General features: G+C 39.0%; 7 protein-coding genes and 1 pseudogene across 8 annotated transcripts; 1 reads left to right on the forward strand and 7 right to left on the reverse strand.

Annotated features, from left to right (window-relative positions):
- Positions 1-782: 782 nt before the first annotated feature.
- Positions 783-21,944, reverse strand: LOC139473595 (alpha-L-fucosidase-like). Its single transcript, XM_071256266.1, has 8 exons — positions 21,556-21,944; positions 21,338-21,444; positions 13,961-14,091; positions 12,609-12,739; positions 4,737-4,837; positions 4,088-4,220; positions 3,002-3,172; positions 783-1,490 (listed from the first exon to the last, which is right to left on the reverse strand). Exons 1-8 carry the CDS (start codon positions 21,927-21,929, stop codon positions 1,241-1,243), a joined length of 1,398 nt encoding a protein of 465 aa, XP_071112367.1. The 5' UTR covers positions 21,930-21,944; the 3' UTR covers positions 783-1,240.
- A 1,421-nt stretch (positions 21,945-23,365) lies between these two features.
- On the reverse strand, positions 23,366-33,000 carry LOC139475596 (alpha-L-fucosidase-like). Its single transcript, XM_071258787.1, has 9 exons — positions 32,996-33,000; positions 31,126-31,614; positions 30,930-31,036; positions 30,430-30,560; positions 29,310-29,440; positions 26,820-26,920; positions 26,285-26,417; positions 24,462-24,632; positions 23,366-23,657 (listed from the first exon to the last, which is right to left on the reverse strand). Exons 1-9 carry the CDS (start codon positions 32,998-33,000, stop codon positions 23,408-23,410), a joined length of 1,518 nt encoding a protein of 505 aa, XP_071114888.1. The 3' UTR covers positions 23,366-23,407.
- Positions 33,001-36,174: 3,174 nt separating this feature from the next.
- Positions 36,175-43,905, reverse strand: LOC139473587 (alpha-L-fucosidase-like). Of its 2 annotated transcripts, XM_071256247.1 has the most exons (8): positions 43,538-43,905; positions 43,078-43,184; positions 42,643-42,773; positions 41,981-42,114; positions 40,954-41,051; positions 40,118-40,250; positions 39,341-39,511; positions 36,175-36,609 (listed from the first exon to the last, which is right to left on the reverse strand). In XM_071256247.1, the coding sequence occupies exons 1-8, from the start codon at positions 43,903-43,905 to the stop codon at positions 36,369-36,371; spliced, it is 1,383 nt and encodes a 460-aa protein (XP_071112348.1). In that variant the 3' UTR covers positions 36,175-36,368. The 2 variants fall into 2 exon arrangements, with proteins under 2 accessions (XP_071112348.1, XP_071112347.1); XM_071256246.1 differs by lacking the exon at positions 40,118-40,250 and having other exon boundaries at positions 40,965-41,051.
- Positions 43,906-57,610: 13,705 nt separating this feature from the next.
- On the reverse strand, positions 57,611-63,994 carry LOC139473582 (alpha-L-fucosidase-like). Its single transcript, XM_071256238.1, has 7 exons — positions 63,623-63,994; positions 63,155-63,261; positions 62,711-62,841; positions 62,048-62,181; positions 59,196-59,293; positions 58,547-58,679; positions 57,611-57,785 (listed from the first exon to the last, which is right to left on the reverse strand). Exons 1-7 carry the CDS (start codon positions 63,988-63,990, stop codon positions 57,611-57,613), a joined length of 1,146 nt encoding a protein of 381 aa, XP_071112339.1. The 5' UTR covers positions 63,991-63,994.
- Positions 63,995-67,996: 4,002 nt separating this feature from the next.
- LOC139476090 (alpha-L-fucosidase-like) lies at positions 67,997-73,423 on the reverse strand (annotated as a pseudogene).
- A 3,428-nt stretch (positions 73,424-76,851) lies between these two features.
- On the reverse strand, positions 76,852-83,942 carry LOC139475806 (alpha-L-fucosidase-like). Its single transcript, XM_071259007.1, has 8 exons — positions 83,590-83,942; positions 83,054-83,160; positions 81,848-81,978; positions 79,881-80,014; positions 79,424-79,521; positions 79,087-79,219; positions 78,148-78,318; positions 76,852-77,116 (listed from the first exon to the last, which is right to left on the reverse strand). Exons 1-8 carry the CDS (start codon positions 83,940-83,942, stop codon positions 76,852-76,854), a joined length of 1,392 nt encoding a protein of 463 aa, XP_071115108.1.
- Positions 83,943-89,652: 5,710 nt separating this feature from the next.
- On the reverse strand, positions 89,653-96,521 carry LOC139475804 (alpha-L-fucosidase-like). The gene is made up of 8 exons (XM_071259006.1): positions 96,148-96,521; positions 95,096-95,202; positions 93,872-94,002; positions 93,522-93,655; positions 92,712-92,809; positions 92,129-92,261; positions 91,301-91,471; positions 89,653-90,007 (listed from the first exon to the last, which is right to left on the reverse strand). The coding sequence occupies exons 1-8, from the start codon at positions 96,498-96,500 to the stop codon at positions 89,752-89,754; spliced, it is 1,383 nt and encodes a 460-aa protein (XP_071115107.1). The 5' UTR covers positions 96,501-96,521; the 3' UTR covers positions 89,653-89,751.
- A 3,496-nt stretch (positions 96,522-100,017) lies between these two features.
- Positions 100,018-105,044, forward strand: LOC139475807 (popeye domain-containing protein 1-like). The gene is made up of 4 exons (XM_071259008.1): positions 100,018-100,624; positions 101,124-101,238; positions 102,590-102,869; positions 104,873-105,044. Exons 1-4 carry the CDS (start codon positions 100,038-100,040, stop codon positions 104,956-104,958), a joined length of 1,068 nt encoding a protein of 355 aa, XP_071115109.1. The 5' UTR covers positions 100,018-100,037; the 3' UTR covers positions 104,959-105,044.
- The last annotated feature ends 6,405 nt before the right edge of the window (positions 105,045-111,449 follow it).

Below are 111,449 nucleotides of genomic sequence, written 5' to 3' on the forward strand. Positions count from 1 at the left end.
ATCACAATCATCAGCCACCTGATTGACAGTGTCTCATGAGATTGCCATGTGTGGCTTGGCAAATTCGTTTTGATATCTGAATTGTTTGGCAGGTGCTTTGAAATGAATACAGGTGAATGCAACAGCCAAACTTAACAAATGTGATATTGTCAACAGTATTTTTGTATTTCATTCAGATAAATAAGCGACACAACCCTTTCCATATCCAATAGAAATCTCTGCAAAAAGCAGAATCAATTGTAGGATTCCAACTACATCATGAGCATGTGTTTATGAATCACTATCAAATAGCCATGATACCAGATGTCTGCGAAAAGGTGAGCGTATCCTGCCCCACCGGTGGCACCCATCACTAGGATAGGTTGTAGCGAGGATTTTCGTGAAAGATCATGGAGTTGAACTCGCTGACGTTTCTCAATGTATGTTCATGATTAAAAGGTCTAAATGATCAGAAATAACACTTCTTTGTGTATTTATGTTAGGGCATTCGAAGGGGTCACCTAAGAATGTCTAAGTAGTCCATCAGTGTTTACATCATTTCAAGAATATGGTCTCATGAAAAACGTATGAATGTCAAATTGTGTAGTTCATACACTGCATTTTTGCAGTCATGCGAACTACCTCTTGTCCAATGAAAAAGCTATATACCGTGTAAACTTCACATTAAGATATTATTAACATTAAACACAATATTAGTATGTAAAAGGGAACAAAGTTGTAGTATTAGATGAAAAGTTGAGGAAAGTTTGGGTATGAAATACTTTATTCAATGGATGGCCCAGTCATATAAGATGTGACAAAGTGCTGAGTTGCATCCCAGAATCCTGTGACCCTGCTCTGAATCCTGGTTCACTGCACTGCACTGCGCTAAAGCACTGTCATAGTTCTGATATACTTAATGGGAAGTTTGACATATTCCAGCTGGCAGAGATAACATATATGGACATAAAATATATGATATACAATCTTGTAACATAACATTTCTTAATTTGTATTCTGACAATGGCAGATGATGTCAGTGCTCTGACAATCAGAAGGATTGAGTTCAAATTCAAGAAGGGAAAAGTTATACATTCTCTTTCTTTTTATTCTATTCGTGTCAGGAATAAAAACAAATCAATTTCATATTCTTTTCTTCAACCGACTTTTACATGCATTATCTTCTGTAGTTTATATGACTGCAAAGTGAATTCCTACAATCAACAGAATGAAGTATCAACAATAGGTATCTCCCTATATTTTAGTTTTCGATGCCAGTGAGTTTGAAGACCCAGCCCCATTTGCATGGCATCTGGTTGACAGGAATGGCAGGAACATTAATGGTCATCCCGCCTGATGACCGCTTGTCCCAAGTGAACTGGCCCATGTAGCCAAGAAGGGTGACCGTTGTGCTAGTGGTGGGCACTGGGGCACTGAGGACAAGGTTATTCATGGTTCCAGTAGGCCAAGAGAATATGACAGCATAGACGAAGCCTTCATTCTGTGTGTACCTGAAAAATAAGTCGTTTTTGAAATCATTTAGGATTATCAGATGTGCTCATACAATAAAGATGTTGAAACGCTTGCATATTTTAGACTTACACTACCTTATGTATAGAGAAGTCCTAAATGTGTCAAAAGACTTGTTTTAGAGGATTGCTGTATGATAAAGATGTTTTCATGATGTGTGCTGCTCTGTAATCCATGAAACTGAGTGAAATTAGGAAATGGATGTAACAACTATTGTATTTCCAAAACCCTCGCATGAAAAATGCTCCCTCACAACTCCAGCATGACACAGTAACACAACTCCAGCATGATACAGTAACACAACTCCAGCATGACACAGTAACACAACTCCAGCATGACACAGTAACACAACTCCAGCATGACACAGTAACACAACTCCAGCATGACACAGTAACACAACTCCAGCATGATACAGTAACACAACTCCAGCATGATACAGTAACACAACTCCAGCATGACACAGTAACACAACTCCAGCATGACACAGTAACACAACTCCAGCATGACACAGTAACACAACTCCAGCATGACACAGTAACACAACTCCAGCATGACACAGTAATCATTGAACACTGCATTATTAAGGGCTCCGTTAAGTTTTCCAGTGATGGACTATTTAGTCGTATGTACCATTCATCAGGTATTAATAGTTTCTCTTTGGATTTGTCCCATATAACCTCACGACAGTGATATGCATGCCTAAGTTACGGTTTTGTTCTGTATTCACTGCAGTAGAGGTCATGTATACATGATGACCGCATTCAAATCAGTAATTATAAGTATAGATGTATAAAAAAGTTTTGTTTGTTTGATATTTAATGCCACACTCAGCAATAAGACAGAGGTTTCTAAATACAATATTCAACATAATAAGCGCCCAGGGCGATCTCAAAATTAGAAATAGGGGGCTCTTATTAGAATATTATTTTGGTTCAAAGAGCGTAAATTTCGTGGTTTATGCTGAAATGTTTATATACGACAGATTTTCCAGAATTTAATTGTCCATAATTAAGGGTGCATATAACAAGCATATTATGCACGAATAAACAGTCTTGTGTACATTTATCAATAGGTGCTCATTGGGGTTGTTCATTGGCAAGTATATTAGCAAATATCGGCGTGGGCGCTTATAAGAGTGGGACGCTTATTACGTCGTATACGGTAACCGAATCTAGACCTGACAATCCAGTGACTGACATCATGAGCATCAATCAATTCGGATATGAAGACATGCATCAGCCAAGTCAGCGAGCCTGACCATCGGGTCCCTTTGGTCACCTCTTACAACAAGCATGGGTTGCTGAAGACCTATTCTAACCCGGATCTTCACAGGTCGCATGCCAAAATAGTACAGGTATGCAAACTGAAAAGGCTACTTAGGTATAGTGTTGGGTTTTGAATTTTTGTGCAGCAAAATAAATCAGGTTATGATGATATATTTTGTGTATTATACACAAGTATGCAGGTCATCTGGAGTTCTTATTACGCTTACCACACTCGAGGAGTGACGGTGTCGTTCTGATGTGACCAAGGTTTGCTGCCGTAGATAGCTTCTCCATTGACCTTCAGCCACTGTCCCATACCTCGCAGCCTCTCCTCATAGATCGGTGCAATCATGCCGTACTTGGTAGGACCAACATTCATAAGCATGTTGCCACCGCAGCTGTTTTAGGGGAATAAAAACAGTTCACTAATGTTATTGAAACATCTCCTTTTCAATCTAATTGTCTGATGTAAGGATTTTTGTGTTTATTTTTTGGTTTTATTCAAAAGAATGTTCTCAAACACATAAGTAACAGTGAACACGTTCTTAGTTATATATTGTCATGTTAAGAAGCACAAATAATATTCTTCTCTGTTTCTTTGATGCCTAAAGTGTATTTTTGTTCACCCAGGGACTGAAAATGGACTCCATCACAGGCTTTCCAGAAAGTTTTAGGTTCTTTTGTTTCCAAAAATCAAGGAAACAAAACAAAAACTTAATGATAAAATAAGTGAAATCAATATGGGTCACAGACAAAGAGAGAGAAATATTCCCAGTGCAAGAAAATGTCACATGCAGGTTTGTTAAGAGTGCACCAGAATTTCAATTCTGAGAAAATGTGATATTTGAAAACCAGTAATGTTGAGGTCACTGGTTTGAGGAGGGTTCATTGATGTTTGAATTTAGTTAAGAAACAAACATTTTCAGTTTTGAAAGAATAGCATAATTAATTAGCATCAGCATCAATTATTAGCATCAGCTGTAATTGATCTCTTTGTTTTTATTTGTTGTTTAACACAGCACTCAGCAATATTCCAGGTATATGACGACTGTGTAAATAATGAGTCTAGATAGGACAGTCCACTGATTGGTATCATGAGCATTGATCCATGCAATTTGGATATGATGTCATGCATCAACCAAGTCAGCGAGCCTGACCATCCAATCCTGTTAGTCACCTCTTTCGACACATGATCTTCACAGGTCAACTGTTTTATGCGACTTACCTTACAAGCACAGCCTATTAATTGATATTTATAGGAACAAGTTCAACCCTTGTACAAATAGAGATAATGGTTATGTCATCTCATATACCTTACAGTTTCAGCAAATGTTTCAATGATTTCCTCCATGGTGAGAAAGTCCTCGAGGCTGGCTTCTCGGCGGAACCCCCAGGACGTCTTGTCAATTGTCATGGCATTCACCCACTTCCTGGGCTGAAGTACACCTGAAATTGTTCGAAATCATTAAGTCAACTGTATGTTCTTCATAAAAGTCTCTTAAAATATATCTAACTTTTTTCCAGATTTGAATTATTAATGTTGAGGAGGAAAGTGTTTATGAAAATAACTGTGTGTATGATACAAAGGAATAGGAAGAGTGAGTGTGTGAGATGGGTTTAATGCCCCTTTAACAGTATTACAGTATCAGACGTTTACAACTTTGGTGAAATCCACAGGCACGGGTATGGTGCTGACAAACCTAGAAACATAATTGGGGCGAACCGGGATTCGAACCCACTATCATAGGTTTCTGGCATGCCCAAGGGATGCAACTCTGCACAGCGAATCGCGGCGCCTTAGACGACTGGGCCACCCGTGCCCCCGAATAGGAAGACATGGTGGAGGAGTAAGCGGAGGAAAATGTGTAGGTTAAAAGACAAGTGGTGGGAGCAAAGACTTGGGGTAAAGGAGGCCCCAAAGATTAGAGATCCAGTGAGGGTGGAGAAAGGGGATAGATTTACCTGGGTTGTACCTGTCCCAACAGGTGAGGACTCCCCCATGATGACACTTTATTTTGTTGTTTCCCCAGCGGTCATTTGTCACCACAGTGTCCTTGACTGGACTGAAGATAAAAATACCTCTCTGCATTTCAGGTTTGTCTATGTGTGGTAAATGCACTGAAGAAAGTTGATTCTGACACAGTGAATTATTTCCACATTTTTCCATGATGAAACCTACACAATTTACAACCACCACTGTTTAACTGATTAATTTGTTTAGATTTTAAATATTCCTCCAGCTTCTTCACAATGTTGAGTTCATTTCATATGGACCACAAGTCATTCTAACGTTTACATGAAAATATATAATTTTTACGAATCCTCTACCTCTATTGCCATAAATAAATGTTTTGGCTGCAATCACACTATAACTAAAATTTCAGATTCTCAACAGAAGACCTCTTCACTGTCACTTATATATGATTACTTGACACTGACAGCATTCAGCTCTTCTGTGTGCAGAGGAGGGAAAAACCTCACTTCTTTCCTGTGTGTGCTGGAGGACACATCTCCTATAAGGATCTTTCTCTAGCACTGATTGTGTCATAGAGCTCTATAATATTACTGTATAATAATACCTATAAGAAGTCGTTTGCTATAAATTATATTTTCTGGTCAATGCTTGTGAATATTACTGGTTGAGTGTGTGTGTCCCTGTCTCCCTGTGTCGCATGTGTTGACTGCCTCCCCTCCACATGTAAGAAGTGTGGACATTTTATGGTGACTGACAACCTCACTCCTCTTGTTGGAAATGTAGATGAGACATCTGCTCTGATGACTCCCGATGTGAGCGACTGCCTCCATGGTCTTGTGGTAGGGCGTCCGCCCGGAGATCGGAAGGGCCAGGGTTCGATCCCCGACCGCGTAATACCAAAAGACGCTAAAAGATGGTACCTGTTGTTACCCTGTCTGGCGCTTGGCATTAAGGTGCTAAAACAAGGACTTGTCAGCTCGGAGTCAGTATACTGTGTCTGAGTGGGGTATTCATGTTAAACTGCGGCATAGTATCTCAGTGAGCTAGCACTATAAATCGGCATCAGTCCGGACTTGTATAAGCAGCCACACAAACACACACACGTACATGCACATCGTTATATAAGTGCAATAATCTTGGACGCAACGTTAAACCTCATTTCACCTCACCTCACCACCCGATGTGAGCAGTGTTCCGACCTCTCTAAGCCTGTGTTCTCCAAGCTTCTAGATTCCATCAAGAAACCTAAGAGGAATGAAGCCGCCAAGAAATCTATTTATATCAGAGCTTACATTAATTGGTTATGAGGTATGAGTAACGTTATCCCTCCATTGAAGTCATCTTGTGAAGGAAATTCCGGTGATTCCATTAAGCCTATTCAGACCGAACAAATAGAACTCATTCACAGCCTCTTGGACTCGTCCAGAAAATTTACTGTCGCCCCTAGTTTGGATGTCGTCGCAATTACACCTTTCTCAGATCAGGTCTCGAGCTGTTTGGGACGAAGAAGATGATCATGACCCAGCCTATTACTGCTCCCAGACTTTTCAATCACAAGATGGGGAAAGTTATTAATGAAGTCTGTCAAGATACCACTGAAAGGTGTCAAGTTTCGACAACTAATCTTGCGACCAAAGCACATGGCTCTACTTACCCACCAAAGCGCCCAAATGATCCTCCTCATGACACAGGTTTCAGGGCACCTTCAAGGAAGAAGTTTGTCCCCTCGGGAAAGCATTCCTTTCAACCTACTTGTTGACCTGATAGATCTCAACGCCGAGCCAACACTTTTTGTCAGCCAGAGTTTAAACGCCAAGGATCTGGCAGAAGATGTTTCACATTGTCCAGCTGGCCTGACCACAGATTATGACTCCCCTTCTTCTCTCATCATGCTGCCTACTTCTTCTCTCATCATGCTGCCTACAACCCTATTGATTTGGATCATCGTCTACCTCTGTCCACCACTACACTGACTCTGGGTCCAATGAGAGGGCTATTCGTTATTTTATGTCGACAATTGGATTCTCGATGTGACTCACAGGGACATGCTGCACTTCCAAATTAACCCTGCTCTTGTATCCCACCTTGTCGGCAACTGATTCCATCTGGAAGGTCTAAAATTAGGTGCGGCTGACCTCACCATCTATGCCCTAGTAGAGAAGCATGCCATTTCGAGAGTTAAAGAAACCGACAAAAGCAGGGTTTTTTTTATTCCCCGGTCTTCTTGGTCTTGAGGAAAATCTCACTGGACATCATGATAATCATCTACCTCAACATCCTCAACAAAACATTTTTGATGGAATCGGTGAGAAAGTTATGCTTAACACTGCTTATTGGCCTCGATTTCTGAGATGCTTATTTGCATGTGCCTATCCACCCAGCATCAAGGAAATTAATCTGTTTTGTTATCAACAGACACATTCCGAGTGCCCCCTTTCTGAATCTCAATAGATCTTTGGCTATTCACCAGAATAATGATGTGTGTCATCAGTTTCGCCCATCTACAATTAGTCCAGCTTCGCAGGTTCCTTGTCGATTTGCTTGTGCCAGAACAAGACAAGGACCAACTCCATCAAGATATGATCTTTCTCACACAACTGATGATGCTCATCAGATAGCTCTGTCCCCCCCTCCCCAGAAGATCATTTTGCGAGGGCTCTATCGATGATCGACATGGTCACGTCTCAACCCACATGAACTCTTAGCTGGTGGATGTCTCTTAGGGAAGCTTAAGGTCTCTGCAGGACATGAGTTGCAGGGGAAAGTTACAGCTGTGCCTATTGAAAGTGATTTTAACAGCTCTTTTATCCTAAATGAAAGGAATAGGCAAACCAGGAAGAGACCTTGAACTTTACTGGTGTATGCCATAATAGTGCACCTGCTGTAAAGTCAACACAGCTTGTACAAAATTCTGAATCTCAATAGATCTTTGGCTATTCACCAAATTGAACTGTGAGTGGAGACGCATACTGTATAAACCTAAAAAGCCCTTGATCACAATCGAATTACACATTACATTCACTGCTAACATCCTGTTTATATTGAATGTTTATAAATCAATTTGATCTTGGTATTGACAGTGTACTTTTTTTTACCAATCTGTTTGTGCAATGATTTACACATGGTAACGTTGTCACAAGAGAACAAAATACAAAACATATACAGAAATGGAGAGAAACTAAAGTTTCAGAGGTATGCAGAGGGAAATGGCAACCAGTCAGCTGGTTTTGGATGCATTTCTGAGAGCAATATTCGACTTGGCGCAAAAACAAGACAAAACTTCAATCCCTTCCAAAGTCAAAGAAGGCAGAAAGGTGGAAATATGAGCAATTCCTGAAGTTGGAAGACGAGCTGATAGAATGGGTAAAAGAATGCAGAATGCCCGGGATTGGAGTCAGCACAAGTGACATACGTCTCAAGGCACTTGAAACGGCAATGAAATTAGGAGTAATGCCTGACAACTTCAAGGCAATTAAGTGTTTATGGAGAGACATGAACCTTCAGTTCATTGCCAGACTCACATTACACAGAAATTGCTGTCAGATTTTGACGACTAGTCACAGGAGTTAATTTGCATGGAGTTTGACCTGTCAATGGTTGAAAATGCAGATCAGACCACATTGACATTTGACATCCCTTACACAAAGACAGTTGATTTCAAGGGCCAGAAGATAATCAACATCAAGACCACTGGCAATAAGAAAACACTTTTTACAGTGATGTTGGCTGTGACTGGGGATGGGGAAAAAAACTGCCCTGATACTTTGTTTTCAAGAGAAAACACTTCCCAAAGAGACATTTCCAAAAGGAATAGAGGTCTATGTCCAGGAGAAGGGGTGGTTTGATGCCGAGATAACAATGGACTGGATCAAAATGATGAGGGGGAGACGTCCAGGCCGCCTGCTGAAACAGCCACCCTTATAGGTGCTTGATGCATTTAGTTGCCATCACCAGTCCAATGTGAAACGGCAGCTTAACTCTTTGAAGACTGAACTCACCACCATTCCTAGTTGGATGACCAGCCTGCTGCAACCATTGGATTTCAACATTAACAAGCCGCTTAACTGTAAAGTTTGTGCCCAATGGAACCAATGGCTAGCAGAGGGGCACAAGTCCATCAGTCTGACAGGCTGCATGTGCCGACGAGACCTCTCCCTTGTTTGTACATGGATACTGGAAGCCTTGCAGAAAGTCTTTCAAGAATTGCTGTATTACAAAGACATGATGGCAGCAGAGATGACATCCTATATGAAGTTCAAGCTAATTCTACAGACGACGATGACGACCAAGATGACCAAGACATCAAATACGCTGACGATGTTGATGATGATGTTCTGGTGTCTATCTTTGCCACCGACAGCAGTGAAGCAGACTTTCTTGATTTTGATAATGAAACACCATTATTTGAAAAATGAACTGTTCAATATCTAGACAAGAGCTGTTGATTCTGAATGCAAAATATAGATGCCAACTACTGTATGAAACCTGGACTGTTAATGTCTAATGAGTTTGTATATATCTGTTTAGTTATGTTTATTGAATTTTACAAATGAAAAATGTGTGAGTGAAACTTTCTAAGCCACTCCAGTGTTTTGTTACCGGTACTTGTTGTTTTCTACAAATATAATTTCACAGGACAAAAATTGTGTTGACACTGTCTGGTCTACTCTCCTACTCAGAGTTCCATGCATTTATGTCTCCAAAATGACTATAAACAGCAGTTGTAACAAGTACATTACCGTATTTTCTTGAGTATAGTGCCCACTTTTTTTCCAAAAAACACAGCTGTGTAGAAGGGGGTGCGCATTATACACGAATTAATTAGTTTTGATGTTTTTTCCCCCATGGAAAGACATTACCGTGAGCGCGTAACACCGGAAATACCATGTCAACAAATCCATACTGAAGTTATTCATGTAATTACACTGTCTGGCTATAAAAAGTGTTCTTTGTATATCTGGACTCACGTTTGTAACTTATTTCATTAATTTTGTTCAAAATTACTTTTAATATTGTTTTAATTCATTTCGGCGATCGGAAGATCGCACAACTCACCGTTATTAACAGCAACCACGGTCAGATTACCGCTATTGACGCCTTGAAACGAACTTTAGTTGACAGAGAATGGTTACATATGTCATAAATGCCATACTTTGAATCGTTAAAAGTCATATTTGTTTTTGTTGGACGATTCTATGTCAACACGTAATTCTCGTGATCACGTGCCCGGGAGCCTTGATGGTGACTGGTCAGACTGGTTCCATGTAAAAAATAATACCCGGCAATAGCGATCAGCTGCTCCGCTTAGGGTTATTATTATTTTAAATATGTTTAGTAAAAGCTGCATCTAAATTAACAAGAAATGGAATATATTATTCCTGATAAAAAAAAAGTTTCAGATACAACTTTTGCAATGTCATTCAAAGAAAAGGAATAACACAATAGGCATCCAGTGAGTTAATTATCACTGCTGTGTTCAAGAGTTCTACCCACTCGTGTCAAACTAGGCATCATTGACCACTCCAGCAGTACAGACAGACGCCACGCACGCAACACTTCGTCAAAGGCCGACACGACCCAACGTGCACCAAAAGGCTTCATCACACTTCTCAGATCTACGAGCCTTTGTCTTGTCTTGCCTTCAAGTTAGTTGCAACCTTCTCTGCATACCAATCAGTGAACTGTTGTTGGTTCAATTATTTTATTGCCTTTTAACTTTCTTAATGCCAGTAGACAGAATTAACATATGAACTGTGTGTTGTTTTTAGGAAAACATTGTTTATTGTTTTCACGGAAGTGCTCTACTCAGCACTAAGAAGTAGTGTTATTTGTGTTTGATTGGATTAATTTAAGGTTGGATTAAGGTAAAGATAAGTATCATTCCACTGGGGATGGGGTGGGGTGGGGTGGGGTGGGGTGGGGTTGGTATTGAGTCACATTTTGGGCTGGGGTTCAGCAATCATATTAATTTTGAGATGCATTAATTTCAAGATTTACAGTACATATTTACTAGCTGCTTTAGCTAGTTTTTGTATTGCTTCTTTACCTGTCCAATATCCTTGTGGAGTATAGTATATTTTATCTATCATTAATCAATATTGATGTTCCTTTAAAAGGTTAGGGTTTTGCCGCATCATGATGTAAATTACTGTGGTTTGGCATTGTCCCCCACCGTCTATTCTACTTATAGTGTGATTGCAGCCAAAATACAGGATTTATGGCAATGATGTAATAGAGGTAGTATTCATAAAAATTATTAACAATGATAACAATTGTTTTGATTACATAATTTACTTCTGGCATTAATAGTCTATTAATTTCAGTACAGGGCACAATTTAAGGAACTTGATGTAACATGAAAAGCTAGTTGCAATGGATATAGCCTGATTACACCCTGGTCCCATAAATTTATTCAAGTGAGTGAGTGAGTGAGGTTTTACGCCGCTTTTAGGAATATTCCAGCAATATCACGACGGGGAACACCAGAAATGAGCTTCACACATTGTGCCCTTGTCATGAATCGAACCCGGGTCTTCGGTGTGAGCAAACCACTAGGCGACCCGACCGCCCCCATAAATTTATTCAAGATGAACCAGAGATGCATAAATTAGTCAAAATAAGTACAATCCCACGTCTCTGATGACTGTGTCATGAATTACACATAACGCAGCAATTAGTATGGTAAATAATGCATAGAGGTATTGAGTGTATTCAAAGATAGTTGTTGTGTTGACAAGAAAGGGTTAGTGAGACACAAACTTGAAATATTGTTTTACATGCAATTGGAGCATGTAGACATAAGTATTAGGTTGCATTTTTCATAAAAGGTTGCACTGGTACTTGTTTTATACAGCTGAATCAAGCCCTGAAATAAGTGTGACCCGTGGTTAAGATGGTTAGGTGCTGATTCATTAAAGACGTATACTATCATGGTGTCCTGTCCTCGAAGATGAAAGGAAAGATGATCGGCCATCTGAGTGTTTTCACTACAGATGATAAAGAACACAAAAATAAAAACCCTCCCCTGATATTTTAAAATAATGACATCCTTGCTCCAACCTGAACTGATTCTGATAGGCAAGGACATTGCATGCACTGTCAAGAAAAGACTCTTTGAAGATAATGGATCCCTTTTGATGACTAAGAGTTACCCACAGCTATGCCTATAAAAATGACTTCATCAATGAGGAGATGTCCTTTAAGTAAGAATAATCTCAAATGCTGACGGTGCTTTATTGATTTTTCCCGTGTTCACAAAGTTCTTCAGAAAACAGTTGAGGAAATACTTTGTCCTTTCAGTTTGGTATGTTTTTTTCAGTTTGGTTGTCGTAATTTGATTTTGAATATCAAGTTCTTAAAAAAAACTGCTGAGGAAGCAAATGAAGTCCTGTTACATTTTAACCTTTCAGCTGTATCATGCAAGTGACTTTAGCTCTGTTAAACTGTAGCTCACCTGATATTTTCTAAAACTGGGCACAACAGGGTAACACAAACATGCTAAACAAATAGGAGATGTCCCCACAATGTGTATAAATAAACTCTTTCAATTCCAGTCAACCAGAAGCTTTTACTGCACGGAGTTGCCAGAGACTCTGAGGTGATAGATTAAGCCTACATTTATCAAGGAAATTATCTGCTTCTAAAACATCTTTGCTACTACATGTTATAAACCATTTGGAAGGTCCAATTCTACTGTTTTTGAACAGGAAAGTTATGCTTATCACAATATTTAGATAATGCATATTTAAATATAACTTTATTAAGTTTTTGATTGAAATGTAGGCTAACACACTCATAATGTCCAGATTAAGCACCAAGGAAGTGAAAATTGTGGCATTTTTCGGCAATTGTAAACTGACCTGTCGTTGTAGAGCCATGCAAGGAACTGTGTGGATCCCCAGTAGGTGTCTGGTCCAATGAGGCCATCAGACCACACAATGTCAGGCTTGTAAGTGTTGACAAGCTCAAACAACTCGGGCATTGTCTTGGTCTGAAGGAGATAAAATTGACTTTCTTGGCATTTCTAAAAATGAGTAATTGGACATATTTCTTATACTTTACAACCATGATTCTATCAACATTGATAGAATATTCGTCAATCTCATGAGTGCTGTCCATAGGTTCTTCTGTGTGTAGCATAACAGTTTGGCCATCGGCTTAACTTTATGTACCTATTGGACATCTGATAAACTTTGCATACCTATTAGGCATCTGATAAACTTTGCATATCTATTGGACATTTTATAAACTTTGCATACCTTTTGGGCATCTGCTAAACTTTGCATACCTATTAGGCATCTGCTAAACGTTGCATACCTATTGGACATCTGCTAAACTTTGCATACCTTTTGGGCATCTGCTAAACTTTGCATACCTATTGAGTATCTGCTAAACTGTGCATACCTATTAGGCATCTGATAAACGTTGCATACTTATTGGACATCTGCTAAACTTTGAAACCTTTTGGGCATCTGCTAAACTTTACAAACTTTTATGGGCATCTGATAAACTTTGCATACCTTTTGGGCATCTGATAAACTTTGCATATCTATTAGGCATCTGATAAACGTTGCATACCTTTTGGGCATCTGATAAACTTTGCATACCTTTTGGGCATCTGATAAACGTTGCATACCTTTTGGGCATCTGATAAACTTTGCATACCTTTTGGCATCTGATAAACTTTGCATACCTTTTAGGCATCTGCTAAACTTTGCATACCTTTTGGTCATCTGCTATTATGATTTTCTGATCATGGATTAAGAAGTTTATGGTCCATGCTTCATTAGAGTTCCACATTTAGGATGGATGGCTGCACCCAACTCCAAAGGAGTACAATATTCCCTGCTTACAGGCTAAATTTGAACAATATATTTCTGCAGGCATTAAAAGTGACTAGGTCCAGACTCGATTATTTACAGACCACCGTCAAATAGCTGGAATATTGCTGAGTGAAGCATTAAAACAACAAACAAACAAATGAATTGGGGAGATTACCGGTATGCTTAAAAATAGTCTTCAATGCACGCCATCATAGTTTGGCTTAGAACTTTAAGCCACCCCTCACACATATCCATGCAAGTAAATCAAGATCATATCTAGGAGCAGTGTTTGCTTTTTCATTGGTAATAACCTTCTGCATTTGTGTGTCTGTACAGAACACACATAATGAAAACATTTATGGATAATCATTACACAGGAATTGTCTTACAAGCACAAAGTCCCGAGTTGTGAAGTTGTTGGCAACATCCTTCAGATAGAGAGGATGGAACCACTCATACAGAGAGTGATACAGGCCGAAGTGGAGGTCTGTCTTGCTGCGGATAGCCTGCTCCAGCTCACCTGACAACAAATGTGTTCATCAGCAATATGACGACATATGTAAGTTATAAAATCTGGATCAGACAATCCTGTGAGTGCTATTGTGAGCATTTATCCATGTTGTTGGGTCCATCTAGTCAGACTGAATATGACCATTCGATTGGTTACATTGAGGATAGTTACATAGAACAAGCACTTACACTACTGCCTAGAAGTTCATTCCCCTTACACGCATGGGCAACGCGTTACGCAACCAGTGTGCATCGGGTTGGTCACGCGTGTGATACCCGTGTGCAACGCGTTGCACACGGGTGTGCACCCCGTCCGCCACTCGTGTGCAACGCGTGACACACTCATTAGAGGGGGAACAAACTTTTGACCAAAGGAGGACCCGTCTTAAGCTGAACCTGGAGGTGGTAACAAGGAGAGAAAATTTTGTTATCCTGACGAAAAATGATAATGCACATGTATTTCCTAATGTCTCCTTTCTTTATGTGATTTTGTGGGAATAACATGAATACTGTTGTGATCAAATAGATGTGTTTTGTTTTATACGACCATTGCTTCTAAATCCGATGGTGTTATGAGAATACATGGTCCTGGAACATGTTATTGCAATTGAAATGCTTTTATTGTGATTTGACATTAACCGTCTGTAGTACGACTTTCAGTGATAATATGTATGAGGTTTGGCGGCGCATTGTTTTTATTGGACCCTAATTACTTTATGATGACTTGGACTCTTTATCACAGCTCCATAGCCGTGAGGCTGGAAAAGAGCAGCATGTAATTAATGAGGGTGGGTTATATCATTGAGGATACACTTGAGGGAGAGAATACTAATTACCGTACTACAGGAAGAGACCTGTAGACGTAAGCGCGGGGTTGTGTTTTAGCTGGCCGTTCGATAATGGCCGCCAGGAGAAGTGAGCTTTGACTGCGTCATCTAAAATAAATAATAAGATACAGCAGTGTTATTTTCACGGTCTGTTGAATAAACTCCCAGTGCAACGGTCAATGTATCTTCTACTTGATCCTTGATACATCATTTTGGCATTCACAATATATAGTATTTCAACGTACAAAAGAGCACTGATCTAATGCAATTCCGCGGGAGTAGTTGTTACCTGTGCATTACTGTATTTTCTCAGTGAGTACCCGGATGATATAGCAGAAATCTAGACTTGTTCGCGACCTGTGCTCGCCATTCGTAAGCGCATTTTTATTGAAAGTAGAAGGACATATGGTCACACTGATCAACAAAAATGAAATACAGTTTTTGAAATGTAGGTATATTTGTGGGGAGCATCGGTAATGGTGATGCAGTTTTGATAAGTCACTTGCTTGGTAATTGTGCGATCTTCGTGTACACTATTTTGACTTGCAACACAAAGTAAATATTTCATCTGCACATTGCTTATTTTACCGTGTGTATATGTTTACATTCAAAATGTAAACAGATTTCACTAAGGAAATGTATTAAACGACTAAATATTCAGTTTATTTTACAAATTAACTGAAAAATATGTCCATCTTTATTAATATGATAACGAATTCCAAATATTTGTTTATGTTTAATATCATCACCAAGTACAGTTCTGTATTGTTTGGCTTCTTTTCTTAGCATAATTAATATATTGTGATGTGTTTAAGCTCTTTTGGTCGTCTTTATCATTTTTAGTCAGTCGGTTAAATAAATGAATGGATTATTCAGTCAATTTGTAAAATGACTGAAATATTTAGATATTTAATAAATTGCCTGAGTGAATCATATTTTACACATTGACTGTAACATTTACACGCTTACAAAGAAAATACTTGTGAAAACAACGTCTATCGCGCATCGAAAAACTTCCCAACCAAACGGAAAGGAACAAGAATGATTCTGTTCAAAGCTGCAGCGAATGAATGAAAACAAAATGCAAATATCATTATTACAACCTACCAAAGTTATAATGTATCCGGGAATATCAACATAAAGGAACAATATCCATTGCGTCTGCAGCAGTACAAAAATACTTATTCGATGTCAAATGTCTATGTGAGAATCAAATACTTTAATAATAATTATTTGGAAACAATATTTGGAATATATATGAAATATATTTAAATATATCGTTTTTAAACGTTATTTAAATGTATAGAATATTATAACCCGTGTCTGTTTCTTAACTGATCACTTAGTTTGTTTCAATTGTTTCACATAGGTGCCAAGTTAGCTTAGAAAGCCCACGTGACAACTATTTTTATAATGTCCACGGTTCTTAAAAACATACATTGAGTTAGATAACAATGAACAACCAGTCAGTGTATTATCGGTTACCCTTTGAACAAAGTATGTTGTTTTTACATCTGTACTTCACGCCATGATATGAGTGTATTCCCTAGGTTTAGTAACCCTACCTTCACATGTAAACACTTACTTTTGACATATCCACTGTGCAAGATAACAGTAATTAATCAATCAACGTATTTCCTGTTGATCCTTTGATGTCTGGGAATGATCAGTTGATTTACAAAAAAGTAAATCAACTGATCATACATCTCTTGCTGGGCTGCCACGTGCATAATTCACATTCCACCTCACTTCAAACCTGGATTTAGATTAAATAATTACCCCAGGAAGACCAAATTTGAACCTTTATCCGGTAATCTGAGTGGTGCTACAACTGAGTATACATAATATAAATTCATTAACTGAGCAGCATGTGAATTACGACAAATACAGAAGTGTAGGGTTATACCAGAAAATGTGGATGACAACAAGGGAGTAGTAATTGTATCATCCACGCAATCCGAAATCCGCAAATGCTTTCACTCAGGGATACTTTTTTTATTATCAAACTGTAACAATCAGGGGTATTTCCAAATAACGACATCCGATGAGCTTTCGCCGTTATTTGTCTGTTTGTTTAGGCTGAAGAAATTAATTACCATGCGCCCTTTGTTGAAATCTTCATAGATCACGGGTAACCAATCAGTTTTCAAAAATGCGTAAGTTTATTTAGCTGTCCTTGCAGACTGGTAGCCCAGTCTCTTGTCACGCTCGGTTGCGTTAACGAGCAAATTGACTCACGGCAGCTAGTAAGCCCAAGCGGAAATCCAAAGGTCGTATTACCTGAAGAATCAACCTTCATTTGCGAAATATCTACTGCTCTTAAAATCAATATTTCTCCCAATACTAAAATTCAGAACTTTCTAACCAAGGATTACCAGTTGAAACTGGTCGATGGCTGAACATTCCCAGGGAAGACAGCCAGTGTCCACTCTGTGGTTCTATCGCTGTGGGAGATGAATTGCATTATTCATTCCGATGTGAAGCTTTACACCAACGGCGATATGAACTCTTAAATAAGCAATATATTAAGTTTCCAAACATTTAAGAAAATTATGACCACTAACAGTGTAAGAAATCTAAAAGGCCTATCTAAATTCCTTAACAATGTGTACAATACAATTGGTAAATTGTATTAGTATCCACGTATCCTATTTTTATTATTTTTGTTAAATTGTACATAATAAAAATTGTAGATAATTGTATGTCATGTTATTCTAAGAATAAATGAGTTTGAGTTCGACACCCGAGAAGAAGCCAGAGATTAGTGCTCCCTTTTGAATAGTTTACAATCATGTGTTTTAGAGTTAGCTGTGTTGGCTTAAACGTATTTTTATTTCAAAAGAAATCTGGATCGGTAAACAAGCAAAACTTGCTTATGTAATACCTCTCCAGGTAACAACTTAACAACAGCTGGATATATATATATAAGAGAGTGATGAACATAAACATACAAAATGCACAAATGAAATACACGAAGCCAGTACACTGAAGCAAGTGGTGTCTGTGAAATAAGGTAATGCAGTTTTCCTTTACTACATGCATAAAATTAAGCTACTCAAACCTTTTGCTTTTGACAATGATGTCATGAACTGATTTAAGAAGAGTCATGTTTGTAGAACTGCTTAACTACTGCCATGTAATATCATGTTTAGACCATACCCATGTGTGTAGAAATACACAGTGTTTCTGATATTATCGTATTTTTTAACAGTTATAGAAAAAGTGAATTGCATCTTCAAGGTGATATCCACAAGTGCAGTCTGGTATGTCTGATACATGTCGTCTAAACTTATCAGCGTTTAAGTCACTGCAGCCGAGCCTAAGGCGACAGTGGACAATTTGGTATGATCTATGAAAATATTTGAAGTCAAAATTATTAATAATTGCATCAGAACGATTAATTAAGGATTTGATTTCTTTTAATGAGCGAGCATTAGTTACTTCATCGGATAGAGGGTTCCGCAGGTTGATCATATCCAGAAGAAATGATAATAAGCATAGGTCTGTGTTCTACATTTGATTGTTTGTATGTTGAATCTTTTTCTAAGGTTATATTTGCTGTTATCAGAGAATTGAATATACACTTTTCAAATATTTTGGCTAAGCAACTTGTGAGTGCTACAGGTCTATGATTTGGGCATTCATGTTCATCGCTGACACTGACACCGCATCAGCCCGGCAGTGGACTTGACACAGTTATTTGCGCACTGATTATATAACTCCTACAGACAGGTGGGGTGGTTGTTCAAAGCGAAACGGACGACCCCGTCTGTTATCTAATAAATGCTGTGCGGCGCCTTTGATCTTGCCTCCAACCATACACCTTATAGTAGTAAACGACGATCAGGATGGCCTGGAAATAAACACAATTCTGTCTGCCCAGTGTATCCACAATTAACTAGAATGCTTCATATCTACAAATATATATATAGAAAATTGCATCAGTGTGGTTTATCATGTACAATGCATTCTTACGCTTAGTGAGGCAGACTGAAATTGAACATTAGGATAACGTCAGCAGGGATAAAAGAGGTCATACCAAAGAACTTTATTTACTAGTGGAAAAATCAGACATTCCGATCAACCACTACAAGCCCCGGCCGGATCTCAAGGTTGACCAGGTTTTTGCACTTCTTTATTTAATCATTACGCTTTTTTACCCTAATAGTATAAGTGCTTCCCCGTGTGCGAGATAGGCTAAAGTCGGAAAGCGCACGTTAAATCTCCGAGGTACCTATCTACCAGAACTTTATTTGCTGTTCTGGTCATACATAAATATATGTAAGTTACGTACATGGGGAGGCTAGATTATTTACAGCTTACAGCAATATAGTGCAAATATTATGTTCAATAAAAGAAAACGTTGATAGATCTATAACACACGTTTTGTACTTTTAAACAAACTGTGGACTTTTAAGACATTTTCGCTTATTGTAATAACATCTAGCTAACCAATCATGTCTATCTATGAAATCTACAAGCATAGTTGCTGTCAAACCTAAAAAACATATACAGGGAGGTAAGTTTTGACTTGCAAGCACCTTAAGGTGAGTTTACTTTTAAACTGTCAAAAGCTATTGTCCCTTCAATACTAGTATAAGTCTGGAAGCTGTCTCTCGGACTGTTATGAGTTATGATGTATTTTATGATATAACTGGGGAATGTTCAAATTAGTTACTGTCATTTAATCCAACGTTCTAACTGTCAACTGTCTCAACAGGATCATAGGTTTGGTTATATATCTCCTCCCTGTCTCTATGTCTTAAGTTGGTAATCGGTAACTGCGGTCCAAATGTATCAACTTATTCATCTATTGTTGCAAACTTGACTGATTTAAACATATCTTATTGATCATGAACTACTCAGTCAGTCAAGCACCTGTATCAGAAATGTAAAACCAGCCATGTTTCATGTAGTCCCAATATCACTGAAAAATGCCGATGTAACGTGACATATAAATTTACTCACAGACAATATATTTTTCGTGAGAGTGAAGCACAATTTTATTAAAGTTTTATTAACAATTTCATAAACTATAATAATATTAATATTAAAATTCATCATCACTTGCCAAGTTTATGAAAATGTCCCCATTTGGGAGATGTCACATATAAACAAGGATTCGAACTAAATTTGATCGTCTTTGACACTGAGGTTTATCCCCACTTTGCCAGCAAACTGCAGAAGATTAACAGTGAGTGAGTGAGCATCGTTTCTATGTTTATACAAGAAAAGATGTCATGCCAAAAACGCTCACAGTAGTTAGTGAGTAAACTCACGACCTGTCATGACCTGGTTGAGTGACTTCCTCCAATCAACACGAAAGGATTACCCACAGAGAAAGAAAGGATTAAAGTCACCCATAAATCTTCTCCTAACGTAGTACTCCAACTTCTAAATGCCTCTCAAAGAAGGATTAAAATCCTAAAGATATCCTATCTACGTGGTATAGGTAGTCACAACCTCTAATAATAAACTGTTACGTTTGGTATCCCCAGCAATACTCACCATGGTCATTGGGCAAATGTAAAAATCACAAACCCTAACGAGATTCTGTCAACATGGTCACACCCGGTGATTGTGAAGATCTCAAATTCTATCAACTGTCAGACAGCATGGATGTTCATATTCATTTACAACATCCTCTTATAATTAGTATAAAAGTGTCCCACACAAAACCTTCTTTTATTTATTCTTTCAAAATACAACACAGAAAGTGGGGTGTGGGGAAATGGGACATATTCCTACGTGAAATAATGAGACATTAGTAGTGGTGACGGCTATATCATAATTGTACTGTCTAAAGCATAAATTTGGCGAACGAAAAACGTTATATTTGCAATCAAATGGAATGACTCCTGTGGGCAAATGAATATGTTCGCAATCCACAAACAATCATTTTATTAATGGCGAACATTTACCAACCCGCGACAATCGTGTCAACACGGGGGTTCCCCTAGCAATAAACTCGCATCTAAATTCACTACTGTTCTACTGTCGGCTAGCCACAATGGCTAGACTGGACCCTAGTGGAATGGTTCATGCCATAAAAGTCTAGCAACCGAACACTAATTAAGATGGGCCGACCTTGTATTTACGGTCTGGTGAGCACAGCTCAATGGCCGCTCATTAACTCAAATTTCACATCTCCCTGTTTTGTTTTATCTCACTATTCATTTGATAAATTTGTCAACTTCAACTGGAACCCGGTCCCGTGTTACACGCGTGGCACACGCGTGTGCAACGGGTTGCACACGCGACGCACACCCGTTGCACACCCGTGTCCAACGGGTGCTCACCCCGTGTGCAACCCGTTGAGCACCCGTTTCACATGCGTGTTACACGCGTTCTCAACGCGTGTTAGGGGAATGAACTTTTAGGCAGTAGTGTAGCTGTATCCACTGAAATACATATCATGTAGTGTCTTACCCACTATGTCTCGTTTTGGTCCAAGCATCTGTGAATTCCAGTTGAAGGAGACATTCGTTGGCCAGTTACAGAAACCTTCATGGTGCTTAGTTACAAACACTATGTACCTATAACAAACAATCAATTTAGCAATAACAAACAATCATGGTGTTAAATGAGAGCATGGTCAGGCCGGTCATCTACTGCACTGTATAGGAATAGTAGCAATTATCTCATACTTAGCTCCAGAGTCTGCAAATAGCTCCGCCCATGTGTTTGCATCATAGAATTCAGCTGTAAAATCTTTAGCAAAATCTGCATATGTCCAATCAGGTTTGTAGTTTTTCTTCATAAAGTCTATGTAGTTAGCTTCCTTCTTCCCCTCCCAGTTTTCCCAGAACCATTCTGAACCATAACTTGGTACCGAGAACACTCCCCAGTGGATGAAGATTCCCAGTTTAGCTTCATCGTACCACGACGGAATGGGGCGGGAATCTATGGAAGCCCAGTTGGGTTCATAGCGAATTTCTGGACTTTCTTCATTGTGTAAAGCACTTGCTCGGATAGTTACAAGGATGGTCAGGAAAAGAGCACCAGCTGGAAGGGAAGCCATTACAAAAGTGGTGACATGTATTGCTGTTAAAATATTACTGTCAGATGTGTGTTATCATTTCTAGATATGTTGGTGCAGACTGGGTCAGGGTTATAATGTTGAGTATTTTATTTATGTATGATAAAGTGTAGTGGTTGGCCTTGTCCTGCATATATGTATCAGATAAAACACGCCTCCAATGTTTGGGTTGAAAATGTAAAACCCGCGTGGGAAAAGTGGGTTTTTATGGTATTTTCATGTGGAAAGATTTGTGACTTTTAACCAATCAAAAGTGAAAATTGTCTTCATATCAAGCATCTACTTTATAAAATGCCAATTGTAAAACCTGAGTATTACAATTGAAATGTAAAACCTCAAAGCAGGTTTGGAACAGATGTGTTTCAAAACCTAGGTTTGGAAGATGAGCTGGTTACTAGGTTTACCCGAGGTTGTGAGGAACCTGATGCAACATAGGGTAACATGGTGATAGGTTTATAGAGAGAATGGAACCATTCTAACAGGTAGTGATATAGGCCATGGTGCAGATCCATCTTTGATTTCAGTGCTTGAGACATCTCACCTACTGATAACATTACTTGAAGTAACTGTATTACTGTTTTACATTGTCACTGTCGCAAGGTCCGATGTTCATACAGTTTGGCCCTTGGTCGATCAAGGTTCATACTCCGATCAACTCATACAAAGTAAAAGTGAATTGTTGAGTAATTCTGGTTGGAAGCATATAGAATCATGAGACACTAATCAAAATAAGTGAATCTCAGCAGTGGTATTATGAGGTAAGATGGTTGTAAATTAAGTAACCTTCCACTAATCATAGGACAGTTAAGGTGTGTTACATTGCTTTTGTTTTTCTGATAAATCGTTAAGCAATAAAATCAATGTCATCAAATTATGCAACAAGTGAAATGTATACATCCAACTATCACAAGTGGCAATTGTACACTTCAGTTTGTTGTTGCATCATTGGAGAGTTGCATCGTGCAGTGATAAATATCTTATCTTATATTCTAAATTTGTATTCTGCCTATCAACTCCAGTGACAGAGAGGTAATGTTGATGCTCTGACTCACAGAAGGATCGAGTTCAAATCCCAGGATGGAAGGGTTATGCATTCTCTTGATTTCATTTAAGGAATTAGAAGCTTTGATAATCTTTTCTCCAAAAAGTGTGTCACATACATGGTTTTTATATGACTGCAAAGTTAACCATCAGTCTCAGTAAATGATTGTATTTATTGTATGTTTATTTTTTTTTAATTATTTAATTTTCTTCTTATACTTGCAGTGTCCATTTCATTGAATATATAAACAAACTAATAACATTATATTTTTTTATTTGCTATTAGCATCAATTATTCATTTAAGAACGTATATTCATGTGAGATAAGATTATTGTGTATTTAAATTCCCATGTCCAGCAGAGAATTCCTATAATCATCAAACAAAATGAAGCATCAACAATAAGTATCTCCCAGTAGTTTAGTTTGTGATGCCAGTGAGTTTGAAGACCCAGCCCCATTGGCATGGCATCTGGTTGACAGGAATGGCAGGAACATTAATGGTCATCCCGCCTGATGACCGCTTGTCCCAAGTGAACTGGCCCATGTAGCCAAGAAGGGTGACCGTTGTGCTAGTAGTGGGCACTGGGGCACTGAGGACAAGGTTATTCATGGTTCCAGTAGGCCAAGTGAATATGACAGCATAGACAAAGCCTTCATTCTGTGTGTACCTGAAACATAAAGAACACAAGGCATGATAATTGAGGACTATTTTGGCATACCTGATCTGCATGTTTTATAATCATGGCAAACTGTTTTACTTCATTTATGGTGATGGGAGGTGCTCAGACAAGAAAGTGTCAGACATTGTTGTAAAAACTTACAACTTTTTATTTATATCTAATAAACGTAGAGGAAAGAAGAAAATGTATTAAAAGTATGATTTTATTGTTTTTAATGCTTTCATGATCTGTGCAGCTGTTTAATCCATAAAACTTATTTCACAAAATAATGTTTGTAAGCTTTCACGAGGAAATATGAATTCTCTGCACACATTCAGCATGACATTGTCACAGAGTAATCATGTAACACTGCATCATGCAGGACTCAAGTTTCAAGTCATGGGGTATTTACTCACATGTTATTGTAGCAGGGAGTGGAGTCATCCCTCAGATGACATCCTTACCTTGTCAGCTTGCTGATGAGGTTAACCTCTTTGGTCATGTGGACAAGGCGTTTGACCTCGGATCAGCAGGTCCGTGGTTCGAATCCCATCACGGGACTCGGAAATTTTATGGCCGGTATATTATCATTCACATTAGGTATTGGTAGTTTCTTTTTGGATATGTCACATAACCTCACGACAGTGATTCACATGTCTAGCTATGTTCTGTTCACTGCTGTCTAGTACATGTATACATGATGCGTGCAAAAGGCTTAGTACTTAAATATGCACACCGTTGAGTTTTCATGATGATTTGTTTTGTGTATTTTACTCAAGTATGAAGGTCATCAGGAACTGGTATTATGCTTACCACACTCGAGGAGTGACGGTGTCGTTCTGATGTGACCAAGGTTTGCTGCCGTAGATAGCTTCTCCATTGACCTTCAGCCACTGTCCCATACCTCGCAGTCTCTCCTCATAGATCGGTGCAATCATGCCGTACTTGGTAGGACCAACATTCATAAGCATGTTGCCACCGCAGCTGTTTTAGGGGAATAAAAAGAGTACAGTAATGTTTTTAATCCATGCAATTGGGATATGATGACATGCATCAACCATGTCAGCATGGAATCTGACCACTCGATCTTATTAGTCACCTAATTTAAAAGAATGCAATGTCATGCAATTTTAGTCACTTTTATTCAGGGGTCCGGAAAATTTAAAATCCCAATCGGACATTTGCATTTAGGCCACGCCCCCTTCAAATAGCGTATTTCAGTACGACTTTTCACACACATTACAAGTTTACGTATTCATAATATGATGAATTATGAATTGTTTCAATTTAACCAATTGTTTAATTCACCGGACAATTAATAACAAATAATATCATTTTAGATTTACATGGAAAACATACGTTTGTTTCTGTTATAATAACGATCTGTTAACGTAGTGAACGGTCTAATTAATATTCATGAGTTATATTCATGAGTCTGCTCAAGTGTACGCGTTGTAACATTTGGATCGAGACTATTATCCCATATTTGGTTATCACGTGACCTCACGGGAAAAGTTTTTTTTAAACTAAAGATTTTTTTAAAAACAAGACAGATAATTTAATCACAAATACTAAAATATCGTTGATAGCAATAGTTATTTGAATACTTTTTTCATCTGTACTTAATTATTGACCATAAAAAAATTGGATATCGATCGTCCGAGAAAGCAAAATGGCGGTCAATCAAGATTCAATATACGACTAGCTACTGAAAACAATAAAATCTGCAAATCCTCATTGTATGTCAACCAAGTGAAAGTCGTTAGCCACGACTTACAAAATGATTGTCCAGACTTTGAGGGTTTGGCAGTTCGCTCGACTGATCTGCATCGGTCGACTGGCTGTCGTCACGCTTTCGCTTCTTGTCTGAGGTTTCGTATCGTAGCATTGTGAGGATAATGAGGTACATCGATGATGCAAGGTATTAATGTACAGTTGTAAACACCTTTCACTCAAATTAACAAGATGTTCTCAGTAATTAATCCTCGATTAATCAGTGTCAACTCAATTTATTGCCTATTACAGTGATTGACCGATTGGACTATCATGTAGGTACGATGTATTTAAAGCAATCAAAACAAACAAAGCTTGTCTGTGTAGTTAATCTTCATTGTGTTGCAACTGCAGACAGAAACTGCTCAGTCCTAACTGTTGATCATGTCCGGTCAAAATTTAAGAATGTCCGGACAATACTTTTTAAAATGTCCGGTAAGCAATATTTTAAAACGGACATTTGAGATTCCCAATCGGACATGTCCGGCGCATATGACGGTTTCCGGACCCCTGCTTTTATTCCTCAGAAGTAAACCAGAATTTCAAAAGTATTTTAGAAATATCTTTGAAAGCACAAGATATTTTTGAAGTCACTGGGTTTGAGAAAACAGGTAGGATTGAGATCACTGCTTTGAAGTTTATTGATCATTGAATTTTGTTTAGAAAGAAACAATGTCAGTTTTGAAACAATCGACTATATTTAACTGAAGGGTTTGATTATGGGCATCAGCTGTTTTTTTATGCAACTTACCTTAAAACCACAGCCTATAAATTGATATTTTGATATATTGATAAATTGATATTTATAGGAACACGTTCAACCCTTGTACAAATAGAGATAATGGTTATGGAATCTCATATACCTTACAGTTTCCACAAATGTTTCAATGATTTCCTCCATGGTGAGAAAGTCCTCGAGGCTGGCTTCTCGGCGAAACCCCCAGGACTTCTTGTCAATTGTCATGGCATTCTCCCACTTCTTGGGCTGAAGTACACCTGAAATTGTTCTTTATGATATCATTAGGTCAACTGTATATGGGGCACAGGTGGCCCAGTCATCTGGGTCATCTGAGTTGCGTCCCTTGGTCACGCCAGAAACCTATGGTTGTGGGGTCGAGTCCCAGTTCGCCCGATTATGTTTCTAGGTTTGTCAGCGCCATACCCGTGCTCATGGGTTTCACCAAAGTGGTAAACATCTGAGACCTGCATCACTTTGGGCTTTCCTCCCACATTAAGCTGACACGCCGCGATATAACTGGAATACCGTTAAAAGGGATATCCCAACTCACTCACTCACTCACTTAACTGTATATTCTTCATAATGTCCAGATTTGAAAAATTAGTTATGAGGAGGTGGGAATCAACTTCAAGAAGGGACACAAAAGGAGATGGGTTTACCTGGGTTGTACCTGTCTGCACATGTGTAGACTCCTCCATGATGACACAATATATTGTTGTTTCCCCAACGGTCATTTGTCACCACAGTGTCCTTGACAGGACTGCATGAAGAGAAAGATGATTTGGTTGTTTCAGGTTGTGCCAGGTGTGGTAAATGCAGTAAAGAAAGTTGATACTTTTCTGTTGACACTGAATCATTTCTACATATGCTTCTGTGATGAAACCTAAACAATGCACATCCACCCCTGTTTAACAGGGTAATTGGAATAGATCTTAAATATACCTTATAAGTGTCTCCAAAATGTTGAGTTCTTTTTATAGAGAACTCAGATCATCTTTAAATTATATGAAAATATGATGTAGGGCTGGGACGGGTACCCGGGTCGGGTGGGTACTGAGTAGGACCCGGGTGCCCACAGGACTACCCGGTCCCGTGGTTAGTCACGTGATATATTGTCTAATGACTAAAATTATCTAGAACTCTATGGTTACACTACAAGTCACTAAAGTTCGCATTTCTTTCTGACTATGAACCCATTCCTTCTGATTTTTCATATGGTTGAATAAAGATATAACTTAATTCAACTTCAGTGTATGCATGACCAGATTGTTTAATACATGTATCTAAATACGTTTTGCCAGGGCTATGCTTAAAAAGGCTCACAATCGGACATTTTGAGACATCTCCTGAGACCTGCAGTGGGTACCTAGGTAGGGTAAGGTAATAGGGGGGCTGGTACCCGGGTAGTAAATTTGGACTCATTCCAGCCATAATATGTTGTGTAATATCCTCTTGGCAGTAATAGCCCATTGATGTGCATAAGTGTGACCTGTGGTAACAATGATCATTAGGTGCTGATTCATTAAAGACAAATACTATCATGGTGTCTTGTTATCTCGAAGATGAAAAGAAAGATGATCTGCCACCTGTGTGTTTTCACGACAGACGACAAAGAACACAAAAACAAAAACCCTCCTCTGATATTTTAAAATAATGACATCCTTGCTCCAACCTGAACTGATTCTGACAGGCAAGGACATCACATGCCTTTTCAAGAAAAGACTCTTTGAAGATTATGCATCCCTTTTGATGACTAAGAGTTACCCACAGCTATGCCTATAAAAATTACTTGATCTTTAAGGAGATGTCTTTTCAGCTGAAGAGAATTTTCTCAAATGCTGACGGTGCAATATTGATTTGTCCAGTGTTCACAAAGTTCTGCAGTTTTGTTGTTGCGAAATGATTTTGAATATTAAGTGCTTAACAGAATCTGCTCTACAAGCAAATGATCTGAGTGTTAAGCTGAAGCTCACCTGACATTTTCTAAAATGGCCACAACAGTGTTAATACAAAGATTCCCCACACATGAGATATCCTCACTCTATATGAATTAAAATACACATGCATTAGTGCTTTAGAGTGCCGGTATTTTCATGTTCAGCAATGTATTGCATATACTTGGTTTTGTATGTTTCTGTTGAGCAAAAATAACCTTTTTCATGATTGGCATGTTTTAACTCTTTCAACTCTAACTCAACCAGAAGCTTTTCCTGCTGTGACGCTGAGTTCTCAGAGACTCTAAGGTGATAGATGAAGCCTACATTTATCAAGGAAATTATCTGCTTGCAAAAAATCTTCGCTACTACAAGTTACATACCAGGTTAAAAGGCCTTATCCTTCTGTATATATATGTGAAAGTTATGTTTATCGTTAAATTGTGTTCTTCTGAATGTTTTAAGCAGGTCATTGCGACTTGCGAAATGTAGAACTTTGTTGATGTATGGTGTGAGGCTGCAATCTGTGACACAGATTTCTGATGCATATATTTTGGCATTGAGCATCTTGTCCGAGTCTAAAAATTGAAGCAACGAAAGTCAGGATGTCATCTGACTTACATTACTCTTAATCACATGAAAAGCTGGAAATAATGACTTAGAATTAATTTTGACAACTTTTTGTTGATTTTATTTTTACTTATATTATTTATCTGAAGATGTTCTAGAGACATCTTTATTTTGCTCCATGACATGTTTGTGTGGATAGGTGACCCAGAAATTGTTTTTCAATAACATTGCAGGAATAGTTTATAATTTTTTTTATCTATGGATAAAATATGCTAAATTGAAATAACATACATATTTTCAGACATTGTGATAAGTGATAGATTTAATAAGTGAATGATATCACAGGTAGGTTCATAAAGTTGTATACTATTTTGACGTGAATACGGCTTGGCCTTCGGTGTTTGGGAATTCATAACGTCATGACAGGCCAACGGTGTTGAATGAGCTAAATCAGATTATACATCTGGTATCGCATTGTGAAGACACCATTGCTTAGATAATCCATGTTCCTGTCCATGTCTCAATTTTGTAGTCTTGTACTTTCAAAGATGTGGACATTTAAGAGGTCCTTTTGGATAGACAGTCAGAAAGGCAACAGGCAGTGAATGCACCATTGGTTGATGTGAGCTAAACTACAAAACTGACCTGTCGTTGTATAGCCATGCAAGGAACTGTGTGGCTTGCCAGTAGGTGTCTGGTCCATAGGAGCCATCAGACCACACAACGTCAGGCTTGTAAGTGTTGACAAGCTCAAACAACTCGGGCATTGTCTTGGTCTGAAGGAGATAACATTGACTTATTGACATTTCCAACAATGAGAACTTGTACATATATGTTAATGCTAGTTTACAACCATGATTCTATCAACTTCTGACATTGCTCTATATCATTACTAAATTTGAAAAAAAGATCTTTAGGACATGTTGGATGACCAGCAGTTAATGTTCGAGAAAATGAACTGAAAACAAGTCCTTATTTGTTTTGTTTTTCTCGTTTGAAATTGAAGTGTGGTATGTCAGGTAAGTAAAATTACTTCTGAAACCTAATGGCTGACACATATGACATCTTGTATTCATGTGTCATTGATAGCTAAACCATACGACAATGTTGGGGGTAGTATAGGTGTAGGATAAAGACCCGGATGCTTAGAAATAAGAGGAAATATTGTTCTTCAAATTTCATGGTAAGATAATAAAAACATTACATGTTCAGATGTGTGGCTATGGTGTTTATTATGACAAAATGGAAGAGGGATATAGGCTGTCCGTAGGTCCTTCAGTGTGTAGCATCACTCAACTTCTGTTTGAACATCTGTGAACTCTACATACCTATTTAGCATCCGATAATCATGGCATACCTATTGGGCATCTGCTAAATTTTGCATACCTATTGGGTATCTGCTAAATTTTGCATACCTATTGAATATCTGCTATCTTTTGGACATATATATGTTAAATTTTGCATACCTATTGGGCATCTGCTAAACTTTCTATAGCTCTTTGACATCTGCTAAACAAATTGGGTATTTATGTCAAAAGATAATAAGCAACCAACTCCATCAAGACAGTCAATCACAGTTAGGCTAAGAACTTTAAGCCACCCCTCATACATGATCCATGCAAGTAAATAAAGATGATGTCTTGGAGTGGTGTTTGTTTGTAAATTTATCAACTTATCAATGGTAATAACCTTGTGTATTTGTAGGCGTGTACATCACTCACATTATGAAAGCAAACGGATAATAATTACACAGGAATTGTCTTACTAGCACAAAGTCCTGAGTTGTGAAGTTGTTGGCAGCATCCTTCAGATAGAGAGGGTGGAACCATTCAAACAGAGAGTGATACAGGCCGAAGTGGAGGTTTGTGTTGCTGCGGATAGCCTGTGCCAGCTCACCTGACAACAAATATATTTATCAGTGAATTACTTTGTTGGTTTAGTGCCACACTCAGCAATATTACAACTGAAGATGACACCTCTGTTAATAATCAAATCTGGACCAGACAATCTGGTGATATTGCCAGCAATTACCCATGCCATTTGGTTACATGTAGTCAACCAGTCACTGAGGCCGACAATCCGATCTATCATGTTGCCTTTTAGGCTTAATCCACATAGAGGGTTGACTACATGGCAGATCATTCCACTGACCAAGCACTTAGTTGTAGCCACCCCAGCACATATCATGTTGCTTGTCCCCCGCCATAATATTGCTTTAATATTGCTTAAAGCGCTGTAAAACCATACTCACTCACTCACTCTTACCAACAATATCTCTTTTCGGTCCAACCATCTGAGAGTTCCAGTTGAAGGAGACATTCGTTGGCCAGTTGCAGAAACCTTCATGATGCTTGCTTACAAATACAATGTACCTACAACAAACAATCATGGTGTTAAATGAGAGCATGGTCAGGACAGTCGTCTACTGTACTGTATAGGAATAGTAGCAATCATCTCATACTTAGCTCCAGAGTCTGCAAATAGCTCCGCCCATGTGTTTGCATCATAGAATTCAGCTGTAAAATCTTTAGCAAAATCTGCATATGTCCAGTCTGGTCTGTAGTTTTTCTTCATGAAGTCTATGTACTGAGCTTCCTTCTTCCCCTCCCAGCGTTCCCAGAACCATTCTGAACCATAACTTGGTACCGAGAACACTCCCCAGTGGATGAAGATTCCCAGTTTAGCTTCATCGTACCACAACGGAATGGGGCGGGAATCTAGGGAATCCCAGTTGGGTTCATAGCGAACTTCTGGAGTTCTTTCATTGTGTAAAGCACTTGCTCGGACAGTTACAAGGATGGTTAGGAAAATTGTACCAGCTAGAAGGGCAGCCATTTCAATAGTGGTGACTTTTGTTGCTGTTAAGATAGGACTGTGATAGTTATCATTTCTAGGTTTGTGGGTGTAATCTGGGTCAAGGTCATGATGTTGATTATTTTCAGATGATGTGCTTATGTGTAACAACCGGACAATTTATATGAGATTGCATGTTTACTATATCTGCTCACAACACACAATAAATAACATGTACAAATATATATGCTGTCTACTACATTATTTTTTAGTTTGCAATTTGAAAAATGTTTTAGTAATTTTTTTTTTAATATATTATTTTTAGTATTTTGTTCTGTGACAATTGTTAATAGTAAAAAATTTATACAAAATGTATCATGTCTGGTAAGAGTGTAAAGGAGGTGCCGTGGGAGTGAGTGTGAGTGAGTGAGTGAGTGAGTTGGGTTTAACACCACTTTTAACAGTATTCCAGTTATATCACGGCGTGTCAGCTTAATGTGGGAGGAAAGCCCGAAGTGATACAGGTCTCAGACGTTTACCACTTCGGTGAAACCCACGAGCATGGGTATGGTGCTGACAAACCTATAAACATAATTGGGGCGAACCGGGATTCGACCCCACAATCATATGTTTCTTAACACATAACCAGTGTTCCCATTTATGTGCAATTACCAGTTTTTACAGGTAAAATTAGGCTTAGACCGGTAATTCATGTAACTGTCATATGTATATAGTACCTTATTAATCTTTGTTGTTGAATATTTTGGTGATATTCATGTAAGTATATTTTTCAAACAAAGTCAGCTTGACTTTTACCATCAGGACTTCCCCATGTATAATTTAGTGCAAGGAAATAACATTTCACTTTGCTTCGAGGTAAAATATGTATTTGTAGCGACTTTGTCTTGAACCAAAGTGAAATAATAATGAAAAGAGAGAAAATTGTGACTGAACTTTGTGTGAAGGATGTGTAGACTTAACTAATGACATCATTGCATTTGTCAGCTTTGAACTTACACTGCGTTGAAAATGATGTTGAAAGAATTAAAACCAGGTATTTTTCATAAGTTTTTATATTTGTTAAAAGTTGGAACTGACATAGATTGGGGGGACTGGTAATTTTTCGAGTTGCCTGTCCACCAGGGCTGACAGTTTCAAAAGCCAGTGATAACCAATGGGATTTTATCCAATGTTTAATCTGTATAAATATGCAGCATTTGTTGGAATTTCACTTTCTTTGTACAATCTTTTTCTTCAGAAAATATGATAACACTGAAATGATGAAATCGGGAGAGTCCTGATGAGCCTTGCATAAACGATGGTCAGCTTATAGAATCGGTGCAAGTCAAATCAGGCCAGATTCATGATTTATTTTGTTACCCTGCCCGTCGCTCATCATTTAGGAGGGAATATGAGGGCTGGTGTGCTCGAATTCAGTATACTGTGTCTGAGTGGGGTATCATGTTATACTGTGGAATGGTATTTCATGCATGCATGCACATCTGAATGTAAGTGCAATAATCTTCATGTCACCTCACCTCATGATTTAGTCAGTGTTTCTACATTTTGAGTTTCTGTGTGATATGTATATTCAATGTTAAGGGGTCCCTAGAAGTTTTCTGATCCAGCATTTTAACTATTGGTCAAGCCTTGCTGACAAGGTTGACTGCTTTGATCATGTCTACATGTAGTATAGGTAATGATGGTTCTGCCGCAACCCCACTGGAACCAGATTTATATACCTATACTGCTACTACTGAGGGAATTTGTTATGCAAAAATGATGATGCGATTCAACGATCATCATGATACTAAACTAAATTGTAATGAAACTATTCTCTATTATTTTTACTCATACACACTCATGAATTCCTTACCACGAAGTATGGGCTATAGCTCGACATGCGAACCACAGATGATGACCAACTACACGGCAGTGGGCGGAGAATAGAAAATGCTAGTGAGGTGTTACTATACAGATAACGAAGCTCTTCGAGATGGACGCGCAACTTAATATACAGATTGGAAGATTCGCGCAAGCGATCTATTCATAATCTTTTACCTAAAGAACCGCACTGTGCTATCATCTGTGGGCAAACGGGTTGAAGAAAACAGCTTTTATTCTATATATTTTACAAAGTCATTATCGGGATGTTTTCGACCATATTATTATTCTGTGCCCGATTATAAGCGTTAATAAAACATACCTATCGAGAGATTGGGTAATGAATGATCCTGGGGTGCACAGAGTTGATCCGGGTGATCGTTTACAAGACCGTTTACGAGTATGTCATGAAAAATACAAAGGAGAATCAACCCTTTTCATAATGGACGACTGCAGTGCGAGTAAAGAACTTACCAAAAAGAAACATATGCTTTCATATTTAGCATTCTTCGGTCGTCATATGGAGCATAGCATTTGGGTACTTGCTCAAAAATACAACTCTGTCCTGAAAGATCTCAGAAAGTAGACCAAATGGGTAGCCCTGTTTTATTGCAAAGACCGAGATTCATTTGAGGAATGTCTACGCGTAAATGAACAAGATAAAGTCAGAAAACTGTTAGCGGAAACGAAGCACTGTAAACTATTATTAAAAACCGATCAACCAGCTTCTTATGCAATTGCTTAGCAAAATTTAGCAAAAATATAGCACCTGCTGAGAAAAAATCATAGCAACAAATAGCAAAATTTTAGCAAAATTATAGCGATAAATTGAACATTAGCGGTTATTATGTAATATTGTGGTTTGAAATCCTCATTCTTTTACAACAGTTTATTATTTCGGGCTGTATTGGAAATGCAATATTTCATTATGTTAGACTAAAATATCTCCTTAGGTATTACATTATGGAATGCGATGAACTTATCGAACATCTGCTCAAAGATGAGCCTGTAGTTACAGATCAACATACAGATAAACATAGAGAAAGACTCGCGGCTTTGGTAGCCAGTGGAAAATGTTACCAATTTTGGGGAAAATTATACCACTGAAAAAATTGATAACATGACCGATGAAGAAATTAAAAAACTAGAGTCTAGACTGGGAGCTACCATGACTAAAACAATAGGATTGGCTATCTAACAACTGTACACAGTTGTAGCTAGGACGTTTCTTCCTATCCCGGCAGAAAATCGCATGTATTTATGCGAATCTCTAGAGAAAGTTTGAAGGCCCATCCAATTGTCAATCATTGATCAATATCCTTGTGAAGGCCCATCCAATTGTCAACCATTCATGTCGTTGTGAAGGCCAATCCCATTGTTAACCATATGTGTCTTTGCGAAAGCCCATTCCACTGTCTGTTATTTATGTAATTATGAAGGCTCATCCAATGATCAAGAATTTATATATGTCATTTTGAAAGCCCTTCCCATTATAAACCATTTTTATCCCCCGCGAGGCCAGAATGGCCGAAGGGGGATTATGTCGTGGCGCCGTCAATCTGTCTGTCTGTCTGTCTGTCTGTCTGTCTGTCCGTCCTACAGAGGGTACTAAGCTTGTGAAATCAACTCCTCCTCCAGCTTTTAGAGAATATCCCTGACACTCTACACACAAGATGTCGACATGTTGATGATACGCATATTGCAGTCCCGTTTCATTTCGACTAATTGTGAGAGAGGTACTAAGCTTGTGAAATCAACTCCTCCTCCAGCTTTTAGAGAATATTCCTGACACCCTACACACAAGATGTCGACATGTTGATGATACGCATATCGCAGTCCCGTTTCATTTCAACTAATTTTGACAGAGTTACTGCCCCTGTTTTACGGAGCTTCATTTGCCTAATTGTGAGAGAGGTACTAAGCTTGTGAAATCAACTCCTCCTACAGTTTCCAGAGAATATTCCTGACACTCTACACACAAGATGTCGACATGTTGATGATATGCATATCGCAGTCCCGTTTCATTTCGACTAATTGTGAGAGAGGTACTAAGCTTGTGAAATCAACTCCTCCTCCAGCTTTTAGAGAATATTCCTGACACTCTACACACAAGATGTCGACATGTTGATGATACGCATATCGCAGTCCCGTTTCATTTCAACTAATTTTGACAGAGTTACTGCCCCTGTTTTACGGAGCTTCATTTGCCTAATTTTGAGAGAGGTTACTAAGCTTGTGAAATCAACTCCTCCTCCAGCTTTTAGAGAATATCCCTGACACGCTACACACAAGATGTCATCATGTTGATGATACGCATATTGCAGTCCTGTTTCATTTCAACAAATTTTGCTTCATGAAATCTACTCCTCCTCCAGTTTCCAGAGAATATCACAATATCTAACTATAACCATAACTATAGTTAGATTCCTTGTATAAGGCTTTTGTGGGTGAGCTAAATCCTCATGGCATTAGCATTCAGACTGGATTACTCCCAACAAAATGTTCTGCGCAATTTGTTTCAAATGCAGTGCCATCTACTGTTGTTATTTCATAAAATACAAAGGAAATATTAACTCATTAAAAAAATTCATGCAGGGGATGTTGTGCTCTCAGAGCACTCTTGTTGTCATTGAAATGGATTATCTCATTGTCAACCAATTATTTCATTGTGAAGGTCCATCCAATTATCAACCATTTGAGTCATGTAAAGACTTGTCAACCATTTGTCATTTATCATTTTAGGTTTCTAAAGATTTGATATGTGTATTATATTGAACAAAAAAACAAACAAACCAGATATAGTGGCCATAGTGTTTATATGTATGCAGTCATGATAGCATTAATTTAATGAGAACAACTTTCATTTGTTACACAGAAAATGTAACTTAAATAACATAATGTCTATATGTAAACCTATCCCATTCTGAAGGTTCATCCCATTAATTGTCAACCAATTATATCATTGTAAATGCCCATCCCATTCTCCCAAGTCAACCGTATATGTTCTTCCATAGACTTGTCTGGTTGTCAAACCATTTTTGTCAGTGCGAAGACCCATCCCCACTGACATGGCATCTCGTTGACAGTGATGGGAGGGATTGTGATACTGATTCCTTTGGGTGAAGCATGCTGCCAGGAGAAGCTTCCAGTGTACCCAACGAGGCTGACTTGTGTTCCATTAGTTGGCAAAGCTGACCCCAGGTGGAGTTGACCTGGTTGTGGCCAGTTCAGCACAATGGCGTACACGATCCCAGCTCTCTGCGTGTACCTGAAGAGAGACAAAGCAAGCAATTTAAATCTGAAAATCAAAATCAGGCTAGAAAAATCATCAGTAACATCGCATGAAAAGTTGTCATCTAAATATTCGGGTAATTTTTGTTAAAGTTTCTAAAATTTAACATTAACTTGGCTGGAAAAATGAAATTTGATGATATAAAACAAGAATCATCAGAAAGATGACATATCCCCCCGGCAACTGTATGTAAAGTAACCACAAGTAAATGTGCAATTCTGTATGTAATGAGTTGAATCTTCTTGAAGAAGCATACAATGTTAACCCACAAAAGATACACCATGGTCGCATCCATATGAAATGGAAAGTAGAACAAGTGTGTTTCTGTGGGTTTTTTTTATGCAAACAAATGACAAATTACAAGAAACAATAACTGAACAAGCATATAATCAACAAAGTCATCTATATCCCCCGCCCATTTTAACACGTTATGGTCCCAAACCAGGTAACTGACCCAACATTTCTCTTAGCCCATCTCAAAATAGCTGCAATGGAAATTCTATACTAAACATTTCTAAAACTCCTGAATATCAAATGGCACCAGTTCGGTATGTGCTTTATATATAGACATGTAATGTTTGGCAAGGAAATATTTTACAGTTTATTTGTTATACTCCATAGAGTGAACCCACCCTATATTAAAACTTAAATCCAACTTGTTGCCATGGAAACATAAATTTCTAAATAGCAAAAGGCACAACTTCACCAACTTGAGTGATAAAAATGAAGAAGTTTAATGAAGGCGACTAAGGGGATTGGGTGGTCTGGCTCACTGACTTGGTTGATGCATGTCATCGATCCCAATTGTGTGGATCGATGCTCATTATATCAATCACTGGATTGTCTGGTCCAGACTCGATTATTTACAGACCGCCGTCATATAGCTGGAATATTGCTGAGTGCAGCGTTAAACAACCAACCAACCAATCTATCACACGCCTGGTGTGACTGTGTCTAAATAGCTGCAATGGAAATTCATTACTAAACATTTCTAAAACTCCTGAATATCAAATGGCACCAGTTCGGTATGTGCTTTAAATATAGACATGTAATGTTTGGCAAGGAAATATTTTACAGTTTATTTGTTATACTCCATAGAGTGAACCCACCCTATATTAAAACTTAAATCCAACTTGTTGCCATGGAAACATAAATTTCTAAATAGCAAAAGGCACAACTTCACCAACTTGAGTGATAAAAATGAAGACGTTTAATGAAGAAATTTTTAACGGTTTCAAAGTTCTGCTCCGGAAACAAACATCACTCACAAGCATGTCCGACATGCTTTCAAGGAAATTGGAAAATAAAAAAATTGGAAAAATTCCCAAATAGCAAAAGGCAGGCACAACTTCACCACTTAAGTGATATAAATGCAAAGTTTGATGAAGAAATATTTAACTGTTTTTGAGTTCTGCTCCGGAATCGATTCAGACAGATGGATAGACGGACATTATATGCCGGGGGGATAAAAACAAAGCAGATGACAATAAAACCGATCGCCCAAATGCATCATGGCAACAGCCTTGGAAACTGGATCCACATGAGTTCCGTGCAAATTGAAATGCACATGCGTTCCCCCATTTCTTGCCCTATAAAAATCCACCCAGATCAGATAACATTAATTCATGATTGAATTGCTACCACATGCCAAGATTGACAAGAAATCAGCGACACCATGTCCTTGCGATTGCAAGCTGGACAAACCACCCGGCATGTAGCAAATGCATTTCAAGTCCACGTAAGGACCATATACAGGCTCCAGCAATCTTACCAGACCACCCAAACTACAGATGACCGACCACGTAGTGGAAGACCAAGGGTCACCACCCGACGTCAGGTTCGTCAGATTGTGTGACAACATCTTCAAGATCACTTTGTTACTGCTGCGTAAACTGCTTGACAGACCATGGGGACACACTAGTGCGGACACCGTGCATCGATGATTGACGAGCAGAAACCTCCACTGTCACAGGCCACACCGAGGACCCATTCAGAAACCACATTATCGCCAGGACCGTCTTCAGTGGGCAACACAGCACCAGCATTGGCACCACCAGCAGTGCAGAAGATCCCTCTTCTCAGACAAGAGCCGTTACTGTATCTCAACAGCAGATGGCAGGGAGAAGGTCTGGTGACGGTGTGGGGAATGTTACTCGGATGCTTGTGTTGTTGAGAGAGACTCGTGGACTCGTGTTGTGTTTCACTTTAAGAACATTTGACACTTTAATTTCAACCTTGATGATCAGTTTTGCCAAGTTTCATCTTTTTAAATTGTCTCAAAGTATGTTTACAGTGTTTGGACAAATAAGGTTTCTCATATATCCATAGTGACATTTCTTTTGCGGTTCAGTGTATAAAGTACCTATCACACGAGACCCGTGAAGATTCCAAGGTAGAATAGGTCTTCAGCAACCCATGCTTGCCATTAAAGGTGACTGTGCTTGTCGTAAAAGGCGACTAACGGGATTGGGTGGTCTGGCTCGCTGACTTGGTTGATGCATGTCATCGATCCCAATTGTGTGGATCGATGCTCATTATATCAATCACTGGATTGTCTGGTCCAGACTCGATTATTTACAGACCGCCGTCATATAGCTGGAATATTGCTGAGTGCGGCGTTAAACAACCAACCAACCAATCTATCACACGCCTGGTGTGACTGTGTCATTCAGGGCCAGCCAAGATGTCGAATACATAAAGTACCTACCACACTCCTGGTGTGACTGTGTCATTCTGGGCCAGCCAAGGTTTGGAGGCGTAGATGGCCTCCCCATTCACCTTCAGCCATTGTCCCATCTGACGCAATCTCTCTTCATAGATCGGACTGATCGTGCCATATTTGGTTCCCCCCACATTGATCAGCAGGTTCCCTCCACAGCTGTATTTGAAAATAGGAGTATAAATGTTTTAATTGTTATGATGCATATGTGGGGCACAAGTGGCCCTTTTGATTAAACTGTGCAGAGTTGCATCCCTTAGTGATGGCAGAAACCCAGAAACTGGGTTCAAGTCCCAGTCCTGATAATTTTCTTATGTTTGGCAGCACCAACTCATCCTTGTGGGTTTCACCAAAGTGGTATCATCTACGACCCCGACCACCTTGGGGTGTATTCAGTGTTCTAGTCACTGACAATCTGTTCTTAACTCACTGATACATGTGCTTGTCATAAGAGGCGACTAACGGGATCGGGTGGTCAGGCTCGCTGACTTGGTTGATGCATGTCATCTATCCTAATTGGGTGGATCGATGCTCATGATGTCAATCGTTGGACTGTCTGTTCCAGACTCGATTGTTACCAGACAGCCGTCATATAGCTGGATTATTGCTGAGTGTGGTGTTAAACAACAAACCAACACTGACATATGGAGTTTCAGCACATTTTGTGCAGTTGTACCATTGACAGTGTGGGACAATGCTCATAATATCAACAATTTGCTCCGAATGTCACATTACGTTTATATTACTACAGTTTTAGTGTACAACCTGACAGTCTCAACCAGTATTGCTATAATCTCGTCCATGGTCAGATAGTCATCCAAGACAGCCTCGCGACGGAATGCCCACGATTCCTTGTCAATTGTCATTGAATTCTCCCACTTTCTTGGCTGAAGTACTCCTGTAGCATGTAAGAAGAATCAGCTGTAGTGTCTCATCTCAAGTGTTCATGCATACAGTCATGGTCACAACACCATTTGAAAATCAGTGAACAGACATTAGTCAGAAAAAAAGGTGATTTGATGAAATATTTTGTCTTCAGAATTTACAGAATCTATTCATCAACTGAAATTCAGTAATCAGAATCTACATACAAGGGATGCTTGTCGTAAAAGGCGACTAACGGGATCGGGTCGACAGGCTGATGGATTGATGCTCTTGATATTTATCACTGGATTGTCTGGTCTAGCCTCAATTATTTATAGACTGCCGTCATAAAGCTGGACTAATGCTGAGTGCGGCGTTAAACAACAAACAAACCAAACCAAACTAAAAACATACAAGGGCATTTGGCACTCTATTGTAAGCTTCTTTTTATTTGACTTTTCAATAGACATCATCAATGTCAGTTCCAAGTCAGGTCAGTCTTGGAAGACACCCTACTTGTTTGTATAATTTCTTCATATGAGAGGGATGGAGGGTAGTCCAGTAGTTACAGTGTTCACTCATCACACTGAAGGCCTGTTCTATTCCCCACATGGGTACAGTGTGTAAAGCCCATTCTGGGTGTCCCCCTACCATGATATATGCTGAATCATTGCTAAAAGCAATGTGAAACCATACGCACTCACTCACTCTTCTTGTTAAGTATTTTAGATTTTTACCTGGATTGTACCTGTCTGAGCATGTCCAGTATCCCCCATGATGACAGGCATCCCCTTTTCCCCATCGGTCATTGGTGACAACCGTATCCTTCACTGGGCTGCAAAGAGAAACGATTCAGGAGATTGATGTGCTAGAGCATGTTGCTGTGATGGGTTGTCTTGTCTTGTCCCAGTCATTTGTCCCAAGACTTAAGCTACCATGTGAATATATAAATATCGCTGCCTATGCTAGAAACCTAATAATGCCAAGATTATGAACATATTTTTTTATTAAAATGTACAAAGCTGGGAAATATAGTGAGGTAGAACAAACTGATGGGATTTCTGGAGGCAACTTTGTAGGAAACCTTCATAATTTTCCCATCTTATTTCTTTGCTGTTAGAATTGGTTACCTAGGAGCTTATGTAAGACAGGGCTCCACACATACACTGGCCCACTAGACCAATGCCTGAAACAAATGTAAGTAAGTACAAGGTAAGTTTTCTCAATATGCTGCAACATGGGGAAAGGGTCAGACATTGCACACTTGTGACAGTTGTCCTTGTGTCTGGGGGATGGGGGGTGAAGTTTGTGGCAGTATTGCTCCCAGACCTGGCGGGTAGCCAGGTGCGTGGAAGCTATGACCAAATTTTTAAAAATACTGATTCAACTTCGAAATTTTTATTCTACTGTTTATTTGACTTATTGACTTTTGCCATTGACTTATTACATTTCTTGGTGTGAATGTTGTCCAAACTGCAAAAATTGCTTAAAATGCAATTAAATGTTGAAAAAATTTCAGACCTCCTAGACTTTTCATTGTTTTTTCAGGAAAATGTGACCATTAAGTGCTGGTCTTCTTGTTTAGACAACCTTGAAAAGAATGGAAGAACGTAGACTTGTAGAACAGATGTGGAAGCGTATTATGATGTTTGGGCCAGATTATGAATGAAATGGTTGTCCAGGAACCCTGTTTTTTTTGTGTACATTTACACAATATCACAAGGGAAGAGGGTGACAAGTATTTCCAGGACAACCACTGTGTACCTGTCATTGTAGAGCCAGGCCAGAAACTCCTTCGATCCCCAGTAGGTGTCTGGGGCCTCCCACTCTCCATCAGACCACACAATGTCGGGTTTGTAGTTGTTCACCAGCTCATACAGCTCAGGAATAGCCTTTTCCTAAAATTGATTTTAATGGTACACCCTATAATGACAATAGGTTTAATGCTGTGGTGATGAGCTCTGCATGACAGAAACAATGAATTCAAATAATAAACCAAGTAAAAAATGCAGTGACTAAGACTTGTAGACTTTGGTCTGTTTCTTGGAAGGATCGGAATGCTCAAAATGTCAGTGTGGCGTATCCGTATCAGCTGTTGCAGCAGGATTTCTAGTATGTACTAAAGTCTTTTAGGGAGGTAAGCTTTCCCTTTCCCGAAAGAGTGAGGATGGCTTTGCAACACTGGCAATATCATGGCAGGGACAACAGAAATGGACTTCACAAATTCTACCCCACCCATCCGTGATGAACTAACCTATGAACTCATCTCTGACCAATCTACTCAGCAACCCAAATCACCAGCCAAATCACCAGCCAAGTCACCAACTGAAACCACTCATCTCATCTCCGCTGCCAATTCACTAACCCACTCTAACCTACACTTTCCCCACTGACAATCCTTAAGTGACATGTTTAGTTAAGCTGACCTTAGCAAACCTGGTGGTGGTGTAGTTGTTGGCCTTGTCCTGTAGATAGAGAGGGTTGAACCACTCAAACAAGGAATGGTACAGGCCAAGGTGAAGATCCGTCTTTGATTTCAGTGCTTGAGTTATCTCACCTATTGATAACATTAGGCTTCATATTTAATACTTGGCTTACTGATTATCCATTCACAAAATAAAAATTTAATTGCCAAATACATTTTTTAGGTTGAAATAAAAAAGAAATGAATTGACAAAATCATGCTGCTTGGAGTTCAAGGCTTCCTTTACTTTTTATTCCACAGTTGAGAAATGTTGTTTTGGTGAATTAGATCTAAAAAAATAAATAGGTTGGGAAAATATTAGGAACTAGAATTAATTAACTGTTTACAGTTTGAAATATTGTTTATATGTTAAAATGAGTATTAATGTATATATTACCGACAAGATCTCTCTTGGGGCCAACCTGCATTGAGTTCCAGTTAAAACTGACATTAGTCGGCCAGTTGCAAAACCCTCCATGATGTTTTGTTATATACACAATGTATCTGAAAACAACATAAACTTAGGTGACATGGGATTCTTGTTTGAATAACAAAAAGAGTTGAAGGTTAAACTTTGAAAGACAGTGCTGCAGCAGCCATTACTACCAGGCATGTTTTCATTTAGAATCATTGGACAACTTGAAATGATTAGTTCTAGGAATGCTACATGAAAAATATACTTAAGGTGAAACATTTTTCTTGACTGTCTTGTGTGTATTGGAAGCCTTTGATCACATATAGTCTACATTGTCTAACATTTTATTGAATTATTTAGTAAAATTATTTGTCATGCAAATATATCCTTTTCTGTTCATTGACTCAGTTATCCTGATTGTGAGAATTTCATAATATCATACTTAGCCCCAGAAGCAGCAAACAATTCAGCCCAAGCGTCGGCATCATGAAACTCTGCTGTGAAGTCAGCAGCGAAGTCAGCATAGGTGAAGTCTGGTTTATAGTTGTCCTTCATGTACTGCACATACTTTGGACGTTTTTCCTTTTGCCAGTATTCCCAAAACCACTCGTCTCCAAAACTTGGTACTGAAAACAGTCCCAAGGACACAAAGATTCCCACTTTAGCTTCATCAAACCATGTCGGTAATGGCCTGGAATCTAGGGACTCCCATGTGGGGTCGTAGCGAGTCTCAGTCTTCTTGGTTCTTCCTGATCGTCCACATGCTTGTGTTAATGCTAGGAATATCAGGACAATTATCCTTGTGTCCATTGTGGATGGAGGACAGGTGTGTTGTGATCCTGCTTCAATGTTGATGATAACCTAATGCAACCTCGGTGGAGGGTCGACAGCTGATTACATTTGGTGTCTAAATGTTCAAGGTTAAAGATAGGCTAGATGATGATGAACTTACTTGCCACGTTTCTGTTGTGTCTGTCTTTTAATAACCTTCATTTGATCTTTGTATTTTTCCAATGGCCTAAGATTTTCTCAAAAGACATTTGTGCTCTGAAACTTGTGGACAAATGAAGATGAAATGAGTAATGTTTCTTCCTACAATGAGATTGCAATTTGTTCAAATTAATTTGAATATCTGATATCAAGTTTCTTAGAATTAAAACATATTCTTACAGTGTTGGCTGAAGAGTGCGTTTTTGCGTCTTGGACGCACAAATATGAGTCTGAGTGCACCTGCGTAACATGTGTGGGTCTCGTGGACGCAGTGACTGGACCATTTTTAATTTCATATCAAATGGCCACTGTTATTGTAAATCAAAGCCGTACGTCTTTGCGTAAAGGTATTTATTCCCAAACAAGACAGCGAAGTATGTTGATTAACGCTTCCGTTTGCTAAATCAAACCAGTTTCAATATTCTCTCCCTTCTTACGACATATACCCAAACTGGGATCAATTTCGGGTTTTGCATGTATTAATGTTCGCTATAGTCCAAGTTTTGCTTCAGCCAGTCATGTGCCGCAAACGTCACGACCTCGTGTCAAACTAAAAATAGCCAGGCACATCAAGGGTATATACTTCAGAACGTGGTAACAGTGACCCGCGAGATCAAGTGACCATGTAGGATGGTGCGCTATATTATCGCGATAGTTAATTTATAATGGATCGTAATGGGGTACTCTTTAGAATTATTAAATATGTGATATGCAAAATGTTTGTTGTTCTTTGTTTAACTTTTATGACACATAAATTAGGATTGATCGATGCTGATTTTCTTTACAGAGTTCGGTAAACAAAGTACCTGTCACCGCAGTAACGCTTAGTGGATTATGTGGCTAACATCACTTTCTGTTTTGTATTTTGCATAATCAGTATGCATACAACAGAGGTTGGGTCAAGGGACTTCGTCTGAACAAATGGGTTCTTTTCTAATCAATTTTGAATGGAGGTAGGGGTAATTCCAATTCAAAAACATCCCAGAAACAATCATAAAAAAATTAACGTGTGTATATTTGCATTTAGCCGTGACATACCGCAATGGGTTCTGTATTTGATCATGCGATTAAATATATCGTGCTTAGATTTGTATAAGTAAACAGTCGACAGGGTGTGTGGATTACGAGATTTATCGATACCACGATACTGTATATGATAATGAACAAATGCGAACACTTGAATGTAAGCATTGTTTTTATATGGCAGACTCTGAATATTTAGTTATTCTACAACAGACTTATCCAGCTGTTAATAATTCATTCTTTGGTGAGTTATATTAAGAATTGCAAAACACATTTTGCCAGAACAGTTATCAGTGTAACTGACATGTTTAAACATTTGTAGTACCTGAAACATGTTGACTAGATTGATCAAGGAAATGCTGGATCCTGAATACACTCTTTCTAAAAAAAATGTTTCAAAAATATCACAGAAGTCGATGCAAGGTCTCAAAGGGTGACATGTGTAAGTGACCAACCATTTACAGAAGAACTTTTATCATTAACAGACAAAATGTTAGCTAAATAACACAAACGTCTTTTTGGACTCATCCCATTGACAACCATTTCATGGTTAATTCCATTCCATAAATTGTCAACCATTCATGCTTTGTGGTGGTCATCCCATAAAGTCAGGGAGAGTTAAAAACCATGACAACATTTTCAAATAGGAATTATCTGCTCTTGCATAACCTTCATTGTATTTTTATGATGAGAATTACTTACATTTACATAGGTGATGGACAGTGCTAGGTAGTTAACAGCAGCCAAATATTTGTAAGATAACTGAGGACATCTTGGACATTTTCTATCCTACACTGAATTACACACAGGCAGCCCTTTGGAGAAAGCTAGTAGATTTCAGTATCAAAACGGGATGGTTAAGGAAATAAGAAGCAGTTTTCCTGTGGGCAAAATGACACATTAAGTTGACCATTAAAAATCTCAATCTGTGGGCTATCTCAATCTTAGACCAAAGTAGCAAGTTGACAGACCCGTGAAGATTCCGGGGTAGAATAGCAACCTTCAGCAACCCATGCTTGCCGTAAAAGGTGACTATGCTTGTCGTAAAAGGCGACTAACAGGATCGGGTGGTCAGGCTCGATGATGGTCATCGTATCCCAATGCATTGATCGATGCTCATGATATGAATCACTGGATTGTCTGGTCCAGACTTGGTTATTTACTGACAGCAGTCATATAGCTGGAATAATGCTGAGTGCGGTGTTAAACAACAAACCAACCAACCAACAAGTTGACAAAGCAAGGAATTTAAACCTGTAAAATCAAGCATAATTACTTTCACAATAAAGTTGAAAGAGGATTCTGTTCAGGGAGATTTTAACCATGACAAAATTTGCAAATATGAATTATGTGCACTTACATGTATCACCTACATTGTTATTATATGATAAGAATTACTTACGTTTACATAGGTGATGCTCAGAGTTTACTAGTTTACAGCAGACAAATACTTGTGAGATAACTAAAGGCATCTTGGCCATTTTCTTTGCTGCACACCAGTTGCCCTTTGGATACAGCTAGTACATTACTGTATCAAAACAGGATTGTCAAGGAATCAAGACTCTTCATAGTTGCCATTATAAACACTCCATGCATTTAGTTGTTCGCGGTAGAGAAAAGATGTAGTTGAAACATCCATCGAACTAAACAAATTGATAATAGTTGCCAGGCAGTAATATGCCCTTTATCCACTGTTTACTGTGAAAAGATCAGTAGTATTCACCAAAAAAACAGATTGTAATGCAATACGCTTATGAAGGGGCGGTGGGGTAGCCTAGTGGTAAAAGCGTTCACTCGTCACGCTGAAGACCCGGGTTCGATTCCTGGCATAGGTACAACGTGTGAAGCCCATTTCTGGTGTCCCCCGCCTTGATAATGCTGGACTATTGCTAAGAGCGGCGTAAAAACATTATGACTCACTCACTCACTCACTCACTATTACTGGGTGCAGATATGAAGATTACAGATTGGTCAGGAAGCTGGTCAGGGGGTGCTTGATATGGCAAATGCAGTATCAAAACAGGATTATCAAGGAATCAAGATACAGTTTTTACTGTGGATTCTGTGGGCAATATGGCATGCTGAATTTAGAAACACCTTGGCTTAGTCATCTTTGTGGCTTGACTGTTCTTAGTCTGTGTCACAGTATGGCATTTGTAATGGTCTTACTGATTAACTCACTTTTTTTACGTTTCCATGGCGACAAGATGGACTTAGGTTCCAAACTCTTCTTTTTTTTACAATTTCCATGACAAGTTCTACCTGGGTTAAAAAAGGTTAGGGTTTGTTTAGATTTAATAATGTCATAAATTCTGCAACAGGGGTGGAGGATTTACTATGTTAGTGGCAAACTCTTGTTGTACTCATATCTGGACATGTTCTTGAAATCTTGGTTAAAGGTCATGATGATGATTTATTACATCTGTGCATGATGTGGTGTAGTGGTTGACCTTGTTCTGTAGCTCGAGATATCTGCCCATGACACACAATTTAGTGACATGAACGATTATATATCCTGACAACTGCATCTTTTTGTTACAAATCTATTTTCAATTATTGTTTTAGTTATAATATTATAATTAAAGTTTCATTGTGTTCATAGTAATTCCTGCATTCTGAGTAGCTGCATTGTTCATATATTATTGCATTCATTTCCCAATGAATGTAAACAATTAAATCCCATTATTATAGCTGAGGAAGTCCCTTTCTGCTCACGTCTATCGTCATGCTCAAGACTTTTTATTGAAATTCATGCATATTAATTGTCCAAACTACCCTTTGAAGCCAAAGGCTGAAAAGGAATGAAACAGCCAATTTGCAGGCCCACTCATCTGTTTTTTCCCTCAAATTTCATGTCTTTGGGTTTCATTTCTAAATCTAATTTTCCAACTGTGTCTTCACATTCTCAGGGAACTAATGTTTGAATCTTCAGTTACTGACCATTTCCTTTGAAACAGCAGCGTTCTCCCTGACGTTTTTGTTCCGGTTTGTTTCACTCTGTTGGAGTTGTTCTCGCCTCCTTAATTGTTAAAGGGTTATTCCCTCTCCCCAGGGCATGGTCTGTCTATGAATACCGAGTGAAAGTGTTTTTCCATACTTATAAACCCAAAAAAACAAACTCAAAACAAGATTTATCAACATTTTTATGTTTCGAACATACTTTCCATGAACCTTAGGAAACGCGCGTAAAATATCTGTTGATGGCGTACGGATCTTGAAAAGGACATTCTAAAAACTAGTGAGGCTTATTAACACCTCTATAGCCTCGTGGTACACTCACTGGTCTACAGATATGAAGGTTGCGAGTTCGATCCTCGGGAATATAAAGAAAACATTTGTCATTTGATTTTACATTCATTACATGTTACAATCTGAATGGAAGTTATATTAATAAAATACCCAGGAAATTATATTAAATCCCTGGGATATTATAATATAAAATCCCAGGGATATTACAACATCCCTGTTTATGAGATTTAACCCCACTGTAAAGTAAAATTTACCTCACAATAGGTTTTAATGCCTATAGAAAGAAGTCTCTTACTTAATAGCGATCCCAATGAATAGGTTTATAAGCTAATACCTTGATCTTTGTAGATTATAAAGGAACATTCCTTGGGAAGTCATTCAATGTTATGTTCAATCAGGTTTAATAAAGCATTTTTTCTATACTTCTAATTTATCGCTGATTTGAAACACAGGTTTCAAGTTATTCTGCAAGCTACCTAATCATTAAATAGTTTGCGATGTTCAATGAAGGCAGCATGTTGTTTCAAATATTTGATTTTTACTATATCCCTTTCCTCGACTGAACTTGTGATTTACAGAGCCTATGACTCCTCTATTCTGTTATCATTTATTAACAATTTTCATTAAAAGGCTAACAGCCAGCACCGACATTTCTGTACTTGAATTCTTTCTTGTAGAGGTTCAGGTCAATCTTGTTTGACACAGTATAAGGATCTATTCTGAAACGTCACTCTTACAGTATAAAACAGAAGATGTTATCCATAAATTGTGTGTCATTCTCAATGTAGACAAGCAAAACATAACCAGTGGGATTTTATCCAATGTCTCCAATATGATTAATAGCATCATTTCTTCACACCTTGCTGATGGGGTTAACCTCCTTGGTCATGTCTACCAGGGTGACATGTGTAGCAGGGTGTGGTGTCAGCCCATGACTTTCTGATGGGGTTAACCTCCTTGGTGATGTCTACCAGGGTGACATGTGTAGCAGGGTGTGGTGTCAGCCCACAACCTGCTGATGGGGTTAACCTCCTTGGTGATGTCTACCAGGGTGACATGTGTAGCAGGGTGTGGTGTCAGCCCATGCCTTGCTGATGGGGTTAACCTCCTTGGTCATGTCTACCAGGGTGACATGTGTAGCAGGGTGTGGTGTCAGCCCATGCCTTGCTGATGGGGTTAACCTCCTTGGTGATGTCTACCAGGGTGACATGTGTAGCAGGGTGTGGTGTCTGCTAATTTGTTGCTGATGGGGTTAACCTCCTTGGTGATGTCTACCAGGGTGACATGTGTAGCAGGGTGTGATGTCAGCCCACGCCTTGCTGATGGGGTTAGCCTCCTTGGTGATGTCTACCAGGGTGACATGTGTAGCAGGGTATGGTGTCAGCCCATGCTTTGCTGATGGGGTTAACCTCCTTGGTCATGTCTACCAGGGTGACATGTGTAGCAGGGTGTGGTGTCAGCCCATGCTTTGCTGATGGGGTTAACCTCCTTGGTGATGTCTACCAGGGTGACATGTGTAGCAGGGTGTGGTGTCAGCCCACGACTTGCTGATGGGGTTGACATCCTTGGTCATGTCTACAAGGTATCTGAGGGTGACATGTGTAGCAGGGTGTGATGTCTGCCCATATGTTGCTGATGGGGTTAACCTCCTTGGTGATGTCTTTTACGTATCTGAGGGTGACAGGTGTAGCAGGGTGTGGTGTCAAGCCATGCCTTGCTGATGGGGTTAACCTCCATGATCATGTCTTTCATGTATCTGAGGGTGACAGGTGTAGCAGGGTGTGATGTCAGCCCATGCCTTGCTGATGGGGTTAACCTCCTTGGTCATGTCTACAAGGTATCTAAGGGTGACATGTTTAGCAGGGTGTGATGTCAGCCCATGCCTTGCTGTTGGGGTTAACCTACAAGATGTCATCCCATCACATGACTAGTAAGTTTTATTTCTGCTGCACATGCATGTCAACAATGTGTAGTAATATTTATCACACTCATCATGTGATTTGCATCAGGCATGTTTAGTGTCATATGGCACACCCACCCTTGATCCTTGAGTTAACACCGTGTACACTGAAGGGAGGTAGCCCCTGCACTTAAATCCATTTCATGTGTAGTAAGTATATCATGTTAAACAAACAAACAGATCAGATAAAGTGATCATTATGTGTCTATATATGCAGTCAAGGTAGCATTTATTTTATTGTCAAAACAACTTTCATGTGTAATACAAAAATGTAAGTTTAATAACTTACATGCCTTTTTAGACCCATCCCAGTGTCAACCATTGATTGTTAAGGCAAATCTCATTAATTGTCAACCATTTATATATGGTTTACTCTCACTTTGCCAGCAGGCTTGTACGGTCCAGTGACTTGCCAGCTATAGCCTGTTCTGATTATCTGAGCTTCTTGATGATCTAGCTGTGACCCACTGTGAGCCAAACTTAACTGATGAAGTGAACTGTGTTCAGCTTAACAGATATGGCTAAATTATTTGATGTGAACTTAAATCACTGATTACTATACTTTTCCAAACAGACAAATTGAGTGAGTTTAAAATAACTGGTATATGCACTGTATATATATGGAGGTGCCATTTGAGAATTTATTTATTAATTTAATCCCCCTAAAACTACTCCAGGCACTACTCAAACTATACAATATCATCTACCTAAACGGACAGGTTCCTACTCCCTGGAAACAGGCCCTAGTCATACCAATCCCTAAACCTAATAAACCAGCTAATCAAGCTAACTCATATAGACCAATATCCCTAACTTCAAACTTATGTAAAGTAATGGAATCAATGGCTAAAAATAGATTACAACATTACTTAACCCAAAATAACATCATAAACCCAGATCAAAGCGGTTTCACTCCTGGCCGCTCAACCCTAGATAACCTCGCCCGACTAGAACAAGATATTAAGACAGGACAACTAAATAAACAATATACCACAGGCATCTTCTTAGACTTCTCTAAAGCTTTCGACATGGTATGGCACGATGGGCTAATACAAAAACTTAAAAAAATAGGACTCAAAGGTCAGATAATAAACTACATCCAGGACTTCCTAAACAATCGTAAAATAACCGTGGGTATAGACCAAACTCTATCGGACCAATGTCCCCTAGAAAATGGTACTCCACAGGGCAGTATCCTCAGCCCCACCCTCTTCAATATAATGATAAACGATCTATTCGAGGGCCTATCCCCTAAAGTAAACACATCAAAATTCGCGGATGATGGAGCCATCTGGATCCGCACTAAAAGCATGAACATGGTCCAAAATTTACTCCAAAAATCTCTTAATAAAATACAAAAATGGGCTGACAAATGGGGCTTCTCCCTTAACTCAGAAAAAACAACAGGAATAGTATTCAAACATAAAAACATGAAACCCGCCTCCTCAATCCTCCAGCTAAACAATCAAACAATCAAATTTCAAAAACAAACCAAATTCTTAGGACTTATTTTCGATGAACATCTCACCTGGGATGCTCACATCCAAAACCTAACAACTAAATGCAGTAAAGACCTAAACACCCTAAGATGCCTAACTGGCTCTAACTGGGGAGCATCCAAAGATACCCTCCTCTCTCTCTACATATCACTAATTAGATCAAAACTAGACTACGGCTGCGCCATATACAACACCCTAAACAACTCTCTATCTAAAAAACTTGACTCAATACAATATCAGGCTCTCAAACTCATTACACGCACCCAACATGGCACCTCCTACACCTCACTTCAGGCCTTAACAGGAGAAATGCCACTAAGTCTACGCAGGGAACAGCTAAGCTTAAATTTCTGGGCCGCGTCCCAATCAAACCCTCTCATCCAAAACTTAATAAACCAAAACATCAGCCCCAAAAACCAAGCTCTAGCTCGTAAACATCCCTTACTTACCCCAATATCCCAAAGAATAACAAACTACCTAAATGAACACCAAATTAAAAATCTTAAACAAAACTGCAAACAATCAAATATCTTCACCCCTAAACTTAAAATACCCAAAATAGACACAACACTAGCCAGCCAAATAAATAAACAAACCGACCCAAACATAGCTAAAACTACCACACTAGCATACATACACGAAAATTGGCCAAATTGGTGTCACATTTACACGGACGGATCCTCAAATCCGACCTCCAAACACACAGGTTTCGGAGTCCATACCACACAACCAACTAAAACCACACAATCCTTCCGACTCCCAAACAACCAATCAATATTCACGGCAGAACTAATGGGCATGGCCTCAGCCCTCCATAATCAAGAATCCAAAAAACACAAAAAAATCCTAATACTTACCAACTCCCTAAGTGGACTGCAAGCCCTCCAAAACAAAAATACCAAAAACCGACCTAAATTAATAAATCAAATACTTAAAAGCTCCAACGACCTAACTAAGGCAGGCAAACAAATAACCTTCTTGTGGATACCCGCCCACGTAGGAATATACGGTAATGAAAACGCCGATAAAGCAGCTAAACTATCCCTCAAAATCCCAGAAATAAGCTTAAACTTACCCATCTCAAAATCAGAAAGTGTACACAAGCAAAAAATCACAAAAAAATGGCATAACCTATATCTAAACTCAAATAGCCAAATCAAAAAAGTGCTCAGCAAACCACTAACCAAACCAAAAATTCTCCATCCATCAAAAAAAATCGACAGAGTAATCACTAAACTCCAAACAGGACACACCAACCTAAATAACCACCTAAAAAAATTTAAAAAACACACTACAGGTAACTGCCCACACTGCAAACAACCAGAAACCCCAGAACACGCACTCATCCACTGCACACACTACCTAACACATCGAACCGCATTACAAACCACCCTCAATCTAAACAAGGCTCTAACTCTAGAAGAAATACTAAACCCACAAAATAAACTAGAAAACTTCAAGGCCTTGGGCGTATTCTTAATAAAAACGGAACTAATAAAACGCATCTAAAAACACAATAACCTACCAAATCAAAATCACATAAACAAACAAACATCCACCATACCCAGCTCCCTTAGTTCTCCTCCCCAATCCCATCGGCATCTATTCCAAATCTCAAAATTCCCAAATTCTATATAAGCAACCCCTAAAACCCCCCTCTTGGGTTGCACAGACCACCTTCGCCCCTTTCGGAAACACATTAAATGGCCTGGCCGGGCCCGTGTGCGAAATACGCATCAGTCGGAAAGCGCACGTTAAATCTCCAAAGTAAGTAAGTAAGTAAGTGAGAATTTATTGCAAAATGGCAAATGCACAGGTTAACGTTAAGTTCATCCTTAATTCGTGAGGTGGACAGAGTTTAGTGTATGGTGGACACAAGTTCAGAGTCAAGACAAGAAGACGAGACAGTGCACTGGAGGTGTTATGAGGCTGGATGTCCTGCAACCATCAACACTGCCAACAATCTCATCACTACCTACAGGAACATCCATAACCATTGATCTTCCCGATGAAGCCAAGTTGAAAGTCGACGTCTTCCTTGCCTCCATGATAGATACAGTTCAAGTTGACCCTAGGCTGGTGCCTAGTATCTATCTGGAGTTAGAAACTTTGCTGATTATGTCACTGAGCAGTGGGTAGAGGGCGGTGAAAGACTCATGTGGAACCACCATGATACCATCGGCCCTAGAACAACTAACATACAAGGATGGCATTCCAAGAAGTTGAAGTTCGCTGCCTGCCACCCGAAAGTATACACGTTCATCAACATGATCAAGAATGAACAAAACTGTACAGGATTGACCATCATGCAGTTACATCAAGAAGGCCCATCCAATTGCCAATCATTGATGTCATTGTGAAGGTCCATCCAATTGCCAATCATTGATGTTATTGTGAAGGTCCATCCAACTGTCAACCATTCATGTCATTGTGAAGGCCAATTCCACTGTCTACTATTTATATCATTATGAAGGCTCATACCATTTTAAAACAATTTATGTATGTCATTTTGAAAGCCCTTCCCATTATAAACCATTTCTGTCATTGAGATGGATTATCACATTTTCAACCAATTATTTTATTGTGAAGGTCCATCCAATTATCAACCATTCGAATCATGCAAAGACTCGTCCTATTATCATTTTAGGTTTCTAAAGATTTAATATGTGTCTTATGTTGAACAAAAAAACAAACAAACAAGAAATAGTGCTCATAATGTTTATATGTATGTAGTCAAGGTAGCATTAATTTAATCAGAACAACTTTCATTTGTCACACAGGAAATGTAACTTAAATAACATGTCTATGTAAACCCATTCCATTCTGAAGGTTCATCCCATTAATCGTCAGCCAATTATGTCATTGTGAATGCCCATCCCATTCTCACAAGTCAACCATATAAGTTCTTCCATAGACTTGTTTGGTTGTCAACCATTTATGTCAGTGTGAAGACCCATCCCCACTGACATGGCATCTGGTTGACAGGGATGGGTGGGATTGTGATACTGATTCCTTTGGGTGAAGCATGCTGCCAGGAGAAGCTTCCAGTGTACCCAAGGAGGCTGACTTGTGTTCCATTAGTTGGCAAAGCTGACCCAAGGTGGAGTTGACCTGGTTGTGGCCAGTTCAGCACAATGGCGTACACGATCCCAGCTCTCTGTGTGTACCTGAAGAGAGACAAAGCAAGCGATTTAAACCTGAAAATCAAAATCAGGCTAGAAAGGAGAGTAGGTTGGGTGGGTCACTTGTTAGGTTGATACACAAGTTAAATTTGTTGTCAGAAAACGAGTTGTAGAGAACAGTCCTTGTTCAAACATCAATGGAACTAAAACTAAATTACTAGGCAGTTACATGCTCTTTTTCCACTATTGTGTTTACTGTAAAAAAATACTTTAAACAAGCACAAGAAAATTGGCAGCCTTAGGATCAGACTAAGATGCAGTTTTTTTCTGCGGATTCTGTGGGCATAGTGATTTGAACATTTAGAAATACCTTGGCAAAGTGATCTTAGAGGCTTGACTGTCCTAAGTCTGTGTTGGAGTATAGAATTGTGATAGTCTTAATGATTAACTCACTTTGTGGATCTGGGCCCTCCAAGGTGATTTATGTAGGATTGAATATGAAATTTTCTGTTTTCTCTTCATCAGTCATTTGTGAAGGTGTTGAATATATAAAGTACCTACGACACACCTGGTGCGACTGTGTCACTCTGTGACAGGCAAGGTGTTGAATACATAAAGTACCTACCAACCTCCTGGTGTGACTGTGTCATTCTGTGCCAGCCAAGGTGTTGAATATGTAGTGAGTGAGTGAGGTAATGCTTTACGTCACATCGGCAATATTTCAGCCATATCGTGACGAGTGTTGAATATATAAAGTACCTACGACACACCTGGTGTGACTGTGTCACTCTGTGCCAGGCAAGGTGTTGAATACATAAAGTACCTACGACACCTGGTGTGCCAGGCAAGGTGTTGAATACATAAAGTACCTACCTCACTCCTGGTGTGACTATCATTCTGTGCCAGCCAAGGTGTTGAATATATACTTAACCGCAAAAGAAACATCACCCCAAGTAACATTGCATGAAAAGTTGTCATTTAAATAATTGGGTAATTTTTTTTAAAGTTTCTAAAATTTAACATTAACTTGTCCGAAAAAATGAAATTTGATGATAAAAAAGCAGAGCAGATGACAAACTGCCCGGCAAGTAGCCAATACATTTCAAGTCCATCTTCAGTGGGCAACACAGCACCAGCATTGGCACCAGCATGGTGTGACTGTCATTCTGTGCCAGGCAAGATATCAAATACATCAAGTATCTACCACACTCCTGGTGTGACTGTGTCATTCTGTGCCAGGCAAGATATCAAATACATCAAGTATCTACCACACTCCTGGTGTGACTGTGTCATTCTGGGCCAGCCAAGATGTTGAATACATAAAGTATCTACCAACCTCCTGGTGTGACTGTGTCATTCTGTGCCAGGCAAGATATCAAATACATCAAGTATCTACCACACTCCTGGTGTGACTGTGTCATTCTGTGCCAGCCAAGGTGTTGAATATATAAAGTACCTACTGTATATCGCTGTGTATAAGGCGACCCCACGTATAAGACGACCCCCCTGTACACGCCTTCAAAATCAACCCAAAATCCTATACTCCGTGTATAAGGCGACCCGGAATGAAGCATATCACAAGTGCGCACACAAACCTTATATATGCAATAAAAATAGGTTTATCTTGCGTTGGTTTTTTCTACAATGATAGGTCGCGTGTGTAACTCCAGCACACGTCGCCATTTTGTGTTTACACGGTACGACACCAAATTGGTGCCCATAAAATAAAATTCATTTATGAAGTAGTAACATATAAAAGACAATGGTGAGTAATTTAATCGCCAATTAACTATGTTGTAACTAACTAGGCTTATGTTTGCTTCACATTCAGCATGTTTATTCCACAATCACTTGTACACACTGTCTCCAACACTTGTTAATACAACTGTAAAAACAGTGGGAATTGATTTCAGCTTCACCGGTTATCACATGTTAGGTCACATGTGCAATATGCAAATGCTTACCGGTACTTCCGGCTCTCTACTCAAGGATGTTGATTGTTTTACCGTGTCAGGTGGTTTGAAAATCTGCATCAAGGCGAGGGTCATTTCAACTTTATTTGCAGAAATTATTAAACTTTATTCAAGGAAAAGAGATACAAATCATCTTTATGTATGGAAATAGTTATTGGAACAGTTATTTAGGACGAAATGCGAAGTTTTATTGTCAAATGCTGGGCTGGCTATCGGACGCCGGTTGATATCGCCAGCGGAAAAAAATGTGAGATCTTCGACTCCATGTATAAGACGACCCCCCTTCTTAGCCCCCTCATTGTAGGTACGAAAAACTCGCCTTATACACAGCGATATACGGTACCACACTCCTGGTGTGACTGTGTCATTCTGTGCCAGCCAAGGTGTTGAATATATACTTAACCGCAAAAGAAACATCACCCCAAGTAACATTGCATGAAAGTACCTACCACATGCCTGGTGTGACTGTGTCATTCTGTGCCAGCCAAGGTGTTGAATACATAAAGTACCTACCACACTCCTGGTGTGACTGTCATTCTGGGCCAGCCAAGGTGTTGAATACATAAAGTACCTACCAACCTCCTGGTGTGACTGTGTCATTCTGTGCCAGCCAAGATGTCGAATACATCAAGTACCTACCACACTCCTGGTGTGACTGTGTCATTCTGTGCCAGCCAAGGTGTTGAATACATTAAGTACCTACCAAACTCCTGGTGTGACTGTGTCATTCTGGGCCAGCCAAGGTTTGGAGGCGTAGATGGCGTCCCCATTCACCTTCAGCCATTGTCCCATCTGACGCAGTCTCTCTTCATAGATTGGACTTATCGTGCCATATTTGGTTGGCCCCACATTGATCAGCAGGTTCCCTCCACAGCTGTAAATGAAAATAGGAGTATAAATGTTTTAATTGTTATGATGCATATGTGGGGCACAAGTGGCCCTTTTGATTAAGCTGTGCAGAGTTGCATCCCTTAGTGATGGCAGAAACCCAGAAACTGGGTTCAAGTCCCAGTCCTGATAATTTTCTTATGTTTGGCAGCACCAACTCATCCTTGTTGGTTTCACCAAAGTGGTATCATCTACGACCCCGACCACCTTGGGGGGTATTCAGTGTTCTAGTCACTGACATACTTTTCTTAACTCACTCACTGATACATGTGCTTGTCATAAGAGGCGACTAACGGTATCGGGTGGTCAGGCTCGTTGACTTGGTTGATGCATGTCATCGATCCTAATTGGGTGGATCGATGCTCATGATGTTAATCGCTGGATTGTCTGTTCCAGACTTGATTATTTACAGACCTCCGTCATATACCTGGATTATTGTTGAGTGTGGCGTTAAGCAACAAACCAACAGTGACATATGGAGTTTCCGCACAATTTGTGCAATTGTACCTTTGACAGTGTGGGACATTGGTTATAATATCAACCATGTGTTCTGTTAAGGCTCATTTGATGCACACCTTACATTCTGAGCAGACACACCATTGATGCTCAGTAGGCACACCTAGTGGTCTCATCACATTTTTTGTAATTGTACCGTTGACAGTGTGGGACAATGCTCATAATATCAACCATTTACTCCGTATGTCACATTACATTTATATTTGTATCACTACAGTTTTAGTGTACAACCTGACAGTCTCAACCAGCAGTGCTATAATCTTGTCCATGGTCAGATAATCATCCAAGACAGCCTCGCGACGGAATCCCCACGATCCCCTGTCAATTGTCATTGCATTCTCCCACTTTCTTGGCTGAAGTACTCCTGTAGCATGTAAGAAGAATCAGCTGTAGTGTCTCATCTCAAGTGTTCATGCATGCAGTCATGGTCACAACACCATTTGGAAATCAGTGAACAGACATTATTCCGAAATAAAGGTGAATTGATGAAATATTTTGACTTCAGAATTTACAGAATCTATTCATCAACTGGAATTCAGTAATCACAGTCTACATACAATTGCATTTGGCACTCTATTGTAAGCTTCTTTTTGTTTGACTTTTCAATAGACATCATCAATGTCAGTTCCAAATCAGGTCAGTCTTGGAAGACACCCTACTTGTTTGTATAATTTCTTCATATGAGAGGGATGGAGGGTAGTCCAGTAGTTACAGTGTTCACTCATCACACTGAAGGCCTGTTCTATTCCCAACATGGGTACAGTGTGGAAAGCCCATTCTGGGTGTCCCCCTACCATGATATATGCTGGATCATTGCTAAAAGCAGTGTGAAACCATACTCACTCACTCACTCTTCTTGTTAAGTATTTTAGATTTTTACCTGGATTGTACCTGTCTGAGCATGTCAAGAACCCCCCATGATGACAGGCATCCCCTTTTCCCCATCGGTCATTGGTGACAACCTTATCCTTCACTGGGCTGCAAAGAGAAACGATTCAAGAGATTGATGTGCTAGAGCATGTTGCTGTGATGGGTTGTCTTGTCTTGTCCCAGTCTCTTGTCCCAAGACTTAAGCTACCGTATGAATATATACGAGGGGTGTTCATTAAAGATTTTCCCTGACCCACTTCCGATGGACCTAGTGGAATGAAACTTGGCATAGGTATTAGTCTTTCTCCACATAAGAACCACCAAGAGTTACACACTTCTCCCATCGTTTTATGCAACTATGGAAACCTCGCTTGTAAAAGCCCTCATTTTGCATCTCAAACCAGGACTTGACTTCAGAAATCAGTGTTTCATCAGCTGTGAAACATTTTCCCTTAAAAAATGACTTCATGGTTGGAAAGAGGTGGAATCAGATGGTGCAGGGTCAGGAGAGTAAGGAGGATGTGGAAGGATTTCATAGCCACAGGACCGCGCTTCTGTCTGGGCAACATGAGAGTTGTGTACTGGAGCATTGTCTTGCAGGAGACGGACACCCTTGGTCAACATGCCACGCCTCTTAAGCTTGATACCGTCCTGCAAATCCGCAGCAGTGAAGCATAATAAGCTCCTGTAATTGTGGTACCCTTTGCCAAGAAATCCATCATCACTACTCCGTGCTGGTCCCAAAACACCTTGAGCATGACCTTGCCTGCAGAGGGTTGGACGCGTGCCTTCTTTGGGGGTGGTGACTCCACATGCTTCCATTGCATCAACTGAACTTTAATCTCAGGATCATAGTGATGGACCCATGTTTCATCCTGTCTGATGAGTCTGTCAAAAAAGTTTGCCTGTTTTTTTTGGCACATGTCCAAAAGATCCTTTGAGCAATTGACTCGTTCCTGCTTTTGGAAAGGAGTGAGCAACCTGGGAACCCATCGTGCAGACACCTTATGCATGTTCAAATTGTCATTGATGATTTTTTCCACAGACCCTACACTGATCTTGACATCTTGTGCTAACTGGTGAATAGTTATACGTAGGTCTGCCAAAATGGCGGTCTCCACTTAATGGATAGTGTCCTCATTAATGGCTGAATGGGGGAGACCAGGAATGGCAGCTGTTTCCACAGATGTCCAACCACACTTGAACTGGCGATGCCAGTGTTTAACAACGTCATATGATGGGGCATCTTCCCCATAAGTTGCTCTCATTTCATCGAAAGTTTCTTTTGGTGTGCGACCTTTCAAATATAAAAACCAAATCACTGCTCGGTATTCTACTGGCTCCATTGTCACACCCTACTCGATCATAACACCTGTAAAAGTGGTAAGATTAATAGTTCGGTGCTGCAAATTCAGACATAACCCATAGATACATGTATCATTACACATGTGAAATTTCTACCAAATATGATAACCCTAAGTGGTTTAGGGGAAATCTTTAATGAACACCCCTCGTAAATATCGCTGCCAAAGCTAGAAACCTTATAATGCCAAGATTATGAACATATTTTTTTATTAAAATGTGCAAAGCTGGGAAATATAGTGAGGTAGAACAAACTGATTGGATTATTGGGGGCAATTTTGTAGGAAACCTTCATAATTTCTCTTTCCATCTAATTTCTTTGCTGTTAGAATTGGTTACCTAGGAGCTTATGTAAGACAGGGCTCCACACATACACTGGCCCACAAGACAAATGCCTGAATAAATCAGGGATGTGAAATCTCTGCGGTAAATCGCATTTTCTAAAAAAGTACTCTTCGGGGGGAAAAATCATCTTCCTGGTAAAAATATAATCAGATTTAAAAAAAAACACTCCAAAAAATGTTATCGAAAACTGGACAACCGTCGCGCAGATTGTTCTGTTTTCGATCAGAGCTTTCAGCATCATTGGTTTTCGGACATCTTATGTTTTCTATCACGTATACTTGCACTATAACGTGCGGTGTGGCATCACACAGAAATTGTAAATACACACATGATATCTTGTTTTTAAGATAAAATTGTCTTTTAGCCTATACGTGAATGAGATGTTTTACAGTTGTTCATATGATTAGCCAGAAAACTATGAATTTTTCTTCAGCATCAGAAAACCCATAACAAGGGAATATATGTTGTATTAATGTTTTATGTTTGCAATTGAGTTTGTTTGTTTTTTCAACAAAATGTAAGTAAGTACAAGGTAAGTTTTTCTCAATATGCTGCAACATGGGGAAAGGGTCAGACATTGCACACTTGTGACAGTTGTCCTTGTGTCTGGGGGATGGGGGGTGAAGTTTGTGGCAGTATTGCTCCCAGACCTGGCGGGTAGCCAGGTGTGCGGAAGCTATGCCTGAATTTTTAAAAGTACTGATTTAACCTCGAAATTTTACTGCATCTGCCATCTTTGTTTATTTGACTTATTGACTTTTGCCATTGACTTATTACATTTCTTGGTGTGAATGTTGTCCAAACTGCACAAAATTGCTTAAAATGCAATCAAATGTTGAAAATATTTCAGACCCCCCTAGACTTTACATCTTTTTTTCAGGAAAACCTGCTCACATCCCTGATAAATTATTTGGGAGAACTTATTTGTCTAGGTGGTGGTCAGTGTGACCATTAAGTGCTGGTCTTCTTATTTAGACCTCCTTGAAAAGAATGGAAGAACGTACACTTGTAGAATAGATGTGAAAGCTTATTTTGATGTTTGGGCCAGGTTCTGAATGAAGTGGTTGTCTAGGAACCCTGTGTTTTTTTCGGTACATTTACACAATATCACAAGGGAAGAGGGTGACAAGTATTTCCAGGACAACCACTGGGTACCTGTCATTGTAGAGCCAGGCCAGAAACTCCTTGGACCCCCAGTAGGTGTCTGGGGCCTCCCAGTCTCCATCAGACCACACAATGTCGGGTTTGTAGTTGTTCACAAGCTCGTACAGCTCAGGAATAGCCTTTTCCTAAAATTGATTTTAATGGTACACCCTATAATGACAATAGGTTTAATGCTGTGGTACAGTTCCAGATGAGCTCTGCATGACAGAAACAATGAATTCAAATAATAAACCAAGTAAAAAATGAAGTGACTAAGACTTGTAGACTTTGGTCTGTTTCTTGGAAGGATCAGAATGCTCAAAATGTCAGTGTGGCGTATCCGTATCAGCTGTTGCAGCAGGATTTCTAGTATGTACTAAAGTCTTTTAGGGAGGTAAGCTTTCCCTTTCCCGAAAGAGTGAGGATGGCTTTGCAACACTGGCAATATCATGGCAGGGACAACAGAAATGGACTTCACAAATTCTACCCCACCCATCAGTGATGAACTCAACTAACCTATGAACTCATCTCTGACCAATCTACTCAGCAACCCAAATCACCAGCCAAATCACCAACTGAAACCACTCATCTCATCTCGGCTGCCAATTCACTAACCCACTATAACCTACATTTCCCCACTGACAATCCTTAAATGACATGTTTAGTTAAGCTGACCTCAGCAAACCTGGTGGTGGTGTAGTTGTTGGCCTTGTCCTGTAGATAGAGAGGGTTGAACCACTCAAACAAGGAATGGTACAGGCCAAGGTGAAGATCCGTCTTTGATTTCAGTGCTTGAGTTATCTCACCTATTGATAACATTAGGCCTCATATTTAATACTTGGCTTACTGATTATCCATTCACAAAATTTTTGAAATAAAAATTTAATTTCCAAATACATTTTTTAGGTTGAAATAAAAAAGAAATGAATTGACAAAATCATGCTGCTTGGAGTTCAAGGCTTCCTTTACTTTTTATTCCACAGTTGAGAAATGTTGTTTTGGTGAATTAGATCTAAAAACATAAATAGGTTGGGAAAATGTTAGGAACTAGAATTAATTATTTGTTTACAGTCTGAAATATTGTTTATATGTTAAAATGAGTATTAATGTATGTATTACCAACAAGATCTCTCTTGGGGCCAACCTGCATTGAGTTCCAGTTAAAACTGACATTAGTCGGCCAGTTGCAAAACCCTCCATGATGTTTTGTTATAAACACAATGTATCTGAAAACAACATAAACTGAGGTGACATGGGATTCTTGTTTGAATAACAAAAAGAGTTGAAGGTTAAACTATGAAAGACAGTGCTGCAGCAGCCATTACTACCAGGCATGTTTTCATTTAGAATCATTGGACAACTTGAAATGATTAGTTCTAGGAATGCTACATGAACACTATACTTAAGGTGAAACATTTTTCTTGACTGTCTTGTGTGTATTGGAAGCCTTTGATCACATATAGTGTACATTGTCTAACATTTTATTTAATGATTTAGTCAAATTATTTGTCATGCAAATATATCCTTTTCTGTTCATTGACTCAATTATCCTGATACCAGGATTGTCAGAATATCATAATATCATACTTAGCCCCAGAAGCAGCAAACAATTCAGCCCAAGCTTCGGCATCATAAAACTCTGTCGTGAAGTCACGAGCGAAGTCAGCATAGGTGAAGTCTGGTTTATAGTTGTCCTGCATGTACTGCACATACTTTGGATTTTTTTGCCCTTGCCAGTATTCCCAAAACCACTCGTTTCCAAAACTTGGTACTGAAAACAGTCCCCAGGACACAAAGATTCCCACTTTAGCTTCATCATACCATGTCGGTAATGGCCTGGAATCTAGGGACTCCCATGTGGGGTCGTAGCGAGTCTCAGTCTTCTTGGTTCTTCCTGAACGTCCACATGCTAGTGTTAATGCTAGGAATATCAGGACAATGATCCTTGTGTCCATTGTGGATAGAGGACAGGTGTGTTGTGATCCTGCTTCAATGTTGATGATAACCTACCACAATCTTGTTGAATGACAGCTGATGACATTTGGTGTCTAAATGTTCAAGGTTAAAGATAGGCTAGATGATGATGAATGTACTTTTGCATGTATTAATGTTTGCTATAGTCCATAGGTTTACTTCAGCCAATCATGTGCCGCATATTAAGCCGCTCGGATGCATTCGTAATTCTTTTAGCTTGGTGATTGGTTGAAAACATAACAACCGCGTGTCAGACTAAAAATAGCCAGGCACATCAAGGGTATATACTTCAGAACGTGGTAACAGTGACCCGCGAGATCAAGTGACGGTGGTGCACTATATTATTGCGGTAGTTAATTTATAATGGATCGTAATGGGGCACACTTGCAAACTTATTAAATATGTGATAGGCAAAATGTTTGTTGTTCTTTGTTCAACTTTTATGAGACATAAATTAGGATTGATTGATGCTGATTTTCTTTACAGAGTTAGGTGAACAAAGTACCTGTCATTAGCGAATCTTACCGCAGTAAGGCTTTGTGGATTATGTGGTTTACATCACTTTCTGTTTTGTAATTTGCATAATCAGTATGCATACGACCGAGGCTGGGACAAGGGACCTCGTCTGAACAAATGGGTTCCTTTCTAATCAATTTCAAATGGAGGTAGGAGTAATTCATAAAAAAATTAACATGTGTATACTTGCATGTAGCCGTGACATACCGCAACGGGTCCTGTATTCGATCATGTGATGAAATATATCGTGCTTAGACTTGCATACGTAAACAGTCAACAGGGTGTGTCGATTACGAGATTTATCGATACCGCGATACTGTATATGATAAAAAATAAATGTGAACACTTGAATGTAAGCATTGTTTGTATTTAGCGGACTCTGAAGATTTAGTTTGTCTACAACAGACTTCAGCTGTTAATAATTCATTCTTTGGTGAGTTAAATTAAGAATTGCAAAACACATTTTGCCAGAACAGTTATCAGTGTAACTGACATGTTTAAACATTTATAGCACCTGAAACATGTTGACTAGATTGATCAAGGAAATCCTGGAACCTGAATACACTCTTACTAAAAAGATGTTTGATATGCCAATTATGTCATGACTCATTGATGTAATTGTCACAGTTACGACACGTACTCACTACTCAGTACAGTAGCATCAGAACAGCCATTGAACTTGACTGAATCCATAAACTTCAAATCATTGGTAGATCTAGATATGCTAGGCTATGACAAATGTCTGTCCCAATGACCCCTTTCCAATGGCTGATGACCCGGCCGTGTACTGCCTTTTCATTTACGAAGTTAGACATTAACATGGATAATTTTGTGTTAAAATATTCATTAATATCAAATTTCTTTTTAAGAAATTGTTTGTGCCTTGAGAGTATGATGCGTCCTGATGTGAACCTTTCTCTCACTTTGCCTGTTTGTTGATATTTTGCAGTTGCGAAAATAATTCTGATTTTTCACAACCACTGTGTTGTTATGTTACAGTGCTATAAGTTGGACCCATTCATTTTTGTTTTGGAACCCTAATTTTATGATGAAGTGACCCCAAGAAAATTTAAGACAGAGCAGACACGCTAAGAAAGCATGATGTCTACTGAGTAGAGATTCTTCCAGGTGACATATTACAAATTTGTAGTCAATGGAAATATAAACCATTCATTTAGAGGGTAATTTTAGACTAGGTAAAATTTGAACACAATGCCATTTCAAAAGTGATCAAATGTAACAAATGTTACATATGGGATAAAACTTTCTTAGTAAAGTACAGATTCTCATACTTTCTTGGGTTGAATCCCATATGGGATTCGTAAAATTTGTTCCAGGCCATGTTAATAAAACCAACTGGTAATGATTGGTCAATACTGATTGATTAAATACTATGGTAAATTGTGCAGAAATTATGTGGCACTTATTAAAACATATGCATGTATATGTATCAAGAAATCAAACATTTCAGTACCGAAACATCTAAACAACTTCTGTCGACATACACTATTCATTTGCATTCTAATTTAGCATCAATTTGTGTGATGCCTATGCACTTACCTGATGTATATCTTGCAACACTGTCAAAGATGGATTCAGGACTGATCAAAACAAAGATGCATCAGTGACTCTATGTTTAAAAACTGTTGCTACTAGAAAATGTTGTCAGTTTGTTTTTTAAGTTCCGCATAAAAAAGTTTATCATATAATAGGTAGGTTTCTCATCAGGATAAAGCCAACGGATAAAAATGATATCAATTGGGTTCATATGTGGAATACAGATGCAAATATCAAAGGTCAAGTAGGGACTTCTTTCAGTGTTTACAAACAAACATGGTGTCGCCCTTGTCTTTCCGTGATAGAGTCATCATTAACCCAGGAATCTGGATAAACTGCAGTAGGCCATGGGCTACTTAGGTCCACCGTGCACCCCCCACCTCCCAACAAAACTTACTTTTTCTGAAGCCTTAGCGTGTCCTGAACATGAAATCATATGTTAACATTGAAAATATTGGGATGCACATCCTGTTTTCATCATATTTGTAGAGGTACCCTCAAAATTGCAATTTTGCATTCAACGTCAGCGTCATTTTTGTACTGCAACAAAAAGGTCAAAAAATGTCTTTAAAATTGTCCAATTTCCATGTGTAATATATCAAAATAAAGCTGAAGTTATTCCGGTTACGGTTATGTTATTTTCATGTCGGTAATGGCCTGGAATCTAGGGACTCCCATGTGGGGTCGTAGCGAGTCTCAATCTTCTTGGTTCTTGCTGAACGTCCACATGTTTTTGTTGTTAAAGCTTGCAATATCAGAACAATTACCGTTGCGTCCATTGTTGATGTGGGACGGGTGTGTTGTGATCCTTGTTTGATGATAACTTCACATGATCTTTTTATAGACAAATTAAAGTCAAGGTTAGCTGATTACAAAAGGTGTCTATATGTTCAAGGTTGAAGATAGTCTTAATGATAATGGATGTCCTTGTCATGTTTCTGTTGTCTGTTTTTTATAACCTTCCTTTGATCTTTGACTGTATTTGGCAAGTGACCTGAGATTTTCTCAAAACACATTTTTTGCTCTGAAACACCTGGACTAATGAAGACGAATGTTATTTCATGTGGCATATTATTTCCTACGATGAGATCGTAATTTGTTGAAGTTGATTTTGAATATGTGTTTTTTTAGAAAATCAAGTTACACGAAAATTGAAACATCTTCTCATGGTGTATCGACACTGGGGCTTTGATCTGCCAGTGGGCTCTAAATATGTGCAAGATACTTTCAAGGCCTTGTTGACTGGTGAAGGGTTTCAGGTGGTGCAACAACCAACCTTACAGTCCTGATAAAATAGTGTTCCATGCATTCGTCTTGAAAACAAGGACCATCATGGGGTACATCCTCAGTCCTACTGGACGAGGCCCCAGGGAGCATCCACCATTGGTGTCAATCCAAAAGTGAATTTATGCCATGCATTAGTCTTAATAAAAATGATTTTAATAGAGTACAACCTCAGTCACAATGGCCACATGGAATAGATCTGTGTGAACTTTGATATGCCCTGAAGCAACATTGTGGACTTCCCACCATTAGTGTCAAGATGGCAGGGTTGGAAAGCCAACAGTTTAATGTCTGTTTCAAGGTTTGTCAGAACTATATGCATGCTCATGGGTTGCAAGAAAATGGTAAGTGTCTAAGAATTGTATCACTTCGGGCGTTCCTCCAGCATCAAGCTGAAACATCAGGACATAACTGCCACACTGTTCACATCAGTGTTAAACCTAAGTCACTCACTCATTCACTCATTTTCACATTCCATGCTGAAACCCCGTAATAATAGAAATCAAATTATTTTTTTCAAACATAAAGTACAAACAAAATGATATTTCAAACTCAGTAGGAGACACATGTCAAATCTATTCATTTTAAAGAAACTTACATGTATAGGAATACTGCAGCATTCTGATTTATTTAATTTTTGACATTGGTTATCTTGAAGACCCATCCCCACTGGCAGGGCATCTTGTTGGCAGGTATGACTGGAATAGTGATGCTAATCCCCCCAGTGGGACCAGCACTGGTCCATTCAAATGGTCCAGAACTGTACCCCAAGAGAGTGACTACGGTGTTGGCTGGGTCAGGTGCTGGTCTATGAAGGGTGATGACGCCTTCAGTAGGCCAGCTGAGGATGATGGCGTAGACATCCGTACCTTCACTGGACTTCTTTGATGTGTACCTGAGGGTTATGAACACAGTGATGTGTATGGAGGTATAGACATATATGTGTGCATACTGCGTAAATTCGCGTAGCTGTCTTTATGTTTGTATCTCCATAAGTACAATACTGTATTTATTCATGTATAATTCACACTTTTTTTCATAATTTTTAGACTCCCAAATTAGGGGTGTGTATTATACCCGAGAGTTAAATGTTACCCCTTTTCCCTCACCAAGTGTGTGGCCATACAACAGAATTGTATGACCAGAAATTACCGGTACTTAAATCCACTGATGAAGATTCTGGTTGTTAATAGTTGTCACTGACCATAATTCCGGGGGATTTGTTTCATTCTGGTAGGTCCATGGCCTTGAGCTGTAGATGGCCTCACCATTCACCTTGAGCCACTGCCCCATCTGCCTCAGTCTCTCCTCATAGATGGGGCTGATGACACCGTAGTGAGTGGGACCGATGTTCACCAGCATGTTGCCATTACAGCTGAAGATGTGAAAAACTGGTAAGGAGTAGTTTCAGAGCACACTTATATACTGGGGGTAGGGAGGTCCTGGGATTTCTGTTAGTCACTTCTTCAAAACATACTATCTATTTCTCTGAAAGGAAGAGCAGAAATTATTTTCTTCTTCCCTTCTTCTTCCTTCTTCAGGACATCCAAAAGGTCCAACAAATGTTTTATTATTTTGTAAAACCTTATTTTTTTTCAAGTATTTTCTGCAACATATTAAAAAAACCTACATAACCTATAGAAAGACCAAGAATGAGTTCAGCTCAGTGATGCTTTCAAATGGTAAAGAGTTTTAAGTGCGAACATAATATGGCTACTGTATTTGCCGTAATAACAACCCCATGATGCTCTTGGAGGGGCTCTAATTAAAACCATACACAATAATTCTTTTCATCTCTCACAAATGGCATCTAAACGTTGCAAAAAAAATCCAGTGAGTCATATGTCTACAAGGACAGGTTAGGGAACTGATATGCCGACCATGCTTGCTAAGTTTCTTTGCAGTTTATATCTCCAATTAATTGTCTACACATATGAAAGGCCTCAGCTACGCACCTTTTAGACACTGATTTTTCTGTAACTTTGACCTTTTTTTTTAGAAAATGATATCAATTATCATTGTGATATATGTCCTGGAGGACCTCAACAGTCATTTCTGACTTGATCGCCGATAAACAAGACTGGCGCCATGTTTGTTTTAAACAATGACAGTAATACCTATGTAAACCTTTTTTGTTTGCATATTTATCCGTATATAACCTGTATTGATAGAGTTTTTTATCTGTTGTCTATCTCTTGCTGAGAAACCTACCCATCACATGATAAAGTGATTTACCTGACAGTTTTAGCTAAAGTCTCAATGAGCTCCTCTATAGTCAGGTAGTCTGACAGGGGAGCTTCACGGCGGAACCCCCAGGACTTCTTGTCTATTGTCATGGCATTCACCCACTTGTGCTTCTGCAGAACACCTGAAACATCAGCCAATTAGAGCTTCTGTTAGAGGAACAACAACAAAGTTGCATTGGGAGCCAACAAAATTAATACATTGCTTTAAATGAGAATCTGATAGCTTCTTATCAGGGATTAATTGCTTGAAATACAGTTGATTATGGAGTAAAACAACATCCACTCACTTCCTGTTGGCAGTATTTATCGTGAAGCCTTTATCTCTTACCAGGGTTGTACCTGTCACCACATGTGTAGACGCCGCCATGGTTACATTTGCAGACAGTGCCCCACCGGTCATTGGTCACAACAACATCCTTGACTGGGCTAAACAAAGAACAATTGATATTAAGATTCATCGCCGTGGGTTAGATTTTTACTCCACAATTAATAATCAGTGATGATTGACACGTGATGAGCAGACCAGGTTTCTCCACACATTTGATCTCAGAAATCTGGTTATGTACAGGGATTTGATCGTCTTGCCAATTTAATTTACTATTTTCAGAAAATAGACAAAAAGATTCAACAAAGTCAATGTAGGAATATCCCTTCAAGTTGATAAAACCTACTTGTTTTGTTACACCTCTTGATTATTTCACCTGACTACCAATGTTTTTAATACCTGTGAAGAGCCAGGAATTGGTCTTCAGCAACCAATGCCTGCCGTAAAAGGCAACTATGCTTGTCGTAAAAGGCAACAAACGGGATCGGTTGGTAAGACCAGCTGACTTCATTAGCATTGATGCATGTCATCGTATCCCAATTGCGTAGTTCAATGCTCATGATATCAATCACTGGATTGTCTGGTCTGGACTCGGTTATTTACAGACTGCCATCATACAGCTGGAATATTGCTAAGTGTGGTGTTAAACAACAAACAAATAAACAATCATTTTAAGCTTTAAATAATAATACAATTTGTAAAAAAAACCTAAAAAACTATATAGTAATATTCATTGTGACCACCAGCCACATGGTTTGAGGGGACCAAAGAAGAAAGTATCCTCAAATGGAACTTTTAATGATTGTGGCACACTCAGCAATATTCCAGCTGTATGATGGCCTTGTGTAAATAATCAAACCTTGACCAGACAATCCAGTGATTGATATAATTATAAATAAAACTGACGAAACAAATAAAGGCGACAAAACCCTATCTACATTCACAAGAAATCTCTGCCAAAAGCAGATTCAATTGTAGGATTTTCATTTCATCATAACCATATGTTAATGAATCACTATCAAATAGTTATGACACCAGGTGTTCATGAAAAGGCATAACCTGCCCCACCAGTAGCACCTGTCACAAACACATGCAAAGACAAGTCAATTGTTCACCTGAAAAAAACACAGAAACAGATGGTACATGTGAATATTATATTTTGAAAGCTTTACTTAGGCTTTGTGTTATGAACAAGAGTCGTATGATGCCCTTGAAATCTTGAAATACAAGCACCAAAGGCTGGAGCTGCAATGATCCACCTGTTCAGGGTCCACACAGTCAACCAAGCCACCAAATCTGATCTATCATTTCAGTCACCTTTTACAACAAGTATATGTTGCTTGGGACCAATTTGACCCTAGAATTACCATGGCTTAGCTCACCTGTCATTGTAGAGCCATGCCAGGAACTCCCTCGAGCCCCAGTAGGAGGCTGAGGCAACTGCATCTCCATCAGACCACACAATGTCAGGCTTGTAGGTGTTCACAAGCTCATACAGTTCTGGCATTGTCTTGGTCTGAATGAGATAATATTGACTTATTAACATTTCTAACAATCTATAATTGTACACATACTTTAATCCTAATTTGCAACCATTTTGATGCAACCAATTTGATGTTATATGTTATCATGTACAATGCAATGTTGATAATGTTATGCAGTAATAATATTTCAAGTATTTGTACTATTTTAAGTATTTTCATGAAAACATATGGGAATTGGTTCCAAATGAGGGAAGGGTTTGTTTCCAGAGAACCAGAAAGATTTTTATGCAATAATGTTTCATGTTTGCGATACATACCACAATATATTGCATGTAATCTTCTGTCTGTAATTTGTTGTGACCATGAAGTAAACCAAAACTTACACGAACCATTGTTTACTACCTCGTAGTCATCAGCCATTTTGTTGGATGTTGCTATGGTCGGACACGCATAATATTCGCATTGTATACACGACTAGTTTCGTTTTTTATATTTCTGAATTTTGTTACTAAATTTCAATTTGACATGTAAACATTTTTAACAAGATGAACATATGCATGATTTTGATAAATTCAGTATACCAGTATTTTCCAAACATATAGTGATTAGTATTCATTAGTATTTTATATTGTGGTATTCAGGTACATCAATGATACTGTGCACCTCTGATGAAGATCAAGTCACAGAGGGCTGTTTGTTTGTCATTGGTGATAACCTTGTGTGTTTGTATGCCTGGACATAACATGCAGTATTAAAGCAAAGGGATAGTTATTTCACAGGAGTGTTCTCACCAACACAAACTCCCGTGTTGTGAAGTTGTTGGCCTGGTCCTTCAGATAGAGAGGATGGAACCACTCAAACAGAGAGTGATACAGGCCGAAGTGGAGGTCTGTCTTGCTGCGGATGGCCTGCTCCAGCTCACCTGGCAACACATGTATTCATCAGTGAATTTATTTGTTGGTTTAGTGCCACACTCAGCAGTATTACAACTGAAGATGACACCTCTGTTAATAATCAAATCTGGACCAGACAATCCAGTGATATTGTCAGCAATTACTTATGCCATTTGGTTACATGCAGTCAACCAGTCACTGAGTCTGACCATCCGATCCATCATGTCACATTATAGGCTTAATCCACATAGAGGGTTGACTACCTGAATTATCATTCCACTGACCACTTTATCCACATGGAGGCTAGGGTTTTGGGATGGTCAGGTAGCCTAGTTGTTAAAGCATTCTCTCGTCACGCCTAAGACCCAGGGTTGATTCCTGACATGGGCACAATGTGCGAAGCCCATTTCTGGTGTGCCCTGCTGTGATATTGCTGGAATACTGCTAAAGTGGCGTAAAACCACTCACTCACTCACTCACTCACTCACTCACTCACTCACTCACTCACTCACCCATATAGATTCTTACCCACAATGTCTCTTTTTGATCCAACCATCTGTGAGTTCCAGTTGAAGGAAACATTGGCCAGTTACAGAACCCTTCATGGTGCTTGCCTACAAACACCATATACCTACAACAAACAATCATGGTGTTAAATGAGGGCATGGTGAGGCCGGTCGTCTACTGCACTGTATAGGAATAGTAGCAATCATCTCATACTTAGCTCCAGAGTCTGCAAAAAGCTCGGCCCATGTGTTTGCATCATAGAATTCAGCTGTAAAATCTTTAGCAAAATCTGCATATGTCCAGTCTGGTCTGTAGTTTTTCTTCATGAAGTCTATGTACTGAGCTTGCTTCTTCCCCTCCCAGAGATCCCAGAACCATTCATTACCGTAACTTGGTACTGAGAACACTCCCCAGTGGATGAAGATTCCCAGTTTAGCTTCATCGTACCACGACGGAAGTGGGCGGGAATCTAGGGATGCCCAGTTGGGTTCATAGCGAATTTCTGGACTTTCTTCATTGTGTAAAGCACTTGCTCGGATAGTTACAAGGATGGTCAGGAAAATTGTACCAGCTAGAAGGGTAGCCATTTCAACAGTGGTGACATTTGTTGCTGTTAAGATAGGACTGTGAGTGTTATCACTTCATGGCCTAGGTGTTACACCATCAGTGTAATCTGGGACAAAGTCATGATATTGATTATGTGGTGAACTATGTGTGATGTGGCCATGACACAGAGTGACCTTGTCCTGAAGATACAGAGCGTGAAACCATTCAAACAGGTCGTGATACAGACCATGGTGCAGATCCATCTTTGATTTCCATGCTTCAGACATCTCACCTGTTGATAACATTTGGTCTCATATGAACTACTTGGCTTTCAGATTATCATTTACAAAATTGTTGAAATAAAGTCTGGAGACTAGAAATTCCTTTTGAATGATAAGGACAATAAATAGGCTTAGGTCACATATCATATCATGAGAAGGTCAATAAAGAAAACATCCTGTCATATGACTCATACAGACTGTCAATTTTAGGCCAGGTAAAATGTGTTGCCTGGGTTAAAGATTTTCAGGCCAAGTTAAAAAGTGCAATATTCAGGAGGCAAATATAAAACCAAGTGGTCATGACTGGTAAACAGAGATTAATTACAGAGGCAATATTTGTAGAAATTATGTGGCACTTATCACAATAAATGCATGTAGTCATTGCAGGTTTCAAAGCAAAGACTTACAAATCTATTTAGCTATCTATTCTAGCTGAAATAAACAAGTCAAATGTATTTATCATGATGTTTATGTAGATGCAATTTAATTAGGTCGAAAAAAAGAAAAAGTTGATGTTTCCTGTAACCCAACCAACCCATATTTGACTTGTGACTCTAAAGTATTATTACAATATGCAAACCCAGTTGTGTGGAAACCCGTCTTTTATGTACAGTCAGAAATGTTGTTGGTGTTAACATTAAAATCACCTCAGCTGAAACAGATTGCATTCATTTCTATTGCTCTTAACATTTAAATACTATAGTCATATCATAGCATGAAGCTTTCATTTGAGAGTATGTAGCAGTTGGGCAGTGGAATTCAACCTTCATCATTTAAAATATCAACGGGGTGTTGTTTTGTTGAAAATTTCTTTTTTCATCCTCCAGTAACTAACTAAAAAAATATTCTCCTACCTACTGACCCTTCTTTCTCAAGTCAATGTTACCTGAAACTTTTTTCTTCTTTCTTTGGCCTTATCAAGAAATCAAACTAGTGCATTTTATATTCAAAGCAACAGCTTTGTTTTACACTATTTAACAGTAAAACAGTATTCAATTATACTCTGCTTTAGCAGCAATTTATAGCCTATGCAATTTTCTGATGTATATATATACTATATAAGGTTGGGGGTCATGAAATACAAGAAAGCAGAAGAAAAGAAAGTGAACAATCAATTTGAATAATGACTCTCACAGATAGAATGGTTTGGGACCAAAACACCTCATCATGCCTGAAAATTGCAATTACTCTGTGCACATGGGTAAGGGGTCATTCTTGATTTTGACACTTCAGTAACTAGTTTTTTAAATCATTAGTATTGTCCATGTTCATTATCCACAGTTACATGTAAGCTTTCTACGTTCTCTTCAATGCCGTATTTGTGATCAGTTTGAGAATTCGTCGGCTATAGCGTGATAAAAGCCTTAGGGCTATTGGTATGCTTCAAAATGGTAAGTTTGTAGACTTTGGAGCAGATTTCTGCAGGTTCAAAATGTTAATGATCGACTCTGCACAGGATGCCCCAGGTGAACAACACCAGTCCAAGGTCAATTGATCAGAAACTAGGCTTTAAGGAAACATGCCCAAACATTCACACTGTTCAGTGAACCAGGCTCCTGGAGTTCAAGTTACTATCAATTTGATTAGAAATTGTCTGCATGCTCTGCGACCATGTGTTGAACCACCGTCAAAAACTTAACACCTTCTTGCCAGATGCCAAAGGTGTTTGGAGTGTAGAAACTGGGGGAGTTGTCAACAGTCTCATGTAGTGTTTTCAGATGAGTTCAGATTCACTGGGAACAAGTCTTGAGGTGTCCTTACGAACGTCAATGTAAGGTAACATTACAGATTTTGGGGTGGGTCTGTAACAATATGACAGGATGTCTGCCAGAATGCCACTGCATATTGTCCATGGAAGGGTCACTGAGCAGTATTGCCGAGACAACATAGATGTGCTGCGAGAGTAGTGGACAAGACTCTCTCAAATTGTCACTGACAGATTTATTCAGGCCATAAAATACCATATCCTAGTACATAAATGTTTTACCAATCGTAGGGGCATGACCTATGATGGATCAAGTCATCTCAAGCATCATTTTTTGACTACACACCTCTGTCATCCTCATAGGTTGTTTGCACCCTAATAATACACTGGACCCGTGAAGAACCCATGCATGTCGTATGGCGCCTAACGGAATCGGGTGGTCAGACTCGCTGACTTGGTTGATGCATGTCATCGTATCCCAATTGTGTGGATCTTTGCTCATATCAATCACTGGATTGTCTGGTCAAGACTCTATTATTTACAGACCGCCGTCATATGCTGAAATATTGTTCAGTGCGGTGTTAAATAACAAACAAACAAACAATACACTGCCAACATGTTCTGTAGATTGTCATGTTACACCTAGTTCTTCCTTTTTCTTATCCATCACCATCTTTTTGCACCTCTTTAAATTTCTGAAATCTGTTATTTTCAAATATCCTCTACATTTTTGGAGAATTTTGCAACACACTGAAAGGTGGATTTTAGACTTGTCAAAGCAAACATGTATTAGTGACCTATATGTTAAAACCTGTCGCTACTAGAAAACGTTGTCTCTTTGTTTTGTAAGTTCTACTTAGACTAGAATCTGCTTAAATAGTGAAACATATTTTTTGTCACACCAGGGTTTGCTGATATGGTTCCCCCTTAGAGAAAATCTTAGCCAAAGAGGTTAAAGTACAGTGACAGTCATGGTATATTGCCACTGGGGTTTTGAACTGCCAACCAAAAAACTACTGATGAAGTGGTGTTCTGTGCATTCGTCTTGAAGGAAAGGGCTTTCAAAGAGATCATCCTCAGTCACATTGGTTAGAAGACCCCATTGAACTCTGATATGCTCTGTAGCATGGCTTTAAAGGAGGAACTAGAGGTGTCATTAGCTCCACTAGTAGAAAAGCAAAACATTTTTTACTGTCTGTTTCAAGGCTTGTCATCACCATACTCATGCTTTAGGTGTGAAAAAAGTAGCATATGTCTGAGACATGTATGAGGCGTTCTTCCAACATCAAGCTGATGCACCATGATGTAACTGCAATATTGTTCACATTACTCACAAACTCACTCACACATACTGAAACTCCATAATAATACAAACCAAATTCATTTACCAAAGATTTAGTGCACACAAAGTGATATTTCAAACTCAGTAGGAGACACGTCAAATTTATTCATCAAAGTGAAACTTACATGTATATGATTACAGCATCATACTGATTAATTAATTTTTGACATTTGTAATCTTGAACACCCATGCCCACTTACAGGGCATCTTGTTGGCAGGTATGACTGGAATAGTGATGCTAATCCCTCCAGTGGGACCAGCACTGGTCCATTCAAATGCTCCAGAACTGTACCCCAAGAGAGTGACTACGGTGTTGGCTGGGTCAGGTGCTGGTCGATGAAGGGTGATGACGCCTTCAGTAGGCCAGCTGAGGATGATGGCGTAGACGTCCGTACCTTCACTGGACTTCTTTGATGTGTACCTGAGGGTTAATCAATGTAAATGGTATTCATACAGATATTAAAAAATGGTTCTGTCAATTTCTGACAACCCATTTGATGATGGAACCAGGTGCTACATCTCAGATTTGGGTCCCTTAGCCATGCCAGGATCTGCTGGTCATAAGTGTTGTGAAAGAAATTAATTTTTACATTTGCTGACTAAATGTGATCTCATTTGATCCCGGGATGAAATATTATGTTCCTGAAATGGAGCTTCATATGCTTTCTAGAAAAGCATAATAGGCCATAACAACTTTCATAGATCTCCATACATCACAAGGTGGTCCAGTCTTTTAAGGTGCTGCAATTCGCTGTGCAGAGTTGGGCATGCCAGAAACCTATGATTGTTGGTTCGAATCCCGGTTCGCCCTGATTATGTTTCTAGGTTTTCAGCACCATACCCTTGCTCGTGGGTTTCACCAAAGTGTAAACATCTGAGAACTGCATCACTTGGGGCTTTCCTCCCACATTAAGCTGACACTCCGTGATATAACTGGAGTACTGTTAAAAACCCAACTCACTCACTCACCTGAATGCATTAATGAAGTTCCCGCCCCTCCACTAAGTTCAAACAGTTCTATTTCAACCACTTACATTATTATAATGAAGAGCCAAATAAAAATGAAGGCCACCCTGACTTCAATGATCGTTGTTGATCATGCAACCATAGTGCCCATACATGATTATTTACAAGGTCTTGTGATGGAATATTTCTGACTACTTCATAATCCAACACATATATTGTGTCTGTTTCCTTATCTTTTGAAAGAAAGCAAGTAAAGCAAAAACAACAACTCTATGGAAAAATTACCTCATTTTTGTGTGTTTAATACACACTTTTTAAAATAATTTTTGGACTCCCAAATTAGGGGCGCGTATTATACCTGTGAGTTAAATGTTACCCCCTTATCCCTCGCCAGGTGTGTGGCCATACACCGGAATGGTATGACCAGAAATTACCAGTACTTGAATCCACTGATAAAGGTTCTGGTTATCAATAGGTGTCACTGACCATAATTCTGGGGGACTTGTTTCATTCTGGTAGGTCCATGGCCTTGAGCTGTAGATGGCCTCACCATTCACCTTGAGCCACTGCCCCATCTGCCTCAGTCTCTCCTCATAGATGGGGCTGATGACACCGTAGTGAGTGGGACCGATGTTCATCAGCATGTTGCCATTACAGCTGAAGGCAGATGTGAAAAACTAGTAAGGAATAGTTTTCGAGCACATTCATCCCCCCATTTAATATTCTGAGGGGAGGGGCTGTTTTTTCTTGGAGATTGGATGTCTTTTCAACTTAAAAAGAAAAGAAGAGCTAAACATATTTTTTTTCACTAAACAATTTTTCTCAGGATAGAGAATGTCCAATGAACAAATATTATTTTGTAAAACCTGAGACAGATTTATTGTTTTCCAATAATTATCTCATTTAAGTCAAATCATTCACCTCTTTGCATGGAGATCCGAGGATAGCTCCAAGGACACCTCCATAGGAGGTCGCATGAGGTGAACTTTCTGATCAGCAACAAGGCTTCTTTAATCTCAGTGCGATTGAATGAAGCATTTCAGACAAGCATATCTGATTTCTGTATCTTGAAGACTATTATTATTAAGGAGATCTGAATGTGATTTCTTTTTGGCAGTGCTGTTATACTGTCGGAACATTTTATGCCTCCTGTAGTTTGTGAGCACCATGGCATCTTCACCCGAAAGGGTTAAAATGTTGGGCATACTTGTATTATGTGGCGGTTATCTTTGGCAGAGAAATTTCTGAATCGAGGTAGAAAAGAAATGAAACTGACTTTTCTTTAGAAAGCTGACATTTGATCAGCTTAAGAACCTACACATCCTTCATTGTGATTGGACTGTCAAGTTCACTCAGATTCACCTGACGTGACCTTTTATGGAGGTGCCTGCAGACAGCCTTCAAATATAGCAATACAGTGGTTACCTGACAGTTTTAGCTAGAGTCTCAACGAGTTCTTCTATAGTCAGGTAGTCTGACAGGGGGGCATTACGTCGGAACCCCCAGGACTTCTTGTCTATTGTCATGGCATTCACCCACTTGTGTTTTTGCAGGACACCTTGAACAGCAGCAAATTAAATATTCTGTTAGAAGGTTAAAAACAGTTACATTGAGAGCCAACAAAAGTATTATGTTGCTTTAATTGATAATCTGATTGCTTCTTATCGGGGATTTATTGGTTGAAATACAGCTGATTATGGCGTAAAACAATATCCACTCACTTCCTTTTGGCAGTATTTATTGTGAAGCCTTTACCTCTTACCAGGATTGTACCTGTCACCACATGTGTAGACGCCGCCATGGTTACATTTGCAGTCAGTGCACCACCGGTCATTGGTCACAACAACATCCTTGACGGGGCTAAACAAAGAACAATCAACATTAATAGTTTCAGAAGAATGAAATTTTCAAGTGTTGCACTTTTTTTTACACGTTTTCTTGTAAAAGATGATGGGGAAAATATCTGTAAACAAAGAAAAAATCGGCCTCAGATGAAACTATTGTGACAGCTATTAATTCAAAGTATCACTTTTCCCCTTTTTGTTGTTGTTGTTTTGATGTTTAATACTGCACTCAGCAATATTCCAGCTATATGATGGCAAACAGTGTAAAAACTTGAATCTAGGTCAGACATTCCAGTGATTGATATTATGAACAATGATCCACGCCATCAGGGTATGATGACACAGCCAAGTCACCGAGATCACGCCTTAGCTCACCTGTCATTGTAGAGCCATGCCAGGAACTCCCTGGAACCCCAGTAGGAGGCTGAGGCCTCGGCATCTCCGTCAGACCACACGATGTCAGGCTTGTAGGTGTTCACAAGCTCATATAGTGCAGGGGTGATCTTGAACTAAAATAACAGGTATACCTACATAGTACAAAATACCTGTACATAAAGGGCCCACTTGCACTTTAAACGATGATAGCGCTAAGATGATGGTAACTCCCATACTTTAACATAGGCTTAAGGTAGTTGTAGCGCTCAGATGTCTTTGTGCAAGTGGGCCCTGGTTTGTTTGATGCATAGCAGCACACACAGGGTGATGAAACTCAAGATACAGAAACTATAGGTACAAAAATTGAATCTGGAAACTTTTTTTTTTTTTTAGGTGTTTGTTGTTTAACGCAGCACTCAGCAATATTCCAGCTATATGACAGTGGTCTGTAAATAATCGAGTCTGGACAAGACAATCCAGTGATTGATATCATTAGCATCCACGCAATTGGGATACGATGACATGCATCAACCAATTAGTCATCTCTTACGACCAGCATAGTTGCCTTTCACTGTAAGCATGGGTTGCTGAAGACCTATTCTACCCTGGATCTTGACAGGTTAACTTTGAAACTAAAACTTTTTTAACTTTGAAACTAAACATGACATTTAGAAACAATAGCATTTGTTTGAAATTTGTGGGTGTGTGCCCCCCAAACCACCTGTGATTAAGCGAGGCAGCTAAGGAAATAGATTGTGCACATTCCTTACCAATGTGGCAGGTATATGGTATTCTGTATTCTAGCCAAATATTTATTTATCTTAAATAATATTGATTAACTTTGGAAAAATTTGTTGACAAGGACTTTGATTCATGATATATGAATTGATCATATAATGGCTAGGTTTCTCGGCAGGATAAAGCCAACGGATAAAAACAATATCCGTTGGGTCATATGCGGATAGAGATGCAAATATCAAAGGTCAAGTAGGGACTACTTTCAGTGTTTATAAACAAACATGGCGTCGCCCCTCGTCATTGGGCGATCGAGTCAGAATTAACCATCAGGAATCTGGATAAACTACAGGGATAATTGCTATCATTATCAAAACAACAGTCTAATATACTGAAAACCAGTGTCTAACTGTGACGTAGCTAAGGCATTTTATAAGTTTTGGCAACTTTGGAGATATAAATTTCGAAACAATTTTGCGAGGGCACGAGGCCTAGCCAAGCGGGATCAGTAGCCATGTCTGTGCTTGTAGACCTCTGCGGCTTGAAACTTTCTCCACAAATTAAAATAATTGGATTTGGCCGAAATATGTTACCTTGTTTCGTTTTGTCGCTGTGTGTACATCTGACTACACTTCTTAACATTATGACAAGGCAAACCGACTGTCAACAAAGTCTGACCGTGGCCATGACATCTAATAGACTAGAGTTAGAGTAGCTGCCCTTTGACAAAGGGCAGTTACTCTAGCGGACAGACCGATGGATTGCCGCGAAAGGCAATTAAACACAATTGTTGTTTTGCGTATATGTTGCTTCGCCACTGTATAAGAAACAGATTGCAGTTGGAACTATATTGGCTACTGTCACTGTCCGACTGACACATCACTTACCCTGTGATGTAATAAATATTAATGCGCGCATTCCAGGAAAACTCGCAATGTTTCGGTAATGTTTATGAGAGAGGGAAAGCGATTTTGATGCACAGAATTAAAGAATGACATTATAGGATAAAGAGGTTATCACACTTTTGTGTTTGGGGATGGTAAATATCCTGTATTAAGAATAAACACTATGTATTTAGCTCGCCAAGGCTCGCTAAATACAATGTTTATTCCTAATGCAGGATATTTACCATCCCCAAACACACTCGCGTGATAACCTCTAGGTATAACAATAACAAAATGATCAGAATATAAATATATATGGATACTCAAGTTTAAATTCTTCCAACTCACATCAACAAATCTCCGAGTTGTGAAGTTGTTTGCTTTATCTTGAACATAGAGAGGGTGGAACCACTCATACAGCACATGGTACAGACCAAATCTTAAGTTGGTCTTTCCACGGATTGCTTTCTCCAGTTCTCCTGAAACAGAAAACATTCAAACAGTAAGATTAATGCCCCAAATTATATTTTATGATGTAAAACAGAAATGTGTCAAAATAAATGTCTCATCAGTCTGTAAAACCAATTATCCATAAACATTATTACGTTATGAAAGTTCTGAAAACTCCATAGGATTTTATATATTCAGAAACTGAGATGTATCAGTTTAGTGTGTATTGACATTATTACAAAACTATTAATTAGGGCTGCAACGGTTCACCAATACTTCGATTCGGTTCGATGCTCGATTATTTCGATTCGATTCTATTTTTTTTCGATTTGATTCACTAGTCTAATAATATACATGTGCAATGATTCATGTATAATATGCATAGATAAGTAACAAAACGTGTATTTACTTTAACTTTTTTATTGAATAGTTCAACACTGTGCACCAACAGGACAAACTCATCACCTCAGACTGTGAGGTCAATCTGGTCATCAGGGATGATCATGTTTTTGGATAAAAACACAAGCATGTCCACATTGTCACTACTGAGGGAAGCCCTCTGAGCAGTCACAACATCCCCGGCTGTTGAAAAGACCCTCTCACTAGCCACACTTGTGCAAGGTGTGCCAAGGCACTGTTTGGCATATTTTGACAACAATGGATACTTTCCCTCTCTCACCCTCCACCAACTCATAGGGTCAGACTCTAGGCTGGGCACCTCATGAACCAAATCGAAATCTAGACATTGTAGATCGAAGATCGAAGCGAGACGACAAGTACCGGTTCTCGTTGCACCGAACCGAACCGTTGCAGCCCTACTATTAATCTGATATTCTCCACCTCAAACAGTACCCTTTCCAACAACATCAAGTCTACAAAGCATGTGTGTGCATTATGGCTCTCATAAGACATTATATATTGTGCCATATGTGTTCCATTAATATCATGTAGACACACCCTAAAAAAGTACTAGAATCGTTACTTTACTTTAAGTCTTTTCCCAAATATAACATTTGTTACTTCAACAGTTGGGGTATTTTCTATATCAATATTGGATCAAATCGTCTGACACTAAGCTGAAATGTCTTTGCAAATGTTACATACCAACAATATTCCTCTTTGGTCCTGCTGCCATAGAGTTCCAGCTGAAGGACACATTTGTGGGCCAGTGACAGAAACCCTCGCAGTGTTTACTCACGAACACTGTGTACCTATTGGGCCAAATAGAGGAGGAATATGAATGATTATTCAAGGCAGAAGAAACCTCATTGGTTTCTGTTTTTTTCATAGATCATATGATAACATTATATTGATTGTTTATTAGTTTGATTTAAGTTCTGGATGAAAAAATACAAGTGACAAAACACTTTCCATATTCATATGAAGTCTCCACTAAAAGCAGAGTCCATTGTATGGTGATAACGATATCATGCGCATGTGTTTATGAATCTCTATGAAAAATTGATGATACCAGGTGCTCTGGAAAATAGATGAGTATATGCTGCCCCACCGGTAGCACCCATTATAAATACATCCAAAGGCAAGTCAATTATTCACCTGAAAAAACACAGGAACATATGGCACAAGTCAAAATAGAGAATTGTGCATCACATGTGTTCTAAAGTTGGAGTGACACTTACTTGGCGCCAGAAGATTCCAAAAGTCTAGCCCATTCATCCGCATCAAAGAATTCTGCAGTGAACATTGGAGCAAAGTCAGCATACGTCCAACCAGGACGAAAGTTATTTTTCATATAGTCAACAACTTCCGGCAACTTCTGCCGTTGCCAAAGGTACCAGAACCACTCATTGCCAATACTTGGCACCGAGAACACCCCCCAGTGGATGAAAATGCCAAACTTGGCCTCATCGTACCAAGCAGGGAGTGGTCTGGCATCAAGAGATTCCCATGTGGGCTGGTATTGGCCATATACTGTCAGCACTGCAAGTACTGACAGTATTAATACTGAACTTAACTTTGTCAGAGGAGCCATATTCTGGCAAGTGTATGTGTTGATATTATCTGATTTGTGTCCGACAAAAAGAAGTGTGTTACTGATTACAACTGTATTGGTCATATTTAGGACAACCAAGGTGAAGTGGGCCTTCCAAGGCCAGGTTAATCTGTGATATTGCAGCATCATGTGTTCCATGAATATCATGTAGACACAAAGATATATGACAAACAGTGTTTCTGATTGTCATGGTTGTCTTAAAATAGTATGACCCACTGATTTAATTCCCAGTGCCTTTATTTCAGAAACAAGTCCCATTATCTTTTAAGGTAGTGCGTCACTGTATCAGGTGAAGTACGGTAGATCCAGGGGTCCGGAAACCGTCATATGCGCCGGACATGTCCGATTGGGAATCTCAAATGTCCGGTTTAAATTATTGCTTACCGGACATTTAAATTTTTCTGTCCGGACATTTTAAAAAGTATTGTCCGGACATTCTTAAATTTTGACCGGACATGATCAACAGTTAGGACTAAGCAATTTCTGTCTGCAGTTGTAACACAATGAAGATTATCTACACTGACAAGCTTTGTTTGTTTTGATTGCTGTAAATACATCGTACCTAGAATGATAGTCCAATCGGTCAATCACTGTGATAGGCAATAAACTGAGTTGACACTGATTAATCGAGGATTTATTACTGAGAACATCTTGTTAATTTGAGTAAAATGTGTTTACAACTGTACATAAATACCTTGCATCATCGATGTACCTCATTATCCTCACAATGCTACGATACGTAACCTCAGACAAGAAGCGAAAGCGTGACGACAGCCAGTCGATCGATGCAGATCAGTCGAGCGGATCTGCCAAACCCTCAAAGTCTGAATGATCATTTTGTAAGTCGTGGCTAACGACTTTCACTTGGTTGACATACAATGAGGATTTGCAGATTTTATTGTTTTCGGTAGCTAGTCGTATATTGAATCTTGATTGACCGCCATTTTGCTTTCTGTGACGATTGATTTCAAATTTTTTTATGGTCAATAATTAAGTACAGATGAAAAAGTATTCAAATAACTATTGCTATCAACGATAGTTTAGGATTTATGATTATATTATCTGTCTTGTTTTTAAATAATCTTTAGTTTTAAAAAACAACTTTTCCCGTGAGGTCACGTGATCACCAAATATGGGATAATAGTCTCGATCCAAATGTTACAACGCGTACACTTGAGCAGACTCATGAATATTTATTAGACCGTTCACAACATTGACAGATCGTTATTATAACAGAAACAAACGTATGTTTTCCATATATATCTAAAATGATATTATTTGTTATTAATTGTCCGGTGAATTAAACAATTTAAGTTGAAACAATTCATAATTCATCATATTATGAATACGTAACAACTTGTAATTTGTGTGTAATAAGTCATACTAAAACACGCTGTTTGAAGGGGGCGTGGCATAAATGTAAATGTCCGATTGGGATTTTAAATTTTCCGGACCCCTGGGTAGATCTAGAGGTCATAAGGTGTTTGCTCATCATGCTGAAAGTCCTGGCTCGATTCCCCACATGGTTATAATGTTACAATACCTGATGTATCTGTTGATACTGCTGGGAATCTCTCAAAGAGGCACAAAGCTATACTCACTCAATTTTATCTAAAACACCGAATACATGTGTTTGAAAGGCATTTAGAAGTGATTCACATAAGGAAGAGAATATATGGATGTCAAGCAAGTGAGTGAGTATGGTTTTACGCAGCTTTTAGCAATATTCCAGCAATATCACAGCGCGGGACACCAGAAATGGGCTTCACACATTGTACCCATGTCGGGAATCGAACCCGGGTCTTAGGCATGACGAGCGAACGCTTTAACCACTAGGCTACCCGACCGCCCATATAGATGTCAACTTCTTTATTATGAGGAACACAACATTTTGTATATGCTTACTATATGACAGCGATATATTCTCTTCCTTACTGAATATATATTATCAATTTGGCCCATTTAGCTCTTTTCAGCCTCAAGCTGTTTTAGATGAGGGATCACCTGCAACTATAAGGAGAAAAGTTTGCATATCACATTTCTGAAAAATACTCAAACACTATTAAATGCAATTTGCAATTGCAATCCCCTACTTTTTTGGTTTTTGGGAGAATATAGAATTCTCCCAAAAAAGTAGGGGATGTTAAAAAATAACAGATGATTCCAGAAACACATGAGGTACTGAGACATGGGGATGGAGGGATAAGGGAGGACCAGGTGTAACATGCATGACAAATCAACAGAACATGTTGGTGGTGTATTGTGAGGTGCATACAACCAATGAAGGCAACGGGTGTGTACTGTATTTTCTTGAGTAAAGTGCTCACTTTTTCCACACAAAAAACACAGCTGCGCATAGAAGGGGATGCGCATAACAAACGCCATAATGAATTTTGATGTTTTTTCCCCCAATGCAAAGACATTACCTTGAGCATGTAACACCGGAAATGCCATGTCAACAAATATGTACTGAAGAACACAAATTCATCATGTAATTACGTGTATAAAAAGTGGATATTGTATATCTGGACTTATGTTTGTAACTTATTTCATTAATTGTTCCATGTTAAAAATATAACCGACAATAGCAATCAGCTGCACCGAAGTGCTACGCTTAGGGTTATTATGATTCTAAATATATTTAGTAAAAGATGCAACTATAATAACATGATTTGAATATATTATTCCTGATAAAAAATAGTGTCAGATACAATTTTTCCCGATCCTTGAATCAAAAGGCAACTATGCTTGTCATAAGAAGCGACTAACGGGATCGGGTGGGTAGTCTCACTGTCTTGATTGATGCATGTCATCAATCCCAATTGCGTGATGCGATGCTCATATTGTCAATCACTAGATTGTCTGGTCAAGACTCTTACCTACAGACCGACGTCATATAGCTGGAATATTGCTGAGTGTGGCGTTAAACAATAAACAAAGAAACAAGCATATATTGCCACAACAACCTGGTGCCAGCTTAAAACGTAATTCTAGATGCCACAATACCGATGGAGCATGTCGATTGGGGAAATCAACGATTTATTTATAAAAATAGTTGTTCTTAATAAAACAACAACATTTACAGAGAAGACTTATCTATTTCCAACAAAAGTAATAGTACAAGAGTTTCCCTTAATTGACAGTGCTGCAAAAAAAAAATCTACCTACCTCCTCTTGAGAAAACAGCAGGTTACAAAATGCTGCGGTGATCCCTGTACTAATTACCATACAACTATGGACATTTGCGTGTTAAAAAAACTATCATTTTCAAATATAACTTAAGACAAATATAGCTTAACATAATACAAATGTGTATTTTGTTATTTGATAATTTAATAATTTTATAAGCTTATGACTTCAGTATGCGATCATATTTCATATTTCAGTGACAAGATACATAATTTGTTTTGTGAAAATACTATTTATCTCAATACAACCTTGACGCTCTCTGTAAATTTTATGGAGAAGCATGATGTGATCGAAACATAAAATCTGGATGGCCTGCACAATATTACACAATTACATCTATGCCTATTATTTATTTTTAAGTGAATAGTTAGGGGCAGTCGTAAATAGTCCCAAATTAGATGATTAAGAGGTCCAATATTGAAGTCTCTAACGACTAGCTTAATGATTTCAGCTATATCTATTACATAAATATGTTTTTCTCAGTTTGATGACTCATGGCTGGTTGATGAGATGCTGGTGCAGGTAGTAAGTCACATGATGGGCATGATTCTTATCTTCTTGAAAGACAAGACTGCCTCCATGGTCTAGTGCTAGAGCGTCCGCCTGGAGAGCAGAAGGTCCGGGGTTCGATCACCGGCTGCGTCATACCAAAAGACGTTAAAAGATGGTACTTGTTGTTACCCTGTCTGGCGCTCGGCTTTAAGGGGCCAAGACAAGGACTGGTTGGCACGGAGTCAGTATACTGTGTGGGGTGTTCATGTTAAACTGCAGCATGGTATCTCAATGAGCTGGCACTTTAAATCGCCATCAGTCCGGACTAGTACAAGCAGCCACACAAACACACACATGTACATGCACATCGCTATAAGTGCAATAATCTTGGACGTGACGTTAAACCCCATTTCACCTCACCTCACCTCTTGAAAGACAAAATGTGGACTAGCATGGCACACAAACGACACAACTTTTGGCATCAGTATGTTTCTAAAGCCTGTTTTTATGTTAATCGTTTCTAGACTTGTGTTGGTTATGTAGGTGCCTTGTACTTACTGATTATTAACATTTTGTGTGTGCAGAACCCTGCTTCAAAGTCTGCAAATCACAGGATGAGACACAGTGTACAAATTGGTTACCTCTTGTGTTCTACCAGTTTTTAGCATGGCAATAGCCCTTCTGCATTCATCACGTTCGATCATAAGATTTACTCCAGATCCAGGCTGGATTATTCACAGACAGCTCTCATTTTGTAGAAATACTGCTGAGTGCATGTGTGGTGTTAAACAACAAACAAACATAACCTTTCTCATCTTGCAGCACCTGGCCCACTTTGGCTAAGGTGGCGGGTGGCATTTGACGTTGGAATACACGTCTCACGATCAGGTCTGGGACGTGCTGCATGGGTAAAAGGTCAGCACTCACGAATGGTTTTTGAAAAAAGTGGTGAACCTCTGGATCAGCCAAGGTGGTAGACATGTCAGACCTGCATCACTTTGCGCATTTCTCCCACACTAAGCTGACATGTTGTGACACAACTGATATACTGTTTAAATCGTCAATAACCAATCTGACTCACTCACTCACAATGGGGATGATTACACAATCACAACTATTGCATAAGGTAGACACAATTTAATGGATAACAACTTCTCCAAACATTTGTGTCTACCTTGTCATCCATCAACTTCTAAGTAATGCCTATCAAACAAACTATTGCATATAATTAAAAGCAACAAAACCCTTTCCAATATCAGAAGGAACATCTGCTGAAAGTTGAGTTCATTGTCAGATTCAAACGATATCATAAGCATGTGTTTATGAATCACTATTATATTGTAATGTACGGTGGCCCATGCCCGCCACTGGTGAGATCATTTTTCCATGTATACCTCTATATTTTATCTCGTGGCCGCTAAATACTTTTCTGGCAGCCGCCAGATACTTCCAATGGTGAGATATGTTTTCACTGTATGCCTCTATATTTTGCCAGATACTTTTCGTTTCAAACTGGCATAACATGTGTGACCAGAATTACTTCCAGATCAGTGCCCTGCCAATCGACAGGTTGGAGACTTTATCTGTAAGATTGAGCCAGATAAAATATAGAGGCATACAGTGAAAAATAATCTCACCAGTGGCGGGTATGGGCCACCATAGTAATGATGCCGTGTACCATGAAAATGTGAGTGTATCCTGCCCCATCCACCACAAATATAACATGGAAACGTATAGTTCAACTCAAAATAGATAAGTGCATCAGACATCAAATTTCTCACAGATGCATCACTGTAATATTTTGAAAGCTTTACTTACAGGCCTCATTTGAAGCTCTTTGAAATCTGCACAGAGAGCTAGTCACAGCTTGACCATGCATTATAAATCTCACCTCTGAGATTTCACTTATTGCACTAAAAAAATATCACAAACAAGAAGTTATATCTATCATTTATTACAAGAATAAAAAACTCATGTTGCTTTTTCAAAAGTAACACATTTACACAATATGATATTTCATCATCGGACTTCTTATAAGAAAACTTCTTCAAGTATTCACAAGTCTTTTCAAATAAGAAACAGCTGGAAGGTGCACAATCATGATGCCTTAGTTTTGAACATTGGTGATCTTGAACATCCATGCCCACTTGCATGGCATAGCGTTGGCTGCAATGGCGGGAATGTTGATGTTTATGCCTTGGCCTGCAGCTCTTGTCCAGCTGAAGGAACCTGAGTACCCCATTAGAGTGACCACAGTGTTGTCACTGGGGTTAGGCCGGGTCAGCTGGAAGACCCCTGTGTTGGGCCAGCTCATAACAGTTGCGTAGATGTCTTTACCTTGTCCCGATGTCTTCGAGGTGTACCTGAACATGATACAACATTGTAAAGTTATTTGGATATTTTCATGAGATCTGCATCGGCATCGGGATTTAATACAATCCTAAATTTATTTTTTGTTTTCTGCCCAAATTTGCAAAAGTGAAATTTGTTTTTGTTTGTTTACATTAAATATATTTTGTTTGTATTTTTCTAATACTCTGTTTGTACAGAAATCATTCCAATTCATGATGTAATAGAGTCATGTGTATCATGTAACATGTAACAGAATTTATAGTCATAGAATTATACTGGATGAGAGTGTTCTTTTAGACACATAGTTTTGAAAAACAATTATAGTTCAACATAATCCTTGACAAGTGAAAATGCAAATTTGAAAGCTCTGTATTGTAAATTCCACTAAATACAAACTCAGTTATATTCACTTCAAAATGATTTGGGCATTTAAGACTGGCATAAGAAAAACTGCACATATAGCAACAAGAGTATTCAGAAAAATAGCCCTTAAAAATAATTGAAATGTCTTTTTTACTTCATTTTTGTTCCACTGACAAATCAATAAATCTGACATGACATTATGGCAGACATAAACAGAAGCCCAACCAACAAATGTGTAGGTAAAGGACACAATCAGTGGATATGTTTAGCATAAACCCATTGTCCATAATATACATGATTGATCACTGACTCAAATGAGAACTTCATATGATTGATTCTAGGATGGATTTCCCTACCCTTATAGTTGTTAATAGTAAAATATGGTTGATTTTTTCTACTTAGACGGAATTAAAAACAATTGCAAAATATTCATATCTGTTGACACTGAAGTATAAATGTCATATGTATTGTAGCTGATGATAAAAGATTTAAAGCTATTTCTGTTACTAGTTTCAGTAAAATTGTTGTCCTTTCTTAAAAATTGTTGATTCACAAACTGTGAATCACTTTATGTAAAGAAAGTCCACACATAATTTCAATAATCATAAGAAATCTCTTCTAAAAGCAGTCCATCTGTTTATGAATCACTCTCAACTAGTAATGATACCAGGGTGTTCGCAAAAATGCGAGCTGTTTCATCTGTTACAAACACATGCAAAGGCAAGTCAAAATAGGAAATTATATCAGACATCATATTGGTCACTGATGCATCAAATTTTGAAACATCCTCCACATGTCAATCATGAAACCTTTCCAAGTCCTTGAATGTTGTAACCCTGATCAAACATTATTTGAACAAGAGTCGTATGACATTCTTTGAATTCTTCATACAAAGGGCAAGTTCGGTTGTACATAAGGATGTGTAGACAGCAAATACTAACCATATTTCGGGTATCACAGTTTCATTCTGGTAGGTCCAGGGTCTTGTTTCGTAGATGCCTTCACCATTAATCTTGAGCCACTCACCCATCTGCTTCAGTCTCTCCTCATAGATGGGGCTGACCACACCGTAGGCAGTTGGCCCAATGTTCATGAGCAGATTACCGTTACAGCTGGAACAGAAGGGATGTCATTGATCAATTAGGTACACTATTTGATGGTGCACAGAGATAGACTAACATGAGATAATGGTATGTAGGATATGCCTCAAGACAGAGGTTTCAAGAACAGTATTTTGTAACAATGGTTACAATGAAGGATGCTTCAAGACTGGTTTCAGCAACACGATTAAGTGACAATAGCTTCTTGGATTCTTCATGACAGTGGTTTCAAAAACATCATGAAATGACAATGGTTTGTAGAATGCTTCAAGATAGTGGTTTCAAGACTACCATCAAGTGACAATTGGTGTGTTGGATGCTTCAGGACAATGATTTCAAGAACAATGTTACATGACAATGGTTTGGAGGATACTTCAAAGAAGTGGTTTCAAGACCACTATCTTGTGACAATCGTTTGTGGGATGATTCAGGACAGTGGTTTCAAGAACACTATTAAGTGACAGTGGGTGATAGGATGCTTCAAGACAATGGCTTCAAGAACAGAATAATGTGACAATAGTTAGTAGGATGCTTCAAGACAGTTATGAGAAGCCTCAAGACAGTGGTGAAAAAAAGAAGGGTTTTTTTATATTCTATCTCAAAACAATAGTATAAAGTACACAGTTTGCATGCAAGACAGCTGGGATCAGTGTGAAAACAGCGTTTTACCTGACAGTTCTAGCTAAAGTCTCAATGAGCTCCTCTATAGTCAGGTAGTCTGACAGGGGGGCATTACGTCTGAACCCCCAGGACTTCTTGTCTATTGTCATGGCATTCACCCACTTGTGCTTCTGCAGAACACCTGAAACAAGAGTCAAAACAGAACTTACTTGGCAACATATCACCTTCATTGACTTAGTGAGGATTCATGGACACTGCAGGTAGAATTTGGAATGCAGGTCAGTTGATTTGACAATAAGAAATACTTCTACAACCTTCCCCTTTGGAATTTCTCAATATGGTTCAGTGTTCCTCTTCTTGTTGGGTTGAGGGTGAACCCATATGCTTGTTGACAGGCATTTAATGGGATCGGATGGTCAGCCTTGCTGACTTGGTTGATGCATATCCTGTATCCACATTGCAAAGATTGATGCATATGATGTCAATCACTGCATTGTCTGGTCAAAGTTTGATTATTTACAGACCACTGTCATAAAGCTAGAATATTGCTGAGTGTTGCATTAAACAACAAATAAAAATAAAACTTCATCATAAGCTTAGCACCAATGGAAAATAATATTTGTTCACATACCAGGGTTGTATCTGTCTCCACAAGTATAGACACCACCATGGGTACAATTACACCCAATACCCCACCGGTCATTGGTCACTACTTTGTCCTTGATTGGGCTGGAATGAAAACAACATCATCTTCAGTCTCTAACACTTAAGAATTTTATTCTTGTTCATGGTTTAAAGGGCCATTGGTGGCCGGGTTGATTAAGGCGCTGCGATTCGCTGTGCAGAGTTGCGTTCCTTGGGCACGCCAGAAACCTATTATTGTGGGTTTGAATACTGGTTCACCCTGATACCCGTGCTTGTGGGTTTCACCGAAGTGATAAATGTCTAAGACCTGCATTAACTTCGGGCTTTCCTCCCACATTCAGGTGACACGCCATGATATAACTGGAATACTGTTAATAACTGTTTTTTTGTAATGTTTAATGAAATACAATGTTATTAATTTGGCCCTTCCCTCCATGTTTCTCACAATGAAGTCTGGACATTTCAATACCTATGATCGTAATCTTTGAGTTGTGGGTGTGAGTATTTGATAATTTTTTAACTTACGTATGTTGACATATTTGTATGCTTATAGGGTCAGTAACATTTTCATTTCAACATCCTACTTTCTTCAGATACAACCATTTGTTGTTCATACTGTGCATCCTAAATATACTTTGTTGTACTTTTGTGACTGCCAGCATGACCATAATCTTGTGACAAGTGAGTGAATTCTTGATGTATTAAAAAACATAATGATTATCATTTTAGAGTATTTGTCTGAAGGTTATTTCCGAGGGAAGTATTATTTACATATTTCGAAATCATTGACACTAACCTGTCATTATAAAGCCATGTCAAGAATTCCCTGGACCCCCAGTAGGTGTCTGGGGCCTCCCAGTCTCCGTCAGACCACACAAGGTCAGGCTCGAAGGTGTTGACAATCTCATAAAGCTCAGGCATGATCTTGAACTGAAGTGATAACGATGATAATAACTTCATTAGGAAGGCAACTTGGCGGTAGTTAGATAAGAATGAATTCCAGTTTGGCAGCTTTCTCTTTTGACAATGATGCAGATCACTTGAGGAATTCCACCTCTTAAAAATGTCCCAAGAAAGTATACAATTAAATATTTTAAGTTATTATTTAGAGAGACTATGTAAGAGTATATATAGACCAAACATTACATCAACAAATCTCCTTGTTGTAAAATTGTTCTCTTTGTCCTGGAGATAGAGAGGGTGGAACCATTCATACAGCACATGGTACAGACCGAACCTTAAGTCGGTCTTGGTGCGGACCGCTTGTGCCAACTCAGCTGAAACAACAGAAAATACGTTTGTCAGGGTTTGGAAAGTCTTTTGTCACACAAATGACACATGAGTAAAAAATGACAGTTCATTCAATTTGTTACAAATAACTTTAAAAATAGCATGTCTGAGTTGTTTTAGTATATTTTGACTATATTTTTTAACACTTGTTATTTATGAGGCTGACACTTGTGTTTTGTGTGTCACTTTGTCAGAAGCATGTGACATGGAGTGAGTGAGTTTGTTTGAACACTACTTTAACAGTATTCCAGTTACATCGTGTAAGTTTGAGGCAGGAGGGTGGACATCAGCAATGCAGATCTTGGACGTTTAAAACATTTGTGAAACCCAATGATACGGGCTTGGTTCTGACAAATCGAGAAACTTAATAATGAGAAACTGGGATTCAAACCCACAATTATTGGTTTTCTGGCATGCTTAAAGGATGCAACACTGCACTGCCAATAAGCGCCTTTGACACCTGGACCTCTGCCATGCAGGTTAGATCTAGATCTATAGATCTTATATAGATCTGCGCTTCAATATGAAGATGTGGTCGTGATTGCAATTACCGTATTCGACATAATAAGCACCCTGCTCTAATAAGCGCCCACAGTGATATTTGCTAATATATTGGCAAGTGAACAATCCCAATTAGCACCCCTTCCGATTGATCAATGTACACAAGACTTATTTATTCGTGTATAATACGCACTCGTGTGTTATATGCACCCTTAGTTATGGGCAATTAAATTCTGGAAAAATATATCTGTTGTATATAAACACTTCAGGCCGTCAGTATAAACCACAAAATTTATCTTTCAACTCTGTTTTTTCCACCAAAATAATATTCTAATAAGAGCACCCCATTTTGAGAGCCCCCTGGGCACTTATTACATCGAATACCGTATGTAAACATATGGTCATGTGACACTTATGCTCTATCATGCCATGCCATGCCATGCCAACTTCACTGCACTTGTTTACCTCCCGATGGCAATTAAATCAGTCGGTTGGTTTTAATGGGAAAATAATAACAAGGATTTAAATAATTCACATGAAAAACTATGGAAACTTAAAGTAATTTCAGGTATTCATTACCGACAATATTTCTTTTGGGCCCAGCAACCATTGAATTCCAGCTGAAGGACACATTGCTTGGCCAGTGACAGAAACCCTCGCAGTGTTTACTCACAAACACTGTGTACCTACAATGGCCACATCATAACGAGTGAGTGAGTGATTATTGCTTAAAACTGACAGCATAATATGACGAGTGATGGCTATGTTGGCCAGTTTCAAAAAGAGGTAAACACTGTGATATCATTCATGTTAAACACTGACGAATATATACATTCCATACATTTTTTTAATTAGCTACAGTTTTCTTACAGTGACTGTGGTGGTCGCTCTTTTGCATGTACTGGTAATTACATATATCACCATTTCTTGATTGATTGTCCAGTCATTCTTTTGTTAGAACCAATACAAGTCAACTGACAACTTACTCGAGTTTTTTTAGTAAATGTCCCTAGAGTCCACCATGGTGGAAATATCCTTAGTTGTAATGCTAATTATGAACTTTACACGGGATGCTCTTTTCTTTCTGAATGACACTTTGATAAATATGCCCAAGATAACCGTGTCTACTTTTCCTTAATTTGAGACACCTGCACTTGGCATGATGGCTTATAAAATCAGTAAATGAACAATACTGAGAGCTGTGAGAAGTTGCCTAGAGTGACCTTGAGTATTACCAATAATGACACTATTGTTTGGTTGGTTGTTGGTTGGTTTGTTGTGTAACACCACACTCAGCAATATTCCAGCAAGATGATGGCGGTCTGTAAAAAATCAAGCCTTGTCGCCAGACAATCCAGTGATTGACATGATGAGCATCGATTCACACAATTGGGATTGATGACATGCATCAACCAAGTCAGCAAGCCTGACCACCCGATCCCGTTAGTTGCGTCTTACAACAAGCATGCGTTGCTGAAGACCTATTCTAACCCAGATCTTCACGGGTCCATTATTGATTGGGTTTTACTTATAGGCAATGAAACAATACATGGATAGACATAATGGATTGAATCGATAATTCACGATCAATATTTGAAGTATTGCTTTTCAATTAAGAACAATATACCTACTTGGCACCTGAAGTTTGCAAAATTCTAGCCCATTCATCAGCATCAAAGAATTCTGCAGTTAGCATTGGAGCAAAATCAGCATACGTCCAATCTGGTCGAAAGTTCTTCTTCATGAATTCAACAATTTCTGGTACCTTTTGCTCTTGCCAAAGGTACCAGAACCATTCTGATCCTAGACCTGGCACCGCGAAGATTCCCCAGTGGATGAAGATTCCAAATTTGGCATCATCATACCAAGCAGGAAGTGGTCTTGCATCCAGAGATTCCCATGTAGGCTGGTACTGGCCATACACTGTCAGTACTGTAAGTACTGACAGTATAAGAAGTGGAGTTAGGATTTTGAGAGAAGCCATGTTGCAGTGACTGCCTATGGTGATTTCTGCTGTTTGTGGTTGTCAGAGTAAGGTATTTAAGAGGCAATGCTGCTGGTACTGATTAGATAGGTTGACTCACCTTGACGTTATATTAGTAAGGTCAGTGTCCGATTTAGTTTCAGGAGTATTTGTCTATCTTATATCTAGCTCAGATGATAATAAACACAGCTGAAGTATGTTACGTGTTGACCTTGGTCACCTCATTGATTCATTCACGCTTGTATCTAACAACTCTTACGCCCAACATGATGATTCTATATATTGACTTTATATAAGATGCTCTTTTCTTTTTGAATTACACGAGATGAGGGGGCATGGGTGGCCCAGTCGTCTAAGGCGCCGCAATTCGCATTGAGTTGTGTCCCTTAGGCACTCCAGAAACCTATGATTGTGGGTTCGAATCCCTGTTGGCCCCGATTATGTTTCTACGTTTGTCAGCACCATACCCATGATCGTGGGTTTCACCGAAATGGTATGCATGTCATAGATCCCAATTGTGTGGATCGATGCTCATGATTTCTGATATCAATAACTGGATTGTCTGGTCCAGACTCGATTATTTTACAGACCGCCGTCATATAGCTGGAATATTGCTGAGTGCGGCGTTAAACAACGAACCAACCAACTTGTGTCAGGATTCCAGGTGTGAGGGGTGACTGGAAAGTCATGAGCCTAATTATGACTGTGGACTGTGTCAATGGAGCTGGTTGGTAATTAGTTTTCAACATAATCCCCTCTGCGGTCCACACGTTTTTCTCATCGATACTGGAGTGCCTGGATTCCACTGGTGTAGAAGGCTTCCTCCTGGTGGTGTAAAACATTCTCCGTAGCAGATGTGACATTATCATCATGTGCGTAATGTTTTGCAGACAGTTTTTCAAGTTTGGGAAGAGGTGGAAAAATCTTGTGAATATGAAGGATGATGTTCAAGGAGTACAAAGCATTTGCTGATTGGGCCTAGCAAGTTTACTACATTCACAGTCACCCTCTACCTGCTAAGCATGATGCTCCAAACACCAACACCTCCATTGCCTGTAACCTACAACAGTTCATAGTAAATAAAAGTGACAAAACCATTTCCATAGCCACAGGAAATCCCTACTATAAGCAGAGTAGATTGGACGATTCCAAATGTATCATGAACGTGTGTATGAATTACTATCAAATAATGATGATACCAGGCATTTGCAAAAAAATGTGTGTATCCTGCTCCACCTTAGTGGCCCCCGTGAATAAAGTCAATCTAAGCCTGTCATCAAATGGTCTATCAGGATTCAACATAGGTCCATTGTCTCTGGTACAAAATGCAATGCTCACATTTAGTTTTTCTCTTAATTACTCATCTGATCGTGTGAGAGTAGGTCATTGCATAGATCCACACACTCAGTCATACACCCACTACTTCTCTACATCACTGTCTTCATATCTGCAAACAGGAATTCATTCCCCCATCACCCACCCCTAACATGCTTGCATGTCAAGTCATACAACCATGCATGGCACTCACCATTTAATATTGACTCATGTGGGAGAGTTGGGATACAGGATATTTTTTCAGTCTTAATTTTTTAAACTCTGGTTTTGTTTGTCTGTATGGATGAGCTGAACAATTATATTTATCTTTTCACAATGCATATTTTCCTGGGACCTAAAATGTCAAGCAAACAGTTCATGTGTTTCAGGAAAACTTAAAACAATTTATATTATTCTGTGTGTGTGTCTGTGTGTATGTATGTGTATGTGTGTATGTATTCGGTGTGTGTGGTGTAAGTGTCAGTGTGTATGTCTGTCTGACTGTGTGTTTGTCTTTGAGTGTGTCTGTGTCTATACGTGACCCAGTATGGTTCAGCAAAGGTGAAAGTTGTTCAGTTGGCCAACATAACCAGTTGCTGATAACATCTTGTTCACTCATGTTCATGTGAATCCAGGTTATCAGCCAAGGTAGAAGATGTGTGGTGATAATCACAAAGGAACTGATGAAGAATTAGGGTTATCTGCCATGGCTCATCTTCATGTTCAGATCATGTCTACACTGTGGCTTGTTAGGTCATGTGAACAAAGGGGCGGTCGGGTAGCCTAGTGGTTAAAGCGTTCGCTCGTCACGCCGAAGACATAGCTTCCATTCCTGACATGGGTACAATGTGTGAAGCCCATTTCTGGTGTCCCCCACCGTGGTATTGCTGAAATATTGCTAAAAGTGGCGTAAAACCACACTCACTCACTCTCTCTCACTCACTCACTCACTCACCCAAAATAATTATGATAGATGACAATCATAACGGTTTTAGATCTTGCCTTTCTTATCAACAATAAGGCTGCATAAAAAAATAAATGTTTCCTGTGAACATTTTTCTCAAAATGTAGTGAGGTAGGTACTTTAATATACAGTGTTTGTATTTACGGTGTCCAAACTTAAAAAATATGCACCGAAAAAAACTGGGACGCAAAAAAAGAAACTTACAAGGGTCCCCTTACAAGTTCACTTTATGTATAACTTCTTGTTCATTTCTAGTAAAAACAAACACTTAAAAATTTCAACCAGACACTTAATTGTGCTCAGAAAGCATGCACCCAAGCACCCTTAGAATAGCTCCGCACCTCCGTGTCTAACGCGTCCAAGGGGTCCCTATTATTTTGGAGACCAATGCAAACATTGATATATTTATTGAATAGCTATGAGTGAGGAACACTTTCCCTACCAAGAATGCCAACAATCACAACTGCGCTCACAATGAACTGTTCTATGTTACAATGTCAGTTGTCAAGCATGGATAGAGTCTGCTTCATATGATATGGGAAATATAAAAAAAACAAACTTTTCTATTGGCAATGTGAATAACTGACACAGGATTTGATATAACTTGCCAATCCTCAGGAAACACTGATTTTACTTTTAGGTTTCCATAGGTTTCATGAAAAACATAAGACATGAAGAGGTCTAAGTTGAGTAAGAAGCATTTGGAACCTATTAATGTTTTATGGACTGCAGCAATGGTCTGGGATAGCACAAAAAATATTGTGATTAAGAGACTTAAATCAGACTTACAAGGACTGCCTGTTGTTTGATGCCAGTCCTTCTTTGGGTAGACATTTTGTAGTTGATTTAAGATTCTGCTGACCCTAAAAATGTGAGAGAAAAAATAAAATCGGAAGATCACTCTTTTTAATATGGAAACCTACAGAAATATCTGAATACCATGAATTATGAATCTGGCTTTGAGGTGTGAAGAGTCTTTTAATGTTGTTCTTCAGGATTCTTTGATGATGTTAGGTGTCATGGAGTATTTATTAGTGGATAAAAAGATGTTTAAGCAAAATGTATTTTGTCTCTCATGTGTGTCTAAGTTATTTCTCATTCATATAGACAGTATGTCTTTGGTCAAGTAGATTATTTGAATTGTCTGTTTCAGCTGGAACAATTGAGAACAAGAGAAAAATGCTTTCAGGTAACTTGTTTTGTTTGTTTCAGATTTGTCCGAATGAGGTGGAGATACACAAAACACTGTAACCACAACAATGTCCAACTCCACCACAGAGATATCAACTCCCATGTCAATTAATGACACAACATTGACATTCATCAATCAAACAACCCTGGCCCTTCTGAACTTGACTGACGCAACAAGCCGCATCGGTGTCAAGGACCACCCAAGTCCATTCGGGAAGTGCTACACATGGGAGGATGCCCAACACACAGTATTCCAGTTGGCCAATTTATGCATGGCCATCTCATTTCTGACTCCAAGCAGCTTCCAGTATCATGTGTTCTTCCTCCGATGTCTTCTCCTCGTGGGCTTCGTGTTCTTCCTCCTCTGGGCAGGGCTGTTTGTGTGCATGATAGATATCCTTGTATGGAATGCCATCTTTGTGGCAGTCAACCTCGGACATATCGGATATTTGACATATGTGAACTTTCCTGTGAAAATGCATGATCAGATGGAAGACATTTATTCAAAACTGTTCCGGCCTCTGAAAATGTCGAGGCAAGAGTTTGCTCTGATATGTAAATTAGGTACAATGATGACGGTACCAAAAGGTAGCATATACGCAGTGGAGGGAATTTCTCACATCGGGAATAAAGTCTCCATATTAGTCAAAGGAAAGTAAGTCAAGCGTCACCTGGTTGAGTATTACAATTCTCTTGTTCATGTCCAGTGTGTTGGTTCGAACATTGATGATAATAATGGCCAGATAGTAGCTGTTAGCCAGGTGGCAACTCCATTTGCTGGTTCTGCAGCAGATTCCCATGAAGATCCTGGTTAGAATAGGTCTTCAGGGGGGGGGGGGGGGAGAGGGGGAGGGGGGATTTTTTATAGAAAACAGTTTTATTTGAATCATGAGAATATAAGTTGGGGACAAGTGATACTTGTACAAATAAATGCCCCCCCCCCCCAGTCATAAAAAGTTAATTACGGCCTTGCCTACTCAATACATCTGACATTCCACAGACATTTTGAATAGCATAGGGAAACATGAAAGATGAATAGATTTGTCTTTAGGACAATTGGGTTGTGAGATTTTGTATTGCTACCTCTTGTCACAACAAACTGCTTCACTCGTCAGTGGGTATTATTTTTCCCTGTTTGTAACACATTGTTTCAGGTTGAAAGTCACCTATGGGAGATTCTACCTGCACCACATTGAGATGAATGAGTTTGTAGATTCACCAGAATGTGATTCAGCTGTCCCATATGTAGAGACAGATGAAAAATACCAGGTGAGTAAAAGGGCGATGTTGGTGACTGCAAGCTTACATCAAGCATGTAGCTTCATATATCCTCCCTCCCTCCCTCCCCCCTTCCCCCCCTCTCTCTCTCTCTCTCTCTCTCTGAGACTCTCCCTCTCTCTCTCTGAGACTCCCCCTCTCTCTCTGAGACACTCTCTCTCTTTCTCTCTCTCTCTCTCTCTCTCTCTCTCTCTCTCTCTCTCTCTCTCTCTCTCTCTCTCTCTCTCTCTCACACACACACACACACACACACACACACACACACACACACACAATGGGTTTCTTCAAAGTGGTAAATATCTACTAACTGCATCACTATTTTGGCTTTCCTGCCCCATTAAGCTGAAACCATTCTATAAACCTGAAATCCTGTTAGAAGTGGTATAATATTCCTTCACACTCAGAAAAATCCATTTCACAATAAGTCCATATGTAGTCTATCTATTCACAACTTCCACTCACATCTAAATAGCATATACCAAGGACTTGTTGCATCTTTGATCAGTACTTTACAAGTCTTTACTTCTAAATGGACTTCAGTAGGTACCAAGTATTTGTTTAATATTACACCGAGAGGAGATTAGATTAAACCCAACAGTGTATGGTTAATACTTCATTGGTTGACCAGGCTACAGGGAAAGTCAACAGGTGCTTGACAGATTTTATGTCTCATCACACAACATTGGCATGGCTTAGTGTTCATAGTTTATCTCTGCACCAGGTTGGATGGGAATGTATTGATGCTGTATTATTGTATGGGAACTAAAGCCTCATCCACTAACTCACTTAGTCAGAATGATCTCTTAAAGATTATCACACTGCTAAACATAATCCTTTGGGTAACACTCATCTGGGTATTCCAGGGTAGAACTGGTACTCAGTATTCTATACTTGCTGTAGGGGTCGATGAGGTGAGGTTTGGTGACTTGGCTGATTGCATTTCATTTGATCATTGCTCATATATACTTTCAGTCATTGGTTTGCTTTGTACAGGCTCAATTATTTTTATGCTGTCAACATGTAATATCTATTATGGGCTTTTGGTTGAGTATTTGAGGACGAAATCCAAGAAATTAAAAAATCAGGCAATTCGCTGAAACAAGATTCTTTGATAGTATTTTTCAGGGACAACAGTCTTCAGGGAGTACCCATGAAATCGGAATATTTTCACACTCTGTTTTGTATATATAATATCAAACATAAATTGAAAAATATTTGTACAAATTCCAATGAAACTCATGACCCATATTTTTCAATTAATGTTTTGTGAAAAATATGCCTTACCTGGTAGCTTGAATGCTGCTGATTTGAGCGCATTAAACAAAATCAACTTCACTTTCAGGTAACAATATCAGCATCAGAAGAGAGTCGCATCCTAACCTGGCACTACCCCACCCTGCAGGAGTACCTTGACAAGGACACCTACCTAGCCACAGCATTCCACTACATCTTGGGCAAGGACATCAGCCACAAGCTGTACCAGATCCAGGAGCTCCTGCTCTCCAACCCAGACTACATGAGGACACTGGCCAGTAGGCAGTCCTCCATGGTCAACTTGAGGAACAGTCTGGTCACACAAGACTCCTGCCTTAGCCTCACCAAGCTCAACAACATTCATATGAGTAAGTATACACTGAGGGAGTTTTTCACAATTCCAGCAATATCCCCTCAGGAGACACAAGTCATTGGCTTCATACATTGTACCCAAGTAAGTAGAGGCCATTATGGAGATTATGAGAATCCAGTGAGGTAAGAGAGTAACTAGCAAACAACCAAGAATTATATCTGTCATGAGTGAACGGTGCAATGCCTTATTTCAAATTGTACAATATAAAACCTCAATGCCACAGAATAACCTGTCTTGATTATCCACTGAAACAGATTCCATTGAGCAAAGGCAAAATAGCAGTGAAAATTATATGAATGGATCACTAAAATTATATGAATGGATCACTAAGGATCTTTGATGACACCAGGTGTTTGTGAAAAGGGTGAGCCTGTCCTTCCCTACCGGTAGATGCTAAGAGTTCCGGTTCCTGCCGTTCTGGATTTCGGTTTTGATCATGAATCCTATTATCTCTTTTGCCCATCTCCAGATGGTGCATCTGCATGGGTACTTGGACGACTTCTTAGCAGCTGATCAGGAAGATTCCAAACTACGACAGAACGTGATCTTCCTAACCCACCTCATGTCTTACCTTCGTTTCATCATCAATCCGTTCAAATCGGAAATCCAGCCAGTACAGAACATTGTTTACATCGGGGGCCTCCGACCCATATGAGTCCAAGACTCTCGCAAAGCTGTCTTCCTATTGGTCATGGCTACAGCAGCTAGAGTTTCTGAAGTCCACGCTCTTGACTATACGAGTACTACTTTTTGCTCCCAACTGGACTTCCATTATTTTACGCTCTCTACCAGAATTCATTGCAAAGAACCATTCCAACAAGGATGTTACAAGGGCTACAGTTGTCGGCTGGCTCAAGTTGGCCATTCTGGCAAGCTATTGTCAAGCACAGGAACCTTCTCCTATTATGGGTTCATACTCTGCCCATGGAATTCGATCTTTGGTGACAAGCCTGGCATCCTTGACTTCTGTTTTTGTCAAGCATGTTGTAGCTGGATGCCAAACTGGACTGCTGGATCAAACAATATTTTCACTAGATTTTACATTGCGGTATATCCAGCAAGATCTGCAGGTCATATATTCCCTGGGCCCTGTTGTAGCGGCCCTGTTGTAGCGGCCCAGTCTATCTACCGGGTATTGACCTTTGTTTTCCTTCTATGGAAAAAAGGGGTTGGGGAGAGGATCAGTAGCAACAGAGGGTGAGTACACTTTTTCTGTGGATCACTAGCTACTGCTAGTGTAAAAGAGCCAAGGTATATCTGTATCAAACATAAGTTGGAGGTTGATAACAGATCTACTGGAAGTGACATCACAATCAGAAGAAAAATAAGACCAGAACTGACGTCAGAAGTGCAAGTAATGATGTCCGAAGGTTTTAAATGGAAGGAACTGGTTAGACCGGAAGTGAAGTCATACCTTAAAGTATTATAGATAGGAAGTGACATCAGGGTCATAAACTTGAGCAGATGGTGATTTTGAATAGAACTAAAGACATCATCATATATCAGCAAATGTGATGGTAACTCAATTGAAGGTATCACATATTTGACTGATTCCTTCACACTACTCGATTCCATGTCCTCTAGGTGATTCTAAGGTAAGTATCTCCAAGGGGGTTTTGAAATGGTAATATAAGATGGATTTACAATAGGTTTATGAGATTACTGTCAACTGTCAAGTGTACTAGAGGCAGAACCAGCCTGTCTATCAGGTATATTCTGGCAATGATGTACCAGAGGTAAAGGATTTGTCAGAATTATCAAAACAAGAGTTATCATTGTTAATAATTGTAAAATGATAAGACTACCTCTATTACATCAGAAGTACTCCCACCCACTGTAACCCAGAATCTCCACCTTGTGTGAATATATGCAATGCATGATGAGACTCATGCACATTTGCTTCAAGATGCTACATGGACATTTACTTATTATTGTTAATAATGAATTGTTATGAGTTAGTTTATGAATGTTAAATATATTGTTCTGATTCTGTTACAGGTGGGGGCCTCACCATCGCTTCCGTAGGAGCTGCTTTGAAAGCAAAGAAGGCTGAAAGGCAAGACACCATTGAAACCAGCGTTTGACAGTAACTCATACTCATCTAACCCCTATACATCTGTAGATGATGTGGGATGTCACTGACATCAAAGTGCCATTGTCATAAGTGTAGATACATGATATTGTTAATGCAGGTGGCATTCCTCAGTCAACCAGTTGTTACCTTGCTAGACATGCCAATGTCTTGAGAATGTTCCTGTATTTGACATCAAACAACTGACTGTATCACTGACATGCACTCAAACATAGACAGTGAGACATTGACATCTGTGGTTGACAATTGTGCAGACACTTAAACAATGACACATGTATTTGACAGTAATTAACTTATTAACAGATGTATGGACATTAATATCAGTGTTTGACAGGTGGCCAATACCAACATTTCAGTTTGGTGGGCAAGATTTGAGGATCGACAGACATTAACATTAGTGTTTGGCAAATGAATCATCAATATTGTAGCTGGGCTGACACTTGCATAAAAAGGCCTGTGTTTGACAGTCATACTTTGATGTCAATGTATAGCAGTCATCTAATCCTTTAGCTGACACTGACAATATATGTGTTCATGATATCCATAGATTGATAGACAATGATATTTGACAGATAACTATCGAAGACGATGACATTGACCAGAAGTGATTGCAAGTAGTTTCAACAGATCATCCATTGACATCGTTGTTTGACAGACAATTATCGAAGATGTTGACATTGACCAGATATGATTGCGATTACTTTCGACGCATTATTCATTGCCAATGATGTTTGACAGACATCCATTGAAGATGTTGACTTTGACAAGAAGTGGTTTTTGGTTGTTGGGACAGATATACTGACACTATAGACACTGACATTGGTGTTTGATAGACAAAGAGTGAAGGCGGTGGCATTGACCAGACATTGACATTGATGTGTGAATGACAACTAGTGAAGGTGTTGGCATTGACCAGACATTGACATTGATGTTTTATAGACAACTAGTGAAGGTGTTGGCATTGACCAGACATTGACATTAATGTTTGACAGACAACTAGTGAAGATGTTGGCATTGACCAAATATTGATGTTTGACAGTCAACTAGTGAAGGTGTTGGCATTGACCAGACCATGATGTTTGACAAACAACTAGTGAAGGTGTTGGCATTGACCAGACATTGACATTGATGTTTGACAGACAACTAGTGAAGGTGTCAGCATTGACCAGGCATTGATGTTTGACAGACAACTGGTGAAGGTGTTGGCATTGGCCAGAAATTGACATTGATGTTGACAGACAAATAGTGAAGGTGTTGGCATTGGCCGGAAATTGACATTGATGTTGACAGACAACTAGAGAAGGTGTTGGCATTGACCAGACATTGACATTGGTGTTTGACAATCAACTAGTTAAGATGTTGGCATTTACCAGACATTGATGTTTGACAGACAACTAGTGAAGTTGTTAGCATTGACCAGAAATTGGTGTTTGACAGACAACTTTTGAAGGTGATGGCATTGGTCAGAAATTGACATTGATGTTGACAGACAACTAGTGAAGGTGTCAGCTTTGACCAGACATTGATGTTTGACAGACAACTAGTGAAGATGTTGGCATTGGCCAGACATTGACATTGATGTTTGACAGACAACTAGTGAAGGTGTCAGCATTGACCAGACATTGATGTTTAACAGACTACTAGTGAAGGTGTTGGCATTGACGAGACATTGATGTTTAAACTGACAACTTGTGAAGATGTTGGCATTGGTCAGACAGACAACTAATGAGGGTGTTGGCATTGACCAGACATTGACATTGATGTTTGACAGACAACTAGTTAAGATGTTGGCATTGACCAGACATTGGTGTTTGACAGACAACTTGTGAAGGTATTGGCATTGGCCAGACATTGGCATAGATGGTTGACAACCAGCTAGTTAAGATGTTAGTATTGGCCAGACATTGACATTGGTGTTTGACAGACATCTATTGAAGGTGTTGGCATTGTGATTGTGAAAAACAATGAAACTGTAGACATGCTGTGTAAGCATCAATCATACTGAAAGGATACATATCCTTGTTATGCAGACACATGCATTCAGTAGTTGATCTATATCAATTATGAATAAAGCATGGACATTTGGTTGGTTGGTTTGTTGTTTTACGCCACACTTAGCAATATACCAGCTATGTGCTGGCAGTCTGGAAATTATCGAGTCTGGACCAGACAATTCAGTGATTGATATCATGTGCATCGATCCAAGCAATTGGGATCGATGACATGCATCGACCAAGTCAGCAAGCCTGACCACCCAATCCTGTTAGTCGCCTCTTATGACAAGCATTGTCGCCTTTTACAGCAAGCATGGGTTATTGAAGACCTATTCTTCCCCGGATCTTCACGGGTCTGCTTGGAACTTGGCTGCATGAAAGTTAAAGTGCTCATTGTTACAAAAGCATCGAGGTGTGAAAGTGAGTGTTTGGTAGACTGTCCTTGCAATCAGTTTAAAAACATTCAAATGCCAAATTCAAATTCAAATAGAGTTTTTTAAATTCAAGTGTAAGGAGGTGAAAAATAAAATATTATAAACTGCCAGGCACAAATATAAACCCATGTTTGATGGTGGCTGAAATGAAAGCAACGAAGAAAGTGTTATTCAATGGTGATGTATTTGATATGGATATCATAGTTGGGTTTTAGACCATAAGTTGCAGTGTTTTGAGCTACTGATTTCAGCCTAGTAAGGGTTTGATAATGTTGTATTATTGGGGTCTAATCCATTTTTCAAGTATATAGCTTCTTTTGACTGCTTCAAAACAGATTGTGAAAAATTATGAATTGCATTTTTTCACATTGAAAAAGAACAAGTATGCTGGTGTAGACCTATCATATTTAACAAAACTCCTTGCTGGAGACTGCTTTGCTGTCTTTCAGAATAACCAGAAGAGGGTTTTACAATTGCTATTCTTTCTGATGCAATGTGCATGTATCAATCTTATTGTTGTCAGAAAGTTTTATCTCTAAATATACACAGATGTAAGGACTTTCTCTTGTTTGACATAGACATTTTTTCAGTTGATTTGTTTCGTTTTTCTCAAGAAATAAGGTTCCAAAGTAATATAAAAAAATTGGGAAGATTAAGTATATTTATTTTTTTCATATCTAGGTCTCAATAAATAGAACATATGTAAACCAAGAAAGAAAATATATGTGGCCTTACTATTGTCATTTATTAGGCAACTTTCATTCAAATGGTGCAAACTTAGCTCTCGATGCCTAGTTCTTTGCCTTCACACAGGGAGGTACTATTGTGATGATGATGATGATAATAATGATGATGAGAAAGTATATGAGCCATTGATTTATCTGGATGGAACAACACAAACAGATTGTCTTCCTGAAACAGTTCAATACTGTTGGTCTGGACGGTGATTTTTCAAGCAAAATCATTGGAATGAACAATTGTTTTAGATTAATGAATCATTAATATGTAGTAATGTCCATCTCTGGATGTTCCAAACTAATTGTTCAGCAGGATGGTTATAGTGTGGTTTCACTGTATTTCTGAATAATGTAGCATATGCATGCTAATTTGTTGAATGTTTTAATGGTTAAACAGGTTCCTAAATTTGACTTGTGTTCTATTTTAAAGATTGTGTCATGTCCAATGCGGATGGATATACTTCACATTGATGTCTCATTCAGTGTTAACCCAAATATGGTATCTTGTTCTCTGTTTTTAAAGGTTTTCAGTGACAGTTTGAGTGTAAACAGGTTGACATTTGAAATGTATGGTCCCCAATAAGGATACTGATAGTAGTTCAGTAAAACAGTAGTTCTTGGTTCCAGTCAAGTGAATTGTAGCTAAACAATAGTACTTTTATGGTTAACTGTAGTACCCTGTGAATGTTTAGACAAAGGGTTTTATTTTAATGTTACATTGCTAAGATGCCTTGTTTGTGTCTACAATTGTTTTGCATGTGATCAATATGTTGGTGCTTTTCAAATTGAGTTGTTTTGTTATTATAACTATATTGTATATACATTGCCAATTGCAATGTCACTTTAACGTAACAAAAGATATGTGTCAGTGAAGTATGTCAGTACATCATTATACAGCATAATATTCTGTTCCAGTATCAAATCATATGCCACAACAAATAATTAGTTTTAAATGTTGGCTAATTTATTATTGTGACAACAAAAATGTTTCTTTTTTAAAACTGGAGTTTACAAATGAGTCATTTTAGTATATCTATATGTCTACTTTCATCTTGAAGTGACTTATTGATATTGATTTTATTATTGACCGGTTAATTGTGTCGTTATGATTTTATTTAATGAGTCAACAGATAATTATTTGTTTGTATTTTGAAAAATACATGTACGTTTTGTGATTATTAAAATGAATCTCAATTACATAAAAATATTTTATGGCCAGTTTCAATTCCAATCAATTTGGATATTAATGATGTCCTTTGTCAAAGTTGCAAGCTTCTGGATAAAGTGATTGAATATGTTGTAGTTGTTGTTTCTTTACTTATTCTGCTTTTACACCAGACCCATGCAGAGGGAGGTCACAGAAGCATGAATTTACATGTGTAAATGTTCAATAGATTTCATATAACTAACTTGCCTTATGATAGCTGATCTTTACTAATCGTGTCTCTGAAAGGCATATCATGTATTCATTTACCCAATGAAGGAGTAAGCGTATGCTTTGAAACATTGTGTTCTTCATAACAAAGAAGTTGACATCCATAAATTCTCTTCCGTATACCAACCTTGTTAAGTGAAAAACAAGTCAAAGCATGGATGCAGCAATCTGGGATGATAATATGTCATCCGTTCATGTGCGTCAATTGGTTTCAACATCAGGTTTGCATCTTGCAAGTATAAGCACTGTGCCACTTGCTGCCGAACACTTGTGACAAGGCTTGACATCTCAGGAGATTACCTTCACCCATGACCCACCAACAAGCCTGGCAAGCTCCTGCTGTAGCTTCCTTTCCATTTTTGGGAGACCACAGGTGTCCCAGTTGGGTAAGGTACCACAATCTGTTTGCAGATACATCTAGGCATGCCAGAGAGCTATGGTTTTCTCATCCCAGATTCAGCCTGATAATGTTTGTAGGTTTGTCAGCTCCATACCATTGTTCGTGGGTTTCACCAAAGTGCTAAATGTCTATGATCTGCATCATTTTAGGCTTTCCTCTCACCTCAAGCTGACACACCCTGGTACAGCTGGAATACTGTTAAAACAGACTCAACTAAACTAACTCACTCACTCTCATTCTATTATTTAGCATCTGGGAACATCCGTGAGGTTTAACCAGACATCTGGCAGTTAGATCATGAAATGCAGTTAGTCAATAAAACATGTCTTTCTCAGTTTGTTTCATTGTTATTACGATATATAAGCTAACAATTAAAAATCAATGGTCATCATATCTGTCTGACTTACTACAATCAAATGTATCCAACTTTTCAAGTGATTATTTAAGAAACACTAAGTGTTTCAGTGTTTTAAATGTTATCATGTCATATACATCAATGGTACTTTATCGTAATAAATAGGAACACAATTATGGATACAACGTTATTTTTTAGTGTATTTCTCCCGGCAGTTCCCACATGCTCCATGACGTTATTTAGTAGAACCATCTCCCTCAATGGGCGTCACATCTGTAGTGTTGCTAGTTGAGCTACCCATCTGCCAGACAGCTCATAAATAATGACATAGGTCATGGTTGAAAGGATTACTATATACCTTTCCAATACGATAAACTTACCCAAACAAGGCAGTTAACTAGACACATATACTTTATCTGCACCATCTATTTATAGTAGTAGGGGCGGTCGGGTAGCCTAGTGGTTAAAGCGTTCGCTCGTCACGCCGAAAACCCATGTTTGATTCCCGACATGGGTACAATGTGTGAAGCCCATTTCTGGTGTTCCCGGACGTGATATTGCTGGAATATTGCTAAAAGCGGCTTAAAACCATACTTACTATTTATAGTAGTATACTCCGTCAAGGGACTACCGGCCCATTATACAAGTATGTTCATATATATACTGAAGCGCAAAAGAAATATCACCATGGATAGATATATGAGAAACCCTATTTGTCCAAACACTGTAAGCAAACTTTGAGATATATTAAATAGATGAAACTTGGCAAAACTTATCATTAATGCTGAAATTAAAGTGTCAAAGTGTCAAATGTTCTTAAGAAACACAACACTAGAAAATGGCAGTATCTCGTGTGTCCGCCATGTGCATTGATGACTGCCGTGCAACATCGATACATGGAATGGATGAGGCGGTTGATGAAGGCCATAGGCACTTGAGCCCACACTTTGAGGAACACCTGACGCAGTTTAGCTGCAGTTGTCGGCCTTGGTCGGACGTCATTCAGCCGTCTTTGAATCTCGTCCCACAGGTCCTCAATGGGATTTAAATAGGGACTGAGGAAGGCCACTGCATGGTTCTGATGCCATTCTGCTGGGGAAAGTCTCTTGTTGCTCTCGCAGTGTGGGT

Source organism: Haliotis cracherodii, unplaced genomic scaffold, assembly GCF_022045235.1.
Source record: "Haliotis cracherodii isolate W230 unplaced genomic scaffold, xgHalCrac1.p SCAF_3, whole genome shotgun sequence".
NCBI classification, from domain to species: Eukaryota; Metazoa; Mollusca; class Gastropoda; order Lepetellida; family Haliotidae; genus Haliotis; species Haliotis cracherodii.

Excerpts from the sequence above, each read along its gene's own strand:
- LOC139473595 (XM_071256266.1), bottom strand. The coding sequence starts at position 21,929 with ATGGCTTCCCTTCCAGCTGGTGCTCTTTTCCTGACCATCCTTGTAACT. Across the intron at positions 12,740-13,960 it reads CAACTCGGGACTTTGTGCTT|ACCAAGACAATGCCCGAGTT; the intron begins GTAAGACAATTC and ends TATCTCCTTCAG. Across the intron at positions 4,221-4,736 it reads TTGGGACAGGTACAACCCAG|GTGTACTTCAGCCCAGGAAG; the intron begins GTAAATCTATCC and ends GAACAATTTCAG.
- LOC139475596 (XM_071258787.1), bottom strand. Across the intron at positions 24,633-26,284 it reads ACATTTGTGGAAACTGTAAG|CTGCGGTGGCAACATGCTTA; the intron begins GTATATGAGATT and ends CCCCTAAAACAG. Across the intron at positions 23,658-24,461 it reads ACCGTCACTCCTCGAGTGTG|GTACACACAGAATGAAGGCT; the intron begins GTAAGCATAATA and ends TTTATGTTTCAG.
- LOC139473587 (XM_071256247.1), bottom strand. The coding sequence starts at position 43,905 with ATGGACACAAGGATAATTGTCCTGATATTCCTAGCATTAACACAAGCA. Across the intron at positions 43,185-43,537 it reads TTTGCTGCTTCTGGGGCTAA|ATACATTGTGTATATAACAA; the intron begins GTATGATATTAT and ends TGTTGTTTTCAG. Across the intron at positions 40,251-40,953 it reads CTCAGACAGGTACAATCCAG|GAGTACTTCAGCCAAGAAAG; the intron begins GTAAAAATCTAA and ends TACATGCTACAG.
- LOC139473582 (XM_071256238.1), bottom strand. The coding sequence starts at position 63,990 with ATGGACACAAGGATCATTGTCCTGATATTCCTAGCATTAACACTAGCA. Across the intron at positions 62,182-62,710 it reads CCACCACCAGGTTTGCTGAG|GAAAAGGCTATTCCTGAGCT; the intron begins GTCAGCTTAACT and ends AATCAATTTTAG. Across the intron at positions 58,680-59,195 it reads CTCAGACAGGTACAATCCAG|GAGTACTTCAGCCAAGAAAG; the intron begins GTAAAAATCTAA and ends TACATGCTACAG.
- LOC139475806 (XM_071259007.1), bottom strand. The coding sequence starts at position 83,942 with ATGGCTCCTCTGACAAAGTTAAGTTCAGTATTAATACTGTCAGTACTT. Across the intron at positions 81,979-83,053 it reads ACCAAAGAGGAATATTGTTG|GAGAACTGGAGAAAGCAATC; the intron begins GTATGTAACATT and ends TTTCTGTTTCAG. Across the intron at positions 79,220-79,423 it reads TGGTGACAGGTACAATCCTG|GTGTCCTGCAAAAACACAAG; the intron begins GTAAGAGGTAAA and ends CTGCTGTTCAAG.
- LOC139475804 (XM_071259006.1), bottom strand. The coding sequence starts at position 96,500 with ATGGCTTCTCTCAAAATCCTAACTCCACTTCTTATACTGTCAGTACTT. Across the intron at positions 92,810-93,521 it reads ACATGGCTTTATAATGACAG|CCCAATCAAGGACAAAGTAG; the intron begins GTTAGTGTCAAT and ends TTTTCATTCCAG. Across the intron at positions 90,008-91,300 it reads ACTGTGATACCCGAAATATG|GTACACCTCGAAGACATCGG; the intron begins GTTAGTATTTGC and ends TATCATGTTCAG.
- LOC139475807 (XM_071259008.1), top strand. The coding sequence starts at position 100,038 with ATGTCCAACTCCACCACAGAGATATCAACTCCCATGTCAATTAATGAC. Across the intron at positions 100,625-101,123 it reads TCCATATTAGTCAAAGGAAA|GTTGAAAGTCACCTATGGGA; the intron begins GTAAGTCAAGCG and ends ACATTGTTTCAG. Across the intron at positions 102,870-104,872 it reads GCTCAACAACATTCATATGA|GTGGGGGCCTCACCATCGCT; the intron begins GTAAGTATACAC and ends ATTCTGTTACAG.